Source organism: Hydra viridissima, unplaced genomic scaffold (genome assembly GCF_058129835.1).
Source record: "Hydra viridissima isolate aposymbiotic clone 2 unplaced genomic scaffold, HvirCarnegie_v1 scaffold_7, whole genome shotgun sequence".
NCBI lineage: Eukaryota > Metazoa > Cnidaria > Hydrozoa > Anthoathecata > Hydridae > Hydra > Hydra viridissima.
Window position 1 is genome coordinate 5,804,440 of NW_028324306.1, and position 107,202 is coordinate 5,911,641.

The following is a 107,202-nucleotide window of genomic DNA, read 5'->3' on the forward strand; positions in this document are numbered from 1 at the left end:
AATTATTATAAAAACATTATTATAAAAACACATTGATAAAACAACTATAAAGCACTTATTACCACATACACATTCCTATCAAAAAAGCATATATGCAAACAATAAATGTGTGCAAACAAAAATTTTAAAAATGATGCGAGAAAATTTAAAAAGATACAAAATATATATTTACAAACAATACTCTTTACCTTCTTTTTTTTCTTCATAAGAACTGTAATCCTCAAAACAAAATTTAACCTTTTCATACAACAACATGTGACATGCCGTGTCAGTGTTAGCACCAAAGTTTAATTTACTTTTCTAAATTTTCTAAAAAAGAACAAAACTAGTTAACAGGATCACAGAAATTTCAATGTAGTAATAACCATTTTATGGAAATAGCATTAGTATAACTTTAAATAACATACATACCACTATTTTCCTTCTAAAAAGTAAAATAATAAAAACGAAACTGAAAAAGGAAAAACTAAAACAAACAAAATATAAACGAACTATACCCATCTAGCAAGAAGTAATTGGCTCAATGTATGAAATAACATTGGCTAAATATTTGGATTAAGCCAATACTTCTCCAATGGATAAACTTATAAGTTTTATTTACTAAAATAATTTAGCCGACGCAACTGTTTAAATAACAAAAACAGTTTTTGTAATGCGCTTACTTGACAAAAACAATTTTGTAATAAAGTTTCCATTGTAAGATAATGGTATCAAAGTTTTTATCAAGATTCTAATCTTTAAATATAAATATTCATTAAACTTACCGTATTTTATTTAAGTAACATTTATTAGAAAATATGTAAATATTTTTTTACAAAGTGCTGTATAAATTGAGTATGGCTTGCCATCATGCCCGGTTTATGGCTAAGTCTATCTATTATTTAACACTTGACCTTCTACTCCCAAAAATTCCAATCCTTGCACCTGATTTGGTATCTGCTATGGAGGCAGTTGTTATCAAAAAAATGACTGAATTCATTTCAGTATTCTATACAGCTTGGTTTATAAAAGCCCCCTTGGCCAGTACTGCTCCATCTCAGAACCTACAAGCCAATAATGACATGATTCAATATATAGATAGAAACCCTAATTCTGTTAAGGCATGCTTCAATTCAATTCAGAATCGTTTCTGGTATCTAAGTGAAAGATTTGTTGTACTATGTCTCATTAATTAGTACTTACCAAAAGATGTTTGACAAGCTGTTACTCTTATATATTTTTTTGTATATCCTTAAAAGAAAAAAAAACAAAAACTGTTGTATATTTGTTTGCATATGGCTGGAGCTTTTGAAGTTTTTAATCATGCCATTGCCACTCTTCATAAAATGGAATATGCTAATAACGACGGTTGGTGTAATCCAACATATATCTATCTGGAATAAATCTTCTCAAAAAGATATTAATCCATGTTTGATAACTGACCTAGTTGTTAGAAAAAGAATAGCATGTAACTAGTAATGTAACAAATAATAAGAAGGAGAGTACACGAACGAAAGCATTAATAGAGTTCAATCCTAAAATTGAAAGCGATCGTGACTTTAATGAACTTTCATTTGAAACTTTTTTTAAAGAACATTTACATTTCCGAGCCTTCTGCTGTAATATTTTAATCAAAAATTAAAAAATCTTTTTTATATCGAAATTCACAAATGTGGAACAATATCGAAAACAAAAAAAACGGAATAAGATCGAAAACTCATTTTAATGATTAACATCATAAATGGTATTTTGTGGATAGTGTCAAAAGCAATTAACACGGAATAAAATCGAAAACTCATTTTAATGATTAACATCGAAAATATGATTTTCTGAATTATTTAGGGTTCGGAATATGTGTCTGCGCAGATCTGCGCAGACGAAAACATGCGCATATCGTTTGTAGCCGACGTCTGCGCAGACACTTTAACGGAAACGAAAAATTGAAATTATCTGAATAAAATGTCTGAAATTAATTTTGCATAATTATCTACTTTTTACGAATTTTTAATTACTTATCTGTTTCTTTTTGGTTCGAGCTACATATAATCAATCGATATAAACTTTTGTAAGTGTTTCTTACTACAATTTAAAATGATTTAGAATCAAGAAATCGTGTATTTTCGTCATTTAAAATGATTAAAATGAAAAACATCAAAATTTCCAATTATTTGACAAATCTTGATCGAGAGAAGCGTTCTGGCGCTTGTTTAGCACGTAACAAAACTGTTTAATGGTCGAAGGAACGCCTTTTAGCGCATAAAAGATCAATATGTCCAAACGTCAGTGTCGAGCAAAAAAGTTTGTTTTCTAAGCGTAATTATGAATTGTCACATCTAATCAATGGTTCTGAGCAACTTCTGTCTACGTTTGATTCACCGACGCAGCGTGTACATCCACCAATTAAAGAAGAGCTCAAAAATTATATCGACACGAAGATTGCTAATTTCTTTTACCGTACGGGTATATCATTTCGTTTAGTCGAATCGGAGGCCTTTAAGGATTTCGTTAAGTCGCTCAATCCATCGTACGCATCTGTCATCTCGAATTTGAAAGCCTTGTCAGGATCTCTGCTCGACAAACAATACACAAAATGTTCTGTTTCAGTAAATGAAATTTTGAATTCTTAAACAAACTTAACACTGATGTCTGACGGCTGGACGAACATAAGAGGAGATCACATAGTGAATTTTTGTATTAAAGCACCCGGATCAGAAGCCCTTTTTTTTACACCTTGATAAATACATTCGGAATCATTCAAAATTCATCTGCAGTTGCCGCGGCAATCTTACAAGTTATTGAGAAGATTGGCTCACAAAAATATACCAGTTTCATAAGCGACAACACTCCTGTTATGAAATCAACGTGGAGGATCATCGAGGAGAAATATTCACACATCTAGGCTAGCGGATGTAGAGCTCATGGAGTCAACTTGTTGTTGAAGGACATAGTTTCTTCAACTGAGGCCACAAAAATAGTCAAAGATGCAGATAAAATCATCAAATATTTGAAAAATCATCACATCGTGAAAGCAAAGTTTGATGAAAGACGAATTGCAGCAAATATTTCTCTTTCATTGTCCTTGCCTGAATCTACACTATGTTTTAGTTATTATAAATCAATGAGCAGTCTCCAACTATTAAAATACGTTCTTAATAAGTTGGTAGACGAAGAAAAGTACATTACTGAAGAAAATTCAGTAATGTACTTTTAAAGAATACGTCTGCTGATGTTATGGCGTTGATAATATCTAACCCATTTTGCGACCGTCTCTCTAACTTGTCAAAAGCATTGAATTTCCTTCCAACGTGATCGGAAAGCTAGAAAGTGATGAAGCTGCATTGTCTCTCGTATATGATTACTTTCGTCAAATGTACTATTCATATATGGACGATAAAGATATACAACAAAAAGTTCAATCTGGCCCAAAAATGCCGCCGAAGGTTTATATTTGAATGAAGATAAAAACGATTTTATGACTGCTACAGTTGAATTCGCCAAAAAGATCAAACCTGAAATTGCTTACACTGCTGAGGATGAATTGATTGCTTTTATAGGAGAAATGGAAGCGCTGTCTGATTGAAGAAAGGAAACAATATTCAAGATGAAAGCGCGAAATTATTGGAACATTATCAGTCGCGATAAATATCCTGCTCTTTACGAAATTGCTAAGCCTATTTACAAAATGATGTGCTCATCGGCTACAGCAGAAAGAGCTCGGTCGACCTTTCGATTTATTCACTTGCGACTAAGAAATCGTCTTACGAATAAGAGAGTTGAAAAACTGGCATTCTTGTATACCAATAGCGTGTTGATGGACACAAATGACCAGACTGATTACATTCTTGAAGAAGGTGCTATTCTCAATAAAGTTGAATGTCAAGAAATCACCGAATAGGCGCCAGCATTATATTTTTTTATTACTGTAGAATCTTTGAAAACTCCTATTGTTACAAACCACTGAATTTATATTAAACTCAAAACTCATTTTAATGATTAACATCGAAAATATGATTTTCTGATCAATCTTTTATTTTTTTTTTTTTTTTTTTATAAAAAACTAAATATCGCATCAACTTTACACGAAGTTAGCAAATCAACAATGGAGAACAGCAGTTTAAATGAAAAGTTTAATTCTGTATGCACAATAAACAGTTTAATTTGCACGTGCAATGAAATTCAATTCGATTTAAAACTTGAAGTCTAAGAAAATTTTAAGAAACTCAATATTCCAATATGTCGTTAGAGAACTTATTAAAATTGTAATGCAACTGAGGGAGAAAGAAAAAATTCAAAAGTTTTTTGGTCTGGTGATTTTGGATACACTAAAGATAAACTTTATAAAGATAAACTTAGTTTAAGTGCCGCTTTTTTTTACAAGAATGAACTGCAAAGGCAGAGCTTTTATTCATAAAGATAAACTTCAGGTTACAACTGTTCACAGTTGTAGTTCAAGAGAAACAGATTTTCAAATTCTGCTTACTAAAATTACCATGAAGGAAAAAGCAGAAGCAACATCTGAAGACCCGCGCTCAATTTTTCAAAACACTGAGTGAGCTTTCTGAAGTTGTTTCTGAATCTGTTAGTTTTACCCAGTGGGCACCCGATATCAAACCGACACACAGTGGTACGAAATCCCGATTTCGTGGCCAAAAGTCAAATTTTTCCGTTTTAAGTTTTCGTCTTTTTACGTTCAGATCTTGTTTACAGATAGTCCTAGAACCAAATTCCGAACAGGGTAGGTAAATGTCTGCTCTGGGCTGGCCAGGACATCAGTTTACATAAAACCTCCGTTCGGTACGCACTAAACAAGTGGACACGTCGAAAAATTCTTGCCTGTTTTAAAGTGCTGTTGAACTGAAGAAAATATTTCAATTGGAATTCGGCAAAATGGAATCACATTCTGGAGGCATATAGAATAGATGGTTATGCACTGTTATTGCTAATTTTAATTTTTTTAATATTTAAATCGCGCGACAAGTAAACATAAAAAACTATAAATTTTTTATCTGAAATCGATTTTCTAATGTTGTTTTAAAAATTTAACCGCGGTTATCCATCTTCTTTCGACAAGGAACTGATAGTGTATAGTGTTAAATATAACATATAAAAAAACTGGCTGCCATTGAGTGCCATTTTAATAGTGAGACTAGTTTTTATGGAGGAATGCGTGGTGCGACATTATTCTATTAACATAGATTAATGTCTGAAAATGGTCATGGAAATAAGTGAATTAACATTATTTAATGGCACTAATTACATTTTAATACAATAATTTATTATTTTAAATATATGCTTTACAAGTTACTTCTCGTTCCGTTTTATGATAATCTCAAAATGTTATAAAATAGTCCTCAAAGAACTCTCAGCCGTTATAACTGTATTATTTTTTACAGAGTCTTCCAAATCTTCAAATATGGAATTGTCAAGAAAAGAAATATTCTTTAAGGTGAAAGACAATTTAAAAAATGAATATAAATTCATCATTAATAGATGCAATTTTCAAAAAAACGGAATATGTGATTAAAGTAGGCGAGGATGAAATGTCATTATCACGGTTATTTGCAAATTTTCGATCTATGGAGAGCAGCAGGAAGATGGGAAGATTTTTTTCTAAAAAGAAATGAAGAATGATTGAAGGGCACAGTATAATTTTCAAAATTATCCAATACTGAATGCACAACACCTTAGAAGATTGTGAAGAATGATAATAAAAAAAAGGAACATGTGGGCGACCTTTGCAATCATTTGCTTCATCTAGTGATAGATCAAAGAGGCAAAAGACTCAAGAACTACGTTCTACTTTTTCTACAGAAGAGTTGGCATATGCTGTTCAAATGAGTTTAAGGACTTCCGGTCAAGTACATGTTGCTCAAGTTGTTAAAGATGTCACGTTAACAACCCCTCTCGAGCATCAGGAAATTGTCCCAGAGACCGGCAAAATCTCTACATCAAGAAGCTTTACAATTGTTAAAACAACCTGAAGTCACCAGACAAGATTCAAGGAACGATTCCGATTTAGATACAAGTAGTTCAACATCAGATTCCGAATGATTCGAATATTGATGAATATGACATACGTGTTTTTGTTACTAGGATTAAATAAACAATTTTTTTACATATATGTGACTTAATGTTTTACCAATTTAAAAAAAATAATAAAACTAAAATTACAAATTTCTGTTTTTTTATTAATAGTGTAAATTTCGAAATAATTTTACAATGTTTTTGCTCTAATTTAACTTCTGAATCATTAGCAATGACCTCGAAAACCAAATTACATTAGATTTCATATTTTCAACGAATGAACAGTTTTGGCCGCCATATTGGAGCTCCATTTTGAATTTTTTATATCTGACCTCAGATTCGTAATCAGCGACCTCAAAAACCCTCGTGTAAGTAATTTGGGAATTTTGGCCACGATATCGGGATTTCGTCCCTCTGTGCGACATCGGGTTTACGTTGGGTTTTCATCGGCGATGTCAACCGACTTATTACGACGTTGTTATAACATCGCGATAACGACGTCAAAACGACGTCAAAACGACGTCAAAACGACGTTATGACATCGTGAGATGTCTTCTGCCATAAATATGACGTAAATCAATTTTACTAATTGGTAAAATTTACAAACCGTGGTGTGACCTAACAAAGTCCTATGCTTTAAGTAAGTCCTAATTTAAGAAATGACAAATTTCGTATATATAAAGAAACATTTGTGGAAAATAACTTCGTTATTTTAACGAGATATGTTGTTAGATAAAAAAAAAAACTATATTTTTTCTGTAAATGTTTATTTTATGTAAACGCCACGGTAACTTTATTATATTTACATTTATTATATACACGGTAACTTGAAGTTAGAATACCGGAAAATAAAAATCTCACTGGAAAAAAGAAGTTATTCTTCCGGAAAAATTATTATTGGAAAAAAGTAAATTTATCGGGTAGATATAAATTTAATACATTAGAGTTTATTGACAGCCATTAACAAACCATAAAACGCATGCCTTTTTATGGCAAGCGAAAGTTAGTTTATTTTTTTACTTGATTTAATTAATTGTGATAAAACATATATATATATTTATATATATCTCTGTGTGTGTGTGTATGTATGCATGCATGCATGCATGCATGCATGCATGCATGCATGCATGCATGCATGTATGTATGTATGTATGTATGTATGTATGTATGTATGTATGTATGTATGTATGTATGTATGTATGTATGTATGTATGTATGTATGTATGTATGTATGAATGTATGTATGTTTTTAAATTAGTAAAAAATATTTATCTGACTTTTTTTATGAATTCATTACTGCACTGTTTTTAAGGTTATTTGTGTATTTAAATTCAACAAGAGTGCTCAGTGAATCAAATCAGAGTGATATATTTTATTTTATGTAATAAATTTAAAATAAAACTACATAATGTTTACTACTTTAAGTTTCATGCTTATTGCAATAATCAGGTTGAAAAATACATTATTTGAGCTTTTTGTGAATAAATGTTTGTGGTTTGCACATCTTTATTTCAATTCTTCTTCGGATACGCCAATGAACAATTTGTTAGATGTAATAACTGTTTCATTACGCTTTTGTATTAACTTTTTTGTATTAACTTTTTATTTCATTATGCATTATGTATTAACTGTTTCATCATGTTTTACAGATCTTGTCTCTGTTGTTTCCATGATGTTGTTCCACTTTCTTGTTTCCATGTTAATTTTTTTTGATAGGCACACAGTGGGATAATTATGAATATTCAAAAATCCATTTAAATGGATTGGTATTACAATCTTTGACTTTTTCAACAGCTTTTTAACATTATTCTTTAGATGTCTTACATTAATAATTGGAGAGCACAGAATCAAGAAATCAATAATCTAATTTATTTAAAAGAATTAATTATGTTGCTATACTGAAAATAAAATTTCATTCATCAAACAGTTTGATATATACAGATATTTTATTTTCACATTTCTTGCAGTTAGGCGAATAAACTTCCTTCAAAGATTTCGAAACGTAGTTATCGAAAGCGCTGATTTCTCAAGTGCTATTTCCGAAAGCGAAACTTTTGCAAGTTTTGGAAGAGCATTATTTGAAATAGCAACTTGCGAAAGTCTAATTTTCAAAAGTATTATTTGCGAAAGTTACTTTGACAATTTTAAATGCTTCTATATATTTGTTACGAATAAAATTTATTACTAATTCTATATACCCTTTTGAAAGATTTTTTTCCAGAAATGTTTAAAATCTTTTGGTTAACAACCCTATATCAAAGGCTGAAAACAGCAACATAGGAAAAATTATCCCAGATAAGTAACATCCAAAAAATTGGATTATATTATACATTGCCTATAAATTATCAAATTCAGATTAGTAATATATAGTATTGGAGCCAGCGAGAAGGGATGGTGGTGTTGGGGGTATGACACTCACTATCTATTACCGATATTTAGTTTGATCATTCAGCAAATTTAGATGTTACTATAATTAGTTAGCAAATCTCATCAATTGAGTTATATATTTTTATACTCAGCAAGTATAATTTTTAATCGGCAAATATTCTTACCGTAGTTTTCAACTTACCACCTCCCCCACCCCCCCGGCCCTGTGTACTAGCGAATATACTTACTCTCTAAATATTTAATTTTATATCAGCGATAAGAAGTACCAACTTATTAACGCAAGCTTCCATCATTTTTCTCAACAAACTTGTCATTTAATGTGAAAGCTTACATATGCAACACTATCTTACATTCATAATTAAAACTTTATCAAATTCTAATTTTTTTAACGTACGGACAAATAAGTACGGAACTGCGCTTAAATTGGTTGGCGGTTTTAGGTTATGTTTGTTACAATGTAAGTACATTTAAGCTTATTTTAGTGGATTTCCAACCGTTTGGAGTTGATATGATGCTTAGAATGAGTTCCATCAAATTACTAGAAGGAGTATCCGTTTCTCCTTTGGGAAAAGCGAAGTTCGGACTGAGTTACTGTGGAGTATCGGCTTCGAGTAAGAACGAAGTCAAGAAAATCGAAATTAAAAAGAATGATCATGAAGCAATTTTTAATGGTGTTGAATGGAGAGTCAAATGGAAATGGAGAGATGGAGAAGGCCCCAACAGATTGTATAATAAAGTGGCACAGTACGGAATTCCACCATTCGCTAGAGCAGACTATGAAAACGAACTACAGGATTGGATTGATCAGAAATGGCTGTTAGAGTATGACGAAAATAAATTGGGGCCGCCCAAAGGGCAGAGTCCCTTAATGGCTGTCATTCAGAGAAACAACAAAATCCGACCTGTTCTAGACTGGAGAGAAGCTAACGATTTCATTGAGGCATACACGAGAGATGCAGATGTGTGTGTCGAAAAGCTTAGAGAATGGAGAAGGATGGGTAACAAACCAGCAATCATCGATTTACGCAAGGCTTATCTTCAACTAAAAACTGATAAATCTCTTTGACCGTTCCAAACAGTGGTGTTTCGAAATAAAAGGTATTGCTTGACACGACTTGGTTTCGGATTGAATCCCAGATAACACACGTACGTCTTTTATATCAGCTGTAGATCGGCATCGTTTTACTTCATCGGGCCGATGTTCGCCCGATATGCAAAATAAATTTACTAATGTTCCGTCGCTTAAAGACGTCGGCTTGATGTCTGCGAAAGTATAATAAAATTATCTGCAATTTGAATGTTTACTGTGCGCAAACCTAACGATACTAATGACGATCATAACAATGCTCATGTGCGCTCATAATGACGCATTTCATATATTTGAGGTTTTCTAAACCCACGTTTGTATATTTTAGCAGAAATAAATTCATTTGTATATTTTTAGCTGAAATAAATTACATTAAACAAAACACATTTGTTTATCGTTTGTTAAAAAAAAAACTATTTTGCGTATTTTAAAATAAATTACACGTTTGTATATTTTATATATATATATATATATATATATATATATATATATATATATATATATATATATATATATATATATATATATATATATATATATATATACAATAACAATAATAATAATAATAATAATATTATTATTATTATTATTGTTATTGTATATATATATATATATATATATATATATATATATATATATATATATATATATATATATATATATATATTTATATATATATAAAGTAATTGTCAAACAAATAAACAATAATTTTGAAATATTTCTTTCTTTTATACAATATTAATATAATATATAATAAAAAAGAAGATATAAAATGGAAAAAGTAAAAACTGAATCTTATTGGACACGTGCTCGACATGTTAAAAAACTTGCAAATAAAATTTTATTTGTTGCAATGGATGACAAAAATAGTATATCTGCTAATACAATAAATACGATAAGTATTTCTAATGAAAGTTGCTGTGTTGCAGACAATATTAATAATAATAATGATAGTAATTTTTTAAACATTGGTGAATATAAGACAAGGGAGTTTGACATTGATTTTGATATATGTGATAATAATACCTATTATAATGTAGTTAATGACAGTAACGCAGAAACTATTAAAGAAGTTAATGATATTGAACATTCATTAATTGAACAACTCAGTAGTTGGGCTGTATTATTTGACATTAAAAGTATTGCTCTAACTGCTCTGTTAAAACTGCTAAACAATTATCACAATGAATTGCCATTAGATGCTCGTACTCTTTTGCACACACCACGAAATAGTTCTGTTGTTGCTCTTAGAAGTGGAGGAGAGTATTTGCATTTAGGTATCCAATATGGAATTGAGGATTTATATAGAAGTGGGAAACTTACACAATGCAACAAACTTGAATTGCAACTTAGTATTGATGGTCTTCCTTTATTTAAGAGAAGTAGCTCTTGTTTGTGGCCTATTTTATGCATCGTAAGACAGAGTGAAAAAAAGAAGCCTTTTGTTGTAGGCATATATAGTGGTAATAGCAAACCAGTAAATTTAACTGATTATTTTGAACAGTTTGTAATAGACTGTAAGAAGTTAGTCAGCCATGGATTGTTAATTGCAGGTGAACATTATGAAATTGCTTTGCATAGTTTTGTATGTGATGCCCCTGCTCGAGCTATGATCAAATGTATAAAATCGCATAGTGGATACTTTGGGTGTGATAAATGCAGAGTAGAAGGAGAATGGAATGGAAAGGTTATATTTCAGGAATTAAATGCACCATTGAGAACTGATGATCAGTTTGACAGGCAAGTAGACGAAGATCATCATTTAGGGCTTTCACCACTGAGTGCATTACCGATTGGCATGGTATCAGGTTTTCCCCTTGATTACATGCATTTAGTGTGTCTAGGAGTTGTTCGAAGACTTTTGCTTTGTTGGTTAAAGGGTCCTAAAAGTGTTAGGTGCTCAGCTCAGCAAATTACATTACTCTCTTCCTTATTGGTGGGGTGTGCTGCTCACATGCCTACAGAGTTTGCCAGAAAGCCTAGATCTGTGTCTGAACTTATGAGGTGGAAGGCAACTGAACTGAGACAGTTTCTTCTTTATACTGGTCCCGTTGTACTGTGTGACGTTTTACCAACAAATTTGTATGAAAATTTTTTATTTTTGTCTGTAGCAATTTCTATTCTAGCAAGTCCACAATTTTGTAGGCAGTATTTAGATTATGCAAAACAACTTCTTATTGTATGTGTAGAAAATATGAAAGTTTTATATGGTACAGGCATGCTTGTATACAATGTTCATTGTTTAATTCATTTGGCTGATGATGTAAAGAACTTTGGCCCTTTAGATAACTTTTCTGCTTTTCCATTTGAAAATAAGCTAGGTACTCTAAAAAAACTTGTTCGCAAGCCATCATTTATTTTAAAACAGGTTGAGAGGCGTTTAGAGGAGAGACGAAATAGTAAAAAAACTTTGTTGCCTGTCAATAAAAAACTTTATACACCACAAAAAGAACACAATATTGGACCAGTGCCTTTTGGTGTAAGTTGTTTAAAACAATATTGTAAACTCAGTCTTCCAAATGGATTAGTTTTGTCAAAATCTCCAGGGAACAATTGCTTTTTAAAGTTAAACGGACAGCCATGTTTGGTACGCAACATATTGAGTGTGGACCAGTTTAAATATAATTAATTGTTGAACTTTTCAAACTTAGTCAGGATTTCTATATATCACCTTTGCCATCATCTACTTTAAATGTCTTACATGTTTCCAATCCTTGTGGTTCTTATGAAACTATTAACAGTGATGATTTTTATCAAAAATGTGTATGTTTGCCTTATGGAAACAATTCATATGTTATTATTCCTTTTTTACACACAATTTTTTATTAGACTCATAAAAGGTTGTACAACTGATAATTTAGTTGTAATATCAGAAAATACACTTTTTTGTATATGTAACATTAATGCTGTCTGACCAATTTTATTTTAATTTTTTAGTATAAATATAAATGAATGTATAAGTATACACTTTTTTGTATATACACTTTACTTTTATGAATATGTAATATATTAGCATGTTTTCCTTTTGGTTCATAATTAGAGGTTGTTATATTATGTTGTGAATTATTTTCCTAATCTAAACCAAGACATAATCAACCATTTTGGATCTTAAAAGCACCTTTATGGTGCTCTGGAGTTCCTAAAGGGATGTTTTTTAAAAGAATTAACAACTTTGATGACCAATAACAATGCATAATTTAAAAAAAAAATTTATTTTTTATCCATCTTACTTATATTTTGAAAATATTTCACTTGTACACATGTATTACAAATTTTTACATTTCTCTGCTATAACTATTTCTGATTATATTAATTGTTTTTTTGTAGTGTTTAAATATACTAGTTTTGCATAAATTACATTACAAATTTTTTTTTGCTGCATACTAGTAAGTAAAAAGTAAGTGAGTTTTATAATTGACCAAGACTGTGTTTATGACCTTGGTTGAAATAAATATTAATTTCATTAGTTCATCCATTTATTATTGAAGCCATCTGGAAAATGTTTAAGGTTTGTTAAATTTATACCTCTGTTTTTTTTAATTTTATCATTTCTTATTTTTTTAAGTTTTTTTTAGTCATTACTTGATGTATTTTCTTAGTTTTAACTGATGTATTTTAATATATGAAGAATGATGTAATGTAAATGTATTTTATTAGTATGCAGTAGTCGTTTTTCAAACAAGCAACGGAGAAGAGGTAGATGCTGTGCCATTGTTTTGGCTTTCACAGGACCGAACATGTTGTGCTTGGCCTCCTAAATCTACACCTATTCATATGATTGTAAAGGCAGTCAAGTCATTGCAAATACCTGAAACAGATTGGTTACAGTTTACTGTCAAGTGTCTTGGAGTATATGGTTAGTATACTTGTCTACTTTTTTTTATCAATTTAAATTTATTGCAAAAGCCATTGTTACATCTACTTAGCTGTTGTGAGTATCTTGTGGCAATGTTATTTACAATTAAATAGTGTATTCACAGCTAATGTCACATAAATGTCTTCACAGCATTATTAAAATCATTTAATGGCATTTCTATGTTTATTTTTAATTAAATGTATATATTTTTTATTATTAAATATAATATATAATATAATAAAATATTTGGTATACTAAAAAAAAAAATTTGCATTATTTTAAATTTGTTTATTTTATTTTAAAGAAGAATACGAGACTGCTAGGAAAAAAGCCAAGAAGGGAGAGATAACATCTGATTTAGATACAGCTACATCTGACACAGAAAAGATGAAATCTGAAAAACGAAAGAAAATGAGTGTTGATGATTTTCCTAATGAAGATGATGTTGATATAAATACTCGATATATGAATATGAATAACGTAGGCTTAAGCATTGATGTTGGTCAAGTAACGTCAAAAAAGAAACCAAAGACTAATAAAGATAATTTTGATAATTTTGATTTTCAGATGTCTAATAAATGTATTTTGAAAAATAAACCCGATACTAAAAAGCTTTTACTGCCCCCTCAACCACCCCTTAGATATGCATCTGATCATTCATCTTATCAGAACAATTGTCAGTTTGAATCTTGTATGGCATCAACTTTAGCACCTGAACAACCTGTTTTACGACATAAACCACCTTTTAATACCGCAAGATTCCATTCTGCAGATACACAAATAATGCATAACTCAACTATGCATTTGAATTCTATGGAATCTAGTTACAATAGCCACGAAATAGTGAATCAGAAATCATATAATGATGAAAAAGAGCCACAAGATTTTATTTCTAAAATTTCAAGTGATTTTAGAACACCTCAATCGGAAACTACAAATTATCTACCACGCACTGAACAGGCAGTTTATGGTAATTTATATGTTGTTTATAAAGTTTATTCAAAAAACTTGTATTAACACTTGAAATAAATAATAATGTGTGATAAAATATCGAGGATCAATTAAATTAGTTAAGTAGTAGAAGTAGTTAGGAAATAAATCTGGTTTTATTAAATTTAAATTTGTTATTTAGTTAATTAAAATATTTTTGACTATAAAATTTAATTTTAAAAAATACCATTATTAGGACAAGACAAGTTACAATTAGTAAGTTTTTTAATATAGTGACAAACTTTTAACATTTCTAGTGTAAGTTTAAATTATATAATTTCTTTAGACTCAACATCTGGGTCTTCAGGGAGGTGCTACAGTGAAGGAAACTGTCAGAAGAGTTATGAAAATGGTCATGACTGATGAATTGGCTAACAAATTTAATTTCATGGGCCATGGAAACAAACACGCCTTTTCAGCCCTTCATATTAAGGACATTGTTTGTGGTTAGTAAACACTTCTAATCCTATTATTTGAGTTAATTGAATTTTTTGTTATTACTGTTTGTAAAAGAGTATCTTTGACGTTAGACTGGTTTGCATATAGTGTAAATTGATATAAAATTAAACATGATTTACTAAAAGTGGAAGTTTCCTCAACTATTATGCATTGTTGCATAACAGTTATATTTTTTAGAAACATTGCATGAAATTGTTTGGTTATATTGAGTTAAGCATATACTATACATAACAAAAGTTCCACACATTTTGTGCATACACAATATGCCAAATGGCGTATGCTGATTTGTGACCGATTCTTAATCTTTTAAAGGAGTTTTTGTATTGCGCTCAGTATTATTAAAGTAAATTTTGATTGAACACAGTGTGATTTTAGTAGTATATGTTTGATTAGTGATTTTAATAGTATATGTTTAATTAGTGATTTTAGTAGTATATGTTGTTTGTGTTGAATATGAGGTGATTAAAGTATATTTGTATAAATTTGTACATTGTACAAATTCCGTTCGTGCAAATACCATGACAAAAGATGCCAAAAATGCTGAAATTGAGTCGGCTATAAAAACGTGGCTTCGTGTTTCATCGGATAGAGGTGGAGGTCGTAAAAAAAGAGCCGAAGCCAAAACTAATGCAGAAGCCTTTTAGCAATTGAAGAGCGTTTTTTCAAAAGGGATATAAGTCCATTTTTGCTGAAATCGAGTTTTTTTTACTTTTGGATTCTATAGTGTAAATGGAACAAATCTAACTATAATAACATGGATAGAAAATTATTTATCCACTTTACTTTCAATATTAAAATCACCAAGTTTTTTCAAAAGGGCATAAGTCCCAGCATTAGAAAAAAGTATAGCAAAAACTTAAGTTCAGGCTTGCGCAGTAGCAACTTCCGTAACAAATTTTATCTAAAAATGGTATCTAAAATAATAGATTCAGAACTGGAAATATTTTCTTACTCTCTTACCCCTGGACATGGTCGGAAAAGATCGAAAATAAGCAAAACAGGAGAGAAAAAACGCCAGAGATATTCATCTCTTGGAAAATTACCTGTCATAGCTTGTAGGCACAACAACAAAAGATGTAAAGCAGGCAATCTTAGCAACCTGGATATTATTGGTGAGCTCAGTTGTATTACACTAGCCACTTTTGTTAGTTCAGAATTATTATAGTTAGCTATGAGTTTCAATCTATACTATGAATTTAAAATACAACTAATTCTTTATTATATCAATATTGACATACCAAAATTTTTTTTAGGTTTTTTCCAGAAGCTGTACAATGAAGAATTAAAAGTTAAACAGGATAATTTTCTTCTGAAGTTTGTTAAATTAACTCAAGTTAAAAGACACAGGCCAAGGAATGAATATTTTTGTTTGAGAAAACATTCAATAAACTACAGTATTGCTGACAGAAGTTGTAAAACAGTTCCAGTTTGTAAAAAAACATTTCTTTCCATAACATGTGTTGGAATAAAAAGATTGCATAATCTTATAAAATATTACTCTAAAAATGGGTGTCTGAGACCTGAAAAACGCGGAGGATTTAGACAAACGATAGGTGATAAAGAAATCACCAATTCAATAGTGAATTTTATAAGTCAATATAAAGGTTGTGTTTCACACTATGGGAGAGGGAAAAGTGTTAGAGTGTACCTTTCACCTGAATTAAATGTTGTAAAGTTATGGAGAAACTGGAAACTTCATAGAAACCAAGAAAATATGGGTATTTCATCACTTTCTAAATTTAAAAACATTTTTTACACAAAGTTTAATGTTGGATTTGGAAACCCAAGAACAGATATCTGTTCTTTTTGTGAAGCACAAAAGAAGTTGATAAGAAAAACATTTGATACAAAGTTAAAGGGAGAAGAGTTTGCTAAATATCGTCTGCACAAATTAAGAGCAAAAAAATTCTACTCTCTTATGAAAGAGAAAAATGAAAATGTCATTAAAGTGTGCTTTGACATGCAACAAAACCAACCACTTCCTAAATTAAGTGTTAGTGAAGTATTTTATGCTCGACAAATTTGGCTCTATAATTTAACATTTGTTCGACATGATCAAATAGTACAAAACAAAGATAACATTTTTATTTATACCTGGTTGGAAACTCAGAGTGGTAGAGGATCTAATGAAGTTTCTTCAGCCCTGGTTCACTATTTGTCTAAGTTGGAAAAAGATTTAATTACAGAAAGAGGAGATAATGTGAAATTAGATCTACATTTATTTTCTGATGCTTGTTCATCACAGAACAAAAAATTTGTTGTTTTGTGTTGTTTGAAAAATTTTGTGGAAACGAGTGTTATGTTTAATGCTGTTAAACATTTTTTTCCAATCAGGGGTCATAGTTTTTTACCTCCTGATCGAGTTTTTGGGCGTATAGAAAAAGTGGTACGCAAAAAAGAAACCATTCTTTCTCCTCTGGAATATTACAAAATATTTTCAGAGCATGGAGCAGTGCAAAAACTAGGAGAAGATTGGTTTCTTAAAGATTACCAAAAAATGGCTAAACAGATTCTTCAAAAAAAAAAGCCATTTCCAATGAGAGATCAGAAAATTATAATTTACTCTCAAAAGAAAATCGAAGTGCAAAGTGCATATTCTGCAGAGCCTTGTCTAGTTAGTTCTTTATTAAAAAAAGGACAGTTATTTGCAAAAATGACTGAAGCAATACCAAGACCATTAGAAAACAAAGTCAAAAAGGAAAAGAAAGCAGATGTAAAAAAGTTAATGGCTTTCTTTGAGGTACCATATGATGCAAAGGACTTCTATGCCTGTATTCTTGATGGTATTGAGGGAGTAATGCAGAATGATGTTGATGAGTTTGATGAAAATGAACCGTTTGTTTAAACTTAATAAAATAATTTTACTAAACTTTTGTTTTGTTTTTTTGTATTATAAAATGTTCTCTATTGTTGTCTTAAAATGAGATTGTCTAAAAATATGTACTAAAAGAATATAATATTAAATCCATTCAAATAATTTTTTGTCCCAAACATTAAGGGTTCATACATTAATGACGTCTCTGCTGAAAGGGGTACTAATGACGTCTCTGCTGAAGGGAGTATCAGTAAATTAATTCAGATGGTAATTATTGGTAAAATTTTGAATTAAAACAAAAATGTTTAATTAAACAATTTAATTATATCATAGGCATCTTTAATTCCTTAAAAACTCTTTAACCAATGTTTGATTAACTCAATTTAGTATTTTTATGAAAATAAAAAAACTGATCTGCAGCATGCTTTGAACTGGTATGGCTGAAAACCATCGAAAAACGTTTAAAATATTTTCGCTTTTCAAATCTCCATTAAACATATTTCTGGCATAAAACAACAGTTTTTTATTTTTTAAACAGCGTACGTATGAATTTTAAATTTTTACAAAAAAAGAAAAATCACAGAGAGGGTCTTCACTTATCATGTAACAAGGGATGAGGTGGTCAAAATATTAGGTGTGTTTTAAGAACTTACGTTACAAATTTGTAAGTCCATCCAAATAAACTTAATTCGCAAACAATTTAAAACATAATTTTGTCACAAATACTTATTTTTCTCTAAAAAAATGTGGACTTATGCCCTTTTTGAAAAACTTCTTACATTTTAACCCGTTATAAGTATACTTCAAAAAAAGAAAAATTTTAATTGTAAAATTATTTTTATGAAAATCACAATAAACTACCGCTTACAAAAAGAAAAATTTTTATTTGTTGAAAGTTTAAATAGATTATTAATTTTTTTTAGTTTTTTCAAAATATTTAAAATGTGACTTATATCCCTTTTGAAAAAACGGTCTTCAATTGTTACTAAAAAAATGTTATAATTTTATTATTTCGTTTTTCAAAAAGTTTTTTTGTTTTGTTTATAAGCATACGTTTTTTTTTTTTTTTTGTACATACTTAACTTCTTTATTGCTTAACTTTTTATTTTATTGGACGCGTAATTATGGTAATGTTTTACTATATTGTCAGTTATATTTTTATTTTATTATTCGATGTTATTATGTTACTAAAAATATTACTAAAAACTGTTAAATTTTATTATTTCGTTTTGTATTTTAACCAAAATATGTAAAAATTACATATGAACCAAAATGCAGACGTCGAGCCGATGTAATTTTCACGTTTTTGTTTACGTTCTACCGATGAGCAGCCGCCCGTCAAAAAGATGTAAAAATTACATCTTTAGTCAATCAAATACGGACGTCGCGCCGATGCCTTTTTGACATTTTTGTTTACGTCCTGCCGATGAGCAGGCGCCCATCAAAAAGATATAAAAATTTCATCTTAAGCCGATCGAATGTGGACGTCGCGCCGATATCGGCCCGATGTCTATGTGTTATCTGGGATGTTGCGCCAATGATCATGAAACCCGTTGTGAGTGCCGTCATTGATCAAGACGAATTGGTGAAGAGGGGAACGTCTGCTTATGTAGACGACATTTTCGTAGACGAAAGTGTGGTGAGTCTTGATTATGTCAAGAGGCATTTTTTGAAATATGGTTTAGAGAGTAAAGATGGTGAGCAGATTGATGATAATGGAGTTCGTGTGTTAGGATTGTGTGTGCGCAAGGTTGTTAACAAGTTGATGTTATCGAGTTGATGCTATCTCGCAAAAGTTAACCAGGAGAGTTGTGTTTTCAATCTGTGGACAGTTGGTAGGACATTTACTCGTGTGTTTGGCTGCGAGTGATTTGTAGTCTCTTGAAGAGAAAAGCTGTCAGTCTGACGACGGGTTGGCACGATGAAGTTTGTGATGAGAACGTTAAGTGGGTGCTTCAGGAAGTATTTGCTGAGGTGGAACGCTGCGAGCCTGCTTGTGGTGATTGGGCTGTGCGTGGTGATGAGGGAAAAGTGTGAGTTGATGCCAGTTCTTTAGCGATGGTGCTCTTATTCAAGTTGGGGAGACTACTGTGGAGGATGCAACACGGCTGCGAAAAGAAACGTCTGATGTTCATATAAACATGGCAGAATTAGACGCTGTGATACGGGGAATGAATATGGCTCTGATGTGGAAGCTGAAGAAAGTAACTGTTTTTACCGATTCCATGACTGTGTACCACTGGGTTTCTGACGCCCTTACGGGAAAATCAAGGTTGAGATCAAAAGCGACGGGTGAAATGCTGATTCGAAGAAGACTGAGCGTGTTGCAACAACTAATTGAAGAATACGATGTTAGCGTCGAGGTGAAACTCATTCCTTCTAAAGATAATTTGGCCGATGCATTAACTAGAGTTCGCAGCAGATGGCTCAAAAAACTTACTGTGCCAGAGTGTCGGAATAGTTATATGAGAGTCGCAGCTACGAAGGCTGAATCTATTTCCGATATACACAAAAGAACTGAACATTTTGGAGTGAATCGAACGTTAAACTTTGTTCGTAAAACAATTCCGACTGCTTCTGAAAACGATGTTCGAAATGTGATAAATAATTGCGAACCATGTCAGTCAATAGATCCAGCGCCAAGGAGAGAAAATTATTGCTATTTAGTGACTTATTGATTGCGAGAAAAAAACTACAAAAATGAACCTGATTAAATTAATGAATGTCAAGATGAGGACAGTGAAAATTTTGATTCAGACGAAAAACGAGATCTTATTTCCAGTATTTTTATTTTACTAAAAGTTACAAAGAATTTGTTAAAATTTAATAAAATTACAAAAGTATTTTTTCTTTAAACAAATTCAGTTTTACCAATACAATATCTTTTAGAATAAATATCTTTACAATATCTTTCAGAATCAAAACCAAGAAAGTGGACTGCAAAGCAGGTTTAAGGTTTAAATTGTCACTTTAGGGATTTTATCCGTGGAAGAATTTCTGATCGGCCATGTAATTAATTTGTACCATCCCAAAAAATTGGTATGATAGAAGTAAGTTAAAAGCCAAAATTTAGGTTATTTTTTAATTATTTTTGACATTGATCACTGGATAAAAATAGGTTTCCTTTTATTTAAAGTTATAATAAAACACTCTAAAGCTATTGATACCACCATTTCTTTTTATAGTCTAAGAATCTGTAATCAATTTCTGCAATATATTTAAATACTGTAAATCTTCTTCTAGCTCGAAAAGAAATAGAAGGCTTTCGAATAAAAAATGCAATTGATTTTCCATACTCAAAAATCCGCTCTAAATTACATAATGATCGCGAGAAAAACAGACGACAAGTAGGTATCAGGGCAAAACTTTCGAATAAACGATGCCAAGACATGAATATGTGGATTGTTACATATGTAATAAAAGTATTTTTTCAAATTGTTTATTTTCTTGTTGTCCCTATTAAAATTGACTAATTGGCATAATATAATCCAAAATTATTCCTCTTATATTCATAATTATAAAAACAGTTTATTAAAGTTTAAGCGCTTAAACTAGTCCTTTGTTTTGTTTTTTTTATTAAAGCGCCACTAATTAAGCATTTTAGAAGATGTCCCCGTAACGTTCACAATAGGCTTATAAACAATGACACGAGGACACGAAATGCAGCAAAATTTTCTAAACTCTTGTATTTAACCTATTCTTAAAAATCAAGTTAAAACACATTTAAATTTATTATTTACTGTTACAACTTTATCGAAAAAACATTTTTATTTCAATTTCAAAATATGTCCCGAAATGTACAAAATTTCTTATGTCCCCGCAATGTGCCTAGAAGCAGTATATATATATATATATATATATATATATATATATATATATATATATATATATATATATATATATATATATATATATATATATATAATAATTATTACACACGTGTATAAATGTCAAAATATATTTTTATTATTTATCATATCGATATACTGTATCTATATCTATATTATTAATAAAGTGTATTTCTTTATTAAAAATACACTATAGATTATACACATCACATATAATGTAACTTTTATAATAAACACCATATAGAATGTGATGTTTACACATCATCTTTTATATGGTGTTCATTATATAAGTTATGTGGTATGTGATGTGTATCTAAAAACTTTATAAATAAAAAGATGCTCATACAATGAAATTTACAAAGTCTAACTTAGTTCAACTAAGTGTAAATTTGTAAAAAAAGTAAATAATTAAAGTAAATAAGTAATCGATGTGCAATCCTACTATTTTATGAAATTGTTGGTTAAAATAATTGTTATAAACCGTAATAAGACGAAAAGGTTTCTTAACTCTATTGAAACACAAATGCTTAGTTTTTATGTTAAATTTACTATTGATTATTATTTTAGGTGAAGAAATTGATGGGTTAGCTTTTTTGGAGTTAAACGCATTATTGCTGCATGCAATGAGCATCAAAATGGGTCAGGCCATTAAAATTCAAGCCATAATTGAGGAAAAAATAATTTATAGGGTTTTTTACAACTGAGTTGTTACTTGTGCACAAAATTTTTTCAAACCACCAATGATTATACTTATCATTTACGAAACACGCACCTGTTGTTTGAACCTTGTTTTTTACGAAGCAATGTTAATGGTTGCATTCGCACATTCACACTTTACAAAGTGTTACGTAAACACATTAAAAAAACTCATATGTGTCATGATACTTTGAAAGAAGTTTTTAACCATTCAGATATCACTATGCAAAATACAGAAAACAAATACTTAGCCGAAGAATACAATGAGGTTTCATATTTTAAAAATTTAACAAAAGAAAGTGTAGCAAAAGAAAGTGTTTTTGTTGCACCTAATTTAGACGAGTATGGTGTTTCACAGGTAGCATTAGAAAGTTTGATGTCTCTGCAATCTTCTAGTTCCATTTCTGTAAGCAAATCTCAGTTCAAAATGAATAGTTTAAATGTGTTGCTAAATGATTTTATTAATTAACTGCTTACTAAGACAGATGTTGTGTTAAAAACATACAGATGTGATACCGCAACATATAATGCTCTTTCAGAAGAATTTAACAATTGGAAAAATCCTTTGAAGGGCATTGATACTCATTATAAACTGTGGAATTATCTTAAACTAAAAGGTCTCTATGTTGAACCTGAAGCACATTCAGTAGGAGATCGGTGGGATGTTAAGCGAGACAGATCAATAAAGCAACAAATCCAGGTGTGTGTGAAAAATAAATTTTACCTTATACCAATTGAGAAAACCTTGAAATTAGTTTTGAAACAACCTGACACTTGGAAAATTTTAAAAAGAGAGAACGAGTCAGCAAATGATATAGCAGAAGATTGGTTAGATAGAAAGCATGGCAGACAGCTAAAAACATATGCCAAACATTATCTTCCTAACAGTATTCATGTTTTTATTCAGATTTATTTTGATGAGGTAGAGAAAACAAATCCGCTTGGATCTAAAACTGGAATACACAAGTTAGGTGCTTTTAATTTTACAAAAAAAAACTTTCCACCAGCTGTAAATTCTGCATTAAGCAATACTCATTTGTTGGCCTTAGCGCATTCGGAAGACATTAAACGGTACACCACTGATCCTGTTATGGAAATTATTGTTCAGCAGTTAAAAGACTTACAAGATGAGGGTTTTACAGTTTTTTGTGATGGAAAAGAGAAAAATATTTGTTGTTTTTTAACACAAATTGTTGGTGATAATTTAGGGCTGTATGCAATACTTAGATACATGGAGAATTTTAGCAGTGCTTTATTTGCTTGCGACTTGTGTATTGCGACTCAGGATGAGATGCAAAAAGTATTTTGTGAGTATTCTCTTACAATGAGGACACAACAATCATATGAGCAATATATTGAGCTGCTTAAAAATGGTACCATTTCATGTAAAGAGTGTGGCATCAAACGGCCATCAACTTTAAAAAATTTGAACTATAACCTTCCTGCTAGTAATGACTCAGCCGATATAATGCATGATTTATTCGAAGGTGTAATTCCGTTTGAAGTCAAGCTATTTTTGGACCTCATAATTTATGACTTGAAACTTATTAATCTCCCTGAGCTTAATTGTCGTATTAATACAATGGATTATGGTCTGGTTAGTAAATCAAAACCCAGTTTTATAAGTGAGTCACATTTAAAAAGTCACAACTTATTGCTTGGAAAACGTTCAGCTCAGATGCTGATTTTGTTTTTACATTTACAATTTATTTTAGCTGATATTGACACAGTAGACATTTTAAAAAGGCGTTTGTACCAATTGCTAAAGCAGCTGACAGAAATTATTTTATTGCCAAACTCTGTACTGTCACATGTTTTGTACTTAAAAGATCTTGTATCAGAGCATCATGAGTTATTCAAAATTTTTTATCCAGATAAAAGACTTTTATATAAACATGACAGAATGGTTCACTATGGTACTATAATAGAAAATAGTGGACCACTTTTACATATGATGGTAATGCGGTTTGAAACAAAGCATATCTTTTCTAAGCATCTTCCTCATATCATTTGTAACTTTAAAAATATAGCGTTTTCTCTCGCAAGCAGACACCAACTTTCTCATGCCTTTGTTTGGATGACTAGATGTCCATTAAAAGGGATTTCAGTTGTTGGAAATGGTACAATTATTTTATCATCAGATATTAAGCATAAGTCATTAATTGTTGGTGAAAAAATAGATGTGTTTACAACTGAAAAAGTAGTCATTTCAAAAGTACAAAACTAAGATGTCTGTACTTTACTCTATTAGTGATGAAGGTGAACCGTCATTTGTTAAAATTGAACAAATATATGTTCATCAAAATGTAATTTATTTCATTGGACTTAATCATCCAGATGTATTGTCATCTAATTCTATCGTATTTCATCCACATGTATTGTCATCTAACTCTATCGTATTGTTGTTCTCTTGATTTAGAGCGTATATTTTTGAGAGCAAGTGACTTAGCAGATTATAAACCTTTCGATGCTGTTCATTGTTTAAAACCTATACGTATATACGAGCATATTATTTTGCGTCACTATTTGTATAATTGCAATGTATTAAAATGATTTTTCATTTTTTAATTATTTGTATATTTTGCTTAAAAGTAAATTCTAATGATAGCAGTTAAAAAAAGATTATCAATGAGTTGCTAAAAATAATATAAGTAGTTTGCTAAACTAAATGTAAAAGTATTTATAACCCACTATAACTTGTCCAAAACAATAAATGTATATATACAAATATATATATATATATATATATATATATATATATATATATATATATATATATATATATATATATATATATATATATATATATATATATATATATATATATATATATATATATATATATATATATATATATATATATATTTATTAGGGTGGTCCCTAATTTTCAAAGTTTGATTTTTGTACAGGGCACCCTTGAATTTTGTTTATATGCATGCATAAAAAATTCACAAAAAAATCAGCTAAATCTGAAAACATTTAGAGGTCCCTACCACATATATAATAGTTAAGTATCATGTGGGGTTCCGTGGCTGCATGTCACTAGTTGTTATGCTGGTGAACTCTTTCACTGCACACTATACCGCCTGCATAATTTATCAATATGGTGTTACTTATCTATTGCTAAATTATCCAGAATGCATTTCACCAGCTGTCAGCCATTTGTAATCAGACACTGACAGACACTCAATATAACAATAATATTTGATGAATCTGAATTAGTGACTACTGACTCTCTCAGGGAAACTTCCGTAACAACTGACCTAGTGGATACTGGATCAAAAGTGAGTGTTTTCTTTGTTTATTTTTGCTTAAATATTAATTTGCCAAATTATATTGATTTAACAATTAATTATTATAAAACAGACAGAATGACCGATCCGCTGTGCTAAATCCATTTTAAATTGTTAATTAATATCAATTGCCTGAGTGCCATAGTATCGAACTTGACTTTTCATTTATGCACATAATTGTGTATTTTATTTATTGGTTTTAGACCTTGTCAGTGTTTTCATATGTCATTGTTGTTTATTTATATTGCATAACATAAACTTTGTCAGTTAGTTTTCTGAGCTCTATAAGTTTTTGTTAGAAATTAATTATAATTTGAATAATTAAATTGGATGGTAACAAATAAAATTTATTATTTTAAGGGAGATGGCCAATGCTTGCTGTAGGACTTCGAAACCAACTACAAGACGAAAAACTGAGTTGTGGCTGATAGGCCAAATGTATGAAATTCTCAGCTCTACAAAGTTACCGTCAAAGAAGGAAGTCATGGCACTTTTCTTCTATTACAAAGAGGCCACCAAACAGACCGTTCGTGAAGCATCACATTCAACAACTAATGACGTTCTTGAAGTGTGGGCTAAAGCCCGCATCCCGACACGGTTGAAGAAACACGTTGTTGAAAAAGTTGAATGTCTGTTCCATGAATATGACAAACTGAAGAAAAATAAGGAAAATAAAGCAAAGCGCTCTGAAAGTCTACTGAAGAAGGAAGAAGAATGGAAGGATGGCTTAGAGAGTCTTTTTGACATTGCTCATGCGGACGCCATGAAGATGATTAGCATGCAGGAGGACAGGGAGTTCCTGTTAGCTCAGCGTGAGGCGGGACGACGTGGTAAGATGGGAAGTGTTGACAAAGCCATGGCCAAAAGAGAAAGAGATGTTCACAGTAGAGAAGAAAACTTCAAGAGAAGAAAAGAGAGAGAAGAACAGGACAGAGTGGCCAGAGAGGAGAAAGCTATTCTTCAGAATTCCGAAAGCGAACAGGAGTCTGGTAATGATAATGAAGCATTTGGTGAGCCATCATCAACCACAACTTCAAAGAGAACTAAACGTAAACGTGGCGCACACAAAATACTGAATGACAGTTAGCAGTATGTCTGGATATGGCAAAGGTCAGTGATAGAAATGCTGCACTAGTCCTGACTCCAGCACTGCTCATGACCCAGCAGAGTTTAATATTAATCGATCGTCCATTCGAAGAGAAAGGATGAAATGTAGGCAGAGAATGGCAGAGAACTTGAAAGCAGAATTCAAGCCAACAGTTCCACTAACAATACGCTGGGATGGGAAATTGCTGGAAGATATCAGTAGCAAAAAAATTGTGGACCGGCTCCCAATCCTCGTGTCTGGACTAGGAGTTGACCAACTTCTTTGTGTACCGAAGCTGCCATCTGGAACTGGAGAAGCTGCAGCAACAGCTGTTTATGATGTAACTGTAGCGTGGGGCATAGCTGATAAAGTCAAGTGCGTGTGCTTCGACACTACTTCCGTCAATAGTGGTCCAAGAAATGGTGCTTGCATCCTACTGGAGCAGAAGTTTGACAAAGATTTGCTCTGGTTTGCTTGCCGTCATCACATTTTAGAAATAGTCTTAGAGGTAACGGTTACTCTTTCTCTTGGCCCTTCAAAGGGTCCAGACATTATGATTTTTAAAAGGTTTTAAAGCAGTTGGGAAATCATTGACTGGTCAAACTTTCAGGCATCTAGTTCGAATGACATCGTGCACAGTGCCGTTTCCAGTGTTGCAAATGAAATTATTGCATTTGCTGAAAACCAACTGCAACAGTTTCAGCCTCGTGATGATTATCGCGAACTGCTAGAGCTGACAATAATGTTTCTGGGAGGCATTCCATCTCAAGGATGCTCATTCAAAGCTCCGGCAGGACTGCATCGAGCCAGATGGATGGCCAAGGCTATTTATTCATTGAAAATATGGATGCTGAGAAGCCAGTTCAAGATGACAAAGAAAGAAGAGAAGGGAATAGCAGACGTGTGTCTTTTCACGGTGACTCTGTATGTCAAGGCCTGGTTTAGAGCGCCGTCAGCGCCATCTTCGCCTCGTGTTGATCTCGAGCTTATCAAGGAGATCGACAAATACAAGGCACAGAATCAAGCAGTCTCTCAGATCGCAATGAAGAAAATTTTAGGACATTTGTGGTACTTGTCAGAAGAACTGATTGCATTGGCTTTCTTTGATGACGAAGTCTCCGATGACACTAAACGTCTGATGGTCAGTGCCCTGCAAGCACCGGGTGCAGAATATCCTTTGAAGAGGATAACTGTTGATCCTACGCTGGTGAGCTCCAAGAACTTGGAAGACTTTGTCACCGAGAGCAGTCGTAGATTCTTCACCATCACTGGTCTACCGTCAACTTTCCTCACCAAAGATATGAAGCTCTGGTCTGCAGATGCTGACTATCAGTTGGCGAAGAACACTGTCAGTAGTATGAGAGTTGTGAATGACATAGCAGAACGTGGAGTTGCCTTAATGGACGAATACAACAAGCTGCACACAAACGATGAGGAGCAGAAACAGTGCCTTCTCTTAATTGTAAAGAAGTACCGCCAGCGATTTCCTGATCGAGCGAAGAATACCCTGGCAATGGACTAACTAGACGGTTTTTGTCACTTTGACAGTCTCAACACAGAAGGACAATAATAATTACAATATGTAACACTGTAACAGTTGTTTAAATGTGCTTCAATAAAGCAATGTTGTGCTCTGTGATCATATTTGTCCTAATCATTCATATTGTAGAATACTGAGCATATGAGCCTTCTGTGGGCACTTTTATAGATATAAACTCAGCGGTAGAGACCCCAAAAATGTATTTTTTTCAAATAAAGTTTTCAGTACAATTATTTTTTCATAAACGTCAACCATTGAAGGGGGTGCCCCCTCAGAAAACTGAAGAAAATTTTTTTTGTAATAAATAAGGACCACCCTAATATTTATATATATATATATATACACACACACACACACACACACACACACACACACACACACACACACACACACACACACATACACACACACACACACATTTTTTGATTTGAACAAGTACATTTTTACTCCTTTAGTAACAAGTACATTTTTACTCCTTTAGCTTGAGAAGTAAATATAAACTTTTTTTTTTTTTTTTGTAGAAAAATGGTATCTACAGCTTTCAGTTTAACTGAAACTTTAAACAACTCTGATGAGTCGGCTTTGTCACCGACACTATCTTCGACAATACAATCTTCACCTGACGTTTTAAATGAGTCTAGAAAAGTTAAATTAAATGTTTCTACTTTTGATGTTCAGGTTGCTTTAAGATTGGATAACATTGACTTTGTAAGTATACCTTAAAAGTAATTTTTTTAAAGTGTTTTGTTCATTATCTTAAACAAATTATAATAAACCAGGATTCCCCCACATTTTTTACAGCAATAAGTTCCTTTTAAAATAAAAAAAATAAACTTTCAACTTATATAAATTAAGATCTTCTTTTTATGTAGAACATACGCACTTTGCTTGATGAACATCAAACAGGTAAGCTTGTTTTGACAGAATATGATTCTACGGGTGCACTTATTAAAAGACGTCAAGATATGATCCACATTGTTGTTAACTCAATGATCTATAGAGTTAGAAATATGTAAGTTTATGTTTATTTCCGTAATATTAAGGAACTATTGACGTAACACTGAAAATTTTTGTTAAATAAAAACTATTTATAAAGTTATTTATGAAAATTTATCAAACATTCGCTTAATATAAATTTGGCAATACAAATATTTCCTTTAAATAAATGTTTTAGGTATCCTTCCATAAAAACCAAATCTAATCTTGCAAAAACTATTATCACTGCCTTTTCAAAGCTACATTCTGGTGGAAAACTTGGATATGTGAGACTATTAGAGACATTTTATAAATTTTTTTTTTCCTTCCTTTTTTTTCTCACTAACACCAAAGGGGCCACCTCAGTCAAGGAATAATAATTAGTAGTTGTAGTATCTTCACAATTTGTTAATTATAAGTTGAGTTGTCTATGAATTAATAAAATCTTATGCTATAAAAAAAAAAACTTTGTAGGAAAACTATTATAGCCCATATACAGAGTATATAGTGCGTAATAAGAAAAAGGTTACTCCTGATGGCCACATAGAAGAGAGACTGAAAACTATGCGTTAACATGTTGGTTATGTACAAGCTCGTCGAAAGAGAGTTATTGTTTCAGCAAAAGAGTTCCACTTGTCCGGTATTTTAATATTAAGTATATTTTACATAAAATCTTTCTTCTTTTAATTAAGGCATTTACCTAATACTCAGTATTATAATTAATTTTCCAAATAAAGCAAATAAACAATCAGCTTATAAATCTGGCTGAAATAAACATTTTATATTTATGCAAATATTGAAAAATAATTTTTTAAATTTATCAAATTAAATTTAGGTGTTATAAATAATATGTATATTTTTGTTATAGCACAGTTTTCCAAAGAAGAACTAAGTATAATAGGAGAGTTGAGATTTGATGACTTTGAAAGAAAGTTGGACTATATTGAAAAAACTTCATGCTCTCGGCGAAAATTGATTGTGAATTATTGGCCAACATTTGATGATTTACTCAAAACATTTACGCCATTAAAAGTTCTAGCCGTACACGTAAGAATAAAAATTACCCTATTATCATTAAAATTTTTCACCAAAAAATATTTAAAATTATTCAATCACAAAAATTAAGTTTATTGTAGTTCATACAAGATATATCTAAGATGCATCTTGTATGAATTACAAGATACATCTTAAATTACAAGATCCATGCAAAACCTATACGACAAAAAAATATTTAAAAATTACAAGATGATCTTGTAACTTTTAACTATAATTTTGTAATATAGGTTTGTCTAAAGTATTCTTAGGTTTTGCTAAAGTAAAATTGAAGAAAACGATTTTACAAGCAATCTTATACTATATTCTTATCTTAGTTTCAGAAGGATTTCTGTTGCAATTTCCCCGAGTCAAATGGTTTTTTGGCTCATTGGGAGCAAATAACGCCACTTGTTATCTCTTGGGCAAGGCAAAAGACAAATTCGATGGTGAAGCAGATTCTAGCTGAGCTTGATATGCAAGACAACCCTTCTATAGGTATCTTAGTGTTATAAAACAATATTGCAGGGTGTATTTGATATGTAAAATCATTATAATTTTTTATAAATTAATAAAATGATTTCAACAACAAATTTGTTTTTTTTAAAAGCAGGAATTGAAATGGATTTGGCATTCTTATTACTCCCCTTTATAATTAAAGTGCCATCAAAGAACAAAAGTTGTGCATCAGCTGCTGAAGTTGCAGAACATTTCATTCAATTTTATCCGGTATATTGGAATAATAGATTTCTAATAGATATAAATTTTTACATATATGCATAAATTCTTCTAATAGGTATAAATATATGTTATAAATGTTATAATAATGTTATAAATTATACATGTTATAATAATATGTTATAAGTTATTCATATATGTAAAGTTATTCTAATAGCAATACCAGACATGAATTTTTATACTAGACAAACTGTAACGAAAACATTTAGTTCTTAATAAATGATGAAAGAAAAAGTATAGTTTTGATAGTTTAGGTCGAAAATTTAATTTGTAAAATGGAAATTTTTATTTCTCCATTTTTCATATACTTTATACTAAGAGTAGTCGATGGTTATAATTTCTATGATGCTTTTACTCTAATGAATGCATTGGACAATACATTTATTTGACTTGATATTAAAAAAACTATCATGTATTATCACTTAACATTATTATTACTTGAGCTGAAGAACAAATTTGTGAAAATAGAAATAATTTTAACTGTTGTAATAACCCAATTTATTTTTGGCAATTTTATCTAATTCTTCATCGACCGTTTAAATCATGTGAGTAAATGTTTTGTTTCAGTTTTGATGAAATATAATTCTTACTATTTTATAACTATTTTTGCTATTTCAGATTATTTGGAATGTCTCAGAGACGGAAGTGCTATAACGATCCTAACAAGTTCTGTTACATTTGCGGGAGGTTTATGTTTAAAGGAGATGAGCGTTCCATTACACCTCGAGTTAAGACCCTGTATTATGCTTATTTCAAGATGAAACTAGGGGATGAGGACAAGGTTTTCGCCCCACATAAGATCTGTGTTAAGTGTCTGTCTAACCTGTCCCTGTGGTCTAAGGGTAAATTGAAGAGAACGCCTTTTTCCACACCTATGTCGTGGCGCGACCAAAAAGATCATTTAACTGATTGCTATTTTTGTTTGACTCACACAGCGCAATTTACCGGAAGGACAGCTAACAACATAATTTACCCTGACTTACCATCAGCGATAAGACCGAGAGCATATGATGAGGGAGAAGAGCTTCCTATGTTTTCTTCTGATCTTTTCAATATTGTTTTGAGTGATGATAATGATGATGATGATGTGCCGAACATGAAGAAGAGCGATGAAGATGATGATGATTGGCTGCCTAACGACGAACCGAAGTCTATCAGCCAGAGACAGCTAGACTTGTTTGTTAGAAGACTTGGCCTGTCCATACAGGATGCGTGTTTGGCTGGTTCAATGCTAAGAGAATTCGGTGTCCTTGCTAAGGAAACGAGAACGTCTGTTTATAAGACAAGAGACGCAGCTTACGTGCCATTTTTTAAGAGAAGTGAAAACAATAACTTTGTATTTTGTTGTGATATTCCTGGTTTGTTGATGAAGATGGGTATCTATACACAAGTGGAAAATGACTGGTGGTTGTTCATCGATGGCAGCACAAGAAGTGTAAAGGCAGTCCTTTTGCATAATGAGAACGCATATCCAGCCATCCCCATTGCTTACTCAATTACAGCAAAAGAATCTTATGAAACTATGAAATCTATTTTGCAGCTTGTTCGTTATGACACATTTTAGTGGAGAGTTCGCTCGGATCTGAAAGTTGTAGGTCTGCTGACAGGAATGCATGGAGATTACGTGAAATACACATGCTTCATATGTTTGTGGGAGAGCCGCGCTAAACATGAGCATTATATCAGGAATGAGTGGCCAGCACGAGGCAATGCGACCCTTGGTGTTCACAATATTCGCTGTGAGCCACTTGTTCAGTCTGACAAAGTTATTGTACCTCCATTGCACATAAAACTTGGCCTGTTTAAAAACGTTGTTAAGGAATTACACTCTGACAGCGAACCGATGAAAATCATAAAGGAGACTTTTCCAAAACTGTTACTTGCAAAAGTTAAGGAAGGAGTATTCATTGGACCAGACACTCAAAAACTTTTGAAAATCCAACAGTTTACTGATTCCTTATCCCCGATTGAGCTCAGAGCACGGAAGGCTTTGAAAGACTGTGTGGAGAACTTTCTGGGTAAGTATCTGAAAGTTTTAGGAATTAAGTGCCTTATACTTGTATTCTATCAAAGAATTTCTTCTTTGCTCTCATTTATTCAGGCAAGCACCTTTCGGACGGCTATAAAGACATCATCTCAGAACTGTTATCAGCCTTCAAAGAAATGAATGTGCACATGTCCCCAAAGATTCACTTTTTGCATAGCCATTTGGACTTTTTCCCCAAGCATTTTGAGAGAAACATTACAGACGAGCATGGAGAACGTTTCCACCAAAAGATTTCAACTATTGAGCATCGCTACCAGGGGCGCGCCGATGAGAGAATGATGGCTGACTTCTGCTGGCTGACTTACAATCCTATTTAGTTTGTCTTTTGTCAATTATACACTCATATACCTTAACAACATCGCTTAGTTTTATTACAAAAATGGGAAAACCGGTACCTCTAGTTTACCAAAAAATGGTTCGACCCTGACAAATTTGGCTATGCATTTGGTCTTCAGGGCCATCCAAAGAACATTATTTTCGTTTCAAACCTCTTGTACAAAGTGAAAAGTGAAAAATGTCTAGTAGTGTAGATATAAATTTATACTTGTACATTTTTCTGTATAGCAATGATAATAACATGTAAAGTTATTTAATATATTATTGTGCATAATTCTACAAACTTAATATTATACCTAATATATTAATTATAATATTAAGTTTATAGTAATATGTACAATAATATATATTTAATAACTTTACATATTATTAACATTGCTATACAAAAAATGCCCCGTTGAGAGTCGGACTATCAAAGGAAGGGGAATACATAAATATTCTGACTTAAGATTATTTCGAGTTAAGCGAAGTTCTCGGTAAACCGTGATACCGGTAACTTTGTATACAGCTATTCACGAAAGTTTAAACGATTGCAGAACTTTCAAATCTGATTTTCGGTTTTTCTTGAATAAAAATCTAACGGAAATAGATATCAAAATAATTATTTTTGGAATTTGGTAAATAGGTTATTTGTTAAAAGAATAAAAAAAGTAGGCTTTGACTCATTACCGTTTACTCAGAAATTTCATTAAAAGGTAGGTGATAAAAATTAAGAGGTTTCACAAAAGTTTAAACAATTTTATTTAGGATCAATTATTTGCTAATCAATTAATAAATCCGCTGCGAAATTTTTTTTCGCAGCGAATTTATCAATTAATTAGCAAATAATTAAGTAGTTTTTCAATCAAAAAATTCATCACAACATCATCAGGCAGCTTTAAATTCATTAAAAATCAACTTAAAATATTGTAAATTTCAAATTAATTTCAATTGCGTGCAAATGGGTCGAAAATCAGTTTCTAGTGACAACAAATGGCAAGTTATTGGTATGGCGCGGACAAAAAATCACACAAACGTTCAAATAGGCAAAATACTTAACATTTCTGAATATTGCGTTAGAAAAACCATCAAAACCTGGGAACTTACCAAGGACGTCTCCGACATGCCGCGTACTGGGAGACCATCCAAATTCAGCAACCGTGACAAAAATGGTATATTCAGAATGAGCAGAGAAAACCCCAGACTCAGCTACAAAAAGCTAGCACAAATCTTCAATGAGTCAAAAAATAATCCAAAAGTTAGCAGAGAACTCGTGAGACGAACATTGTCGGACAAAGGTATTGGAACGTACTTAGCTGCTAAAAAAACCTATTCTTTCAATCACGAATAAACGAAAACGACGAGTGTGGTCCAAAGAAAGGCTGGAATGGTCTGTAGAACAGTGGGAAAAAGTTATTTGGAGTGATGAAGCTAACTTTCAAGTTGTAAACCGCAAAGGAAGAATCTATGTCAAAAGATTTGCAACTGAGAAATATTCAGACAGGTTTTTGCAACATCGTCGATAAGGCGATGGAGGTTCGGTTGGCATCTGGGGATGTTTTTCTCACAAAGGTATAGGCTTCTGTGAGCAGTATGAAGGCCGAATTAATCAATACACCTACAAGAACACATTGGAAACGTGTTTAGTTCCATCAATCAGACACTTGTATGGCAGAAGCAAGCAATTCATCTTTCAACAAGACGGGGCTTCAGCTCATACAGCACACTCAATCAAAGAATATTTTTTGAAAAAAAAGTTCAATGTGATGCCCTGGTGCCCTAGATCACCAGATCTCAACCCAATCGAAAATATTTGGTCTTGAATCGACAATCAACTAACATACCATGAAATTCAATCAACTCAGCATTTAAAGCAACTTTTGAATGAGTACTGGCTGAAGGTACCTCGCGTGATGTTCATGAAATTAGTTGAATCAATGCATAAACGAGTTTTTCTTTGCTATAAAAACAAAGGAGGACACTTCAAATATTAATTTCGTTTTTTTTTTTCATTTTTTGTTCGAATGTTGCAAATCGTTTGAACTTTTGTGCTTCTTATTTTTCCTATAAGATTTTTTGTAATTGCTTTTTTCTAACTAAATATTAAAATTTTTATAACATGTTCATTAGGGTGGTTCAAAAATAGGTCATTGTAAAATTTCAACTAGAGTGGAACCTTATAAGGTGCCCAGATATTGGTTTTATATATAAAATTTTTTTTTTATTTTATTTCCGTTATTGTTCAAGGGTGGCCCACGGGCCCTAAACTTTTTAATTTTGATGATTTTTATCAATTTTTCAGAAATTTCAACGCCCGTGGGCCACCCTAAATCAATGGGAAAAAAAAATCATCAGTAAACTCAGAATGAGTAATAGAAACAAATAAAAATGCATTCTTAATAAAATTTTTTATGTAAAAATTCTGAATGAACCTGAAAAAATTAGGAAAACCGAATGTTTTGCTTTTTCAATCATTTTCTTTTGTAATTTCAATCATTTTTTTTATCATTTTTTACAGTGAAAATCTCATAATAATGGATAGAAAATCATTTACCAGTGTAAATAATATTTTTTTTTAGATAACTTAAAGTTAATTAAGATGAGTTAGAAGACAATCTAGACTTCAATTTACTCTATAACTCACGTATTTTCTCAGCGTACAACAGTACTGAGTACAACTGTAAACATTTATTCCAAACTGGCAATAAGATAGCAAGCGACGTCAATCAAGTGTTTGAATAATAGCAAAACTTAAAAATAAATGCAAGTGAATATCTAAGAAATATGTTTATTCTTAAATATGAAAATATATAAAGTTAAATTATGTTATGTATTATTATTTCTTTTATAATTAAATAGATAAAATGCCAAAATTTCATGGAAAAAAAAGCAAAAGGGCCGATGAAATATTCTTAGTTGGTAAATCAAGGGACTCACTTCCATCTAAGCAATTTGCCACAGGAGAAGAGATTATTAAGTATTATCTTCACCTTCGTAAAATCATACCTTATGCTGCTCTGAGAAATCTTGTCTGCTGTGCCAACAGTAATGGTTTTACACAAATCTGTCCAGAAGATAAGAATCACTGCTGTATTATGTCTAAATTGGTGGTTCCTTGGAAGCTTGGGGGTATAAAACTCGTGATGTACAGAATTCTCTTAGGTTTGTTTCATTAATTTTAATATAATTTGTAATTACTTGACGATAAGTCTTTCATCATTAATTATTAATTTAAGGAAGCAAGTTGAAACATTGCTGAATAACTACAAGAAGCTGCAATCTCATAGGAATAGAGAAAAACCAGCAGAAATCATGAAGAGGGAGAACTTTGTAACAGAATCTAAGAAGGTATTTTGGATAGGATATAACATAGAAATATTAATTGAAGACATAAAACAGGACAGAAAAAGAAAAGCTGAAGCCAAGAAAGAACATATCAAATTCTTGAAAATGCAAAAGGAGAAAAGGACAGGTTACATAGGACCTACTGACACCAGCTTCAAAAAGGCAGCTGAGAGAGCTTCTAAAAAGATTTGTGGAGATGTGAGTGAGAAATCTGATAAGCAGTTGGTGGAAAACCATGATGAATTAGATACTTCTGTTGATTCATTAAGTAATGCAGGTGATGCTGATGAAAGTGATCTGGATGAGTTTGTTTCCACAAATGTTCAGGCTAAAGAAAATAGTGCATTTTTACCTAAAGATATTCTCAGGCGTACTGCTATAACTGCTGCAGGTGAAGGTCTTTCAGTGAATCAGCACACTGCTATTATAAGCAGTGTAATAGCTCTCTCAGGAGGAAATGTTGGTGAATATGTTGTCTCTAAATCATCCTCGCTCAGAGCTATAGAACATGTGATCAATTCAGAAGCTGAAAAGATTCGACAGTACATCAAGGACCTGGCCAACTCTGGTCATAAATTGATTTCTGTTCATTTTGATGGAAAGATAGTAAAAGAATATACAGGAAATATTTCATTTACTCAGAATAGACTTGCTATACTAGTGAAAGTTAATGGAAAAGCTGAGTTACTTGGTATTCCTCCTATTGATTCAGGGACTGGAGAACAGCAGTTCATTGCTATTTATGATCTTCTAGAGAATTATGGTCTCACTAACCAAGTACAATGTATCTGTTTTGATACCACTGCATCAAACACTGGAAGGCTCCAAGGTGTAAATACCTGAATGTCAGAAAAGGTAGGACCGCCACTTCTTCTCCTTGCATGCCGACACCATGTTCTGGAACGTCATATTACTCACTTCTGTAAGATGTACCCAAGTAGTAAATCTACAGGACCAGATAACCAGCTGTTCAAAAAAATCAAGTCAGTCTGGAATGATCTAGAGAAAGATATACTGCCCCTGAAGAGGATTGAAACTCCACCTGAAACCTGGATAAACCAACAGCAACAGGAATCTGAACAGTTCTACAGAGACTTAATTAACAATAAGACATAAAAGAAGGTAAAATGAATTATTCATTCTAGTATATTATTTTTCTGCTAACTATTTATTTATATTTTATTACTATTTGTATATATTTTAATGTTTAAAAACAAAAACTAATAAAATACAGGATGGGAAATCAAGAAAAGATTACCAGGAGTTAGTTGAGCTCTCTTTAATGATTGTTACTAAGGAGGAGAGGTTCAGGTTTTATATGCCTGGACCTGTACACCATGCCAGGTTCATGGCTAAAGCCTTGTACTATCTGAAAATGTACCTTCTACTCGATCACATTCCTAGTCTAACTAAAGAGAACAAAGAGGAAATATCTGATATGGCTATGTTTGTCAGTATATTTTATGCTAAATGGTTCCTAAGAGCTGAGTTGCCAGCTGCTTCTCCATATCAGGTAAAAATAATAAGGGTTTAGAATGAAAATAAATATAAAAACATGTAAACTATAATGATAGAATATTTCTTATTTACATTAAATTTTCTATAGGATATAAAAGCCCTCTGGGAAATGAAGAGGTTTATAGAAACAAATCTTCCTGGAGCTACTGAAGTAGTCCAATCAATGTCAAAGCATGACTGGTACTTAAGTCCAGTTCTAGTTGTGTTTGCTTTAGCTGATAAGAATTACCCTGATAGAGACGAGTTAGCTCAGAAACTCTATAGTACTCATTTGGACAGACCCAATGTCTTCAAACTGGAGCGTATTGAAGTAGATAAGAAGGTTCTTCACTCACTAGACTACTCCCAAGATCAGCCTCCATCCCTAGCATCTCTTGTTACTGAGCAATCTTGGCTAATCTTTGATAAGATTGGCCATGGGAAGGGGGAAGTTCAGTGGCTTAAAACCCCTTCACAGTTCTGGGAGCTGAATGATTTTTATCTAGAGTTTGAGACTACCATCAAATTTCTAGATGTAGTCAATGATTCTTCTGAGAGAGCTATCAAATTGGTTCAGGAGCTTATTATGAAATCCAATTAGGAGGAAAAGAGGCAAAATATGTTCTTCTTTAACCATGTCTACAAGAGAAGTAAACAAGGATCCAAGAAGAACGATCTTGCAGCAAATGCTATTTCCAGCATTATTTGACTTTTTAGTCAACAAAACTGTACCATGATCAACAAAATAAAGGATTTTTTAAAAATATTTTCTCAAATTTATATATAAAATGCAATATTGTGGTATGATATTTAAAACTTTTGATGGTTTAACTGTAAAAAATGTCATTATAAGAAAATGATTGAAATTACAAAAGAAAATGATTGAAAAAGCAAAACATTCGGTTTTCCTAATTTTTTCAGGTTCATTCAGAATTTTTACATAAAAAATTTTATTAAGAGTGCATTTTTATTTGTTTCTATTACTCATTCTGAGTTTACTGATGATTTTTTTTTTCCCATTGATTTAGGGTGGCCCACGGGCGTTGAAATTTCTGAAAAATTGATAAAAATCATCAAAGTTAAAAAGTTTAGGGCCCGTGGGCCACCCTTGAACATTAACGGAAATAAAAAAAAAAAAAATTTTATATATAAAACCAATATCTGGGCACCTTATAAGATTCCACTCTAGTTGAAATTTTACAATGACCTATTTTTGAACCACCCTAATGTTCATATTCATTTTAAAGCTAATTGTTTTTTCTTCGAAGTCGATATCGTTTTACAGTTTTTCTTTGTTAAACAAAAACCAAACATACTTGATAAAAATTCTGCAATCGTTTAAACTTTCGTGAATAGCTGTATAACGGGTGACAACTAAAAAACGAGACTGGATTTAAAGACACATTTCTTCTCAAAGGAATAAGATTTTAAAAATAGGAAAACTGTTTTAGAAGGTATTTTTATTCTAGTTTTTAAATATTTTATGTATTTTTAGTTTTTATAGAAAAATGAATAAAAAAATAAATTCAAAACAAGAAGATATTAGAAAACGTGTGTATGAACTTTATTCAAATTACAAAAATGCTGGTAAAAAGTTCACTTATGACCACTTTAAAGTTGAGAATATACCTAAAAGTACTATCTACAAGATAATTAAACGTGCTGAAAGTGAATCTGGGTACAAAAGAGTTCAAGGAAGTGGAGTAAAAGCTAAAAAAATGACCAGGAAAAACATTGAAAGGCTCAAACTCATGTTTGACCATAAAGACGGAGTTTCTCAACGACAAGCAGCTAAGAAGTTCAACTATACTCAGCAACACATTAGTAAAACATTAAAAAAAAGAACAAATATTAAGTCAAGAAAAAAAATGACGAATCCAAAACGCTCTGACCAGCAAAAAGCAGCAGCTAGAACGAAGTGCAGTCGATTGTGTCAGAAATTCAAAAATCGTAAACCAATCATTGACGATGAGTCTTATTTCACGTTAAATCACTCCATTATCAATGGAAATGATATATTTTATACTAGTGATGTAAAATCTACTCCATCTACAGTTAAATACCAAACAAAACAAAAGTTTCAAAAGAAATTACTTCTATGGATTGCTTTTTCTGAAAATGGAATTTCTCGGCCTTATTTTGTACCAAGTGGACTGGCTGTAAATCAAAAAAATCTATTTAAACAAATGTATTAAGAAGAGACTTATTCCATTCATCAATAAGTATCATTCAGATGGTGCATATGTATTCTGGCCAGATTTAGCATTATCTCACTATGCAAAAACATTAATCATGTACCTAAACAAGGAAAACGTGCATTATGTTGAGAAAGCGGATAACCCTGCAAACTTGCCAGAATGTCGTCCTATCGAAAATTTTTGGAGTATTTTGAAAGGCCTTGTCTACAAGAATAATTGGCATGCAGAAAATCTTAAAAAATTACGTTCTAGAATCAATTATTGCCTTAATAAAATTGATATTGAGCTCCTACGGAGCCTAGCTCAGTCTATACCAGGCCTAGTTGATAAAGTCAGAAGAAATGGTTTAATTGAGAACAACTGATTATATATATAAAAACTAGAATAAAAATACTTTCTAGAACATTTTTCCTTTTTGTTTTATCCTACTTCTTTAAAGAGATATGTGTCTTTAAATCCAGTCTCGTTTTTTAGTTGTCACCCGTTATACAGATTTTCAATCCTTCTTTTACTCTCTCTCTCTCTCTCTCTCTCTCTCTCTCTCTCTCTCTCTCTCTCTACATACATACATATATTTAGAGAAAATTCAATGGGAATTGAAAATCTGTCCGACTTACGATGGGTCCGAGTTAACAGGATTCTACTGTATGTTTAGTTATTAAATATAGTAAATATAGTATTAGTTCTAAGTTGTATGTGCTGATATTTATATTTATTATGTATTAAAATTACATTTTTTAAATGACTTATTTTAATTTCCTTACTGCGTCTAAATAGGCATCAACTCCGATGGAAGTTGTGATTCAAAGTCTTATTCACAAGCATCCTTTAGTCATAGCTTTGGGTGCTCATTGTATTGTCGAACAATTACTTATTGTTACAGAGTGTTGAGCTATTCCTGTCAACAGATGTATATCTTATGCTGTGAACATACTGATTAAACTTTATTTTTTAATGAACATGGAGTATGCGGAACGATGTAGCCATATATTGTACTTTCTCCAATATACCGTGTTTGGTTACCAAGATGAAACGCATCTATCGAGAGAAGCCAGTGACTTGTCGCTTTACCTAAGACAGAAGAGACTTAATTTTAAAGTGCTGAAACATTTATATTTTAATAGCTATTTCCTATATTGCTTTGTTAAGCGTAAATTTGTAATAATTATAAATTTAAGTATATTGACTTTCTGAAAATCAAATAACATGAGAGCAACAAGTTTATAAAATCATTTTTTAAACATGATTCCATTGTTCTTGCAATGAAAAAGAATTTCGACGAACTATCTTTTTCACCTTCTTCAAATAAAACTATGACATTTTTAACAACTAATTGCAAAACATGTCCATGCACCTTATCGATTGAATGTTTAAACAAACTTTTAAAGAATTTAGACAGTTGCGTACGTTAATGGCGTTTTCTGATACTATAATAATTATTTTAAGGTACAACTTGTTCGTCAATGCATAACATTTCAGTTGGAACAAATAATTTAAAACGTTCTTTTAAAGCATCTATTAAAGGACGAATTTTAAAAATTTTGTCTTGACAGTTTTCTGACATATTCAAATTATTATTGCAATGCAAAAACCTCTTGATACGCTCGAATCGTCGAATGTTCATAACATTTGTTATAGGCTCATATTGAAGAATTATGTCCCATTAATCGCGTGTATCAGGCATTTCTACTATTGACATTGAAAAAGGTATACCAATAAATACTTCCAACTCTTCTGATGAAAGATTAAGAGGTTTAGTGATGTCAAATTCGACTGCGTATATGTTACTTTCTTCTACGATGAGCGTGATGAGATCGTAGCTTATATCTCAAAAATACTCCATTGGCTGCCGCTCAGGCAATATTCCGAGAGTTGGAACCCAAGTGAAAAGAATTTTTTTGACAAAAATATTACATGGCTCTTTTATTTTCCATTCCAATAGTTTAGACTTTTTTGGCTTTAATTTGGTTTCAATAGCACTTGTTTTTTGGATTAAAGCAATGTGTGCTATTGGAAAAAGTTGGTCATTATTTTCCAAAAATGAATCATCAAACTGTTTCTAGTTCCAAATCAGTATCTAACTCTATTTCTGGTTCCGAATCAATAAGTTCACAATCTAATTTATTATCATTTAGTACAACTGATTCGTTACTTTCAGAAGATAAATCACTTTCCTCTAATACTGCAGGATTTAAAATTGGTCTAAGTAGAACTGATTTAGTTTTTGACCATAAAACTTATAAGTATCCATCTAAGTAAGTAAAAAATAATGCCTATAGTAATGTCGTTTATTAGATGAATTTAATATAAGACTTTCTGTTAATGCGCAATGTTGCCTGAAGTCAACAAAACACGTTTTCAAAAAAAACTTTGCAGTTTGACTTTTTAAGCGGGTATGCGCAATATTGCTTTAAAGCAACGAAGGTTCAAATTGTATTTAAAAACTCGTTTGATGAAAAATTAATGTGAAAGATATGTAAGATCACATTAAATATGTTAGTAAACAAATTAGTCAATTTTTGAACTGCAAAAAGATGGTATATTTTTGACCTTATTAACAAACACGCAGAAATTGTATCTTAAAAAAATGAAAAGCTAATTAACATGAGAATTCAAAGAATAAACTTTGGTGTCTGTTTATTTTGATTGGTTAAATACTGAACTAAAGTTATCAGCATCCTTTTTATTATAAAATATTACTTTAATTAAAATTTTAAACCATTTTTCGGTATGTCGACTACAGGCAACTCAGGGCTACAAGAGGTTAACGAGAGCTTTGCTTTATTCGGACATTCGCTAAGGCGGACAAAAAATATATACCTCTTCAGAGTCCGAGTAAACGGGATTCTACTGTATCTTTTGATCATTTGACCATTGTGGTTTCTAACGGGATTCTATTGTATCTTCATATTATTTGACCATTGTGGTTGAGTACCCAAGTTTTCAAAATATATAACTTTAGAAGATTCTGGAGATAATTATTTTACTGGATATAGCCAAATTTTAAGCAAATACTTTTTTGAAAACAGGAATTATTAAACATTATTACCAACTGGAGAATGCTGTTAGTTTGGTTACTATTAATGAAACAGATTAGACATAGAACTCACAGAACTATAGACGAACTGGAAAGATTCCAATGCGAATCACCGTACAACATGTGCTTAATATATTAGTAGGTCTTTTATATCCTCATTCATTCAATTCTATCTGTTCATAAGAACCCATGGTATTCTTGGGTAAAATCATCTTTCAAATAACATTTACCGCCCCGTAACATAGGAAAAGAACTCTTCACAGACGAAGCAATATCCTTTCGGATTTACGATTCAAAGCACCAGTTAACCCAGTATGAAATGCGAGCAGCATTCGGATCTTTAAAATTCTTTTCGTTAACACCGAAAATCTGATTCTCCAAACCAGGAGCAACCTTTAATGTCTTACGAGGATTGACCTTTCGGTCTACTTTGAGGTCCATTAGAACTAAGCCCATGCGGAATTTGAAAATAAAAATCGTCCCCCATGTGTAAATTAAATCATCGTATGGCACCCGCACAATGTCCAAAAATACCAAACATAAATTATAATCAACACATTCATTATATAAGTTTATACAAGCACTTTTACCACACCAATCGGACTATACACCTGCAATAAAACAAAACAATACAAAAAAAAGCAAGACTAAACATCACAAAAATTTATATATATATATATATATAAAATGATATCAAACGTATACTTGGTCTCAATCAATGGATATGTACGCAAAATGCCACTGATTGGTTTAAGATAATCACTGAAAAACACCTGTATAAGTTTCTTATCTTTGACAGAAATGACTTCTACCCTTCAATCAATGAAAATCTTTTAAACAACGCAATTAGCTTTGCTGAGAAGCACGTAACAATTAATAATGATCAAAAAATGATTATCAAACACGCAAGAAAATCGATACTCTTTAATAATGATCAAGTTTGGGTCAAAAAGAAAAGCGGTTTGTTTGATGTTACCATGGGTGCTTTTGACGGTGCCAAGGTTTGTGAACTTGTTGGCATTTTCCTACTTTTCCAACTATCGCAACATTATAACAAAGCTGATTTTGGACTATATCGAGACGATGGTTTAGCTATATTTAAAAACACCAGCGGCACGCAAATGGAAAGAATAAAAAAGCACTGTGCTCAAATCTTCAAAGACAATGGCTTACTTATTTCCATCCAATGTAATTTGAAAATTGTCAATTATCTTGACGTCACTTTAAACCTCAATGACTGCTCTTTCCGGCCTTATAGTAAACCTGAAAATGTTTTAAGCTATATTCATGCTGAATCCAACCATCCTCCTAACATTTTAAAGCAGATCCCGCATTCCATCGAGCTACGATTGTCTGCCAATTCATCTAGCGAACAAATCTTCAGAAATTCATCTTATATGTATGAGGAAGCCTTAGAAAAATCAGGTTACGACCAAAAGCTTATATACATCCCCAATTTACAACCTGTTAACAACAAAAGTCGTAAGCGAAGAATTATCTGGTTCAATCCTCCTTACAGCAAAAATGTTTGCACAAATATAGGAAAGCGGTTTTTAAACCTGGTCGAGAAACATTTCCCAGTAACCCACAAACTCCATAAGATTTTCAATAGAAATTACATTAAAGTGATCTACAGCTGCATGCCGAACATAAAAGACATCATATATTCCCACAACCAAAGCATTCTGCAAAAAAACCAGCAGCAAAAAAACCCCAACATTACAGAAAAAACCTGTAATTGCATCAATAAAACTAAGTGTCCTTTACATCAAAATTGTCTTAAAAAAAACATAGTCTACCAAGCCACCATCTCTTCCAGCAACCCAGTAATGAAAGAAAAAATATATTACGGCATCAGCGAAACACCTTTCAAACTAAGGTATGCGAACCACCAAAAATCCTTTAACATTGAAAAATATAAGAACGACACAGAACTATCGAAAGAAATATGGAAAATGAAAGAAGAAAATTACACACCTATTGTTAAGTGGAAGATAATCAAACATTGCAAATCGTACAACCCGGCCACAAAATGTTGCATGCTATGCCTGCATGAGAAGTACATGATTATTATGTTTAATGAAGGTACGTTATTGAATAAGAAGAACGCATTGGTTTCAAAATGCAGGTATAGAAATAAATTTCTTCTTTCGAAATTTGATACTGGTGACTAGGCCTTTATTATTTCTTTCTTTTCTTTTCTTTTCTTTCTTTCTTTCTTTCCTTTCTTTTCTTTCTTTCTTTTCGTTCTTTTCTTTCTTTTCTTTCTTTCCTTTTCTTTTCTTTTCTTTCCTTTCTTTTCTTTTCTTTATTTCTCTATTGCTTTCTTTCATTTCTTTACTTCTTTATTGCTTTCTTTCTTTCTTTCTTTCTTTTCCTCCTCTTTTTCCTAATATGACGTCAGAGCACACAATACAGTAATTTTTGCAATTTGTAACGGTTTTTATAGATTTTTGATTTGTATTTCATGGCTGATGATTGCCGCTAGGCATGAAACTTTAAGTACCATACATAGTTGTTGTTTCTTCGTTTTATATATATATATATATATATATATATATATATATATATATATATTAGGATGATCCAAATAAACTTTTACTTTTTGTTATTCCTAAGGTCTAAATGTGTTCATTTATGAAAGAAAACATTGTACCAAAAAAATCAGCCAAATCGGTTAATATTTAGAGGTCGCGCTGGAGCGAGCTTTATACCCCTCTAAAATTGGAATTTTCAAAAGTTCAGTAAAATATTGACCTTCGTTTTATGTGCACATTTCGGTTATTTATCGTTCGATTTTAATAAAATAAAAACGAAAATAAAGCTCTTATTACGCATAATAATTTTTGTTAAACAACATTAAACAACATTAAACAACAACAGCTGCTCATTGTCGCCTGGTTTGTTTAGCTCTCAATGTTGATTTTTTTGCATCTGGTAAGACAGCCCTGTTTTCTGCAACTAAATTTAGCACATACTTTTGCTGCTCTTCATCTTTTGTTAAGACAGCATTAAAGCCTTGTACTAACTTCACCCCTCTTTCGGTGCAATCATTAACAACTTTAAGAGACTTAACTACTTCTTTAGAGTTGGCATACGACTCATTGTTTTTCCAGTTTGAAGGATCTTCTTCAAGAAAGGACCAACTTTTAATTGAATAAATAAGTTTTGCCATCCACCGAGCATAATGGAAGGCTCCAGGTGCTTTAAATCTTATTCCACTAGGAGGTTGCTCTCCTAAATATATAAGACATAATTCAAGAAGTTCTTTATTATCATCTCGTGGTTGTGAGTCTTGCAAACATTTTTTTAAGAAATTAATTATAGACGATTTTTTTTTCAATCGAGACGTTTGAAAGATATCTTTCAGCTTCTTCATCTTGCACTGTTGGGCTAAAATTATCTTTCTTGATATTTTTCCAGGCTTGTTTAAATCGTTTGAAAATAGCAACAACTGGTCCGGACGTTGTTGGAAACTAAATTTTAAACACAGATCCTGCAACAATTTCAAGCTAAATTCAATAATTCTTTTCCTAATTTTTCTTCAAGTAAATTACAAGCACCTTTCTCAGATCCTGTATTGCTAGCTGTGGTATCAAACGACATGCCACAGAGATTATCAATAAGATTCGAAGCGTCCCATTCATGGAGGGAGGCTACAACTGCAGTAGCAATGGCTTATCCTTTTGAATCAGAAAGTTTTGGCACTCCCAGAAGTTTTTCAACACCACGCCCGGTTACTAAAACTGACAAACGCTTAACATTTCCACTTCCATCGATGTCTGCCATCATTTTTCCATCCCAATGAACTACGAGAGGTACATCCGGTTTGAAATTTTCTTTCGTTTGATTGTAATGAGTTTCACGATAATCAGTTCTTGCCCTATGAAAAGTAGTAACAGAAATAGAGATTTCTTCAATGGGAGCTCCTAAACTTTGCATTGTAGCTGCTATAGTTCGCATTGCCACACGGTTGCTTACTTTTCCTCTATCTAAGGAAGCGACAACTTCAGGGGTAATAATTTTTTTTATACAACGCTTCCTTTTCAGACCGGAGCTTTCTGCAACATCATCTTTTCCTTTCAAAACTACGATATCATCATGATCGCTACTTGAAGCAGAACTTGAAGGCGAAGTTGAATTCTCAAGAACAACTACTTCTTCAGAGCGTTGTTTCCTTAACGCTTCTTTTTGCAAACGTTTATCTAAACTTATCGCTCTGCAAACTTTATTTTCTTCTTTCTCTGCATAATCTTTATCAATAGAACCCAAGACCATGTTTCTATCATCTCGTTGATCTATGAGGAAATCGCGATCTTCAGAAATTTTTATTAAATCAAAAACATTAGTTGGCGCAATATCAAAAAGTTTCATAGTTCTCTTTTCAAAGTCTGTTACTTTGCTTCTAGCAACAGCTGATTTCTTATTTCTGTCTTTTAATAGATCCGTATATTCTTTATGAAATTTTTCAAGCCTTGTAACTGCATTATCCTTTCGAATTGTTGGAATTTTAGTTTTTTCCCAAATTTCACAAGTTGATTTGATAAATGTTACCGAACTTTCATGTATACTCAATCCTTTCACCTCATGGTGGAAGAAAAAACATTTTAATACTTCCAAAATCGTTGGAAGCTTAAGATGGGAAAGCATTGATATTGTTGACCAATTAACAATTTTGCTGTAGAACTGCGTGTTGACTTTGCGACTGCAGCCATTTTAAATTTTCTTTAATACAGTGTATGAATGAAAATATATTTTGTTGTCACCTATATTTCCAAACAAAAATAGTTTCGTTGAAACTCGCAATTATATCACTTTTTTAAAATACTGTAATTAATATTATTAGTCAAGCAAAATAGATAAACTATTGTAATTTTATTTCAGGAAACACAACACTCTCGATAAAGTCTCGAACTGAACTAAACCATATAATAAACCAATATAATAAATTATAATGAAATTTGGCTTAGTTTGCAATTTAATTTGCCGCTTTAATATGCATTTAAAAAGGAAATTTTGTTTAAAAATTATTATGCGTAATAAGAGCTTTATTTTCGTTTTTATTTTATTAAAATCGAACGGTAAATAACCGAAATGTGCACAGAAAACGAAGGTCAATATTTTACTGAACTTTTGAAAAATCCAATTTTAGAGGGGTATAAAGATCGCCCCAGCGCACAGTGGGCTAATTTTCAAAAAAGCTGGCCAAAAGTCAAAAAAAAAAATAAAATCACTATTGTGATTTTATTATTTTGAAACTACATAAACAAAGCCCTGTTGCATTTAATTGTATAAGAAAAAATTGTATAAATTTTAAAGTTACCTAAATCTACGCAGTTAAACATCTGTTATTAAAAACACTTAACAGGCATTTTAAAAACAAAAAAAAAAATGTGGTCAAATAAGTATCGTTTACAAAAAAGTTATTTATCGTTACTAAAAAACTAACTATGGACGATACTATTCAAGGTATTTATATAATATTTTAGTAAAATGTTTTATATTATTTCTCTAAATTTTATGCGAAAAGTGCGAACAAAAAAGTACAGAATAAAGTTTATTTATTTTCTTTAACCTATTTTTCAAGCATTGAAAAAGTAGTGAACCCGCGAGATTCCGCTTAGTTATAATTTGGATGTTGTTCATAAAAGTGTGTTCTAAAGATTGATTAAAAGAAAAGGCACCTGTTTTTGCCTATTACTTCATTAACTTATATTGTGTAGTGCTAGTCGTGTTTTTTAGTAAACAAAATGGCGGTGTTTTGTTTTCTTTACAAAATCAGTCAAATTGAATATAGATATAGTTATTATGTTTCTTGAGAAACTGATTTTGTTAAGTGCAATAAAACTACAAAAAAATTAGTAGCACACATGGATTCGCTTTTTTGAATGTTTTTTGCATCTTGGGTATAAACTTGGAATAAAAAAATGGCAAGCACGTTCTGACATTGAAAAAAGTATAATATTACAACAAAAATTGTTAATCCAGAATGCTTTTAAGCTGCAGCTAGGGTTAATAGTTGATCGACCGAAACCAGGATGCGGTAATACAAATGACGGAAATACAGCTCGAAGATTTTTTAAAAACTCACAAGTGTCTGCTGATATTCTAGGAGTGGATTTAGAACTAATAAATCGGTTTCATGTAATTTTAGAGGTATTATCTAGTGGCTTTCCAATAGACGCAGACAAACTCGATAACTATTCTACCGAAACTGCACTACTTTTTGTTGAAAAGTATCCTTGGTACAACATGCCTACAACAGTACACAAAGTATTTATTCATGGAGCCTTAATAACAAAAACAGCAATACTACCCATAGGACAACTATCTGAGGATGCACAGGAATCGAGAAACAAAGACTTAAAAAAATATCGCGAAGATTTCTCCAGGAATAATTCCAGAAAAAATACAATGCATGACGTTTTTTGCAGACTTCTGGTTTCGTCAGATCCTGCAATATCTTCACTTTTAAAATCTCATGCAAAAGTTAGCAGATCTTTGTCTTCTCAAGCTTTACAAATGTTATTACCTCCGGAGATTAACGAAAGCTCTGAAACTCATTCGTCTGTGATTGAGTTTATCAACAATATTTTAACAATAAATGATTCAGATGACAGTGGTGATTTATTTTAAAGTAATATAAATGAAACAATTATGATAAATGATGCAAATAAAAGTTTTCCTTGTTTTCCTTGAACAAATAAATAAGTAGAATAAATAATGAATTTTTCAATTTATTTTTTTTAATATTGCGGCATAATAATACAGTCATAATACATTATATATCGGTATTATATATAATGTTTATATATGTAATGTAAATTATAGATTAGTCTATTGAACTTATATGTCGAATTAGAACTAATTGGTTAAATACGAAAGCCCAAAGGCATTTCTAATGATTAATGTTTTTAAAACACCGCCATTTTGGATCTACCATTATTGAATTTTGGTACACTTATGTCAAATTCAAAGTTGGGGATTCAAAAAAATGCTTTACAGAAATTTTCCATTAATTATAATCATTTTTTGACTTTTGGCCAGGTTTTTTGAAATTCCGCCCACTGTGCAGCGCGACCTCTAAATATTAACCGAATTGGCTGATTTTTTGGTACAATGTTTTCTTTCATAAATGAACACATTTAGACCTTAGGAATAACAAAAAGTAAAAAAAAATTTATTTGGTCATTTTTGGATCATCCTGATATATATATATATATATATATATATATATATATATATATATATATATATATATATATATATATATATATATATATATATATATATATATATATATATATATATATGTATATTAAGAAAGGGTGTGTTAAAAGCTTAATAATAGGAAAGATTTACAAATTTCTAACCGATTATCAATCCCATATCTGAATGTAATAAAACCCATTTAAAAAAGATGATTAATTTTTGTGTAACTTTTGTGTCACTGTTTAATTTTATAACGCGTGTTCATTTATTTGTAATTTTATTAATATAAAAAGGTTTATTTGTATGTAATTATGTTTTTATTTACCTAATACGTTTTTTTAAGCAAATGCTTATCTTATAAAAAAATAAGTATATTTATATAAAAGTATCAAGCGGTTAAAATGCTCAAAATATATAAAAAAGATCATTTAATAAGATGGAGAGCTGCCAATTCAGGTCAGTTAGCTAAAGAAGAAGGTCAAATGGCTGCAGCAGATAGTGTTTTCTATATCATAGTTGCAATTCTGATGAGGAAACACCAATTACATCTGATAGACCAATTGCTTCAGTAGAAAATGATCATATGAATAATATTAAACATGATTTAACCACTTGGGAAAATGCTGACTATCAGGAATTTTTAGAAATTAAAACATCATCCAATAACATAACTATATAAAAATAATCCAATAACATAGTAATACAATAAACATAATCCAATCGGAACGCTGCTTTTGAGCAACCTAAATCTGATGAATTCGGATTTTAAAATGAAATAAGTTTTGTTTGTGATAGCCCAGCCAATAATGCCGCTAAGTTTTTACCTGAAGGATCAACAGCAACTTCCAATAGTATTTATTTTTTTAATAAAAACAACAAAAAAGAAGTTCATCTGAGTTCTTGAAAAACTTAATGCAAACATGAAATGTTTTATAAAAGTGTAAGGAAAGACTGATAAAGATTTTTTTCAACATTATTTGAAAGCGCACATAAAAATAGTTCTGATTAAAAAGATAAAAGTACAGAATTGTTAAAAGTGAGAGAAAAAGGAGATGAATTATTTATTGAAGCAGAATTGCTTGTGATAAGTATAGTAAGTTTGACTGCATTATTTCTGGATAAGTTTAACTATAATTTCCGTCAAAATATAGTTATAATAAAATTTCCCAATGTATGTGTAAAGAATGATAAAGATGTTAAAAGATTGTTGGATGGTGATGAATTAGAATTTTGGAGATTATAAAAGAGATTTATATATATATATACATATATGGCGCTAATTTACTTTTCTATCCCCCTATTTTTATTTTTGATTATGATAGAGAATTTTATCCTGATTAAGAATCGTATAAAAACATACACCTGAAAACCAAAGGAAAGTTCTCTAATTTGATGTTGAAGTGTCAAAAAAATATACCAAAAACGCTAATATTCGCCATCTTTTTTTAGAACACTTTAAAATTTCACTATTTAATTACGCCGCCTGGTTTCTGTAGTTTAAAAGTAATTAAAATTCTCATGAAAATTCAGAAAGTATTCATGAAAATTCCGATGCAAAAAATTTGCAAAAAACAAAATGTAATTATAAAAGACTCTCTCTATAAGAAATGTTTCTTTATTTCTGTTTTAAAATTAAAATGGCGAGTGCTAGACGACCGACTATTATTGAAGTTGATAGCCTTAATTTACCGGAAATTGGTCGCAGGTTTAAAAACAATAATAACGAGTGTATCCGTTGGTGCAGGGAGTTTGGTTTACTTGCTATCAATATGGTCTGTCCTCGATGTAACATCCAGTGCAACGAACAAAATAGTGATAATGTCGATGGAAAGATTTGGAGATGCATGCAAAAACAATGCAAAAAGAAAATAAGTATTCGTGTTGGGAGTTTTTTTGAAAGATCTCAACTGAAACTTTGGCAAGTAATAGGTATTACTTATATTTGGACTCGTAGCGCTGGAAAAAGTCGTGGCCTTTCAGTAGAAGACATTCAAAAGGATTTAGAAATTGGTAGCAATAAAACTGTTGTTGATTGGAATCAATTTTGTAGAGACATTGCCGTTACTTATTTCCTTAATAACCGTGTGCAATTAGGAGGACCAGGTTCAATAGTGGAAATAGATGAATCACTTTTTTCAAGAAGGAAATACAACCGAGGTAGAATTGTGGAAGATCAATGGATTTTTGGTGCGTACGATATAGCGACTAAAGAAGGGTTACTCATTCCTGTAGCGCACCGCGATGCTGCAACCTTACTACCCATCATCATACAATGGATTCGTCCTGGAACTGAAATATGGAGCGATATGTGGGCAGCATACCGAGGTTTAGCAGCGCAAGGCTTTCAACATGGTACAGTAAACCATACTTTACATTTTGTTGATCCCGCAACAAGTGTTACAACAAACAGGGTTGAGGCAATGTGGCAAAGAAGCAAAGCCAAATTTAAAGCTATGTTTGGGCCCACAAATCGAGAAATGATTCCCGATTATTTGTCAGAATTTATGTGGGCGCAACGTTTTAAAGAACATTCTTATTTTCACTTTTGGAACCAAGTTGTAGATGAATATCCCGTTTGAATAATATTTATGTATATTTTGTATATTTTAGATAAACATTTGTTTATCTAAAATCATTAATATATTTTTAAAAAAATCTATATAATCTGAAAATAAGAAAAAAAGTTATTGAAATTCGAAGTTTTTTAATAAAAATCATATTTTTTACTTAGTTTTTTCTTCAAATGAAATCTGTGTCACTTTCCCCAGGTTTTGGGGAAAGTGAGACAGGGTAGTTACTGTAATTTTGAATTTAATTATGTACCAATGCAACAACCTATCACCACATATATTTAAGAGATTATTAGACACTTAATGTGCTAGTGGCATGCAAAATTTTTTGTTATGAAATGTGATGCTTCTTAAGTTGAGAACATTCTTCCTGAAAGTGTCTCGCTTTGCCCCAGGTTACCCTATAAGCAAAGATTTATCATTGTTCCATATTGCAATTCAAACAATGTCTTAAAATGTAACATTTATATTATGGTATATTTCTTACAGTACAATCTCTCTAATTCGAATCTCCTTAATTCGAAAACCTCCGTAATTCGACTAAATGTAAAGTCACCGTGACATGCGCTTAAGAAACTCTTTTCTTTAACTCTCCATAATTCGAATCTCTATATTTCGAAAACCTCCGTAACTCGATTGGATTTTTCGGACCCTTTAGTGAGAATCTCTCTGTAAATCGATTTTTTTATTTTCTGACGTGTAAAAAGCTCGTTAACCGTTGAGTTCTTTTTTCAAATTTCGAATGTTTTGAGTTTTTGAAAAACGATTAACGTGAATTATCTTTTGTTTAAAAAACGTCATGGCATCAAAGAGACCGCATGAAGAAACCAATTTAAAGCGGAAACACGATGTTGTACTAGAACTGGAGAAAGGAACAACAAATAGAGGTTTCGAAAATCTTTGATATTCCACCAAACATTCTTTTAACCTAGAAAAAGAATAAAGATAAAATCTTTGACGCTTTTCGTCAAGGAAATTTGGCTAAACGGGTGAAGGTTGATACGTATTATCATGTCAACAAAGCTTGACTTAAATGTTTCATACAAATGAGCTTATATTCAAAAAAAGGCGATCTACAATTACTGAGTTTTTTTTTAAAATAAAAAAGTTTAAAACACATAATCTCTATTGCATTTAGGCCTAAGAATCACTATTTGTTTGTTTTTTCATCTCTATTTGTAGTTTGACCAGAATATTTGAAAAAAAAAAATCAACTTTCTATAATTCGAAAATCTCTCTAATTCGAACTTTTATTTTTCCCCAAGAAGTTCGAATTAGAGAGATTGTACTGTATTATGTATTTTCCTCTATTTATTATTTACTAGCAAAAAGCAACCCGTAATACGGGTTATGGTCGGTCTGTTACTTAACAGACGGACCATATTTATAGTGGCAGTTTTCCACAATTTAAAGTTGCGAAACCTTAACTATACCCTTTTAGAAAAACGCCTTCAAATTGACAAAATTACACCATCTGTAAAATTAAAATAAAAAGTATGCGGATGTAAAATAATTTACCAAATATTCAACATTATTTAAGTAATTTACAACTGACGTAAGTCACATCAGTGTAAGGCAGAACCATTTTCCTCGACATTACGAAGTTCAACACAATGTTTTTAGTTACTAACACAAAATAATAACACTTTATCATGCTTTAAATTGACGAAAAAGTAAGGCTATATTCTTGTTATATTTTTTATAACATGAACTTTAATTAATAAGATTAATATTAAGCAAACGTAAATTATACATGATTTATTAATTTTTTGGTATCCCCTTGATACATTTTTCTTTAAAACAGGATATTGTCTTTAAAACGTTAAATGCACACAGCCAAATAAATTTATTAAAAATAACTGACCATTACTATATATGGCACTAATCTGACCATTTTTATATATATGTCCTCTTTGTTTCAATAGCTTTTAGTAAACGGTAATTTACTACCATTTACTAAAAATTCCTTTTGTTACTCGAAATTTAATTCTCTTAAATATTTTGACACTAATAAAGGACCTCCCTTCCCCGTTTTTGCCTTAATGGTGGTCAGGAGAATAGAGCTATTTTTATTAAGAGTAATCAAGTTTTTGATGAAGACCTTTTACCAGAATAATAAAATGTAAAACAATGATTAACGTGTATAAGAATTTTTTCTTTTTAATATATATATAAGAATTTAACATATATAAGAATTTTTTTCTTTCCTCAAAAGTGTTGCAAATGCAAACTAAGCTAATTAATTAGTTAAAAACCTTATAACATTTAAGTAACTCGATATTTTAAAAAAGTGCTAAACTACAATATTCACCACCCATTTAAAAAGATTCCCTAAATTACGTACAGCAAATTATTAGGCTTAAAATAGAAAAAATTGAACTAATTGCATACATTTATATCATTTTAACTGACCAAAATTTACAATAAAAGGTAATCAGGCTTCTTTTTATAAATCGTATAAATGCGTCAATCGTAAATCCTACAGAAAAAAAAAAAGGAATTATGATCCATAATTACAACAACAACAACAACAAAAAAATTAAACACCACATAAAAAATGAAAATCGATTTACCTATTTATAGTAACACATTTTGACATGCAGTTAATATAAACATTTATCGAAAATGTAACAATAAAATCTGTTTCGAAGTACAAAAGCATTAACAATACTATATATATATATATATATATATATATATATATATATATATATATATATATATATATATATATATATATATATATATATATATATAAAACCAATTTAAGATATAAATTGCATTTTTAGCATGTTGTCTTGGCTTTCAGTATATATATTAGGGATATGACAATTTTGCAACCCTATATCCCCATACTAAATTTAGTGGAGATTTTGTGCAAAAATCAGAAAAATAACAAGCATTTTTACTATATGTCAAAAAAGTTCACCCCCCAATTAAAAAATATTTGTAAATTTTTTTTAAAAAATGTAGTTTTGCAACACATCTTCCACTACTTTATAGAAACCAATAAACATGTATAATTAAAATTTGTCTACTGTGTATTTAACAATAAGTATTTAATATTTAGTTTTTCTATGCTATGGCATAATGGCATTAAATCTTGCATCACTTTCACAGCACGTTCTGCACATATATTTGAACGTTGTGTTGGTATTGGTGTTGGCTCAGTGGACCAAAACCTTTTCAATGATTTCAATGCTTTAGGATGCTCATTGCATGCTTCTAATAGATTAACAAAGTCTGCAGGATTAAAGTAGTGACCCCCAAACCATATATCACCCCATGAACCACAGATAAAGTCACATGCTGCTTGAGCTGATTCTGATTCTTGGTATTCTGGTACTAAAATGTAAGCAAGTAGAATAAAAATGGCTCTCGAATTCCACCTTGCATTGCTTATAGCAGGAAGTGATTTGAAATTAACTTTTGGAAAGTTACCTGTGCTTTTAAACTTTCTATAACATGCTATTAAGTGATTCAAGAAATCCATGTCATCTCTCCAGCGAGTTCGCTTCACTTTTGTCAAAGGATTTCCAATATTACTAAACAATAGCTTCAAGTTCTCGTAATCTTGCTGCAACCTTGTCACAAAAGGGTAATGGAGATATGGTGACATTGTCGATCCTTCAAAAAGATCATTCATGACATGTTTCAAAAGAGTATCTAGAATATGGTGTTGGCATCCAATAAAAACAGGCTTTTCTAGTCCAATGGTTTTAAAATGTTTCTGTAACCGTGTAACTACACCATTTCTTAATCCTGTATTTGTAGATGTTGTGTCAGATACAATCATTTTTATGGCTGGCCACAGCTCATACTCATCTAGCACATGCTTTATCCCATTATATATTGTTTCAATTTTTCCATTCATCATTTCCAGAACAGCAAGCCTAACCTCTCTATTTTCATTTTTCAAAACAACTACTTGATGTTCCATTTTCTTTATTTGTTTTCCATCAAAGTGCAAAGACCACTTTTTATTTTTTAGGTTTTCCATATAATTTGCTTTCAACTTTTCTCCTTCTTTCATAACACCTTTGTAGATACCACTTTGAATTGGAGTATGAATAGAAATACCACTTTCTGAAAGAGTTTTACAGACTTTATGTGCTTTTTTGGTACTAATCTTAGCAGAAATCACTAAATTTACTGCTGAATTTGTTTTTTGTTTTTTAGATGATGATGAAGGACCTTCAGCTTCAATATCACTGCTGGAACACTGTTCTTCACTTTCTGAAGGTTTTCCTTCACTAGCTTATTCAACAAAATCTTGTCCTTGACTGATGGACATTTGTTTCTTTATCAACACTAATTTTCTTGGATGAATACCTTCAGCATCTTTAATTGTGGTACAATATCCAGCTCTTCCATTTGTTGACTTTTGAAGACAATAAAATTCTTTATCTTCCTGACACAACCATTCACCTTTCTCATCGGTTATGTCAAACAATCGTGTAAAATTTTGAGTTCCGGGTTTTCGACTATCTTTGTCAAGTTTTTTCAATACATTTTCTATTTTTCTTTCTGCTGCCGATTTCCCTTGTTGAATAGGAATATTTAGCTTTCTCCATAGCAATTTAGTTTCTTCAGCCACAATTGCAATTCTCTCCTTTCTACTTTTCACATTTGATGACAAACTTTTAAATCGATCAATGATACGCTGTTCTGTTGGCATCTTATTCATTTCACTAATACTTTTAACAACAGTAGTACATTTTCTGGAAGTTTTAGCTTTTTCAAACCTTACTAAATTTGATTCCCAAACTTTCTTTTTCTTGTTTGAAGCAACTCTATTTTTGGACATAATGTTCAAAACACAAGATAACAGTTTGACAAAGTTAAAGAAGACAATTCCGGTTATATACAAAAAACCAATTATAAAATGCTGAAGCACTTCCGCGCGGTCCAACAGGGTTCAAATCGAAAATTGCAGTTATTAAAAGTTTCAGTTATCTCGTAAAGAAATCTGTAGAATTTATGATGTTTGTGATCACAGTCGTATATTGAGTAAGATTGGGTTCTCTATTATATTTCTAATTTATAACTCACTAAAAAGATAGGAAAATTTATTTTCAGCTTGAGGGGTGATCTTTTTTGACAATTTACATTAAAAAAAATATATTTTATGTTTATAAATATAATTTCTCCACTCATGGTTACATGGGGAATAAAAAATTCTTAAATTTTTTTTTTAGTCATACCCCTAATATATATAAAAGCAGTAAATTCCAATAATGAAACAACCTATTATTCATTTTTTACAATAGTCAACAACATGAAGGTGTCTATTGTTAAAAATGAATACCAACACAAAACATCACAACAATAACACATAACAATAGAATATTTACATCCTTGATCCTAAAATCCAGTGAAGATAACAAACCAAATTAAAATATGAAAGGCAAAATTAAAAAACCAATTTAAAGTTAACTATATTTATCTTTTTACTAAACATATAAATACATAAAAGTATATTTGTTTTTATGTTCAATATTAGTTATTCAATTACTTCAAATTTAGGACATGAAAACACCCTAGATTTAAAGATCAAAGTTGCATACTCTCATACACATTACGCTAAACATTAACAGACATTGTGTTTCCAGAATATTTAAAAAAGGCTAGACAACACACCCTAGCTCTAAAGCAGTAACTCCGCCTGACACAAAATGCTGCCAAGTCACACCTTTGCTATAAGTACATCGCTTGGCTGGCAAGGTTATCAATCTTGCTCAACATAATGCCAAGTCACACCACATTGAAAACATGGAAACAACATAATTTAAACGTATATTAAACTATAAACAAATATGGTTTTATATGATGAAGAGTAGCTTGTTCAGCTATTAGAAGTGGGACTGAGTGGTGAATGAAATCTTCCATCATAAAAAATTTGTATGTATTCCAGAGATGTAAAGGATTATCAGGTTCAAAATGGTCAAAATAATTGAAAACAACTGTCTAATTTTCTTTGGCATATGTGTTAAAACCTCCTCAGAAAGAGTATTCTGCCATTCAGTGTCATCTTGCTACAGACCTTTCAAAACACATGCTTCACAAAACGTTTCAAGGACAATACCATTAACAGTATGCACATCCTCCCAAGATAATGCTCCTTTTGCTTGCAAAAGTAACAGTCTAAGAAAAAACAATTCTCCAGTTGGATTAACTCTATACATTCTTACGATCACCTTATTACTATCACCTTATTACCACCCCTTTATCTAACCTTCCATTTACAATGTTTATCATCAAATATAAAGTGATAAGGAATGTCTACATACGAATAGCAATGTGCTCTTTCATTTTCAGTATTTAACTTAAACCATGCGATTAGGTGCATATCACGCTGAGCTGCACGATCTAAAGCCTTATGTTCTGCTCCTTCTCTAAAATACAATAATTGATTTTCAGGTAGATGTTTACCAAGTCACCGCACTTTAAAAACACGGAAAGAACATAATATAAACATATGTACAAACCATAAGCACAATAAATGTGTTTAAATATGTATATAAGGTTAAATATATGCTAAAATAAATAAATACCTTATATACATATTTAAACACATTTTTAAAACAATTATGTAACACATATTAACACATACACAAACAGTAAAAAAACACTTTACATTATTATAAAAACACATTGATAAAACAACTATAAAGCACTTATTACCACACACACATACATATCAAAAAAGCATATATGCAAACAATAAACATGTGCAAACAAAAATTCTATAAATGACGCAAGAAAATTTAAAAAGATACAAAAAATATATTTACAAACAATTCTCTTTACCTTCTTTTTTTTCTCATAAGAACTGTAATCTTCATAGCAACATTTAACCTTTACATACAATAACATGTGACATGCGTTGTCAGTGTTGGCACAAAATTTTAATTTTTTTTCTCTAAATTTTCTAAAAAAGAACAAAAATAGCTAATAGCATCACTGAAATTTCAAAGTAAAAATAACAATTTTATGGAAACAGCATTAGTATAACTTTAAATAACATCCATACCCCTATTTTCCTTCTGATAACTAAAATAATTTAAAAAAAAACTACTAAAAAAAAAACTAAAACAAACAAAATATAAACGATTTAAAAAATTAAAATCCTTTCTACTTTAAATTCTTTCTACTTTATCTAATAAAAACTTAAATCCTTTCTACTTTATCTAATAAAAATGTATATATAACTATTTATTATACTTCAATTATAATATGATCTTATGATCTTAACGATGGTTATTTATCTTAATATGATTCTTTATGTAATGTATCTAAACTAATAATTAAATTCCAAAAGGAAAAAAGTTTTAACTCGCTTAAAAGATCTTTCTCCAATGGCCGCGTGCATATGAGGAAAGCGCTCTTTCAAAGCCTAGTAACTAATGACGAAACGACGACATTAAACATTAATTTTTGTAGGAATTATATTATGATTAATATTAAATTTATATTTCCGTTTTTTGAAAATAACTTTTTTTGTTGTTGTTGTTGCAACAAACACATATTTGAGAATAATTGTATAAATAAATATAATCAGTGTATTAAAAAGCCCGTCAGGGTGTTAACCAGGGTGTTAAACACCCTTTATTCCACTGAATTTCTAAATGGTTTAAAATTTCGAAAACTTCACGGCCTTTTTCTTCAATGTAATAATGGGACAATGTAAATAAAAAATTTCAATATATTGTAAGCAATCCCAGTCGGCACTCGACGCATTATCGACATCGATTTTAGGTCGATATAATATCGCGACGTCGTGCGACTAGAGTTCGACTCAGTTTAGACCAAGTTGAAGTTTTTTACCAGCAGGCACACTACATTGAAACAAAGTTGAAATAATGTACGTTATTTCAACGTTGTTTTAACGTCGTGCGCCCGCTTGGTTAAAATCCAGATATCGTTGCGGCAAAAAAAAAATATTTTTTCCACAAGATAAAACATGACTTCCAACGAAAAAGTTAGAAAGCATATACAAAGAAAAGCATTTTTACAATCAGCAGTGGAAAGTATTGTAACATCCTCTTCTTCTAAAAATGAATCTATTTCATTTCAGTTCAATAATTCGCATGAGGTTTTTACAGACGATAAGAATAAATTAAATGAATCTTTAAATGATGATCATTATGATCATCATTCGAACTTTATCGAAAATTCCGAGTCTGATTCTGTTTTCAGTGTTGCCCTTCAAGAAGATCATAACGATGAAGATTTTGTAGACCTACAGACTGATCTTGCAGTTTGGAGTACTTCAAGTATGTGTACACGAGATTCTTTAAAACAATTTCTTGCAATTCTTCGCAGAAACGGGCATAAAGAACCTCTAAAAGATTCGCGAATATTGTTAAAAACACCAAGGTCAATAACTTCATATTCTAAGTATTAGAATCTGGTATTAAAAGGATTTTTGATAGTATAATTAAAACTAACGAAGTAACTCAAAACGTTGAATTAATTGTAAACATTGATGGACTTCCATTGTTCAAATCTTCAATTCTAGAATTATGGCCAATTCCTTGTCGTTTAAAAGGTTTAAAACCTTTTATTGTTTGAGTATACTAAGAAGCCTAATTCCATCAATGAATTTTTGAAAGACTTTTTAATGGAATACCAACTATTGAAGACGGAAGAATTTCTTTACAAAAACAATAGATAAACAGTCTCTATTAAAGGATTTATATGCGACGCACCTGCTAGAATATTTATTAAGTGTATCAAAAGTCATACAGGATATTATTCTTGTGAGCGACGCATAATTAAAGGCTCATATGATAGACGAGTTGCATTTCAAAAAAATAATTGTGTTGCAAGAAATGAACTAGATTTTAGTCTAATGAAATATGAAGATGAACACAAAAAAGTTAGTAAATTAAATTAGCATGTAAAGCACTTTAGTGTAAGTATTTTATCATTAAAGTTAGTAAATCGCTTTTGTTTATAAATGTTATGAACTATTTGCGTTAAACATAAAAAAATAATACTATATTTACATAAATTTTTACATATCAGAAATTTTAATAAACAAATAAAAAAGTTTAATTTACTAAAACAAAGTTAACAAATACAAAAATCAATATTTTCTTCAACTTACACATACTAAAGTTACAACTTAGAGAAATTTGTCGCTATGATTTACTTGCGCAGTCTAATCTCCCCCGGCCGTAATTGTTTATTGAATTTAATTCTAAAGTAAAATATAGCAGTGAAAGTTTTTATTACTAACATTTTATTCGACCGAAATTCTATTCGATTAAAAAAAATTCACTTAAAAGACATAATTGTTTTATTTGACTAAAGTAACGAAAACTTTTTAAGATGATTGCCTAAAACACTCAGCCAACTGTCTAGTTTTGGTAAAGAAAGCTTAGAGCGACTTATAACTCACTATGGCATTTACGTTGTAAGTTGATAATGTACAACGTAAATCTTTATTTTAATTTTTTTAATTGAGACTACAGACAAATGGTGAATATTTAAAGATTGTAATTTTTTTTCACGGAATGTTCACGGTGATTTCTTTGTATTCCAGCCGTGTTTTTCCAATTTTTGTTTGTAGCAATATGAATCATTCTGAAAGTTTTGTATTAAAATTTAAATGTTACACTTATAACAAAAAAGTAAATGAAAGAATACTGTATTTACAGCCATACACGGTTATTGTAAATAATCGTTTAAACTAACAAACTTTTGTAATGAAAGAACTTTTTTTTTTTTTACTCGTCAGCCGACAGTGACCTAAATTCCCAATATTATGATAACGCTGTATAAATTTTATTCCTGGGTAACAACTGTATGCCGCGTTCAAATAACGAGTATCGAAATTCTCTGTTGGAATATGCTTATCATTTGCATGTATACTTTCTTTCTACAACAAAAAATATTTATGATAATAAATTTAATACATAATGTTCATAATCTAATTCAACTTCAAGATGACGTAGTTAGTTATCAACTACTCCTTGATTCAATTTCTGGATTTGCTTTTGAAAATCACCTCCAAATCTTTAAGAAACTTGTTCTTAATGCCACAAATCCTGTTAGTCAAATTATCAAGCAAACACATGATTTGGAAAGTTGCGGAGCTAGATATACTGAAAAAACTTTGTATAGCACAAAACTTTGTAAAGCATAAAGATAGTTAGTTTTTAATGAAGTGTGGCAATTATGCTAATATAAAAGAAATAAATGACAGCAGTATTTATATATGCGAGACTTACAGAAAAGATTGCATAGAAAGTTTCTTTCTTGAGCCCTGTGATTACAAGAATTTCAATATTGCACTTCTAAAGGAAAGATTACTTTATCTTACACGTAAACTGATTGAAAGAGATGATATTTGTGTAAAAGTTGTTGTTATGCCATACGGTGATCATGGTCAAGTGTTATTTACTCTTGTTCACGATGTCAACTGGAAATAAAATTTGTTTTCCTTTTCTTTTTTTTAAGAACTGCATTAAAAGACAATTTTTGTTTTTAGTAAAATCTGTTTTTTTTCTCCTAATTTTTCACTAAAAAAATTAATTGATAAACCTTTTTTGAAAAAATTAAAGAGTATGACCTGAAAAAAAAAATTCATTTAATTATTTTCAAATTTAAATAAATTGACTTATACAAAAATCGTATTTTTATGAATTTTTTTAAATGTAAAAATAACTGTGAATAATTAAGATATTATTAACCATTTTAGTTTTTGTAATAGCAATTAAAATTTATTATCTAATAATATCTAATGCGCGTGGTGTTTGGATGGAAGATGGTATTGAAACAGACATTTTTTGAATCATACCCATGGCTTTGAGGCGTCTGGAAACTGTTGATTGTTCAACTCCTAACGATTTTGCAAGGTCCTCTTGCGTTTGACAAGAATCCTAATCGAGCAATGCTGCCAATTCTGCATCTTCAAATTTTTTCGGATGTCCTGGTCGCTCTTGGTCTTCCAAACAAAAATCACCACTTTTAAACCGTGCGAACCACTTCTGATACGTTCGCTCAGCTAGAGCATGGGCACCATAAACTTCAACCAAAATACGATGACTTTCGGTAGCACTTTTCTTCATATTAAAGTAATGAAGAAGAATCCCCCGCAAAAACACTTTATCAGGAACAAAAATCGACATTATCAGTTAGATTAAAAATAGTGTTGTTTACGCTTAAATCAAATGACTTATAATGAAAATGATGCGCAATAACAGTGATCTTCGCACGCATGCGTGGCTAAACGAAACGCTGAGACAATAAGCTAGTTTCGTAATCCCTTGTCAAACCGCACGAATTAATTCCTAGACCAAATACTAAATGTTAAATTATTAAAAAGCTATATTTAAAATACCAAAGGGCAGCTTTAAAATACTTAAATAGTTGTCACAAATAATTTTGCAACTAGTTTTGGTATATTTTTTTAGTTGTTGTACCCAAATTTCCAAGTGTTGTGTCTCCACAATTAACTCTGAAATGTAAACCCCAACTATCAGCATTAAAAACATCTTGTAGCATTAAAAAATTAGGAATGAAAAAATGAAGTCAATGTGACAGAAGTATATCACAAAAGTTTAAAAAGTATGAGGAAGATTGCAATACCATGTGAGTAATCAAACAGTTTTTTTTTCCATAAAATTTTCAGTTTTTGAAACTCCTGACTGTTCTTTTATGACATTTAATTTTAACTATCTCTATTATAACTATCCTCAACATGCCATTATATAAATTATTTCTTTGAGTTTTGTTGTTGGTGTTGTTGTTCTTTAATTATTATCTTTGTTATAAACATCATTTTTTATACTTCTTAAATTGTTTGTTTTAATAAATCAATAAAACTCTCTGCATCGAACGATTAGTTTTTTTTGTTTATTTTATTACACTAGCAATAAGCAACCCGTAATACGGGTTATGGTCGATCTGTTATTTATAGTGGCTGTCTTCCACAATTTAAAGTTGCGAAACCTTAACTAATAACTTTTTAGAAAAACCCCTTCAAATTAAAAAAAAAAGACTATATGTTAGAATAAAATAAAAAGGAAAGAGGAGGTTAAATAAGTTACAATTATTTAACATTATTTTAGTAATTTACACTTTACATAAGTCATATCTGAGTAATACACAGCCATTTGTCTCTACATTAATTAGTTCAACATATTGCGTTTTTAGTTACTGACACAAAATAAAAACGCGTCAACATGCTGTAAATTGACGAAAAAGTAAAGAGGAAATTGTGCTATATTTTTTTAACATAAATTCTATTTAATCGAATTAATGTAAAGCGAACGAAAATTATACATGAGTTGTTAATTATTTGGTATCTACTTGTTACATGTTTCTTTAAATAAGAATATTGTCTCAAAAACAATAAAAGCATTTAATTTAATAAATTTATTATAAATAACTAAGGAATTTAGTACAAATTCGTTTCAATCAAAAAGTTAATTTACAATTAAACATGTGTTTAACAAATTTTAAAAAATGTAATCTATCATCTTTTATATTGCATTAATGCGTTATATGATAAACCTAAAAAAAAAAATGTAACAGATAAGTAGACAGAAGAAAGAAAGAAAGCAAACTGACAAACAATTTACCTGCTTTTCGATAACTTTTCATACTTGAACTACTGTCATGATGCAGCTTGTCGGAGTTGTTTTATGACACTATTTCATGTTGGATTTTTGTAAACTTTAGTTATAATCAAATTGAAATATTATTTAATAGCAGCTATATAGCTTTACATAGTCTTCGCTTATAGAAAATTTCATAAGATGATTCAATAAATTAATCTAGCAATTATCTATTTTTAACAATATTTTGTTATATTATTAAGGAAATGATAACAAAAAACTTTTTTTCGATGATTGGGTAATAAATCAATTTAATTATATTTATGTTTAATTGGTGAAAATCAAATAAAGTATTAATTAAAAAAAGAGAAATACAAATTAAATTTACATCTTTTATTATTAAAATTAATTACAAAAAAAATAAATTAAAAAAAAAAAAGCGGTTTTTTAAAAAAGTGAAATAAACAGCAACAAAAAAGTTATAAATATCTTCATTGATAGAAGACATTTACAACCTTTTCGTTGCTGTTTTTTCTTCGGTGTCTCCCAACACCCCGATATGGATGAGCTCTCCATTTAAAGGAAGGCTCATCTATACCGCCATTGATACGCCACTTATTGAAGGACCTCTCCGAGAGAGGCCCTGGGTGTTGGGAGCGATATCGGCGATATTGCTCAAACGTAAGCGGCTCTAAAATTACAAATAGAAGGATATAATAAAAAATTAAAAATATTTGCAATTTTATTTATTCATAATATAAAGCTTATACTCACCATTTTCACAAGATGAAGAGGATGCTAAAAATAATTATAGATAAAAAAAAAAAGTAAATTAAAAAGGGTTAAACTTGTGATTAATTTAATTTTAACAAAAATGAGTAAAATGCGATGTTTAAAAATGCCATATTTATGTTACAGATTAAATAGTTATTTTACTGATTGCAAATATTTCTCCATGAAAAAATATAAATTTTAAATCACAGGCTTACCATTTATGTTTCTAGCAGACACTAAAGACAAAAAAATATACGTTAAAATAATTGATAATATATTATTTACATATAATATATAAGATTATATTTTTTTTTACCTAATACTTTCATTTCCTCCATAAAACTGTCTAATGTAAGAAAAAAGATAACTGAAGCTAAAACTAACATAAAGTAAACTAAAATTGATTAAACTAAACCAAAACTATAAATTAAAATAAACTTTGAATCTTAATATCTGTAGCTCAGAAGACAAAGATCAATTGTCCTGAAATGGCTTTTCACTTTCAACTTTTTATTTTTAATTTTTGTCAAAATTATATTTCATGCGCCTCAAGACAAATTAAATAAAACTTGGAAAAAAAAAAAAAAATTTAAATATCAAAAATAAGTCAATCAAGACTAATTATTTTACTATTCTCTCTCTCCTGGACAATTTCTAAAATGTCACAACCGACTTTGGACTTTAGAGGTACAGATATAAATGCTTCATTTATTTAACTATACTAATCATATAATTTATACTTAGTTTCTTTTCCAACTCTCCTAAAAGAAAAAATAAAATAAAGGTAAAGTACTTGAAGTTTTAAAATTCCAGTTACAGTACAAATAAACAAATTCTTGTTAACAAACATCTAATAGCAAAAACACTGACTTATTTCCGTCTGCACTGTGTCTAAACAACAAAAGCACTAAATTGTATAGACGTTAAAATATTTTCTTAACTTTTTAAAAATAAATTCATTTAACTTATGTAACTAATACCTATATTAGCTTGCTCTTTATCAACTAAAAAAAATAAATCTTAATTAAACTTACTTGATATAAAATAATAAAAAGCTGTCTTACTGACAAATTTAAATTTCTTCTCTTTATTATTGACAATATAGGTTTAAGTAGGACTTAAGTTCTTGGGCTTATTGTATAAAATTAAATTAACTAACTGTTTTACTTAATAACCAACAACCTTATTTTAAAAAACATTTTAGTTACTTTATAAAAAATTATAAAAAATAGAAATCCTTTAAAACTTACTACCTCTCTCTTCATTGTTGTCAGCTAAACAGAAAAGCAAACAAATATTGAAGTCGTTTCTTTTTTAAACCTCCTTAATTACTTCAATATTAGAAAAATTATTTAATCTTTCTAGATTGCATTAATTTACAAAAATTTTCGTCTAAACCATTTTATTATTGAAAAGTTAATTTAAATCAACAAACATATTGTAACCTTTCATTATAACAAAAAGGAACAAAACTTACTTCTTAGTAATTCAGCGACTAAAAATAAACATATCTTTATGAACTATCTAGGTAATATGACAGGAATCAGTAACAATACACATCTAAATAAATACAAACCTTCGTCTTCACCATTTTCAGACATTCTATTAATTCGATATTCGATATAAAAATAAAAATGAATATGCTAAAAAACAAATTAGTATAAAAAACAAATTAATATTTTAAAATATAAACGATTAAAGTGATTAAACAGTATGTGAAATCAAGACGACCGTATTGTCGGTATACTTGTAAAACTCACTTCTTGCTTCTCAGCTTTTACAATTTTTATAGGTTTTCCAAATTCATTGTGTACAATGAATATTCCTTGTGTACAATGAATATTCCTTGTGCACAATGAATTTTTTTACAATGAATATATCACGCACGGACAACGCTCCTTCTGACGCGACACAATAATGAAATTTTTACGCTAATTACAACACAGAATATAACCTTCTTGAAACATATGATAAGATGAATTAGAACAGATATAATAGAAACGTGCTTTTTTAAATGTCTGGAAATTCCAATATCAAAATTCCAGAACAGAAGAAAAACTAACAGCGCAAACAAAAACTGTCTTTCACTAAGCGTAACAAAACAACCAAGAGTAACTAAAAAGTAAAAGCGCATTTAACTTAAGCATTACATTATTACAAATTACATTACGATTAGCATATTCAATTAACTACATTATGATTAGCAATTTTAGTCAATGCCTAAAATAACCAATCTTCTATTATTATAAATAAATCATCAATTTTAATCAATGCCTAAAATAATCATCAATTTTAATCAATCCCTAAAATAACTTATTAGTGCGTCTAACTCATTACGCAAATAATTAGTTTATTTACTAATACGTGCAGTAAACATATCTGGACATAAGAACCAATTTGTCTTGACTCCATTTTTTTAGAATGAGTAAAATACAAATTTGATATTTGTCGCATATTCCGTCTGGGCCATATAGCCTTCTAATTGTTATTTATTGCGGTTTAATAGGAAACCACAATCAATTAAGTCATAAATCCCTTTTATGAGCCAAAAAAAATCTTAAAATAGTATTTTTACTATACTATCACATTTATACTTACAATGTGCTATCACATTTAGCAACCAAAAATGTTTTAAATTGGCTTTTAAAGGTTACGTTACTTTCATAGTTTTTAACGTGACATACTTTCATGTTTGTTAACCAAGCTGACCGCACCCGGGGTCTTGTTAAGTCTGTTCAACACAGACCATTTTTATATTGTGGTCTCTTTTCTGACCACTTTTACATATGGCCTGTTTGCTTCAATAGTTTTTAGTAAACGGTAATATGCTGCCATTTACTTAAAATTCCTTCTGTTACTCGAAATTTAATTCTCTTAAATATTTTGACACTAATAAAGGACCTCACTTCCCCGTTTTTGCCTTAATGGTGGCCAGGAGAATAGTTATTTTTATTAAGAGTAATCAAGTTTTTGATGAAGACCTTTTACCAAAATAATAAAATGTAAAACAATGATTTACATGTATAAGAATTTTTTCCTTCCTCAAAAGTGTTGCAAGTGCAAACTAAGCTAATTAATTAGTTAAACACCTTATAAAATTTAAGTAAATCGATATTTTACAAATGCGCAGCAAAACTACAATGTTCTCCATGCTTTTAAAGGTTTTTAGTTGCGACCCCCAGTTTAAAAAGATCCTCTAAGTTACGTACAACAAATTATTAGGCATAAAATAGAGAAAATTTAAAAAAAATTGAACTAACTGCATGTATTTATATCATTTTATCTGACAAAAATTTACAATAAAAGGAATTCAGGTTGTTTTTTTTAAATCGTATAAATGCGTCGATCGCAAATCTTAATGAAAAAAAAAAAAAGGAATTATGATACCATAATTACAACAACAAAAAAAAAAAACACCACATAAAAACTGAAATTCGATTTACCTACTTATAGTAGTCTATTTTGACATAGCAGTTAATATAAACATTTATCGAATATATAAACTATAAAATCTGTTTCGAAGTACAAAAGGATTATAAATACTATAAAAAAAAAAAAAATAAAAAAAAAAAAAAAAATCAAATTAAGATATAAATTGCATTTTTAGCATAATGTCGTCTTGGCTTTTAGTATATGAATAAAAGCAGTAAGTTCCAATAATGAAACTACCTATTATTCATTTTTAACGATAGACACCAACGTGAAGGTAAGCCAAGCAGTCTATTAACACAAAACATCACAACAATAACACATAACAATAGAATATTTACACCCTTGATCCTAAAATCCAGCGAAAGTAACAAACCAAATTAAAATATGAAAGGCAATATAGAAAACCAATTTAAAGTTAACTATATTTATCTTTTTACTAAACATATAAATACATAAAAGTATATTTGTTTTTATATTCAATATTAGTTATTCAATTACTTCAAATTTAGGACATTAAAACAACCTAGATTTAAAGATCAAGGTTGCATACTCTCTCAAACATATTACGCTAAACATTAACAGACATTATTATGTGTTTCCAGAATAATTAAAAAAGGCTAGACAACACCTAGCTCTAAAGCAGTAACACCGCCTGACACTAAATGCTGCCAAGTCACACCTCTGCTATAAGTACACCGCTTGGCTGGCAAGGTTATCGATCTTGCACAACAATGCCAAGTCACACCACTTTGAAAACATGGAAACAACATAATTTAAACATATATACAACTATAAACAAATATGGCTTTATACAACACATATAAACACATTTTATAACAATATTAAATGACAGATATATTTATCAAAAACTATGAAAAAAAAAATTAATAAAAAAAGTAATAAATAATGTTATACATAAAAAATGGGCTCACAACCTACAAACAGTAAGTTTTCGAAATGAAAATCTAAAGACTATAAATTAAGAACATTAGAAAATATAACATTATTTGTGTAACACTTTTCACCTACCATACCTTGAATGAGATGTTTATCAATTTTGAAAAACAAACTGTTAAATGCTCTAGTTCTTGAACATGCAACATATAATTGACCATGAGAAAAACACGGTTTTTTGAGATATACCCCAACTCTATCAAATGTTTGACCTTGACTTTTGTTAATTGTCATTGAATAAGCCAATCTGACAGGAAACTGACGACGTTTGAGAACAAAAGGTAAATTAGAGTCCGATGGAGCCAACTGAATTCGAGGAACAAAAACTCGTTTACCACCAGAAACACCTGTCAAAACCTCTGCATCAATGTAATTATTTTGAAGAGCACAAACTTTCATTCGAGTACCATTGCATAACCCAGCTTTGAGATCTAAATTTCTAAGTAGCATAATTACACAACCAATTTTCAATTTTAAACAATGAGGTGGCATACCTGAAGGAGTTAAGCTGTTCAAAAACTCAACAGGAAAGTGATTTCTTTCATTAAGGTCATCAGTGTCAATTTGATCAGCACTTAAATATATTTTGACCTCACCCGGCAGACATTCAAGCACTTTTTCATTGATTGATAATGAATCAACATTAGTTGGTGTTTAAATCAAGCGTTTAGAATAATCATTTTGATCAGCATCTCCGAAAATCTTTTCAACAATTGATTCGTTTTCTCTAATAATGCACCGATTTGGTATTTCAATGCATCCTTTAAAAGGATCCTCCTCTTTGACAGGTATTGTTCCATTCCCAAGTTTTAGTAGCCATTGGGAAAATTCACCTTCCCCATCTTGTACTCTCATATTTTCAGTTAATGCAAACTTCTGCACCCATTGCCAATGCAAAGAACATTTTATACACGATTCTAGTATTTCAGCTGGTTGTCCTCTTTTCACAACAGGCAGAATTTGCCTAAAGTCACCACCAAACAGAATGATTTTTCCTCCGAACGGAAAGTTGTTGTTGCAAATATCTTTTAACAACCTATCAATTGCATTTAAGGCATGTTTAGGTATCATGGATGTTTCATCAAGCAAAAACAAACTAACTTGTCTTAAAAAATGCCCGTGTATAGAATTAGGAGTTACATTACATGTGCTATTATCCAATATTGGAACAGGAAGTTTGAATAAGCCATGCAATGTAGATCCATTTGTAAGAAGATTTGCTGCTATGCCAGTCCATGCAGCTGTAGCAGATTTAAAGCCCCTACTTTTGGTTTCAGCAATCAAATAATTATAAGTAAAAGTTTTTCCACTACCAGCTGGTCCATCCATGAAAAACAATCTAGAATGTTGAGTTTCTACACTTGGTTGTTCATTCAGTACAGCAAGGATAGCATTACATACATTTAATTGATTGACATTAAGCAACAGTCTCATTCGATTGGCTTCATCAATAGATTGTTGAACATTTTCATCAAAATATTCTAGATTTAAGCCTATAAACTCATCAATAACAGGCAGATTGTAATCAGCCAGCGTTTTACCACTTTGATTAATAATCTTTTCAATTTGATGAAGAGTAGCTTGTTCAGCTGTTAGAAGTGGGAATGAGCGGTGAATGAAATCTTCCATCATAAAAGCTTTGTATGAATTCCAGAGATCTAAAGGATTGTCAGGTTCACAAAAAGTCAAAATAATTGAAAACAACTGTCTAATTTGCTTTGGCATACGTGTTAAAACCGCCTCAGAGAGTGTATTCTGCCATTCAGTGTCATCTTGCAGCAAGCCTTTCAAAACACATGCTTCACGAAACGTTTCAAGAACAATACCATTAACAGTACGCACATCCTCCCAAGATGTTGCTCCTTTTGCTTGCAAAAGTAACAGTCTAAGAAAAAACAATTCTCCAGTTGGATTAACTTTATACATTCTTACTATCACCTTATCACCGCCCCTTTGTCTAACCTTTCATTTACAATGTTTATCATCAAATGTAAAGTGATAAGGAATGTCTACATAAGAATAGCAATGTGCTCTTTCATTTTCAGTATTTAACTTAAACCATGCTGTTAGGTGCGTATCACGTTGAGCTGCACGATCTAAAGCCATTTGTTCTGCTCCTTCTCTATAATACACTAATTGATTTTCAGGTAGATGAACTTTAAGGCGTATAATAGTGTGTGACATATGACTTATTGGATACTCAAAAATTCGCCACAATGCTTCAGGTGCACTAACATAACGACAATCTAAAAAAGTGTTTACTTCATCATGATTAATTTGTTCATTTATTACAATATTGGCACAGTCGTGACCCTTGTATATGTATTTGTACAAATATTTAAAAGCCTTAACAGACATGCAAGCTTCAACATTAATGTGAGCTTGATATTTCTTTGATAACCATGGATTGTAAGGTACCACCCAGCGGTTATCTACATTGTTACCTTTAATATTGATAACCAAACCATTATCACAACGTCTATAGCGTGAATAACCATTATGAACTGCTACTGTGTTAGTAGTAAATTCTTTAGGATAGTTTTTGCTGCACACACCATCTTTCATGCAGGGAGAATTTGGATTCAGTATGCCACATGGACCGTGAATCATGCAAGCTTTAACAACGTCATAAAGGTCTCGATTAACAATCGGATCTGGAATTTCTGCAGATATTAAATTATTGATATCATGTGCTGTTTCAAGCTTATCATCATTTGCAAAGTGAAGTAAAATATGAGCATGTGGCAAACCGCGCTTTTGAAACTCAATAACCTGAACATGTGTTACAACTTTCCCTAATACACCGTGCTTAAAAATGTCATTGAGAAGGTTATTTAATTTGAGTTTAAATACTCGAATAACCAAGTCAGGTCTATCATTTGCTGTCTGACCTGGATATAAATTTTCAGTTATCTCGCGCCATTTTGGGTTGCAAGTGAAAGTAATAAAAAGATCTGGTTTACCATACTTTTTAATTATAGACATAGCATCTTCAAAGTTTTCTTTTAAAGCTCTAGGACTTCCTACATAAATTGATGGCAAAACTACAACACGCCCTGGTCTAACATTATGATCATTTCCAAGGTTGTTTACATGTTCATCTAAGACATCATACTGCTCGCTTCTCAGTTTGCTTTGGTTATTTCTGATGAAAGCAAGGCGCTGGCCTTCAATTTTCACATACGCATCAACAGCATATTGCTGAAACAGTTTTTTGCCATAAAAGAGTGAAGAAAAAAATTGTCTAACTGAAAGTTTATAATTGTAATACTGAGATAATGTAACATGATTTCTAACCAATGTAGCACGTTCAGGGTTGTGAACCAATTGATTATGCCAACCAGCATCACCCCTCGGAAAAAATAGAGGATAAACCATAGGATCTAAGTTGGCAGACATACTTGATATAGTTTTAAGAGGTTGACCTCTTGGGTAAATAACAACTTCCCTGGAAGCAGGTGGTGCACCATCTTCACCAACAAATACAACTGCAACTTCATTATGTGAAGGGAGATTATAACGACGTCTATCTTGCCCTTCAAGTAAAGACATTTTTACAACTGACACTGAGCGACCTTCTAGAGCTGCTCGACGAAATTCTTCATCTTCCACTTCAGCCATGTTTTTAAATGCAAGAGCAAATGGATTCTTTTCACTAACAATAGTTTGCAATCGAAACATTAAATCATTTAAGCAAAGATCATTACCACGTTGTTGCATTCTAAAATTTACTGCTGCAAGTGGATCATAGATGTATAGTTGACAATATGTCGGCAGAACATCTAGATTTGGTCTTAGATTACCTATACGATGAAAAACTTGACCACATATTCTAAAACATGGCGGCCCATGATTCATGGGTTGAACTACATTAGCTTCAAATGAAGCAAAAGAAAGACAGGCATTATAATTTCTAATATATTTTAAAAAATTCAGATTGGCATTTCTATCTGTATAGTTTCCTTTAAATAAATCTTCTAAATCTTGTGGAAATGATGAAGGTTGCGACAAAACTACCTTTCCATTATGGCAACATAAAAAATGTGTTTCATCAAGAAATTTCTTAGCACCACAATGCTGACAAATATAATTCATTTCTCCTAAATAGTTATAATCTGGAATAGTATTACTTCTTGCTATACAATGCATTCTTTCGTATATAACAGCATTTCTAGCATTTTGTCGATTATTAATTTCATCTTGCCTAAGTCTATCTCTTTCATTTCTGCGACGATTATTTTCAACTCGCCTAACCAAGCTCTCCTCATTAGGGTTCAAATTATTTGCTGCTTGCCGAGCAGCATTTCTAGCATTTTGTCGATTATTAATTTCATCTTGCCTAAGTCTATCTCTTTCATTTCTACGACGATTATTTTCAGCTCGCCTAACCAAGCTCTCCTCATTTGGGTTCAAATTATTTGCTGCTTGTCGAGCAGCATTTCTAGCATTTTGTCGATTATTAATTTCATCTCGCCTTAACCTATCTCTTTAATTTCTGCGACGATTAACTTGCCTATTAACGTTTACATTTTCTACACTAATATCTGCTTCTAGCCTAATATCATCCATTCTTTTTTAATTGAAATTGAAAGTAGTAAGAAAAATCTTAAAGAATCCTGAAGATTGTGATCTTTCCTATATAGCTTTTTTTCTACTCTAAATAGCACACACAAATAATTTTTAAATATAACAGACTGTCATTTAAGATAATTTAAGATAAATTATACAATAATCTTATGACTTTAAAAATATATATCAGCTAAGATGTTTTAAAAAAAATTAGCATAGCAAATAATAATAAAAAAAATTATTAAAAACATGCAATTGTAATAATAAACATACTGCTAACAAAGAAAAATTAAAAAAAAAAACGTTGTAAACCCTTTTTTGCAAACTTATAGTATTTCTTCAAAAAAAATTATTAGTAAACGCTTCTAAAAAATTCACAAAACTTTACAATATTTTGTTCTTCTATACCACATAAACACGTCATCTGATAAATCTAAAATGAAAAATGTAACGAATAAGTAAATAAGAAAAATATTACATACAAAAAATGAAAATCAATGTACCTTATAGAGAAAAGCTTTTGTGATTTACCAGAGTAGTAGTTGTAAAATATTATTATTTTATGTTAGCTTTTACAAAATAATTTATGCTGGAACATCATGATTCCGAAATATTTATAGCAAAATCATGTAGTAAACAGTGCTAAAGACAAAAAATCAAATAGAGATAAAACAAATTGTATATATATAGTAAAATAACTTGTATTGGCTTTTAGTGAATGATTAAAAGCAGTGATTTTTAAAAAAATTACCTATTTACCATTTTTAACAATAGACACCAACACGAAGATAAGCCAAATGTCTATTAACTCAAAAGATAAAAAAAAAACACCACAGCAACAACACACAAAAATAGCACACACCATAAGTTAATATAATATGTATCTATAATATAACTTAAGTAAGGTAACATTCATATATAACAAAACATAAATAACAACATTATGCAAAATATTATTAAAATACATTATTATGTATTTTTAGAATAATCTTTAATAATAAAGGCTTGAAAACAGCTAGACCTAAAGCAGTAACAGTTTGACACTAAACACTATTGTGTAACCCTCTGTTAAAAGTACATCACTTGGCTGGCAAAATTGACAAACCTTGCTCTACACGTTTACCAAGTCAAAGCACTTTGAAAACACGGAAACAACATAATACAAACACATGTACCAACTATAAACACAATAAATGTGTTTAAATAAGTATATAAGGTTAAATATATACTTTATATACATATTTAGATACATTTTTAAAACAATTATATAACACATATTAACACATACACAAATAATAAAAATACTTTATATTATTATAAAAACACATTGATAAAACAACTATAAAGCACTTATTACCACATACACACACATATCAAAAAAGCATATATGCAAACAATAAACGTGTGCAAACAAATTTATGCAAGAAAATTTAAAAAGATTCAAAGTAAACAAAATATATATTTACAAACAATACTTTTTACCTTCTTTTTTTTCTTCATAAGAACTGTAATCCTCTTAACAAAATTTACCCTTTACATACAATAACATGTGACATGCCATGTCAGTGTCGGCACAAAAGTTTAATTTATTTTTCTAAATTTTCTAAAAAAGAACAAAAATAGTTAATAGCATCACAGAAATTTCAAAGTATTAATAACCCTATTCAAAGTATTAATAACCCTATTTTCTTTCTAAAAAATAAAATAATAAAAATAAAACTGCTAAAAGAAAAACTAAAACAAACAAAATCTAAACGATTTAAAAAATTAAAATCCTTTCTACTTTAAATCCTTTCTACTCTATCTGATAAAAATTTTAATCCTTTCTACTTTATCTGATAAAAATTATAATATGATATATAATTGATTAAGATGATTCTTTATGTAATATATCTAAACTAATAATTAAATTCCAAAAGGAAAAAAGCTTTAACTCGCTCAAAAGATCTTTCTCCAATGGCCGCGTGCATTTGAGGAACGCGCTCTTTCAAAGCCTAGTAACTAATTCAAAGCCTAGTAACTAATGACGAAACGACGTTAAACGTTAAACGTTTCTGTACTAATTATATTATAGATTCCTTTTATTTAATATCCTTAGCACGGAAACTAAATCAATTCACACACCCTGAGGTGAAACGTAGACATGACTATAACTATCCCTTAACAAATGCGAGTAAGTTTTATATTGTTTTAATTGTTTAGGAATATAGCATTAGTGGCAGTGTTAAACAAAGTATATGTAGCAACATTAATTTATTTAAGGAAGTAATATTAATTCATTTATGATTTAGTTGAGCTTGAACTCGAGTTTATCCTTTCGTTAGAATATCATCTCTATTTTATATATAAAACAAATTTAATAATTAAATACAACTAATATTTGTTGTTTGTAATCCATAGCATTTGATTGCTTTTTTTTTTTTTTTTTTTTGCTTTTTTCATCTTCACACTAGTCAGCCAATTTTTTGAATTCTGTTTAGTATTTTAAAAAACTGTGATTATTATTTTAACACGAGTTTCAAACAAACTTGAAGATGTCACAATTTGTGGTTGCAGCAGCTTAACTCAAACACAGATGCCATCAAATGATGAAACCTTCAAATTATGCCATATTAAATCTATGAAAGAACTTCATAAGTTAAATAGCGATTTAAATGATGATGCAAGTTTTACTTTAGTAAGTAATAGTGATTTTTAAGCTTACAAATGTAATATTACATTATTTTAAGAATTGGTGTATAAGATTTGAGCCGTTTATTTTGAAAGTTATTGATAACAATGACTACAATATAACGGTATCACCTCATTTGTGAAACTTTCAAAAATGAAGAGATACCGTTTATTGCATAAATGGTATAAACAAAATAGTAGAAGTAACAATTCAACTTAACGCAACAAATCCAAAAAGATTTTAGTGGAATTAATCAAAGATTAGTCATCATAGACTAATCATCATTAAGCGTAGTGTGTGACTTATGTTTAAATTTTTTTAGAAAACACAACTTTCAGGAATTGGTGGAAAGTCCATAAAAATAAACATTAAAAACAAATCGCGACCACTTAATTCAAACCTAGTTATTAGGTTTGAGTTAAGTGGTCGTGATTTGTTTTAGTAACTAGGTTTGAATTAAGTGGTCGTGATTTGCGAAATCTGAAAAAATATCTGGTCTTCAAAATCTTACTTTATGCAAAGCTGTGTACTTTGATTTCAAGGAGCAAATTATTATAAATTTGTTAGCGAAAAGACAAAAAAATTGCTATAAAAAAAAAAAAAAACGACTATAAAAGTAATGATACTCTAGTAACTAACTGCATTATAAAAGTAATAAAACTATAACAGCGTTATTACTGAGATAACTAAAGTTGTTTGAATAAATAATGAATAACTGAAGTTAGATGTCACGGCGATCTATACTGCATGCCTAGCCAACGTGCTATTTGACTGGGGGCTTATCTTAACTTTCGCTTAACTTTAGTCGCCATTTTAGTGATATTAAAATATGGGCAAAAAATGTTGTATTTATGGCTGCACTACAAATTACTTATCTGCAAAAAAGAAATCTGATAACTTAATGCTTTCAGTATATCGATTTTCTAAAAATGAAAAAGAATAACAAATGTGGATTTAAGTAATTCCAAATGCAAACTTAAAAGAAACTAATAACACTGTAGTTTGTGAGTTGCATTGACCGATAAATTTTGAAAAACAAATAGTTCGAGAAAAATATCGTCCTAAATTTCCACCATCTATTTGGCCAGGCAAACCGTCTTTTCAAATTCCCTGCCATCTTCCTCCGTTACGTGCAACAACTCGTTCAACAACTTTTTCGTGTTTTCGAAATTTCACTCAAGATGAACTATCCACTTTTTTAGAAAAAGATAGAGTAACTTTTGCTGAAATTGAAAAAATTCTTTTAAACAATTAAAGAGATTTAGGTGTTCCATTTGTGTGCTTTATGATTAATAACTCTATTCATTTTTAATCACAAGTTTATTCAAATGGAGTTCCATATTTTTTTAGTTAAGATTGAGGATTTGCGTTTTGAAACTTATCATTAAGGTGACGAAAATAAAGTTACTACAATTTCTAAAAAAGAAGTTTTGCGTTATTTGAAAAATTTAATTCCAGGCAGAAAAGAAATTGTGATCCAGGAACATTTAGCTTCTATAGGTACACAGTGTGTTGGTAGTAAGATTTATACAATGGAGGTTATTATTAGATCTTTTCAGTATTTTGCTACATCCAGATCGTTGTATAATCATTTGCGAATAGATTACTAATTGCCTTCTGTAAGAAATTTGTCAAGAAAAACTTCAAAAGTTTCTAAATTAAATGAGAAAATTTTTTGACTAATATTTTTCAATCTGTTGAAGAAAAACAGAAACTTTGTTATTTATTCCACGACGAGGTTTATGTTAAAAAAATGTTGTTATACCATGGTGGTACATTATTCTGAAAAGCAATCGATGATTCAACTTCTTTTGCAAAAACTATATTGGGTTTAACGGTTATTTGCTTATTTGTTGGGCCATCGTTCATTTCCAAAATGATACCTATAGGTAAATTAAACTCTCAGTTTCTTTGAAGAAATAAATATTACTATACAATCAATAAAGGAGTCTTCGAGTCAAGTTAAAGCTTTAACATGCGATGGAACCAGAATTAATCAGACATTTTAAAAAATCTTTGAAAGAGCAGCCCCAGATAAACCCTTTTTGACTAATGATGGTATTTTCTTAATCTTTGATTATGTCCATTTGCTTAAAAACATTAAAAATAATTGGCTAACTGAAAAAACGGATCAACTTATTTTTTATAATAAAGGAGTATGTAAAAGTAGCACAATGGGATCATCTAAAAAAACTTTATGAACTGGAATCCAAAAATTTAGTCAAACAATCCAACTTAAATGAAGTTTGAATATTTCCAAAGCTAATTGAGAGACAGTCAGTCTCTACCTGTTTAAGGGTACTTTTTCACAAAACTTACCATGTTTTGATTAATCATCCAGAACTGCAGCACATAAAAGAAAGACAAGATACAGCAGATTTTATTAACATTGTTGTGTCATGGTGGAAAGTTCTCAATTTTAAGGGAACAGGTGCTAATATTAGATTCAATGATGAACTTCAATCAGTAATTAGAGATCATAATGATAATTGATTAGAAAATATTTTGAATTTTTGAAATATGGCTTTATGGATGGCTGGAAAGCAAGATAAAAGGGTGAAACAACTTACTTGTGACACTGCACAGCCAATTTACCACACATGCAATGGTATTGTTGAACTATGTAAATCATTTTTGGATAGCTCACACCAATATGTCATTTTTAGTGAGTTTTCTACTGATTCATTGGAAAAAGAATTTAGCTAATTTCGCCAAAGTTCAGGAGGTTCATATTTTATAACAGTACAACAAATGATTGAAAAGTTGAACAATTCAAGAGCTAAGCTTTAGCTGTCACTTGATAACCCAGCTGTTCAGATAAGTCTTGATACAATCCATTCTTGTCCGTGGCTTTCTATTGGATGAGCCCTCTGCTGAAATATTTGACAATCTACTAAATCTCGAATCTTTTATTTCTCACAATACAAATATGGCTCATATATATATATATATATATATATATATATATATATATATATATATATATATATATATATATATATATATATATATATATATATATATATATATATATATATATACATACATATATATATATATCAGGATATTTAACACGTAAAGATAAAGAACCATCAGAAAACGAATTACTAGTTAAAATCACTTTTTACCACCAAAAGTATGGACAATACATAAACTTAATTGACAGTAGTGAGCTTAATATTCCCACAGATATTACCTGTCAACAGATAATTTTTTCTTTTATAGCTTTCAATGCAATTAAAGATAGAGTATGCAGAGTATCATTATGCAATACTCTAATGATGATTTTAGAGTTTTACAATTTCGAGATGAAGCGACACCATGGAAATAATCTTTCAAACATCATTTTGAACAATTCATGTAAACTTCTGACTCCACGTTTAAATTAAGATCCAGCTTAAATAATATTAAAATTGTCCTGAATTCTTTGACAGTATTAAAAACAAAAAAATATATATACTTTATCTAATTAAAGTTTAGCGACTTTTTAATTTTTAAAATCGATTATATATATATATATATATATATATATATATATATATATATATATATATATATATATATATATATATATATATATATATATATATATATATGCTACTCAGCTGTAGAATTTTATATCACAGCCATTTCAATCATAATTCTTTTCTGAAAATTAACTTTGATTTTTTGTGCTGGAATTCAGTAAAATACCGCAGCTTTCCCTAATTCCGAACAGTCCCTAACTACGAACAACTTTAGTTCACTTATTCTTGCATCTTTTATTTTTGTGGGATTTTTAAAAGGAAAACTGATTATAAATTGGGTAATGAGAATATGAAAAAATATTTTCAAATTATATATTGATACTATTAAATTTCTTAATTGCAAGCAAAACACTTTTTAAAACCCTGAACCAAGAATAAAAAACCGACTAAAAACAAAAAGAAAATTTAAATTGCGTACTGTTCGATGTAGAACTTGATGGTAATTATCTGAAAAAAAAAATTCAAAAATTAGCAATACTTTGTAAGATATCTTAAAAACAGTACTTTTCTGTATTATTAAAGAGTAAATCTATTGCGGCGCTAAATACCGCCACCTTAAGCTAGGAAATTTGCTAGAATGGCGGTAATTTTCTAAGATAAGGCAAGCGACTTTAAACGACTTTAAGCTCAGTGAAACTCAACTGAACTTTGTTAAAAAATGGACTTACATAAAGGCCAATCGTTTCAAACAGCAACTGAAGCTCAAGCATTCATTACCCAATTTTCAAAAGATCATTGGCATCCTTTGCACCAAAGGAATAATGTGACATTTTTGTCATATAACAAGAAAGTAAGTGTGGCAATTAACGAATCTTTAGAAAATAATTTTGTTATTTTGCTGTGACTAACTAAATTTGGTATGCAATATTTCAACGTGTTTACCGATGATATTGCTGCCATGATACTTTTACGTTAGTTAACTTATACTATTGATGGATAATTAATTTTGTTATTTGGGTTATAGTAACACCACTTGGCTGGCTAGAATTAAAACTTAGCAGTAGGCCCCCTCTCCATAGAACGAGTCATTGTTGATTAGGGTATCTAGAAATAAATGATAATGTAATAAAAAGGGTTCCATTAACCATGCGCAATAACCATACATGCACCTGTACATATAACAGTCAAACTTTTTGTTTTAAATAGGTAAGGTTTATATTGTGTGGTGTCATTAAAGTAGTATAACATCCTCTATAAAGAAGAGTAAAAACAGCTAAATAAACAGGTAAAACCTGTTTTAAAATTTCTACAGACAATAATGATCCAAAGTTTGCTTTAACTGAGAGAAGAAGCAAAAAAATTCAAAAAAAAAGGAAAAATAAATTTGGCTGAAAAATCTCATATAAAATAGCGTAATCAAAATTGAACAAGCACACATGGTTGCAGTTTTAAACAAAAATTAAACAATTGTTTTCTAACTGTGTGACTACAAGGAGGAAAAAGGTATCACAGATAATGCATCAAATCTTAAAGATACTAATATTTTTATTAATGAAGATTATTTAATACTACTAGGAAAACTCTAAAAGGGTCATTCTCTTAAATGAAATTTCATCAACAAAATGGTTTTTATGCTATATGTATAACAAACTAATTGTCCTTGAATTCCAACAAAAAAATCCTAATAGCATGTGAAATTTTATGTCTCTAGACTAATAACTCTTTAATGTATTTATAGTTAAATTCTCATTTATTCTCATATATATAAACTCTGATTATTAAGGGGAACATTCAAGGAGTTGTACATGCATCGACTGAGGCCACCAAATTTAGATCTTAAAGCTTGGCTATTTAATGGGACTCTTATAAAGGTTTGTGCTCTTTAAAGCAATTACATTAATACAAAGGTTTTAAGAGTTGGTTTCTTTTTTTCAACAGTTATATCTTTCTCAAATTTAGTAGGCTCTAAGAGAAACCAGTTAACCTTTTGCATTAAAACTTTGTCAGTTTCCTGTTGATTAGCATATTCAATAACAATTAATAAGAATCAAGGTAAAATGTTTATCTTAAAACATGTTCAAGAACAAGATTATTTTTTAGTTTGCTTAAATAAACATTTAATAAATTGTACGGTAGGTGGAAAATATTATATAACTTTTTTTATTTAGATCAGAGTGTAAAAACATCAAAACACAGAAGATTTACCATTATGAAGATTTGTATTTAAAATGTTCATAATGGTAGTTTTTCATGCTAAAAAGAGCTAATGAGTAAGATGTTTTTTTAAATGTTATTCTTATTCTTTTTTTAATCTCATTTATAATTGTTATGTTCAGAGCTTATGTTACAAAGTTTGTTTTTGTGAAAAGACTTCAATGATATAATAATTTCAATCTATGTTGTGTGTACTTTTTATTAAATTCTCTTTTTTTACATCTACCATTATTTTGTTTTAGTTGCTTCTGTTAAAATATGGTTTTAATTTAGTAAATTTCAGTATTTGAAACCTTACATAATCAATCATTAGCTAACAGACAGTGAAATTTAATTCAATACAAAAAAGGCATGAACAGCTTTACTTTCTGGTAACATTTTAAAACAAGTTTTAACCATTTATTTAACTTTTTTTAATCTTTCTTTAGAGGTATTATACTATTTCTATGACGCCCCACAACATGAAACTTACCTATTTAAAAAAAAATAATTTGATTGTAGTACATACAGGTGCATGTTATGGTTATTGTGCATGGTTAATGCGACCCTTTTTATTATGTTATGTAATTCTTGATACCCTTGTCAACAATGACCCATTTTATGGGGGGGCGTACTGATTATTATTGAGCATAACTTCTTAGCGCTTGAGCAACATGCAGTTGGTGATATAGAAAGTAAAGTTTTTCGTTTGTTTTTGATGTTTATGTATTGTATGCTATTACAATTTAATATATGGACTTACATTTATGTTTCTGAATTGCACAGAGTAAACTTTTTTATTAGCAAACACATATGTAACAATTTTTTTTTTCGCATTTAAAACAAGCATGCAAATTTTGTTGAGAGGTTTGATTTTAATTTGTAAAGCTATACTAAACAGGGCAAGTGAGGCTCCTTATCCATGTAGAAGGCAACTCAGCTTAAAGAAAGAAAGCTGATGCGAAATCCCCAGTTTAATGTGGTTAAGTGATAAGCTCTTCAATCTTGGATTGTTGTGATGGTCTTACGATAAAAATACTCACAAAAAAAAAATTTTAAAAAACAGCTTTAAAATTCTTTATTTCTGTTAAATTCTACAATAAAAACCACTAAACATGTTTTTTCTTTTAGTTTTTTTGGGTTTTTTTATTAGGTGACCTACTACCTAAAAGTAGAAATAGTTGATAAAAAATCCATTTCATTTCTAATTAAAATATAACTAGCAAAAAGCAACCCGTATTACGGGTTATCGTCGGTCTGTTACTTAATTTAGAGTGGCTGTTTTCCACAATTTAAAGTTGCGAAACCTTAACAAATACCCAATTAGAAAAACGCCTTCAAATTGAAAAAAATAAACCATCTGTAAAATTAAAAAAAAAAAGTATGTGGAGGTAAAATAATTTACCAATTACTAAACATTGAGTAATTTACAACTGACATAGGTCATATCAGTGTAAGCCAAAACCATTTTCCTCGACATTGCTAAGTTCTAAACAATACGTTTTTAGTTACTAACGCAAATTAATAACACTTCGTCATGCTTTAAATTGACGAAAAAGTAAAGCAAAATTCTTGTAATATTTTTTATAACATGAACTTTAATTAATAAGATTAATATAAAGCGAAGGTAAATAATACATGAGTTATTACTTTTTTGGTATCTCCTTGATACATGTTTCTTTAAAAAAAGGAAATTGACTTTAAAACGTTAAATACACACAACTAAATAAACTTATTAAAAATAACTGATCATTTGACCATGATTATATATGACACTAATCTGACCATTTTCATATATGCCCTCTTTGTTTCAATAGCTTTTAGTAAAGAACCTCCCCCGTTTTTGCCTTAATGGTGGTCAGGAGAATATAGTTATTTTTATTAAGAGTAATCAGGTTTTTGATGGAGACCTTTTACCAGAATAATAAAATGTAAAACAATGATTTACATGTATTAAAACTTTTTCTTTTTAATATCTATAAGAATTTAACATATATAAGAAATATTTCTTTCCTAAAAGGGTTGCAAATGCAAACTAAGCTAATTAATTAGTTAAACACCTTACAAAATATAAGTAACTCGATATTTGACAAATGCGCAAAACAACAATATTCACTCCCCGTTTAAAAAGATCCCTAATGTTAAGCACAACAAATTATTAGGCATAAAATAGAGAAAGTTAAAAAAAAACTGAACTAATTACATATATTTATATCATTTTAACTGACAGAGATTTACAATAAAAGGTAATACGGTTTTATTTTTATAAATCGTATAAATGCGTCAAACGTAAATCTTTAAAAAAAAAAACACCACATAAAAAACTGAAAATCGATTTAACTATTTATAGTAACCTATTTTGACATGGCAGTTAATATAAACATTAATCGAAAATGTATCTATCAAATCTGTTTCAAAGTGCAAAAGGATTAACAATACTAACATCAAAAAAAAAAAAAAAAAAAAATCAAATTAAGACAAAAACTGCATTTTTAAAATGTTGTCTTGGCTTTTAGTTAATAAATAAAAGCAGAAAGTTCCAATAATAAAACTACCTATTATTCATTTTTAACAATAGACACCAACGTGAAGGTAAGCCAAGTAGTCTATCAACACAAAACATAACAACAATAACAAATAACAATAGATTATTTACACCCTTGATCCTAAAATCCAGCGAAAATTATAAACCAAATTAAAAAAAGAAAGACAAAATTAGAAAACCAATTTAAAGTTAACTAAATATTTATCTTTATACTAAACATGTAAATACATAAAAGTATATTTGTTTTTATGTTCAATATTAGTTATTCAATTACTTCAAATTTAGGACATTACAACACCCTAGATTTAAAGATCAAGGTTGCATACTCTCCCATACACATTACACTAAACATTAACAGACATTATTATGTGTTTCCAGAATAATTAAAAAAGGCTAGACAATCAGAAAGGCTAGAATCAATCTTACTCAATATAATGCCAACTCACACCACTTTGAAAACATGGAAACAACATAATTTAAACATATATACAGCTATAAACAAATATGGTTTCATATAACACATATAAAAATATTATAACACATATAAACATATTATAGCACATATAAACATATTAAATGACAGGTATATATATTAAAAACTATGAAAAAAAAAAATTAAAAAAAAAAAAAAAATATAAGATTATTTGTGTAACACTTTTCACCCACCATACCTTGAATGAGATGTTTGTCAATTGTGAAAAACAAAATATTAAATGCTGTAGTTCTTGAACCTGCAACATATAGTTGACCATGAGAGAAACACAGTTTTTTGAGATATACCCCAACCCTATCAAATGTTTGACCTTGACTTTTATTAATTGTCATTGAATAAGCCAATCTCACAGGAAACTTACAACGTTTCTGAACATAAGGGAAATTAGAATCTGATGGAGCCAACGGAATTCAAGGAACAAAAACCCGTTTAATAACCAGAAACACCTGTCAAAACCTCTGCATCAATATTTTTATTTTGAAGAGCACAAACTTTCACTCGAGTACCATAGCATAACCCAGCTTTGAGATCTAAATTTCTAAGTAGCATAACTACGCAACCAATTTTCAATTTTAAACAATGAGGCAGCATACCTGAAGGAGTTAAGTTGTTCAAAAACTCAACAGGAAAATTATTTCTTTCATTAACGTCATCAGTATCAATTTCATCAGCACTTAAATAAATTTTGACCTCACCTGGCAGACATTCAAGCACCTCTTCATTGATAATGAATCAACATTAGTTGGTGTTAAAATCACGCGTTTAGAATAATCATTTTGATCAGCATCTCCAAAAATCTTTTCAACAACTGATTCATTTTGTCTAATAATGCACTGATTTGGTATTTCAAGTCATCCTTTAAAAGGATCCTCCTCTGACGGGCATTGTTCCATTTCCAAGTTTTAGTAGCCTTTGGAAAAATTCACCTTCCTCATCTTGTACTCTGATATTTTCAGTTAATGCAATCTTCTGCACCAATTGCCAAAGCAAAGAACATTTTATACACAGTTCTACAATTTCAGCTGGTTATGTTTATACACGATCCTACTATTTCAGTTGTTGAACATTTTCATCAAAACTTTCTAGATTTAAGCCTATAAACTCATTGATAACAGGCAGATTGTAATCAGCCACAGAGTTGTTAGTGGGTTGGGTTAACCCATGGGTTGGGTTGGGTTGGGTTGGGTTGAGGAAGTATAACCCACTGATAACCCACGCCTTAGTTGCATTTTCATTGTATTTTCGCCGTTTCACCGTTATGTTTATTTCATTATTTGCGCTTAAGATTTAACGGATTTGCTATCGAATGACGCAGTTTTATTAAAGCCAACCGTCGAATTGACGTCAACACATCGATATCCAGGCCGCTGTATTAATGTAAAAAAAAATAATGTATAATAATTAGTGTAATAAAAAACTGCTCTTGCGTCATCGAAAGCTTAATTACTTTCGATGACGCAAAAGCAGTTTTTTACAGTTAGCGATTAGAGCGTTTTTTTCTGCGTGAATGACGTCATATAGCAAATTCATCGCTGAGTACGGCTATATACACAGCATAAAATTAAATTAAAAGCATCATAATAATTCAAACTAAGCATGATGGCGAATGCCGATGAATTAGAAAATAAATTGAAACGTTACCCCAATAATTATTTATTGAAACCGTACGAGGCTGCAAAATCTGCGATTTGGGATAGGTTTACTTTAATATTTGAAAAGCGTGACGTTGCCGGAAATGGAGAGCCATCGAGTGTTGAATTGAAATATTTCTGTGCGTGTACCGTATGCAAAAAAGTGTATGCGTATAAGTCTGCTGATGGTCTAAGCTGCTTTGGCACAAAAAATCTCATAAATCATGCAAAATTATGCGGCACGAAGGACAGCAAACAACTGCAGATTCGTCAATGTTTCGCGTTAAAGTGTCAATTGACAAAAGATGACTGTGACCTTATGAAAAGAAAAGAAGTAGAATTCTGTACTGATGGTTTTCATTCTTTTCGATCTGTCGAACACGATGGTTTTAAGAGACTGCTTCAAACATGTGTTGACTTTGGCGCCAAGTACGGAAAATTTGACATCACTGACGCTCTAGTCAAACGTGAAACTATAACGCAAGCTACACGGCTACAAGCTGCAGAAATAAAGAAGAGAATAATAGACGCTATTAAGGAGCCTATCGAAGATGGAACAATTTCACTGTGTCTCGACTTGTACACTGACGACTACAGGAAAAAAGCGTACCTTGATGTTCATGCTTCGTGGATTGACCGACAATTTTGCGTACAACATGCAGCGTTGGCCATTCGCCACTTTGGGACTGAAGCTCACACGGGTGTCAACATATCAACTGCGGTGAATACCATCTTCGCTGAATATGCTTTGCCAGAAAAGGATACGCCAGTGACAACTGACCACGGATCGAACGTCGTAGCAGCATTGAAGAACAATGTTCGACTTGACTGCATGTGCCACCGTTTACACACGGTCCTCACCAGTGCATGGAAAGACACAATGGCCAAAGAACCCGAGGCTGCTACCTATGAATCTGCCGTTTCTGACCACTGTCGTTACGTCAAGCAAGCTACTGGCATACAGGTAAATGTTTACAACTCATGTTGCTTAAAAGTAGTTTACCTCGTTCTGCGATGACAGTGTGTGTCTGTGTTATAGATGAACAATAATAATATGTTGTTACATTTTTTATTGCAAAAATTACATTATTATATTTTTATTAGTTTGTTATTGTTGGTGCCGCTAATGCTATGTTGTTGTTGTGACTGTTGTTGTTGTTGTTACGTTGAAACTTATATATTGTTAATAATAATTATTGTAGGAACAACTACCAAAGTCACTAAAGCATGGAGGTGACACTAGACCGTGGATATCCATGTTTCGCCGAGCCGACTCTGTGGAAGACAGCTATGACGCACTCGTCGTTATTCTGACAAACAAGGACAAGCTATCGACAATCGCCAATGTCAGCAGAAAAGTTAACCGCGAAATTCGTGATGTGACTGACGGCATAAAAGATATATTTGAAGGTATGGAGAAGGTTACTGAACCAACTATGCAACTAGTAGTTCCGTCTCACTACCTACTGATTAAGCGGCTTCAACCTGCACCAGGATTGACAACAGCAGCAGCAACATTTCGACAAAAACTCATTAAATACTTAGATTTAAAGTTTTGGACATCTATTAAAGCAATGCATTGGCTATCTTGTTTCCTAGATCCCTCTTTCAGAAATTTTGCATTTATACCTAATGTGACGGCGGCTGACAAAAGATTTAAGCGTGACTTGCTCAATGACGTCGATCAGTGGCTTCTGGCTGAAATGCAGCCCGCTGCTACACAAATTGCCAGGAAAGCAGCAGCAGAAGAATTGATGGAACAAGGTGTCCAACTCCAATTGGAAGCGCCAGCAAAGAAGAGAAGAACGGACCCGTTTGATGAGCTGCGAACAATGCAGTCAACGCGAGATCGGCCACAGACGCAAGACGCGCAATTACATAATGAAGCAACAGTGCTACAGGAGACTTGCCAACATGAACTATCCAGCTACAAGAGTCTTCGTGTTACTGCTGCGTGCAAGAATCCCGTAACCTTCTGGAAGGACAACGCAGCCGATTATCCCATTCTAGCAGCAACATCTCGCAGACTATAATGCATATCAGCAAGCTCTGCGCAGTCAGAAAGAGACTTTTCTTCTGTTGGGCACTCCATTACAGACACAAGGTCGCAACAATCACCGGCTAACGTAGAAGCTATCGAATTAGTACGCTGGGGAATGCGAAATGAAATGTTTCACTAATATAGTGCTCATTTATGTTAAAGCTGTTCTTTGTTAGTTTGCTTACTAACACATATTGTGAAAGTAACTGAGTAACAACATATTATTTGTATCTAATATGGTTGTATAGGCTAGAATGTATTAAAATGTCGCCAATTTAACGGTATAATTATACATGTTTGCATGCACTCCGTGGGTCAACCCATGGGTTGGGTTGGGTTCATGTGGCAGTGGGTTGGGTTGGGTTCAATTTTCTTAACCCACTAACAACTCTAATCAGCCAGCATTTTACCACTTTAATTAATAATCTTTTCAATTTGATGAAGAGTAGCTTGTTCATCTATTAGAAGTGGGATTGAGCGGTGAATGAAATCTTCCATCATAAAAGCTTTGCATGTATTCCAGCTATGTAAAAGATTGTCAGGTTCACAAAAGGTCAAAATAATTGAAAACAACTGTCTAATTTGCTTTGGCATACGTGTTAAAACCGCCTCAGAAAGAGTATTCTGCCATTCAGTGTCATCTTGCAACACACCTTTCAAAACACATGCTTCACCAAATGTTTCAAGGACAATACCATTAACAATACGCACATCCTCCCAAGGTGTTACTCCTTTTACTTGCAACAGTAAAAGTCTAAGAAAAAACAATTCTCCAGTTGGATTAACTTTATCCATTCTTATTATCACCTTATTACCACACCTTTGTCTAACCTTCCATTTACAATGTTTATCATCAAATATAAAGTGATAAGGAATGTCTACATACGAATAGCAATGTGCTCTTTCATTTTCAGTATTTAACTTAAACCATGCGATTAGGTGCATATCACGCTGAGCTGCACGATCTAAAGCCATTAGTTCTGCTCCTTCTCTAAAACACAATAATTGATTTTCAGGTAGATGTTTACCAATTCACAGCACTTTAAAAACACAGAAACAACATAATATAAACATATGTACCAACTATAAACACAATAAATGTGTTTAAATATGTATATAAGGTTAAATATATACCTTACACATATTTAAACACATTTTTAAAACAATTATATAACACATATTAACACATACACAAACAGTAAAAAAACACTTTACATTATTATAAAAACATTATTATAAAAACACATTGATAAAACAACTATAAAGCACTTATTACCACATACACATACATATCAAAAAAGCATATATGCAAACAATAAACGTGTGCAAACAAAAATTTTGAAAACACGAGAAAATTTAAAAAGATGCAAAATATACAAAATATATATTTACAAACAATACTCTTTTTCTTCTCTTTTTTTTCATAAGAACTGTAATCCTCATAACAAAAATTAACCTTTACAGACAGTAACATGTGACATGCCATGTTAGTGTTGGCACAAAAGTTTAATTTATTTTTCTAAATTTTCTAAAAAAGAACAAAAATAGTTAATAGCATCACAGAAATTTTAATGTAGTAAAAACCATTTTATGGAAATAGCAATAGTTTAACTTTAAATAACATCCTTACCCCTATTTTACTTCTAAAAAATAAGATAATAAAAACAAAACTGCAAAAAGAAAAACTAAAACAAACAAAATATAAACGATTTAAAAAATTAAAACCCTTTCTACTTTATCTAATTAAAATTTAAATCCTTGCTACTTTATCTAATAAAAATGTATCTATAACTATTTTATATACTTACTTCAATTATAAGATGATCTTAATGATTATTATTTCTCTTCATATGATTCTTTATGTCATATATCTAAACTAATAATTAAATTTCAAAAGGAAAAAAATTTTAACTCGCTTCATGGATCTTTCTCCAATGGCCGTGTGGATTTTGAGAACGCGCTCTTTCAAAGCCTAGTAAGTTATGACGAAACGACGTTAAACATTAAACATTAAACGTTAAACATTTCTGTAGGAATTATATTATAGATTGTTACTTAATTTTAATTTAAAGTTAAATTTAAAGTTCTTTCAATTGATAAATACATTTGAGGATCCCATCTGCATAACGCGAAACTATGAATAAAAATATTTTAAAGTTCCATTTCCACATTAATTCAATTGGAGTTAATTGTATTTCCACATTATATATTGAAATCTATTAGACCTATTAAAAGACTCTTAGTCCTAAAAAAAAAATAGAGAAAATATCAATTTCAGTTGGTGCGCAACTATATGAAAGTCATTCTTCTTTAGTTTCTCAAAGTCAATTTACTCGGATTTGAGGCGTTTTGCAAATGGGCTCCATATCTAGTATTACCATATTTTTTTATCTAATCTAGTATTACCATATGCGTTAGCATATTAACAAGTTCATTTTACAATACTTTAGGCGATTGGAAGCCTCCGTATTTGCTAGTTCGAGATTAAACCTGAAGTGAGCTAAATGTACCTTTCTTACTCACCAAGAATAAAAACCAATAAGGTTGATTTTTCGCATTCAACTGGTAGTTCAAAGTCAAGTCTATTTCTTGCGGGCAATACTCGATTAGTATTCATGTAAACCAATGAAAATAAAAAAATTTTTTTTTTATTGCCGACTCATTTTATAGACGTAATGCAGATAGAGCAAGTTTGATTCTTTTACTTTCCTAAGTCAATTACTTGTTGAATACTGAGACTGCTGACAAAGATTTAAATATTACTTTTAGTTAAAACCATATTATTTTGAATTATGATTATAATATTGTTTTTAGTTGAATTTAAACTTCCAGGACAGGATTAAGAGCTTGTAAACTACAGAAGCTATAAAAGTTATATAATTATTCATTACTTACAGTATTGGACAAAACATTTGCAACCAAATAATGCTAATTTAGTTTCTTTATATAAAAGTGCTAACTTTTTCAATTTAGAGAAATAACTATGTAATTATTTAGAGACAAAGTTCTTCAAAATTTATTCATCACAAAGTTCATTATTTGTACACGAAAATTAATAAATTAATCAAAAGTATTAAAAAAAGTTGATTTCCTTCCGGACAAAACAAGTGCAACTCGACAAAATGTTGACCAAGCTATATTTCGCTATCAATATTTCGTGGCGAATCCTTTGTTGTCGATCACAGCCTTGCATCTTCGAGGCATAGAATCGCTGCCCAGGCCTTTTGGATTTGTTCAAACAGTTTATCCTTATTACGAACACCTTCACGATTAATTCTGCGGTTGACGATCTCCCACAGGTTCTCGATAGGGTTGAGATCCGGAGATTGAGGCGGCCAATCCATTACCAATAGGTGAATGTCTTGAAACCACTGCTTGACTACTTTTGCAGTGTGTTTCGGATCGTTGTCTTGCTGAAAAACCCATTTTATTGGCATATTCCATTCAGCATGAAGTAACATCTCTCAGGATATTTTTATACATGAAACGGTCAATTATTCCATCGTTTCGATGTATTGCACCTAGACCGTTAGCAGAAAAACACCCCCAGACCATTACATTACATGCTTCACGGTCTTATGGCAGTAACGTAAATCGAGGCGTTTTCCGGCCGGTCGACGTACTAGGCAAATGCCATTGCTCCAAATGATGTTGAACTTCGTTTCATCACTGAAAAGGACAGTTCGCCATTTCTGCACATTCCAGTCAATATGAGATGTAGCAAATAGGAGTCTTTTCTTCTGGTTTTTATAGTGAAATCAGCGGTTTCTTTGCAGGGCGTCGAGAAAACAATCCGGCTTCAACAGCACGTCGTCTGATTGTTCGGTCCAATACAGGCAGCTCTAATTGCTTTTGTATCTCGACTGATGATATCCAGGGATCCTTCATGACGGATCTGACGATCATAGAATCCTCTCTAGAAGTGGTGGAACGCGGTCTTCCACCTTTGTTATATGCTGCCAACTTCCCCGTAGAACGATATTTGGAAAATAGTCTTGATACGGTTCATTTTTTCACGCGATATTTATCACAAATACTTTTTTGTGACATTCCACTTACGTAATCGCCAATAATTTTCTTTCTTAGTTCCAATCCAAGACTGTCGGGAGCCATTTTTATAGATATTTCTGGATGATATTTCTGGATGCTACTGGATGCTTCCAGATGCTTCTTCTGGAAACTTCTGGATACTTCCTTTAACTATTAAAAAACTTCCGTGACGTTGACACAGACCAGACTTAAGAAAATGAAACAAACCAAAAAAGTTGCACTTGTTTTGTCCGCTGCAAAATGGCACTTGTCAACGAAATTCTGCCTGTGTGCTGACACCTGTCAGCTGATTGCTCATGTCATGGTATGCTATGACTCCAGACTCCTGGACTGTTTGCTGTGGTAGTATAGTTCGTTTCGTTTTTAAGACATGTAAAATTAGGAATACTTTTTAGCGTTGTTCGATGTTGGTTGCAATTGTTTTGTCCAATACTGTATATATATACACACATTTTTTGTAGAACTTAATTATGCGTCTTTATTGTGTATTTTCTTTACTTTAAACTGTTGTGCACCTCAACAAAGCCATAAAATCGACTAATACTGACATTTAAGACGTTATTAAACAATGGTTAAGGTATCCATGCGATCGTGATGGCGGTAGGAAGGGGTGAAGCATAAATAAACAAAGGAAAATAATCCATGATGAACATCAAAGCGATGAATTTTATGAGAGGAGTGATATTTAATTTGTATTCTTCTTTCGAATAATATAATCTATACCAAGCTAAATTCTGGGCTCTTTTTGTATTCTTATTAGAAAAGTTGCCATAGTTCGAAGGTCTTTAAGTTCGACAAATGTTTTATAAGTATCTATTTAAGAATAAAAATCTATTTAAAAGCCAATGCGTTAACATAATATTTAACGTTGAATCAACGTAAAATATAACATTGCACCAACATGAAATATTACACTTCGCCAACAAAAATACAATGTTGCACAAACGTTGGTTTGTTGTTGTTGGGGACACCGCTTTTGTAACCAAAATGATATAAAAACAACGTTGGCATCCGACGTTATGCCAACGCAAACTCGCAATATTGTTTTAACGTTTTATTTACGTATGTGTGCTACCTGGGGACATCATCTACAATATGTTCTTATCATCACATATCCCAGGTCTACATGACTGGACGGCTCACGTTGGTCACCTATATGCGACTAGATATCGCAGATACTTATTAAATATATTTTTAAAATTTTAAAGTTTAATTTAACAAAGAATTGAAATCAACTTTTGTTATCTTACATTTCATTAAGTCAAAAAATTTTATAAATAGATTAAATTGAATTATAACTTTTATTTCCGTCATTTTTATACTTGGATTTTACTGACACTCAATATTTTAAGTTCAGTATAACGGTGCTGTTAGCAAAATAAATAATTTACTGGTGGTATTTACCGCTAGTAAAATATCAACTTTAGTTGGCGGTAATTTTTTACTTAGATTTTACCGCCACTTTAGCAAAACATCAACTTTAGGAGGCGGTATTTGACGTCATAAATTTTACCGCCACTGTAGCAAATTTTGAAGTTTAGTGCGGCGGTATTTACCGCTACTTTAGCAACACGCATTATTAAAACGCTATAATTAAAAAAAAAAAAAAATCCGAACAGATTATGGAATGTACTTTTTTTTTCAAAAGTTAGCGTTTTTACGTGCAAATAATTAACAGCAATAATTAACAATAGTATTTTAACGACTTAACATTGAATCTAATAAACGCTTTTAACCTTTTTATTGAATTTCTTAACGTCTTGATTATTTTAACGTTTGTTAATAATAAAAAAAAATGTCAAAGCTTAAAAAAAATGAAGATCGCGAAAGAAAAATTAAGCCCAATAATGAGGCTATCAATAATAAGAAGACGCCATATTTTTTTTAACTGATTACAAAATAGTAATGGAAGGCAGGATTTAACAAATAAATAATGCACACTCTGCAATAACACAATGTTATACCCTTACATTAAAATAAAAGTAATTTTAAATTTCAAAAATCTTTTTACCTAACTCTAATCTAGAGGTCTACACTAGTATAAAATATTTACTTTTTTAAATTGAATGCCATTTTTTGCGATTTGATATGAAATCTACGGTACTTAGTTAACACAAAATCTGAAAGAATTTTATTACGTTGCAAAAAAATTTCTTTTTCATTCGACTCTGTAAAGGTTTTCAGAATTCGATTCTTGCACGGGGCATCAAAAAAAATTGACTAATAGAAAATGTGAAATGTTCAGTTTTTAAAACAAATTTTATTTTATCAATTAAATCTAATTTATTTTTACCACCATGATAGAGTCTAAGAAATAATTTGAAATGCGAGTACGTATCTACGTACCAAAGCGAAAATCAAACCAAAGCGAATCCAGAGAAATCACGTTCAACTTTTACGCTGGAGAACGCTGCACCGTTAACTACTTGTGAGATTTCATAGAGCAGATTCCATTTTATTTTCTGGTTTTTCTTCCAGTGTGCAAGAATGTTGAATTCAACGTCTACTGCCACTTATGGTTCATTTAGAGTCCGTTTAAAAACTAGTTGACGAATATCTTAATCTGATTCTGAAGATACAATAGCAATACCTTGTCTGGCTCCTCCTCCAGTATATTCAATTAAACGGCGTATTTTTTTACCATTAACTTCTTCTGAATTCATCAGAATCATCACTTCAGAAGTATTTGAGGAATATGACGCATTTGATTAAATGGATTCTTCTGTTGATGATGAACTTGATTGTTCTTGTTGAGAACAAAGTTTTTGATGGATTTTGATTAGTTGTATAATTCCTCTATTCAACATTTCTGTATTAAACAGTTGATGACCCGATGTAAAGCAAAATCTTGGATCCATAACTAAAGCATCAATAAATGCTTCACATTAAAAAAAAAAAACTTGTTCTCGTTTACAGATGCATCTATAAACGTCTATAAATAGTTTTGCGGATAGTTCAGCATCTATAAATAATTTTGCAGATTGAAAATCCATCATGGTCGAATGTATAGGTAAAAATGCATCAAAATATTCATCTATTAAGCTCCATGATGCATCATTTAACTTTAATTGGTCGTGTTTTAGCCTTTTATATGCTTCTGCGTTGGTATGGAAATCTTCTATCATCAAAAACGTGGAATCCCAGCGTGTTTCAATGTCTATACGAGGTTTTTTTAAAATTTTTAAATGTTTAAGTATATGCTACTTTTTTGTATTCGATTGCAACTTTTCTGATGTTAGTCAATGCATCTTAAAACATTGACGTTACTTCTTTGGCAGCTAGCTGACACACATGTGCGCCACAAAACATGGCTGAACAAAACGATCCAAATGATTTTTCAACGCAATTAGTGTGGGCTTCACTATAATTCTTTTCTTCATTCTTCGAAATCTATAAAATCGTCGCCATAAATTTCAAGGATCATTTTTATTTGATCTTGTGCATTTTAAAGAATATTTGAAACCTTCATCATATTCTTTCCTTGATCTGTGCAAGTTGCGTAGATACCATTAGCACATTTTCCAATTTTTCCAATCATATTCTAACTGAGCAGCCAAAATTTTCGCCAATCTGTCGATCTTATTGAGTAATTATGCCCAAGGTTCTGTCAGGTATTTGCCCGTCCTAAATATATCTACAGCTAACTCCGAACTTGTGTCTTCCATATCGTGACGCACTATCAAACATCAACGAGACAAGAACATGTTAAGTTTCTTCTCTTAAGAGCGTAAAAATATTTTCACACGCATGTTAAATGTAGCGTTTCATGTGACAATTTATAGCAATTTTGAATTCTTTGAGTGCATTTTTCACTGAAGGTATTCGTCCGATTTCATCAGCTGACGCGATAGACAAGTTCCGGTTCATCATTAATGGAATCATTTCTCTAATAAATTGATTTACATCAACATCAAGCTTGACTCGTTTAATGAATTAAATCTCATCGTCATTTCTATTCCTTGTAGCCGAAGTAGCTTCAACTAATTCGATTTCGCTTTTTCTTTGTGTTTTCGAAGAAGGTGATGTTTGAGGTTACTTAACTTGCCTTTGTAAAATTTTTTGCATATTTTACACTTTCCTCCTTCTTTACTAATTTCAAATTGACTTTTCACTTGTTTGTGCAATATATTATTCTCCATATTTGCCTTTAAGGAAAAAAAAAACTGAAAAAAAAAAAAAATTATTGCAATATCTTTTTTTATCAGGACAGTCGTTTAAACCACGAAAAATAAATAATTCGATTAATAATCGTTATTTAATGCGGCGAACAAAATCGTTTTGATGTCTCAAACGTGGAAGCAGGCATTCCAAGGCGTCATATTTAAGTCGAAAAATTTGAACTAAAAGTTAATGTTGATGATGTTCAAATCTTCAGCTACTCAATTGTGGCCAATGCTGTGTATGGTTCTACAACCATACACAGAATTCTACAACCCTTTATTATAGCAGAAATCTACAACCCTTTATTATAGCATTATTTTGTGGATCTGGAAAACCAGATAGTGTAGAAGACTACCTGAGTGATTTTATTAATGTATTGCAATTGTTGAAATCGTAAGGCATATTCTATAAAGATAAATTGTTTAGTTTTGAACTTATGGCTTTTATTTGTGACGCTCCTGCTAGGCAGCTTTTTAAATGTGTGAAAGCTCATAATGGTTACTTTGGGTGTGAGCGATGTGTCACAAAAGGAGTTTATAAACAAAGAAGAATGTTGTTTTTAGAATGTTATTCTACTTTACGCTTAGATGAGAAATTTAATGCCTACATATATTCACAATATCGAATAAAGCAAAGTCCTTTGATATCTGCTGGAGTAAAATGCATAAATCAATTTGCATGTAGTAATGAAAGATGGACCAAGCAGTTGTAAAATATTGCAAAAGCAAAAAGACTAAGTCTCATCAAACTTAGAACAACTAAAACGTACTCTTCCAAGCGAGTTTGAAAGACAGCCAAGGGCATTAAAAGATCTCCTTCCTTAAAAAGCTACTGAGTTTTGGCAGTTTTTATTATTTACTGGTCCTTTAGTGCTGAAAAAAACGTTTTTGAAGCAAAAATTTGATCATTTTATAACACTTCATGTTGCAATATCTACTTTGATTGATAAGATAGAAAAGCACATTCAAATTATGCAAAAGAACTTCTTATATACATTGTTTTAAAACCTGAAGAAATATATGGGAAAGGGTTTGTTGTCTATATTGTGCATAACTTGGTTTATTTATGTGATAACGTCAGTTACTTTGACACCTGTTTAGCTTCGTTATCGTGTTTCCCTTTTGAAAACCACTTGAGAGTTTTAAAAAAATTTATACATAACGCTAAAAATCCAATAGTGCAAGTTTTAAAACGAGATTCTGATTTAGAGAAAACATTTGAAAAAAATGCAAGTAAATATCAATACACTATTATATTTTTCAAAAAATGCAAACTATTCTTTTTTACTAAATAATGGCAAGTACGTATGATAAGATAAGGGTTTAAAGGTATGATAAGATAAGGGTACGTATGTAAAGATAAGGGTTTAAAATTATGTGTGTGATATAGTTGAAAAAGCTTGCTCAGACAATTTCTTAACAATACCATGTGAATCCAGTTTATTAAAGATTTATTTTTTCCACTTTGAAAGACTTTAAGAAAAATGGGAATAAGCGGAGAAATCGAGATTAAAACGAAAAGCCATGTGCCTTAAAACTGAGAATGGATGTGTTTTATTAACATTAAATCATGATGTAAAATGGCTTTTGTAATTATGTGATACGTGTTTAAAATAAATTATTATAATATATTATATCATAATTTATTATAAAATTAAAATATACAATATTATAATATTTTGTAAAATTTATATGCATGTTAAAAATAAATTATTATTTTTCAAAAATATTGTATTTCTTTATTTTTTTGTTTTTGTTTATTAGATGTTTATGTAATCTTCTTATATTTTATAATACAAATTTAATGTTTTAAATTTTTGAAATAACCTATTATTAACTATTGGTCATAGCTGATTTTAATTATAGTATCTAAACTTTTTTTTTACTTATTGTAATTTGATTTTCTGTGTTAGTTTATTTAGTAATTTCCTGGTCGATGTTTGATCGACCAGGATATTACTAAATAAATTTACACTGAAATTATAGTTACACCTATTAAATTAAGTTTTATCTGGTTAATTTATCTATGGAATTGAGAGTATTTTTAGTTTTTTAAACTTGATTTTTATAAAATGTGCGTGCGTGCGTGTGTGTTTGGTTATATATGTGTGTGTGTGTGTGTGTGTCTGTGTGTATATTAGGACAGGCCACACTGTCATAAAAATTTTTCAAAAAAGATATTGTGATGATGGCTGCAATAAATATAGTTCCTTTTATTATTAAAAGCAATTTTTTGTAGAAAAAGATTTTTGTTGGATGTGTCTGAGTACTGCCGAATTTTCTACTTGTATTTATAATATTATACTAAAACATTAACAAAATACTTCCATGAAAGTTATGCCATTTTTTTAACATATTCTGCAAAACATTTATTAAGTAATTGCAGAATGCTTCTTTTTGTCGTAAATAAAGTTCATAAAAAGACGTAATAATAAACAAGGTATAATAGATAATGGATAATCTTTTTTTTTAAATTACAGTTTATGTGTTTTTAAGTAAAAAGACGACGAAAAGAACGTCACCTCTTAAACAAAAAAGAATATGTTAAATCAAAAAAATTAAGAAAGTCTGTGAAAAAGAAATACGGGAACGTTTTAAAGTCAACAAACAAAGTATGGTTGGTTGGATATTCTTTAGAAGATATAAAAACAAGTTCTTTGCCCACTACCAGAAATATTTACAAATTTTTTAGGTTAGACAACACAATTTTATATCTGACTGACATTATTTTAAGCTTTTGAAAGTTTATTTAGAATTTTAGTTTAACTTGTGTCTTTCTTTTTAGAGTATCACTTGAGAATTATTGATAGTTCATATAAAGAGTTTTCTAAAGTTAGGGAGGCATTGCATGCTCAAAGCAATATTTCAAAATCTAAATTAGCTGCAATGCTTGCTGTGAAGTCAGTCAAACTATTCTGGGATAAAGTTCGATATTCCCAATGAGCAAGACAAGTAATGTATTGAAAATATTCTAAAGCTATATGAAAAATGGAGGTTGCTTGCAAAATCTAAAAGTAAGCACTTCAATAAGAATTTACTTGAACAGAGCTTCAATCAAGCCTTACATGGAATTTTTGTTATAACTTCCCTTAGTTGTAAAGATGGCATTAGGAAATCCAGACCAGCTAAAGATGCCTATGAAGATATTGCCTGTTTTACAGCTTTCAAAAATGGAATAAAGGCTGGAGGAATTGGCATAAAGGATAAAGTGCTAGACTTCAGATTAAGGAGAAAAAAAGCAATAATGGAAAAGAAAAAGATGGCGACTGAGAAGGAAAAGAAAAGAAAAATGAACGATGAAGAAACTGTTCAGTTGGATGGTTAAAGCAGTGACTTAGCTGAAGAATCTCTTGTCAATGAACCGAATAGTTATATGGCTTCTGCATCTCAGAATTCTCCTAAAAGTGAACCTGAGGCTAGGAAAGATAATGGATCAGATACAATCACTCTGGTTTTACCAAGAAACTTTACTTCTCATCCAATGATAACAGCAACTGCAAAAAGAACAAAGCTATCAAACTCTCAGCTAATGATGAATGCTTCTTCTATGTTAAAGCTTGCAGGGTGTTAACTAGCCTGATGGCACCGCGTATAACGCGGATTTCCAACCTTTACAAAATTTTCCAAAAGTTCATAAAATCATTTTTAAAAAACGACCTTTAATTTACAGATTTTAAGTGTTACGCAAGAAACGTAGAAATACTTAGCAAACGAAGAAAATAATTTAGTTGATCGAAAACAATTACTTTCTTTACAAAAGAAAAAAGCGTAGCAAATCATTCAATTCAAAGCCATATAAAAAGCGTAGCAATTTATTCAAAAATAAAAAAAAGCTTTAATTTCCAATCGACGTCAGTTGTTCTTTAGATTTTTCATTTGGCTTTTTAATTCGTGTTTTTTATTTTAGACATTTTATTTTCACTAAAAAATTTTTAAACCAACGAATGCTGTTTATCTTTAGTTTGGAATATAACAAAGATTTTAGCATAGTAATTATTCAAAAAATGGCTTTTGTGGATATAAATGTCATTTAGAAATCACTCTAAGATAAAAGAATAAAAAGCTTTTTATTAAGGTAATTAAAAATACTGTTAGTAAATTAAATTAGCATGTAAAGCATTTTAGTGTAAGCATTTTATTATTAAGGGTGGAATGTAAGAACCGAACTTCAAATTTGAAGTCGAACTTCAAACCTAAAGTGCGACTTGAGAGAATGCATTAAGCGATCTTCAACTCAAGTCAGACTTGAAAACCGCCAAAAATAGACCGTTTTCAAGTCTGACTTCAAACCAGACTTGAGAGAGCAAAAATTCCGTCTGAATGCAAGAAAAGGACTTGAAACTTCTAATCAGACTTCAAATCTCTGACTTGAACGGAAGTCTGACTTGAACGGAATGCAAGAAGCGAATTTAAACTGAAATCAGACTTGAAAAACGAGAGTTTCTGAATTTTCAAGTCATTTTTTCAAGTTTGCTCCAGACCAATCTTGAAACCAAACTTGAAAAAAAACAAAACAGACCGCCATTATCATTTTGCTGATGCGTAACAAAACTACGCTATCACTATATAACTTTTTACAACCTTTGCAAAAATGAAAATGAGTTTTTAACAAGCAGAAGTAGTTAATGCGGTAATTGACGCTATTAATATAGAAAGTTACATTGTAAAAATGTATTTGATAACGAATTCATTAAAGAAAACTGAATACCAACATTGAGAAAAAGTGTCTTTTAAAACATCCTGTAACTCGTATGTAATGATCGAACATGTCATATTTTGACGCAATTATAAATATTTATTAGCATTTTGAAATGTCCAACATCCTAGCATTAAAAAAGGCTGTTGATTAAGGCACGTTTTTGTGATACACTATTAAAGTAAGCTCCACTTATAAATAATAAACAGTTGAAGTAATACAAAGAAGTGATACGTGTAAAAGGAGTAAAGAAGAAGTAGTTATAATCATTTGAAATATTAAAAAGAACTTGTTTTAAAACTTTCAAAAATGAATCGGTATGAGCTGAATTTTAGAAGAAGAAGAAGAAATATGCTAAATCACATACCAAGATTTATTATTGACAGAGCCAATCCTTTAGAAATTTACAACAATATAGAATTTAAAAGGCGCTACAGATTTTCCCAAGAAACCTTTTCAATATTAGCTATTGACATTATTAACAACAACGTTAACAATCGAGGGTGCTCTCTTTCATCTGTAGAATAACTGGCGATTGCATTTCGGTTTAATGCTACTGGTTCATTCCAAGTGAGTAGATATTCAAGAAACGGTATCAGAAAATGGCACCTACTTGTTGTAGATTTTATATTTTGTTTTTAAAAAACAACATTTTATACCAACAAATGATAATATACTCAAGTAACAATAAATAAACTCCTTTAAAGAGTAATAGGAGATTTGGAAGAGCTGAAAGTTAATCAGTCAACTGTTTGTCGAGTGGTTAAAAACATTTCAACTCAATTTTGTCAAAAAAGGATATCAGTACATAAAGTTTCCAACAGAAGCTGATTCTTTGATAATTTAGCAAAGGTGATTGTAAGTTGTCATGGATCTTTGCATTTTGCTTTTAATTAAAAAATTTAAAATTTTCTTTGATAAAGAAAATATTTATATTTGTCAACAATTGTTTAGATTTTACCAAATTCAAAGATTCCTAGGATGTATAGGAGCAATAGATGGAACTCATATTCCTATAATAAACCCTAGTGGAGAAAATCCAGTAATATATCGAAACAGAAAGGTACTTTTTTCTTTAAGTTGCCAGGTCATTGCAATTCCTTCAAAAGAATTTTATCTGTTTGTGTTCAATGGCCTGGAAGTATTCTTGATTCACGAGTTTTTGCCAACTCACCTATTAAAGATATTTTAGAAGCTCGCCAACATTTTTATGTTTTAGGTGACTCTGGCTATCCTTGTAAACAATACTTGATGAACCTTTTCCTAACCCAAAAAATGAAAGTGAAACCCGATACAATAACAGTTTGAGAAATACACGCATGGAAGTTGAATGTTGTTTTGGTATATTAAAAAAATGGTTTCCTTGTCTTAACATTCCCTCATGAACAAAATTACAAAATTCCATAGCCATAATAATATCTTGTTTTGTGCTTCACAACATTGCCCTTCTACAAAATAATTATTGTGGAGGCAATGAAATACAAAATAACAATAAAGAAGATGGCGCTGAAGCATTCACAAGAGATAATTTTGGAGAAACAAAAAGAAATCAAATTGTGGAACAGTTTTTTTAAAAAATCTTTTTTGTGTCTGATTATAGATAAAACTCTAATAACAAAAACAATATTTGCAAATGTTTATACTGCATTTTATTTCAAAACAAAAAATATTTTACATTTCAAATTAATATTATTTACCAAAAAACAATTTCACTAGGAAATAAAGTAATAAATTAAAAAATTCCAAAAAAAAAAATATCTGTTATCGTTTGAAAATAATTGTCCTCAAATAGAATAATTCTGTTGCTTTTTTTTTAGTCATAATATAATTCCTACAGAAATGTTCAATGTTTAATGTTTAACGTCTTTTCGTCATTAATTACTACGCTTTGAAAGAGCGCGTTCTGTAAATGCACGCGGTCATTGGGGAAAGATCTTTTAAAGTTAAAGCGAGTTAAAACTTTTTTCCTTTTGAAATATAATTATTAGTTTAGATATATTACATGAAGAATCATATTAATAAGATAAATAATCATCGTTAAGATCATATTAAAATTGAACTAAGTATATGAAACAGTTATATATACATTTGTATGTAAAGGTTAAATTTTGTTATGAGGATTACAGTTCTTATGAAGAAAAAAAGAAGGTAAAGAGTATTGTTTGTAAATATATATTTTGTATCTTTTTAAATTTTCTAGCGTCAATTTTAAAATTTTTGTTTGCACACGTTTGCATATATGCTTTTTTGATATGTATGTGTATGTGGTAATAAGTGCTTTATAGTTGTTTTATCAATGTGTTTTTATAATAATGTTTTTATAATAATGTAAAGTGTTTTTTTACTGTTTGTGTATGTGTTAATATGTGTTATAAAATTGTTTTAAAAATGTGTTTAAATATGTATAGAAGGCATATATTTAACCTAATATACATATTTAAACACATTTATTGTGTTTGCAGTTGGAACATATGCTTTTATTATGTTGTTTCTATGTTTTCAAAGTGCTGTGACTTGGTTAATGTGTAGAGTAAGGTTTGTCAACTTTGCCAGCCAAGTGATGTACTTTTAACAGAGGGTTACATGATAGTGTTTAGTGTCAAACTGTTACTGCTTTAGGTCTAGCTGTTTTCAAGCCTTTATTATTAAAGGTTATTCTAAAAATACATAATAATGTATTTTAATAACATTTTGCGTGATGTTGTTACTTATGTTTTGTTATATATGAATGTTACCTTAAGTTATATTATAGATACATATTATATTAACTTATGGTCTGTGCTATTGTTGTGTGTTGTTGCTGTGATGTTTTTTTTGTTTTCTTTTGAGTTAATAGGCATTTGGCTTATCTTCATGTTGGTCTCTATTGTTAAAAATAGTAAATAGGTAATTTTATTAAAAATCACTTCTTTTAATCATTCACTAAAAGCCAATACAAACTATTATGCCATATATACAAATTGTTTTATCTCAATTTAATTTTTTGTCTTCAGTGCTGTTTACAACATGATTTTGCTATGAATATTTTGGAACCATGATGTTCCAGCATAAATTATTTTGTAAAAGATAACATGAAATAATAGTATTTTGCAACTACTACTCTGGTAAATCACAACAGCTTTTGTCTATATTTTTTTACACTAACTTTCATTTTTGTATGTAATACTTTTCTTATTTACTTACTTATTCATTACATTTTTTATTTTAGATTTATCAGATGATGTATTTATGTGGAATAGAAGAACGAAATATTGTAAAGTTTTGTGAGTTTTTTTAAAACGATTTTTAATAATTTTTTTTGAAGAAATACTAAAAGTCTGCAAAAAAGGGTTTACAACGTTTTTTTTTATTAATTTTTCTTTGTTAGCAGTATGATTATTATTACAATTGCATGTTTTTAAAAAATTTTTAAAATTATTATTATTATTTGCTAAGCCAATTTTTGTTCAAACATCTTCTAGCTGATATATACATTTTTAAAGTCATAAGATTATTGTATAATTTATTTTAAATGACAGTCTGCTATATTTAAAATTTATTTGTTTGTGCTATTTAGTGTAGAAAAAAAAGTTATTAGTTATTAGTTATCACTTTTTATCTTATTTTTTTAAACGAAAATTGGAATTTGAAGCTACGTTCTTTTAATGAAATTCAAAATACTGTTTCATTTAACTTTACTTTTTGACATTCTACTTTCCTCTCTGCAGGAATATGATAGATTATAATTTGTTTGAAATTTAAAAACATTAAAAATGCTTTACAATATTTCAGTTGATTACTGAAGATACTCTGTGGAAGATCTTTCCGAGAAGCTATTCAAAGTTTGCCAAAGCTTGCTCAACAGATCATGAAGAAAAAGGATGATGGAAATTCGAAGTGCGAAATAGTTTTGGACGGAATAAAGCTGTTACCCGAGTTGATCCAGAAAG

General features: G+C 30.6%; 6 protein-coding genes, 1 long non-coding RNA gene and 4 pseudogenes across 16 annotated transcripts; 7 read left to right on the forward strand and 4 right to left on the reverse strand.

Moving 5' to 3' along the window:
• The first annotated feature begins 12,787 nt into the window (after positions 1-12,787).
• LOC145193658 (uncharacterized) lies at positions 12,788-14,381 on the forward strand. The gene is made up of 3 exons (XM_090094126.1): positions 12,788-12,986; positions 13,136-13,334; positions 13,639-14,381. The coding sequence occupies exons 1-3, from the start codon at positions 12,978-12,980 to the stop codon at positions 14,349-14,351; spliced, it is 921 nt and encodes a 306-aa protein (XP_089950252.1). The 5' UTR covers positions 12,788-12,977; the 3' UTR covers positions 14,352-14,381.
• Positions 14,382-22,021: 7,640 nt separating this feature from the next.
• LOC145192309 (uncharacterized) lies at positions 22,022-45,347 on the forward strand (annotated as a pseudogene).
• Positions 37,358-38,612, forward strand: LOC145188281 (uncharacterized; annotated as a pseudogene).
• Positions 45,348-52,095: 6,748 nt separating the features above from the next.
• Positions 52,096-53,037, forward strand: LOC149885833 (uncharacterized). Its single transcript, XM_090094278.1, has one exon. It carries the CDS (start codon positions 52,096-52,098, stop codon positions 53,035-53,037), a length of 942 nt encoding a protein of 313 aa, XP_089950404.1.
• A 6,213-nt stretch (positions 53,038-59,250) lies between these two features.
• LOC149885834 (uncharacterized) lies at positions 59,251-60,459 on the reverse strand. The gene is made up of 4 exons (XR_016454151.1): positions 60,253-60,459; positions 60,062-60,081; positions 59,839-59,959; positions 59,251-59,423 (listed from the first exon to the last, which is right to left on the reverse strand). It is a non-coding gene; the product is annotated as an uncharacterized LOC149885834 (long non-coding RNA).
• A 532-nt stretch (positions 60,460-60,991) lies between these two features.
• LOC149885835 (uncharacterized) lies at positions 60,992-61,435 on the forward strand. Its single transcript, XM_090094279.1, has one exon. The coding sequence runs from the start codon at positions 60,992-60,994 to the stop codon at positions 61,433-61,435; it is 444 nt and encodes a 147-aa protein (XP_089950405.1).
• A 2,789-nt stretch (positions 61,436-64,224) lies between these two features.
• LOC145187900 (uncharacterized) lies at positions 64,225-78,555 on the forward strand (annotated as a pseudogene).
• LOC149885836 (uncharacterized) lies at positions 65,626-68,361 on the reverse strand. 10 transcript variants are annotated; one of them, XM_090093156.1, is made up of 9 exons: positions 68,132-68,356; positions 67,948-67,989; positions 67,849-67,866; positions 67,622-67,645; positions 67,352-67,375; positions 67,242-67,262; positions 66,587-66,607; positions 66,372-66,395; positions 65,626-66,288 (listed from the first exon to the last, which is right to left on the reverse strand). In XM_090093156.1, exons 2-9 carry the CDS (start codon positions 67,970-67,972, stop codon positions 66,089-66,091), a joined length of 357 nt encoding a protein of 118 aa, XP_089949282.1. In that variant the 5' UTR covers positions 67,973-67,989; positions 68,132-68,356; the 3' UTR covers positions 65,626-66,088. The 10 variants fall into 10 exon arrangements, with proteins under 10 accessions (XP_089949282.1, XP_089949284.1, XP_089949280.1 ...); XM_090093158.1 differs by having other exon boundaries at positions 67,625-67,645; positions 68,132-68,355; XM_090093154.1 differs by having other exon boundaries at positions 67,948-67,973; positions 68,132-68,354.
• LOC149885837 (uncharacterized) lies at positions 71,161-72,714 on the reverse strand. Its single transcript, XM_090093153.1, has one exon. The coding sequence runs from the start codon at positions 72,681-72,683 to the stop codon at positions 71,412-71,414; it is 1,272 nt and encodes a 423-aa protein (XP_089949279.1). The 5' UTR covers positions 72,684-72,714; the 3' UTR covers positions 71,161-71,411.
• On the reverse strand, positions 72,723-74,931 carry LOC149885838 (uncharacterized). The gene has a single exon (XM_090093152.1). It carries the CDS (start codon positions 74,904-74,906, stop codon positions 72,723-72,725), a length of 2,184 nt encoding a protein of 727 aa, XP_089949278.1. The 5' UTR covers positions 74,907-74,931.
• Positions 78,556-80,529: 1,974 nt separating the features above from the next.
• Positions 80,530-81,386, forward strand: LOC149885839 (uncharacterized; annotated as a pseudogene).
• The last annotated feature ends 25,816 nt before the right edge of the window (positions 81,387-107,202 follow it).

Coding starts and splice junctions, on each gene's coding strand:
- LOC145193658 (XM_090094126.1), top strand. Junction 13,335..13,638: donor CAAGTGTCTTGGAGTATATG/GTTAGTATACTT, acceptor TTTATTTTAAAG/AAGAATACGAGACTGCTAGG.
- LOC149885838 (XM_090093152.1), bottom strand. CDS start 74,906: ATGCATTGTATAGCAAGAAGTAATACTATTCCAGATTATAACTATTTA.
- LOC149885836 (XM_090093156.1), bottom strand. CDS start 67,972: ATGTCTGAAAATGGTGAAGACGAAG. Junction 67,376..67,621: donor CAACAATGAAGAGAGAGGTA/GTAAGTTTTAAA, acceptor TATTTTTTTTAG/TTGATAAAGAGCAAGCTAAT. Junction 67,263..67,351: donor TAAAGAGCAAGCTAATATAG/GTATTAGTTACA, acceptor TTTGTTGTTTAG/ACACAGTGCAGACGGAAATA.
- LOC149885833 (XM_090094278.1), top strand. CDS start 52,096: ATGGCGAGTGCTAGACGACCGACTATTATTGAAGTTGATAGCCTTAAT.
- LOC149885835 (XM_090094279.1), top strand. CDS start 60,992: ATGACTTCCAACGAAAAAGTTAGAAAGCATATACAAAGAAAAGCATTT.
- LOC149885837 (XM_090093153.1), bottom strand. CDS start 72,683: ATGTATAAAGTTAATCCAACTGGAGAATTGTTTTTTCTTAGACTGTTA.